Genomic DNA, 140,970 nt, shown 5'->3' with positions numbered 1-140,970 from the left:
TGGACTAATTCAATCATTCGTTTTAGTAGATCGTAGCCACATTGGACTAATTCAATCATTCGTTTTAGTAGATTGTAGCCACGTTGGACTAATTCGATCCCTCGTTTTAGTAGATCGTAGCCACATTGGACTAATTCAATCATTCCTTTTAGTAGATTGTTGCCACGTTGGACTAATTCGATCCCTCGTTTTAGTAGATCGTAGCCACGTTGGACTAATTCAATCATTCGTTTTAGTTGATCGTAGCCACATTGGATTAATTCATTCCCTCGTTTTAGTAGATCGAAGCCACGTTGGACTAATTCAATCATTCGTTTTAGTAGATTGTTGCCACGTTGGACTAATTCAATCATTCGTTTTAGTAGATTGTAGCCACGTTGGACTAATTCGATCCCTCGTTTTAGTAGATCGTAGCCACATTGGACTAATTCAATCATTCCTTTTAGTAGATTGTTGCCACGTTGAACTAATTCGATCCCTCGTTTTAGTAGATCGTAGCCACGTTGGACTAATTCAATCATTCGTTTTAGTAGATCGCAGCCACGTTGGACTAATTCGATCCTTCGTTTTAGTAGATTGTTGCCACGTTGGACTAATTCAATCATTCGTTTTAGTAGATCGTAGCCACGTTGGATTAATTCATTCCCTCGTTTTAGTAGATCGTAGCCACGTTGGACTAATTCAATCATTCGTTTTAGTAGATCGTAGCCACGTTGGACTAATTCGATCCTTCGTTTTAGTAGATTGTTGCCACGTTGGACTAATTCAATCATTCGTTTTAGTAGATCGTAGCCACATTGGACTAATTCAATCATTCCTTTTAGTAGATTGTTGCCACGTTGGACTAATTCGATCCCTCGTTTTAGTAGATCGTAGCCACGTTGGACTAATTCAATCATTCGTTTTAGTAGATCGTAGCCACATTGGATTAATTCATTCCCTCGTTTTAGTAGATCGTAGCCACGTTGGACTAATTCAATCATTCGTTTTAGTAGATTGTAGTCACGTTGGACTAATTCGATCATTCGTTTTAGTAGATCGTAGCCACGTTGGACTAATTCAATCATTCGTTTTAGTAGAAAGTAGCCACATTGGACTAATTCAATCATTCGTTTTAGTAGAATGTTGCCACGTTGGACTAATTCGATCCCTCGTTTTAGTAGATCGTAGCCACGTTGGACTAATTCAATCATTCGTTTTAGTAGATCGTAGCCACATTGGATTAATTCATTCCCTCGTTTTAGTAGATCGTAGCCATGTTGGACTAATTCGATCATTCGTTTTAGTAGATCGTAGCCACGTTGGACTAATTCAATCATTCGTTTTAGTAGATCGTAGCCACGTTGGACTAATTCGATCCTTCGTTTTAGTAGATTGTTGCCACGTTGGACTAATTCAATCATTCGTTTTAGTAGATCGTAGCCACATTGGACTAATTCAATCATTCCTTTTAGTAGATTGTTGCCACGTTGGACTAATTCGATCCCTCGTTTTAGTAGATCGTAGCCACGTTGGACTAATTCAATCATTCGTTTTAGTAGATCGTAGCCACATTGGATTAATTCATTCCCTCGTTTTAGTAGATCGTAGCCACGTTGGACTAATTCAATCATTCGTTTTAGTAGATTGTAGTCACGTTGGACTAATTCGATCATTCGTTTTAGTAGATCGTAGCCACGTTGGACTAATTCAATCATTCGTTTTAGTAGAAAGTAGCCACATTGGACTAATTCAATCATTCGTTTTAGTAGAATGTTGCCACGTTGGACTAATTCGATCCCTCGTTTTAGTAGATCGTAGCCACGTTGGACTAATTCAATCATTCGTTTTAGTAGATCGTAGCCACATTGGATTAATTCATTCCCTCGTTTTAGTAGATCGTAGCCATGTTGGACTAATTCGATCATTCGTTTTAGTAGATCGTAGCCACGTTGGACTAATTCAATCATTCGTTTTAGTAGATCGTAGCCACATTGGATTAATTCATTCCCTCGTTTTAGTAGATCGTAGCCACGTTGGACTAATTCGATCATTCGTTTTAGTAGATTGCAGCCACGTTGGACTAATTCAATCATTCGTTTTAGAAGATTGTAGCCACGTTGGACTAATTAATTCCCTCGTTTTAGTAGATCGTAGCCACGTTGGACTAATTCAGTCATTCGTTTTAGTAGATTGCAGCCACGTTGGACTAATTCAATCATTCGTTTTAGAAGATTGTAGCCACGTTGGACTAATTCGATCATTCGTTTTAGTAGATTGTAGCCACGTTGGACTAATTCAGTCATTCGTTTTAGTAGATTGCAGCCACGTTGGACTAATTCAATCATTCGTTTTAGAAGATTGTAGCCACGTTGGACTAATTCGATCATTCGTTTTAGTAGATTGTAGCCACGTTGGACTAATTCAATCATTCGTTTTAGTAGATTGTAGCCACATTGGATTAATTAATTCCCTCGTTTTAGTAGATCGTAGCCACGTTGGACTAATTCAGTCATTCGTTTTAGTAGATTGCAGCCACGTTGGACTAATTCAATCATTCGTTTTAGAAGATTGTAGCCACGTTGGACTAATTCGATCATTCGTTTTAGTAGATTGTAGCCACGTTGGACTAATTCAATCATTCGTTTTAGTAGATCGTAGCCACATTGGATTAATTCATTCCCTCGTTTTAGTAGATTGTAGCCACGTTGGACTAATTCGATCATTCATTTTAGTAGATTGTAGCCACATTGGACTAATTCAATCATTCGTTTTAGTAGATTGTAGCCACGTTGGACTAATTCGATCCCTCGTTTTAGTAGATCGTAGCCACGTTGGACTAATTCAATCATTCGTTTTAGTAGATTGTAGCCATGTTGGACTAATTTGATCCCTCGTTTTAGTAAATCGTAGCCACACTGGACTGATTCATTCCCTCGTTTTAGTAAATCGTAGCCATATATCGTTTTTTATAAAAATTACGAAAAAAAAAGGAAGGTCCATAGAGTCTGATATTGGCATGTTGCTAAGCACAAACATGCTTATCAAACATAAATATTGGGGGAAATAGTCCATTTTTATTTAGATGGAACTATTTTTACTTCTCAGTTTGAACTAATGGCGCTTTTCCACTGCTCGGTACGGTTCGACTCGGCGCGGAACGGTTCGGCTCGCTTCGCTTTTCCACTGCGTGGTACGACTCGGCTCGATACGGCACGGTTCGGTTCGCTTTAGCTCGGTTGCTTTTCCACTGCAGTTAGTACCGCTTCAAAGTGGGTGGGACTGATCGTTATAGTTGCCGTCTCTACTGCCATGACATCATCATATTAAATGCAAATTTTTCATTCCGTGTTTCCCCATCCGCTCCTCGGCAATCAACAAGAGGAACGTCTGCACCTCATCCACTGACCATGATTCAGCCATTTCTTTTTTTTTTTTAAGCAAATACTTTTAAAACAGGCGCTACAGCATTGGCTGTTGTCTACTGGCTATTTAAATCTAGCGGGTTTAGTGTCTCGTGTCGTAAATACAATGACGCTGGTAGTGATGATTCTGTCTGACCAATCAGTGATCTGCAGTGTTTTCACGTCACATTTTAGTATCGGTACGGTACGCTTGTAACCTCAACAGAGGTGGTACCATTTAAAGCGAGCCGAAGCGAGTACTGTACCATGACGTACCGTACCGTACCATGCAGTGGAAATGCGCCATAAGTGAGCCGTACCGAACCGAACCGAGCCGTACCATACCATGCAGTGGAAAAGCGCCAAAGTGTGCCGTACCGAACAGAGCCGTACCATACCATGCAGTGGAAAAGCGCCACAAAATGTATGTTTATAATAATTTATTTCCCTCGGTCTTCCAGCTCGCTATAGTGCATTCTGGGATTGCCTTATCCACAAAGGACACCTTAGATTCTGGCAAAATTAAGGTATTTTATCGAGCTGAACAGTTGTGTGTGCTCATGATGCATAATAATGTTGTCTAGGTAGGCAGCTCACTATGTTTCAAGTGTTTCTCAGGGGCTGTTTCTATCTGGTACTATGACCTCGTTTGACATTTTTCTTGGATCTTAAAAGGACTGTTTGTTATTCCATCACAGTATATGGTCCACGTCTCACTGAAGTCCATGGATCATTACACAAAGTAATGGCTATGTCAACATGAGGCTAAATCTTCATGTCTTGTGAGAGATAATATGGAAAGCAAAGGAAAGGAGCTCTACAGTATTATATAAACTCTCTCCTTCAGCAGAGAGCAGATTCATGTATATATCTACTATACATATATATACAGAACTCCATCATATCTGTGATTAAAATACCATTTGGTATAATGTATTTGGCAATGGCATGTTTGTGATAATATAGTGATTTCAAGAAAACTATCTGCATGCTTATCAGCGGAAGTGTTTCAGTTTCCCTATAACCTCGATCTTGTGGTTTAACACAAAGGTACTCATTTTTTATTCCACCTCAGCTGTCGACATTTCCCCGTGTGTTCAAACCTACTCAACTTTTATTTGAACCTTCATTTAGTTGTAGAAAGAGAATAGATCATACTTTTGTGCACAACATGCTACTTATTTTCTTCTGATATTTTACAAAAGCTTAATTCAAGAAAATATTTGACTGATATGATGTCTAAATCATAGTTTTTGCTTTAGTTTATACCTTTTAATTAATATTATTTATTTATTTTGGTTAATGTACACTGATGCATCACAAACAATAAGTCCAATAAACAATGGATGAAATTTGATTTCTCTGTCAAATTAAGTTCTTTTAGTATTTTTTAATCCTAATTAGGTGCCATTTTTAATAAGAAAAGCCATTATTGCTGCGGTACTAAAGCATTGTAAGTTGGAGGAACTGTTAACATTTTTCAGCACACTTGATTGATATGTGCCAGTGTTATTAAATGTATTGTTACCATTAAGAAAGAGAGTAAATATAGTCCTACCTGCTCATTTAAAGTGAGATGACACTTCACTTCCCACATCTGAATTAGTAAAACTGTCATCTGCACCACTGTCTACCAACGCAGGGTGTTTAAGCCCACGGTTGTGCAGTGGTACAAATCCAGAGGCCTTTTAACACACAAAAATAGAAATTCTAAACAGGAAGTGCCTGTTGACCTTGTTTGTGCATGCACTAAGTTCAGCGCTTATCAATGCGATAGCTGTTTTGCAAACAGACACAGCTTACAACATTTGGCACTATGGTTGCAAAAATAGAGCGTTTCCAGAGCAGATAAAAAGGGGAAATTTCCCTTCGAATTTGGTATCACAATTGTTCACACTTGTTAAGTAGGCCTCACGGTATAATACAAGCACATAAAGTGTAATTTCTGCACAACTATCACCACCTATTAGAATTGCAAAAATAATAATTGCTTTCAAATAGGTTTCCCAAACAACTCTATGCACGTTTCATTCGGCCAGACGAACAGATAGTCCTCAAACTCACGCCATTGGTCGAGAAGGTCAGGATTCTCAAACAAGCCGTTTTGAAAGAGTCTAAGTGTTATTTTTCAGGGGAAATCAACCTCTTAACAACTTACTCGTTGTTACATTAAGCTAGGATAGCAGAGCGTATTTAACATTGAAAAGTACAGCTTTAAATGAACATGCAGCATGTGCATGAAAACGCCATGTGCTTTGAAAGAAACTACTCTAACACATAACTTGATCTGTTAACGTTTCTGTTGATGCATGTGAGACAAATGTGATCTGATCTGCTACGAAATAAGACCTTGAACCACAATAGCAACAAATACCTGCTCTGGTTAATGTCAGGCAGCTCTAAGTTCCTGGGTTCGGCTGATATCCTCTTTTTCTCCATAACGTGATGCTGTTTATTGCTTCTGAATTGCAGATGATTACTGAAATATTTTTCCAGATAAAGGTACTGTGACTTTGTTTCTGGTTACCACACCGACACAGAGAGAAAGAGTGAAGAGAGAGAGGGAGGGAGCACAAAAATAGCAGGAAGTAGAGAGGGCAGGCCAGAGAAGAAAAAAATCATCAAGTAACGTGACAAGTTCATCTGAGGATAGTGAGGGAGGGGTGGAGGAAGTGTTTTCATTTTTTTTATCTATCTCTCCACCCACCACCTTATTGCTTTTTTTTTTCTTTTTTTTTTCTTACTTGGTTTTCTCTTTGTATAGTGTTCAGTGCAGCTTTCATTTACATCTTCTCTAAAAGAATTACAATTCTTTGTTGACGGTGTTAATGAACTAAAAGTAGTTGGACTAACAAAACATGAGCCGCTTTGGAATGGAAACGTAATGTATAATCAAACTGCATAAATAATCTTCAAATGTTCATTCGTAGATGAAACAAAGAAACTTGAAGTGTGTGTGTTTTAATATTATTTGTATTATTACTTTTTGTTGTTTATATAATTATGGTGATTAAAAATAAATTGTAAATTTACAGTGGTGTCAAATTGAAAATCTGGATTTTAAAAAACAGCTATATTAGATTATAACTTAAGAAGCATTTGCTCTATATATTTATTGTTTTATATTGATTATTAGTTGTATTTTTATTTATTTTTTATTTGTAATATTAATTTGTATTATATTTATATACTTAATTTTAAAGTCTCGTTCTTTTGCTCTCGATCTTATTTAGCATATTCTTCTCTGTGGTCTCAGTTTCAGTCCTATCTAAGGCTCAGTTCCTCTCAACATGGCAGACGAGGTACAGATTTGTATGTGGTGTACCACTTAACAGCCAGAAGTAAAGAATGATTATGATATAAAGCATTTTTGGATCAGTTCTAGTAATATTGTAAGATACATTTTTCTTCTCCCGATGTAGTTTGGCAAAGCACTGCTCTTTGTTTTGAAGGCCTCAGACGTGTAACTTAGCACAATAGAGAGTAGTTTAGCTTTATAATGGTCTTTATAATAACACAATATTACTGTAAATGGAAAAACGCATGTTTGTTTAGCCTCTGAAAACTGTTTATTGAAAGCTATTATGCGAACAAGTTGTATATAAAAAGAAACAGTGGTCACGCACGGACACAAGACAAACAAGGCATAAAAACATGCAAAATCACTAGCCGCCCGTTATATTTGTGGTTTATTTAACAATACTTTGTGTTTTTTTTAAATAAAAAATGTGTTTAATGTCTCATCCAACAGAAACGAAAGACACTTTTATAATGGCGGCAGCAGATAAAAGACATGTGCTGGAGGAAGACGAGGATGAGGAGAAGCGAAAGTCTGTTAAAGAAAATTATGTTATTGCAACACGAGAAAGTAAAAAATGCAAGATTGACATTCAAACAAAAATAAAATGCTGGAAGTACCTGTGTAAAGAGATTTTTTTTTGTCGCAGGACGGCGCGGGAGACTCCCGATGGGGTAAAGTACAACTCTACGACGATCGAAAAATACAATAAAAACCAGCAGGGAGGAAGAAAGAAGAGGAGAGACCGTTTCCATGTCACTCGCAAGACAAGGGGAAAAGCAGAGAGAGGTGTGCGAGCGAACAGTCCTTCTCACACAAGCCCTTGCCAACGCTGAGCAGATTCAGCTATGCCCTCCTATTCGCCTGCCCACTTCAGCCCCGCTGCCAAAAGAGCGAGAGAAAGAAGGAGAGAGAGGTCACAACAGCATGAGAAAGGAAAAGAAAACAAGGCGGCTACTTTTGCTGCCACCTTTCACCATTCATCTGTTGTTGTTGGGTTAGCAGTCAGTCCTCCATGTTTAAGACCTCTATAGGAGTTGGCATGAAATGCAAAACACCGTCACCTGGCTCGGGCCCGAAAGCGGGGAGTGGAACTTGGTCCAAAACCAAGCGAAATAAGCAAATCTCAACCAGGAGCGTGTCGTTGCACAAATGTCGATATGAGGTACATGTACTTACTCAGTCCCAGACAGCATCAAAGATCTGACACACGTCCTGAAATAGAGTTAAGTCTCCCCAAAGAAGTCTTTTGTCAGCATTTGGCATCCGTCCTAGGTATTACAAGCCTTTCGATTCCTCTTTTTCAGAAGTCATTGCAGCATCTTTAGCTGTCCTGCCATTGCCTGCATTTTTCTTGCGGTATACTTTAAGATTTAATCATAGGCGTTTGTGCACATCAACTTTTGTTAGAGCCTCTGCATTGTGCATGTTCAAACTGAATCAAAGGTTCAAGTAAGGAAAGTTCACGATCGTCAGCTTTTCCAGGTAAAACAAGCAAAAAAAAAAAATCTGAAGAGTTTGAGTCCTCAAAGAGTTCTTGCTGTGCTGAAGCGAGAGGACGGAGTGAGAAAGTTCAACCCGAGGCGTCGGGACAAAGAGAGCAAGACAGTGACTTGTCACAGCACTTGTGCTGAAAGTTTGTGGTAACGCTGCTCTGCTCAGCTGTAGAGAAAGCGCGTCCCAGCCAGAACGCTCTGAAATAATCCAGTGTCACCCTGCCAAAAAGTGTGCCACCCCTTTCCTGACGGGGCAGAAATGGTGACAGAGAGGGAGAGAAAGAGTTGCAATCGCCCTGTCTTTTTTCAGGCATTGTCATGGGCAGCACAGAGTGTGACGTCAGCGCCCTCCTTACGTCCTTTTGTTATTTGTCCATTTATTTCTCACCATACTGTCCTCATGTTGCATTTTCTCCCACTTTTGCTCTCTCGGGTAAAAGAAAGAACCATTTCTTGACGCCTGACTAGAGAGAGAGAGAGAGAGAGAGAGAGAGAGAGAAAGAGAGACACGGATATAAATAAAGCACAAGTGAATAGAGAAAGAGAAGCTGTCCTTACAAATCTCTCAGCCTGTCTTCCTGCCTTCCGACCCGAGCGCTTGTAAAACTTTCAGCTGTGGCGTCCAGGGCCGGCCTCCATTGGCAGCGGTTCAAGAAGAGGGCTGGCTGCATCTAAAGGAAGACGAGCTTGTGGCGAGAGAGAGAGCGAGAGAGAGAGAGAGAGAGCGAGAGAGAGCGAGAGAGAGCGAGAGAGAGCGAGAGAGAGAGAGAGAAAGGGGGTCGGGCTGGTACCCATGAGGAGGGTGCCGGTGCGGACAGTAGGTCAGGGTAAGGGGGGCGGCAGAGGTAATGCATGTGCCAGCAGGAACAGCTCTGGGAGTTCAGACAGGGAGCATGAACCAGAGTAGAAAGAGGACGATATACATCCCAGAGTTCTCAATAACCAGTGATGCTCTGAACTCCACACATAAAAATAAAGCTTCCAAAAGGGTGTTTTCCATTGAAGAAAAATGTTGGGTTCCAGAAAAATCCTTTCAGTGAAGAATTCTCAAAAGAACCCCTTTTTCTCTTATAGTGTTAAGTAACATTTGAATAATCTAAATACATTTTTTTTTTTTTTTTTTTTGGAATGAAAAAGGTTCCATGGATGTTAAAGGATCTTCATGGAACCATCAATGCCAATAATAATAATAAAAAAAGTTATTGGCACTTCTGTGCAGCTTCTGCAAAGCAACATTACACATATTCTAAAAAAGAACCACTTCTCTTGATGAAACAAGATCTGTGTGTTGCAGGGTTCTGCACTATTTAGATTTGATTTGGTAATCCAGTTCAATTTCTGTATTTGAAATAAGGATGAAAAAGGGTCACACAATTGCAATTTCAATCGGAATATTATAGAATCAAAATTAATTGAAATTTACAGAAATGTAGGCTATATAACAGCAACATTTACCAATTTGATGAAAAATACAGTAAAAACAGTAATATTTGTGAAATCTGAATTTTTTGCATCAGAGATCATTCTAATATGCTGATTTGCTGCTCAAAAAAACATTTCTGATTATCATCAATGTTGAAAACAGTTGTGCTGCTTCATATTTGTGTGGAAACGATGATACTTTTCCAGGATTCTTTGATGAACAGAAAGTTCAAAAGAACAGCATTGATTTTTTGTAACATTATAAATGTCTAACTGTCATATTTGATCAATTTAATGCCTCCTTGCTGAATAAAAGTTTTTTTTTTTTTTTTATCATACTGACCCCAAACTTTTGAACAGTAATGCAGACCAAAAAATCCCAAACTCAGTGCCCAGGAAGAAAAGATGCCAAAGCATGTATCAACTGTCAATTGCGATTGAACTCAGTGGGGCCGCTGACAGATGTTTCCCTCAGATATACTGTATTAGAACCCGTTGATCAGGAAAGCAGTCTTTAAAAACAGTGTTTAAACTTTTCAGAAACTCAACCTAATAGTGCCTTCGTGTTGCATATTAAACAGCAAGTATTTTAAAGGGGTGGTTGATTATGATTTCACTTTTCTAACTTTAGTTAGTATGTAATGTTGCTGTTTGAGCATAAACAACATCTGGAAAGTTACAACGCTTCAAAGTTTAAAGCAAAGAGGGATATTTGCTTTTAAAGAAATTGCTTTTTAAGGACTACAACAAACGGCTGGTATAGAGACTACACGACATTCCTCCAGGGTTAGTGACATCACCAACCCTAGAATTTACATAACCCCGCCCCCAGAACACGATTTATATATTATCAAGACAGAATATGCTAATCAATGACTAGAAGATAACTAAGCTACATAAATTCATCAACTAACCATTCAGAAATGTCCTGTTTCTTCTACATGTTGTCACTTCTTCTTGAGTCTCGTCTCCATTGTCTGAAACCGGTTTGAACATAAAAGGCTAAAGGTTTTAGACATTTTCAGTGCATGTCTGTGTGAGTGCAAGCTGTTGAAGCTCCGCCCCCTGTGCCAGCAGCAGCTCATTTGCATTTAAAGGAACAGACACAAAAACGGTGCGTTTTCGCTCACCCTCAAAAAGTGGGTGACAATTTTAACATGCTATATAAAAATATCTGTGGGGTATTTTGAGCTAAAACTTCACATACACACTCTGGGGCATCAAAGAGTTATTTTACATCTTGTGAAAAGGGCATTATACCACCCCTTTAATATAGGAAAATAACATATATCAGCCTTAAATGTTGTTGGTGTTTATTTTTATCTCAGTGCTCCATTCCACCTTCAACACCTCAGTGCTGCCTGCGACCCCATCTGACCACGCTGTAGATGGCAAATTGGCTCTGATAGACCGTTAGTCCTGCCTTTTTCTGGGAGATCTCGCCAAATGGCCCCAACTGCCTTAATGACAATTAATGGCTGTAGCTGTAGGACGGCTGCTGGGGAACTGTCCTAGGCGTGTTACTGGAGCGCTGGGGTAACGCTGCGGGGTCGAATCGCCTGCTCGGCGCCAACAGCTGAAGGACACGGACTCTCCCGCAGGAGCCATTACAGTCCCAGAGTCCCACCACACTGATGTCATCCTGTGCAACAGAATGCTGAAGAGATCCAAAGTTCTGTTCACTTCCCCCATCTCTGTGCAGTGACTTTAATGTGAAATAAGGACACAATGAAAGCTACTTGCTATATATCGTCAGAGGCTTTTCACCTGCTTTGCAAGAGTATGATTGGACAAGAGTGGTAACTTTGCACATTTTTCATTTACACTTAAAATAACTGAGAAAAAAACTTTGCAAGATGTTTCAGCAGGGATTTCTTTTGTAACATTGTTTGTGCAAGACCTGTCCTGATATGACATTGTAATGGATTTGAGTTTGACATTTTCTGCTTAGATTATACACTTTTGTTATGCAAAGTTGACAAAAGCCTTGATTAAAAGTTTTGAAAAAGTAAAAAAAAAATTAAAAAGGCAAATAGACAGACAGATAGATAGATAGATAGATAGATAGACAGATAGATAGATAGATAGATAGATAGATAGATAGATAGATAGATAGATAGATAGATAGATAGATAGATAGATAGATAGATAGATAGATAGATAGATAGATAGATTATTCTTTTGAGGGTTGCTGGATGGTTTCTGATCTTTCTTCAATATGTCTATTTTTTTTTTTAAAGTGCTGATTTTTTGTAAATTATCGCTGATAAATTCAATTTGGAAAAGTTATAACACAGCTCTCCAGAACAAGCTGATTTTAGGTACCATTCCAGTCTGTAGCACATGCAATTTTTAAGTACATCATGTTGCAGTGCAACTCTTGAAGCAGACTTAAGTTTAACTACATGTACTGTTTATGCATAATTCATAAGCATGAGCATAAGAAACGGTACCTGAAATGCTCTAATATCCACACTACCAATCTTGCATTACAGATCATGTTTCTATTTTTCTTTTGGTGCGATGTCAGAGGTTCCCGAGGGCATTATCACATGATGTTTGAGAGTCTTTCTGGGTAATCAGTCCCTGACAAAACCGCACAAGTTTGAGTTAACTGTTCATTGACCAGCTGGTGACAATTTGGCATAGTTATTGCATTACACAAAAGGGACCGTGCAAAAGTAAAGACAACGGTTGAAACATGCATTAGTTGCATTAGACACTATGTTAAAAGATGATTAAAGGGATAGTTCACACAAAAAAATGTATTTCTGTCATTAATTACTCACCCTCATGTTGTTCCAAACCCGTAAGACCTAATGGTTAGGGATTTGAATGAAATCCATCAAATCTAGCGATGAGTATTATGTGGGATGAGCCAGAAAACTGCACTTTAGAAACTCTGTATACATTTTTAAAAAACACTCTGAAAACCTTAGCAGCTGCTTTGCAACACCCTGGTAACCATACAATGCATCAGAGTAACATTAGCCCCATATTAAAAAAGCACTCCGAACTTAATAGCTGCATAGCAACACCCTGGTAACCATACAATGCAGAGTAACATTAGCCACATATTAAAAAAGCACTCAGAACTTAACAGCTGCATAGCAACACCCTGGTAACCATACAATGCATCAGAGTAAAATTAGCCACATATTTAAAAAGAACTCAGAACTTAACAGCTGCATAGCAACGCCCTGGTAACCACTCAGAACATTCTATTAACTCCATAGCAACACACTAAAAACACTGAGAACAACCACAAATTGCTCAAAACCTGACAATAGTTTAGAACATAACATAAGGCACCACATAGCAATGCCACATAGCACATAGCATAGCAATGCCCTGGTAACCACCTAGAACATCTTAGTAATGGCATAGCAACATGCTAAAAATGCTCAAAATACCCTAAGAACTGCATAGCAACACACTATACCTTAGCAACTGCATAGCAATGCCCTGGCAACCAACCAGCACATCCTAGTAACTGCAGACAAACATGCTAAAAACCACTCAGACCTTAGCAGCTGCATGGCAACGCCCTGGCAACCACCCAGAACACTTTATTCACCACATAGCAACATGGTAAAAGAGTAGGGCAGGATTTGCACGGGCAGTACCACTATAGTTTAAAATCTTTGCTTCCCATACTATTATCCTGTGTTCTGGCAGGGGCGACTGCATCAGGGGAAAACTCATAAAGGAGATCAGCAGGGCACTTTAATACTGTACTTTCCTCTGTGTGTTCATCTGGCGGTGTATCCTTGACCTATGCATTTGTTTTACAGTGAGACAGTTTCCTGTTGCCTTCTGTTTAGTTTGAGTCACGTTCAGCACACACACACACACATATCCCTCAGGAGCATGTGCACTCCTCTGACCCACATCTCCATGGGTTGTCCTCATTGTGTGTGATTGTGAAGACAGGATGGTGAGTGTGTGTGAGTAATAAACCCACTGGAGTGACGTCATGTCCTTAAGTCACACAGTTGCAGCTGTGTACTCCGTTTTTCTGCTTATGCATTATTTAATCTTATCAGTTTCAATAAAATATCATATATAACTTAAATAAGTAAATAAACAGTTGTACTATAAATCACTGTTAGTCTGTATCTCAGAGGTTAAAGAGGAGCATTTCAGCCGTCCAGTTTCATATATAAAATTGGTTATACACAATACAGTTTCATCATAAACTGCACTGTGTCTTTAAGATCTTGAGCTCCACCTCTTAACCTCTTTTTCTGAGTTCACTGGCCCTCCTTGAGCTCTGAGATCCGGAGCCATGAACAGGAAGATGAGGGGAACAGCGCCATCTTGCCACCGGAAGAAGCACTGCAAGGGTGAACAATCGTCAAAAAGTTTCATCTGGATCAGAATTATCTAGATTTGGAAATCCCATGATTTGCTATCCAGCAGCAGGTAATCCATCTCACTTTTGTGCTGGTTTTTCAAAGCAAAATGGGATTGGATCACCCTGATGCAATGGATCCAAATCGGGTACCATTTCACAATGTAGGTTGCTATAAAGAACCAAAGGTATAGAAGAGTCCATATGGGTCACTTTAGGCCAGGGTAGGATCAGAGAGGCTAGCAATAACGGGCTAGCTTTGAAAGAAGATCCTGAAAAGAGTCTGAAAAGCGTCACGGGGCGGCAGTAAAATTACCTCATGTCTCAAAGCACATAACATTACAATAATAATGAACGTAAACAAACTTGCAGAGCTCTAGTTGTACCACCTGACTGTTGCAGATTCATTCCAGCGTTGATAGTGTTGACATTGAAACGGAAAACCGAGTCTGAGGATGTGAACAGTTCTGGATTGCCATCTCGTAATTACGGTTATGACATGGCGTGAACACAGCATAAGCTCGTTGTTTTGGTTCAGAAGGAACTATTAAAGGTGTTTGTGGCGCTCGGTGACTGTGTGTCTACAACTCTGCATAGCCTCATGAAATGCGCTGATGGCGTGTAATGTATGTGCCATGTAAATACATCGGTTGACAGGCAGGTAGGACATCCTATCATTGCATTCAGACCAAATGCAATGATTGGACGAAAAATGTTTTGGTCCTGAGACTTCCACAAAAGTTATATGTACATTGTTTAATATTTAGACCATCTTCTATTATTAGTTGATATCAGGATGTGAAGAGAGTTTCAACCAGAATAACAAAAAGATTATGAAAAAATTGTTTAAGTGCTTTTGTTTGAAGAGAAAGAAAACAACATAAACAAACAAACATGCCTATTCAATTTTCAATTTCCTTTAAACAAACAGACTCTTACGGAGGCACTAAAGGGATATGGTGATTAAAAAAAAAAAATTGAAATGGGAGAAGAAATATTTTGCGTTCTCTCGCAAAAGTTTTGCGTTCCCTTCTAGAAACTTTGCGTTAATTTGTAAGGAACTCAAGTTTTTAGGGTGAATGCAAAGTTTATTGGGGGAACGCATAACATAGCAAGAGAACGCAAATGCATTTGCCTCCCATCCTTTAGGGTTTCCGTAGAATATACATTCAATAAGGGATGCAGCTGTTACAAACTACTTTCAACTGGTTCATCTCATTTGATCATGCCAATGTAGTTTATACAGTAATTAAAAAAACACTTAAATGTCACTTATTTTTTATGTTTGATATTGACAGCTGTTTGGGGGATAAGGCTTATTTTATTGCACTAAAGTCTCTTTTTGTTAATTTACTGAACTGAAAGGCTTAATAGGTATCCAAATGTCTACTTCTACTTTATTATTTTAACGGTTAAACTACCGGTGATCAAGAGCAAAATGAAAATATAAATGTGTGTATATTAGCCTACATGATACAAATATTGTATTTTCTTTTCTTTCTTTCTTTTTTTTTTACCAGTTTTAGGCCCGGTTTCACAGACAGGGCTTAGATTAACCAGGATTAGGCCTTAGTTTAATTAAGATATTTAAGTAGCTTTTATAAACGTGCCTTGGAAAAAAACATTACTGATGTGCATCTGGAGACAAAACAATAGCACTGACATATTTTAAGATATGTAGTGCAAGTTGCTTTCAGTTAAAACAGCTCAAACATGCATTTTAGTCTGGGACTTGTCTGTGAAACATGGGGGTTAAAGTTTTATTACATTTTTGTTTCTGAAATCCACCCTTCTGTTGGGATCAGGATAATCCTCTTTTTTATATATATCAAAGGTATCCCAATCTTACTAAAAACTGACGATTTGATCAAAACCAAGGTTGGATTTTGTGACCTTTTTCAGAACAACCCATTTTCAATATTTGATCCAATCCAATAATAATTAATTTAATTTGCTCCAACATTATTTCCTGAAAAGGATATTTGTCTAAATAAATATTATTAATATAAATATAATGTAAACAGATTCTAACCATGCACTTTCTACATTTACAATATTGTCACTGTTAAGATGCACTATCTTTAATTGCCTGTAGGTGGTGCAATATAATCATTCTAACAAGACCTTCATCTTGAGTGGTAATTAAGATAAACACTAACTAGCAATCATACTACTCTCAATTACAGAGAGGGGATATTAAATTACTTCTCATATAAACTATTTTGTATTGTTATTTGCCTGCTAAAATAATGCCAACTAAAATAAATGACACTTCAAAAATATATGCATTTAGTGTGAAATACAGAGATAATAAGTTGTTCAAATCTTAAAATGTTTAGTTTAAACAATGTGGATGCTGCAAAAATAGTGTGATGGTAAAAATGAAAGGTAGGCCTTACTTCCTACTTATGAATATTTGATATATTGAGATATTAATTCCACTATTCCTCTAGCGCACCAGCGGCCTTCATGACCTGCTTTTCCACAGGCCAAGTACAGCTAAACCAATAAGAGGAAAATTCTCTACAATTTCCCCCAGCGATAAGCTCCACATCCTGCGGACTGGTTCTGTTCCAGACGGCTTTCACACCTCGTGATTGACAGATACTCTGGCCTAAACCTGCTTCAGCTCACGGAAGTGTACTATCAAAGGTCACAACAACAGTAGTCTCATCTGTGAATGAGCAAGCACCTTGTCTTCACAAAAATGCACAAATGAAATTACAATATCTTTTTTGTTCACAAACAATAGGCCTGATGTAAATGTGTATTTTGAGACTTTATTAAATGTTTGATTGTATCAGTTGATGGTATCATATGGTAATTATGACAACATGTATCACATTATTTGCATTATATTTCAAAGAATGCTATGGAATCCATCCAAAAAAAACCTGTACCGGTAGTAAGATAGCTCTAATAAACAGGTCAACATTGGTGAACTGTACGTGTGTGTGTGTGTGTGTGTGTGTGTGTGTGTGTGTGTGTGTGTGTGTGTGTGTGTGTGTGTGTGTGTGTGTGTGTGTGTGTGTGTGTGTGTGTGTGTGTGTGTGTGTGTGTGTGTGTGTGTGTGTGTGTGTGTGTGTGTGTGTGTGTGTGTGTGTGTGTGTGTGTGTGTGTGTGTGTGTGTGTGTCAGCAGGGGAAGTGTCAAAAACACATGACTCCTTCAACTTTACCAGACACTTCATCAAGCCAGCAACAGGTGAGGTATATATTCACCAGTAATGTGGATCTAATTGTCTAGTCTGTCTAATTGAAAGAAATCCCAGTATTTACATCAATTAGACTAATGTGCATTTATATGATGACTGGCTCTGTACATTTATTGTTGTTAAATATGTTCATCCCGCCTGATGTTCAGCTGAAGGTCTACTGTACATCACATGCAGATGCTGATCTAGATCTTTTTAGGCCAGATGACAATATTTCATGATTTTACTCAAAATAATTAAACTTTAATTAAATTAAATTAAAAGAGAAATAGATAAATAAACAAATACAATGTCAATAAAAAAAATAAAATAAGAATGAACATAAACAATTACATACATAAATGAATAAAGAAAAAATGAAATGAATTATATTTTCTTTATATATATATATATATATATATATATATATATATATATATATATATATATATATATATATATATATATATATATATATATATATAGTTTGGCTGGATAGCTATAAAAAAATAAAAAAATAACAGAATATATCCATAATCATAAAATTATCTATTAATATTTTTTATTTTATTTTATTTTTTAATTTTTTTGCAATTTCAAGTGAAGTGTCTCATCATTATCTGTTAAGTGGGAAAAATAGAGGACTTTTTATTTCTCAGTATTAATCAATCTTGAGAGGTTTATGTGGATATATGTCCATGGCCATGCTCATGTATTCATTGAAAACAATAAGTAAAGGCAAAAAGGTGATTAAAATGGATGAAAATTTTAAATAAATAAAAAATGGTCATCAACCACAGCATATAATAATACATCAAAATAAACAAAAAATAATACAGTCTTGAAGTTAATGTCCATTTGTCACATCCATCTTCTCTTTATTATTTCTTCCATTGTGAGACATTTTCATTAATGATCAGAAACCACTTAAAGTTTTAAGTACAATCCACTTGAATGTTTAAGTCATTTCAACTTAAATTACATTAAACTCTCTTGTATAACTTGTAAAAAAAAAAAAAAAGTAATTATGTAATTAAAGTTAAAAAAATGTTTCACTCATTTTGATGAGTAAAAGAAATGTAAAAACATGCTGTCATAACTTATTGATCATATAATTATTTACAGCGCCTCACAAGATCTCCACGTGCGTCCCGTCCGTCACAGAATGTCATGTCGCTTGATGTGTGTGTGAGTGTGTGTGTGTGTGTGTGTGTGTGTGTGTGTGTGTGTGTGTGTGTGTGTGTGTGTGTGTGTGTGTGTGTGTGTGTGTGTGTGTGTGTGTGTGTGTGTGTGTGTGTGTGTGTGTGTGTGTGTGTGTGTGTGTGTGTGTGTGTGTGTGTGTGTGTGAGTGTGAGTGTGTGACAGATGGGGTCAGTGCGAAAATCCTCTTAGCAACTTTCTGCTGATGGAGGTTCATTGAGTAAAGCTCCACACTTTCGCAGTAGCGAGGCCTCGCTTTGAGTTCACCTGGACTGGACACAGATTCAGGATACGGACATGTCTACGGAAAAGGTACGTTTGTTTTTATCAGCCTATAGGCTTATTATTTTTTGAATCCCTGTTGATCTAAATGTTGATTCACTAAAGGACATTTGGAGATTATCTGAATTATTTTGTTCTAAACTACATACATCTGTTATCAGAACTGATCTGACCCCACTGTATATTTTTTAACATTAATCATTTAAAAATAAAAATTACTGTCATTATCTTGTTGGTTGATGTCATATGTCTAAATCAGTGAGTTCTGGTGAGGTCAGTTCTAGTTTTTCAGGAAAGATCAGTGATTAAGTGAATAATTGTGAAGCTTGTTATGTGCCCACACACTTCCAGTCATGAATTTCACAAATATTGAGAAAAAATGTCACAAAAATGACATTTGCATGAATATTCTTTCTTCGTATTTCTTACCAAAATAGCTAGTAAGAAATGTTAGACTTTATTTATATATGTATACGGTGATATAGTCCTTATAATCATGAATTTTTTGAAATTATAGAATTATAAATGGAAATATGGAATGTCTCATTCAGTGCATGTATATGACCTACAAACCCAATTTGAGTACATTTAGGCAGCACAGATATTCGATTTAGTATAATTTTTTGGGTTGTATTTAAAGTGACTAATCTTATTTGTGACTGATTTCGAAAATATATTTGGTCAAATGTATAGAGTTTGCTGTTAATTTGATGGAAACATGATTGAATTAGGGTTTGTGTTTTCCTCCACACCTCATGACAGGGATTGACTGAGGTGACGGTATTAATAGCCTTATTCTGGCTGCGTCTTAAGTGGATCTCACACACACACACACACACACACACACACACACACACACAGACTGTCAGTACAGGCCACATTGAATATCTCATGCTTTTGGTCATTTACGAGGGTGAAAAGATGTGTGGATACATTTAACTTACACGTATGAAGACAGTCTACAATGAAAAAATGATGCATAGATATGATGTGTTTCTATAATTGACACCTTCATTCAACAACAGGATGAGTTGCATAATGTTGTTATGCATCAGATCACTGCTATCAATAGATCTAGATTATGCATTTAAAACATATTACAAATATCAACGTGCATCATAAGTGATTGTTATCTGAATAAATAATGCATAAATAAAACTTCAAATGCATGTTGATAGAAAGTGTTTTGGATTCTGTTTGACATGAATTTTTGTGCATGTTTGTGCTTCAGATTTTTCTCCCACATTTTTTTATTTTTTTATGTTCCTTTACAATTTATTAGGATGGATGAAAATAATTGACTAAAACATCTTTTATCTGTATAACTTCCGCCGCATCAGACACATCCGACAGCACATTTCAAGCAAATATATGACAATTTAGCAATTGGGTCTTTCCATGTCAAATCAACCAAATTTTGGAAACTTCCACTTTGATTTTGCTCATAGACAAACATTAGTAGTGATGAAAGCCAAAATATTAAATGAATATTTGGGTAATCCACTATTTTGTGGAGGGGGTCAAAATGACCATTTTCACCTGAGATTTGGAGCCAAATTACAGGTTGGGCGAAAATGACAGCATTATTATTTTATTTTTACACAGAGATTGGTAGGTCTATTATTGAATTCTGTTGTCTTCAGCAATCCTTGTTGAATTTTATGCCAATGGTGACATTTCAAAAAAGGGGAAAAGCACTTTTCCTTTTTCCCCCCAAAGTTTGCATGCCTGTAACTCAAGAAGTATTAAATATATCTAAAAAAAGTTTTTTCTCTGAGAATAAACCATATAGTCTTAAAAATGAGGACACAAAAAAAAGTTTGTTAAGAACCAGAATCTAAAAGGATATTGAGATATCTTTACTACTTCTTGAGTTAGTCACACAGACATTGGAAAAATTATATTTTTGACACTCATACAGGTATGCTCTATACAATTATTTTGATAGAGGGAAACAAGATACATTTCTAGTTTCAACATTATTTGTTCTTCAGACATTGTTCTTTAAAAGAAAAAGAAAAGTATCCTGTATGCAGAATGACCCATATTTGGCTTTTGACCACTGAAAATATGTTTAACAATTTACTCTTAGAGCCACATTGAGATCCCCATATCTCTGGGACTGAACCATATAGAACCTTAAAAATGAACATACCCAAAGAAAAGTTAGTTAAAACCAGAATCCAAAAACATATTGAGATATCTTTGCTACTTTTTGAGTTACAGACATATACTTAGGAAAAAACACATTTTTTAACTGTCACCGTTGGCATTGAATGCAACAAGGATAGCTAAGCACAAGATCTACCAATCTCTACGTAAAAATAAAATAATGATGCTGCCATCTTTCTAAAGTCATTTTCGCCCACCTGTAATTTGGCTTGAAATTTTAGGTGAACATTGTAATTTGACCCCCCCTCCACAAAATAGTGGATAACTCAGTAAATATTCATCCTTGGCATTTAATGTGTAGGCTTTAATTACTATTTAAGTTAGTCTTTCTTCAGAGAAAAATATTATTTGATTTGAAAATTAAAGATTTGAGCCTCTGGTTGAGGAATGACCCATTTGACTCAGACAACACTAAATAACCTATAACCATAAGTTACATAAATCCATTTACCTTGAAGAAAATGAAGTGTGCAGTAGGATGAAGAATAAGAGAGTGATAATAATGAGAGTGATATTCAGAATGTTGTTCTCTTCTTATTTGTTGCTTTCACATGCATCATTACTGGTGAGTTCTCTAATTTTCTAACAAACAAAAAAAAATCGTTGTCTGTGCTCTCACTATTCCTTCATGCCTCCCTGTTTTAGCTTGAACTTTTCGGAACAATATCTGACACTTTGCATTACTAGCATTTCTCGTGTTTATTGACTCTTCAAGATAAATCTTGATGTATTCCTCAAGTGTCTGAAAATGAATAAATGTAAATGCCTAATTTGTATCTCTCCAACATGCCATTGACAATAATGTAATTTTATGACTGCACACATCAGAATATTACAGAAGCCCAAAAAGAAGAAGCCCGAGTCCACTCCAGTAGAGACCAACGGAAGCGAAGCCAAACCCAAAAAGCCCAAGAGCAAGAAGAGCGGAGATCTGTCGGCCGAGAGCAGCCCGGCCACTCAGAGTACGCCAGAGAGTTCATGTCCTGAATGTCACATCAATACACAGTTCTGTCATGAAACTCTAGATAGCAGGTCCTTAACTCAAACTTCTTGCAATCACATCATTCTCCATAGGGCACAGTTGATTGGTTCCTGCTGTATCAGTAGCCAATGAGCAGCTCAACCTTAAATACTTGTTCAGCATTTGCTTGCTGTAGCTTTCAGAAACCCTCCACCTTCCCCAGCTCCACCTGTATAGATCTGCTATGGGTAATTCACTATATTGTACAATAGTAGCATGTCTTATTTGCTCACAGCAGCGTGTCGTGTGTGTATTGGCAGTAGCAAGTCTCGTTCTTGATCTACAGCAACAGCAATAACAGAAACAACAGCGTAGCAGATCTATTACGCCAAGACCAAACATATAAACATCGTCATATCCATTAACATACCAAACACTCCAAGAGTTGTCATGACAGAACTGTGCTTCTGTCAGGCTGTTTACACGATTCTCACAAACCTCCCTCACAGATGGAGAGAAGGTGAAGAAGAAGAAACTAGAGAAGGAAAAAGAATCAACAGAGAAGGAGAAAGAATCCAAAAAGAAAGCGAAAAGTGCCCCAAAGAAGAAGAAGAGTAAGTGACCCATGTTTATTGATATACTATTATAGTTTTTAATATTTTTAATTGGCTTTTATTTTTGTATTTTCAGTTTTTATTTGAATTCTGTTTTATTTAAAATTTATTCTATTCTATTTAGCTTTATTTTTATTTCAGTTTTAGTAATTTTAGTACTTCAACTTGCCAAGCAACATCTCTAATTTTAAGGCATCATCTTTAATGTTGAGTTAAAATTAGTTTAGATGTAAACACTGATGTCTACGATAGTGAACAAACTAGAGTACATCGCCATCTGAAAGAAACTTGACTCTTCAAATAAAGATTGTATCATTCCATCGTTACACCAGTAGGTGGCGACAAGTGACTGTTAAAAAAATGTATTTGTCATTGAATCATTCATTCAAGAGATTAATAAAAAAAATGCTGATTCATCCAGTAATGGAACACTGGAAGTTTTAATCAGTGAGTCATTGAATCAGTCATTCAAACGACTGTAAAAAAAAAATTATAAAAAAATTAAGTATTTTTAAATGGACTTTTGTTTAGTTGTCTATTCAGAATCGAGGGAGAATCATGATCTTTTGATTGTCAATATATCCAGAATCGTGCAACTCTAGTTTCAGTTTTCATCTAATATTTTTATTTTTATTTATTTAAGCTTTATTTCAGTTAATGTTTTTTTCTAAAACTATAAGAAAATTACTGAGATAAATTAAGAATATATAGTTATGAATGTGTATAGCATCTCAGATTGGAAGAATTCGATCATATTGATACTTTTGATTTCAGACTTTAATATCTTGAGCTCAGTTTGAAACATCAGTTAAAACTGTGAGATAATTGGAGTTTGTTTCTCAGGAGAAAAATCAATTCAACACATTTTTCTCATGAATGTTTTGGAGAAACAACTGTAATACTAAACAATGTCTTCTCTCTCCTACAGGATGATGGTGTGACATTTGATAAGTGTACCAATTTTTTTTTTACTGAGCACTTAAATGTGTTTATTGCAAAACAGGTTCTACAGAAGATGATGACGATGATGAAGAGGACGATGGGGAGACCACTCCTCAGAAGAAGACAAAGAAAAAAACCTCAAAAGAAAGTTCTGATGGAAAAGAAAAAGAGAAGGAAAAAGACAAGAAGTCCAAATCAAAAGGTGTCCTCTGTTCAAATGAGTAACATAAAGCTCTTTAAATTTTCTATTATGAGCTCTAGTGTTACTTTCAACAATACTTGCTAACTAGATTTATTTATGCATTTGTTTATTGATTTCTTGCTTTATGTGAACATGAAGACGTCAAAGAGGACGCAGACAGCAAAGGAAAATCTAAAGCCAAGAAAAAGGAGCCGGCCTCCATGTTTCAGATAAATGGAGACAAGCCTGAAACCAAGAGTAAAAAGAAAGGTAATGTTCTGAGAGCTTTTCTACATGCGTGTCCGCTTTATGATTCAGAATAATACATATGTTTGCTTATCTTTTGGATGATAAAGCCGCCAAATCTGAGAGTGAAGATGAGAGCGAACCAGAAACCAAAACCAGCAAGACGAAGAAGAAGAGCAGCTCAAACCCATCCTCCATGTTTCAGACAGGAGGAGACAAAGACAAAGACAAAGACAAGGACAAGGACAAAAAGACAAAAAAGACCAAAAGTAAATTCCTTTCTTAAACCATTATGATATGCACAATTTGATATAAAAAGACATAAAAGCTTAAATTCTAAAAAAGAAAATCATTTTATTATGTTAAATGTTTCTATATTACTTTTGGTTTATTATTTCTTATAATATATATTTTGTTAATGATTACACAAAATTGTATCATTAAAAATACTTCACAAAGTATTTTATAAGTTGCTTTGATTCCAACAAGGAAATATGTTAAATTAAGGAAATATGTTAAATTAAATTAAGTTAAAGAACCAGATTGAGGGTTATACCATGTCATTGTGAAGAAGTAAGTATTATGATATGCACAGTTTGATATAAAAAGACATAAAAAGCTTAAATTCTTTAAAAAAAGAATCATGTTATTAGGTTAAATGTTACTATATTACTTTACTATATTACTATTACTTTTTATTTTTTGTTATATCAAATATTTTGTCACTACTACTATAAATACTTAAATAAATAAATAAATTCAATGAATAACAAATGGTATTTTTTAAGTTGCTTTGATTCCAGCAAGGCAATATGTTGTATTTTTTACTGCATAGCAATAAAATTAAGTTAAAGAACCATATCGAGGGTTATACCCAGGGTTTGAAATGAACTTTTTCACTCACCGGCCACTTTGCCTACTACATTTTTAAGTTACCGGGCCATCCAGAACTTCTACTAGCCAAAAGAAAAAAAGAAGAACCAGATTAACTATGACAGCTTATATACAGTGTATATATATACAGTATATCAAATTTGGATTTCATACATTCATTTCTTATTCAAACAAAATCCTTTTATCCAGCCATCTCCTTCCCTCTTTCATCCAGATCCTTTTCACCAAAAATGACAGATCAATACAGTACAAAGAACATCCAAAAATGTAGGATGCTGGAAAATAACAATGTCTTTTTGATAACCAAATGCTTTTTTTCAAGCACGCTGTTATGTGTTGCGTAGTGATGGTCATGTTCAAGTAAGCCAGATATGAGCAGATTCTGTGCAATTCGCTGTATTTAATATATCATGATGACTCACAAGTTGAGTATTTGCATTAAATCAGTGCAGATTTGTCTTTCTTGAACTTCCACGAAGTGAGTAAACATAATAAGTAACACGCCAAGTTGGCTAGTGGTTTGACAGCGTTACCCGCCCCAGTTGATTTTTACACGCAATTGGCGGGTGTTCATTTCAAACCCTGGTTATACCATGTCATTGTGAAGAAACTGAATATTAACTATTATATATATATATATAAATCGTAACTGATTTGTTTCCATAAAATGACAGCACAGCTGTTCTCGTGTCTGATTTGATTGTTTCTCATCCTCAGATCCTGCTAAAGCAGAAGAGACTGAAGACTCTGATTCAGAAGTGACACAGAAAAAGAAAAAGGGCAAAGGGAAAAAAGGCAAAAAGGTAAATTCAGTGTATTCCACATTATTCTTATTCTAGTATTAATTTTGTGTGGGGTATTTTGTAAGGTTACCTCTTTTATTCCTGTGAAGGAGGAGCGAGCACCTTCTCCTGTCATCGAGTTTGACAATCTGGAGGAGTTTGTACTTCAGCCCGCTCAACAAGGCGTCACGGTAAAGTGCAAAGTGACCCGGGACAAGAGAGGGATGGACAGAGGCCTTTACCCAACTTACTACCTGCACCTGGACAATGAGAAGAAAGTATGACATCTACTGTAATGTTTGTGTTTATCAGTATTATCTCATTCTGTTGGAACATTATGAGTTGTTGAGGACTTTGCAGTTTGCAAGCTCAGCCATGATGGATGAGTGGTAAACATAGACTACACTCTATATAGAACCCTAGGGTTCCGTCAGGCGCTTCATATATAGAACCTTATAGGGGTTCCCATCATGGGATTATTTAATGGGTTTAGTTTTAACCAATTTTGTTTCAATTTATTTTTAACTTTAAATAAATGTTATGAATTAAGCAACATGAAAGTATTCTGCAATTTGTAAGACTTCTCCTTATATATAACCTTTTTGGCAATAAGAAGTCAAGAACCTTAAAGTTCTAAATAGAACCTTAGAGTTCTAAATAGAACCTTAAAGTTCTAAATAGAACCTTAGAGTTCTAAATAGAACCCCATTTGACCTTTTTCTAAGAGTGTACACCTTTCAAAAGTTTGTGGTGATCAGTATGATTTGTTTGAAAGATTTCTCTTCTGCTCCCCAAGGCTGCATTTATATACAGTAAAAACACTAATATTGTGAAATATTATTACAATTGAATATATGTTCAAATCCTGATTATCCTTCAGAAATCATTCTAATATGCTGATTCTAACATTATAAATGTCTTTAAAGTCACTTTTGATTAATTTAATGTGTCCTTGATGAATAAAAGTATTAATTTCTTTCAAAAAACAAAGAAAATCTTACCTACCCCAATATATGGTCCAATATTCATCACTAATTTTAGCTTTGCAAAATGGGTGTAATATGAATTCCGATGTAACAAATCTTTTTTTGTCCATTTTACATCTAGGTGTTTTTGTTAGCGGGAAGGAAGAGGAAAAAAAGCACAACCTCAAACTACTTGATCTCCATAGACCCCACCGACCTCTCCAGAGGAGGAGAAAACTTCATTGGGAAGCTGAGGTACGTGGGTTTGATCATTACCAATATAGCTGCTCTTTATATGATACTTTTGTAGGTCTATGACACAGTCTCATAGACTTAAAGGTTATTTGCACTTGTATTTCAGGTCAAATCTGATGGGAACTAAGTTCACGGTGTTTGATAATGCACTGCATCCGGACCGAGCTCTGCCGGACATGTCTAACGCTCGCCAGGAATTGGCAGCCATTATCTATGTAAGGCAACATTACAATACTGCTGTAGTTTTGGTTGAAGCACTAATCAGTGAAACAATATCAGTTATATTTCATAATATTAATTTGATATTATATTGTGACTTTAGGAAACAAATGTTTTGGGCATGAAAGGACCGAGACGAATGATTATAGTTATTCCTGGCATGACCAAAGATGGTGAACGAGTCCCCATACGACCACGTAGTGTAAGTAAATCACAAATGTATACATGCATACACACACAACCTTTTTTTTTTAAAGTACAACTGAATATGCTGCTTTCCAACAGGACAATAATGGCCTCCTCATGAGACATCAAAACAGAAATATGGAAAACTTGATAGAGCTGCGCAATAAGACGCCAGTGTGGAATGAAGATACGGCGTCACATGTGTTAAACTTCAACGGCAGAGTCACACAGGCCTCCATCAAAAATTTCCAGATTGTGCATAACAAAGACCGTAAGTCTCTGTGTTGATACTGCTTCACAAATAGATCATGTTTGGAAAAGCGTTCTCAAACACTACTAATTTTGCAGTATGCAAATCATCACAGCTACGACAGTTGCCAAAACGTGAATTATATAACCTGCAGTGTTACTTTAGGATTCTTATATACTGTTATAGTATTTAATAATATTTTGAATTAGCATTTATTTTAATTTTTGTTTAGTTTTAGTACTTTTGTGTTTTTTTGTTTTTTTCATTTTTATTAGTTTGCTTTTTTAAATTTCTATTTAGTGATCATTTATTATTTTCATTTAATTAAATAATTTATTTGATTATATTTAACCAAAATTAGTGCCAAATTAATGCAATATACTATATCCCACAATGCAATGCACTTGACTTCACCATCCATTTCCAATGTGGAAAATGCAACAGAAATAATATCAACAGCAATTTTTTAATCTCTTTCTTGACTTACTGTTTGAAAAGTGCGAAAAGGTAAGACATTTAAATGTAAAAATGGATTAAAAATGCGAAATAATCGTATGTATTTTGAGATGCAACACACTAAACATACAAAATTCTAAAGTGTTGCATACAGTACTATTATTTGAAAAGTTTATTGTTCCATATTGCATGCATGCTTTTTCACTGTTTTATATAATAGTACATACAAAGTGTGCAGTATACACTGTGCCGAAGGATGTTGTCAAATACATTTATAATTAATGGCAGTATTAATATGTTAGCGAAGTAAGTAAAAGTTTGCATGACCATTTTTGTGCTATATTTCAGTGGACTACATTGTGATGCAGTTTGGGAGAGTTGCAGACGATGCTTTCACTCTGGACTACAGGTATCCTCTGTGTGCCGTACAAGCCTTTGCCATCGCCCTCTCCAGCTTTGATGGCAAAATCGCCTGCGAGTAACAGTGTCAAGATTTCCTGCTGGCCTCTTTCTGTGATTTTGTCACATGCAGCAAATGGGAAACGTTCTCACTCAGCATCAGCTCAATTCTCTACAAGAAGACCGAAACCCATTAATCTGTCAAATGAAGCACCATTGCTTGTGGGGTTGCATGATTTTACATGCCGATCTGTTGGTCATATCCTCTTATATGGGCTAAAATCAAATAATGGTTGTGCAATGGGTGGGTGTACTGGAGAACGGAGGGAGTGCCTCCTTTTATGATGTTTGATTTGAGGGTGTGAAAGATGCAAATGACCCCTGGTGGTGAGGAGGTCACATTAGACGTGGTATGTGCTTAAAAACGGCGGAAAAGAAACAGTGGACTGTGTTGTATTTTGTTTGGTTGTATACAATTTAATTAGTATTTTAATAATGTCTTCTTCACATTTTAGCAAACCGGGTTAAAAACAGTGTTGCATAACCTAATAATTTTTTTTTTTTTTTTTTATGTTTCATTGGCAGTCGTGCTACGTTTTGTGTGTGTGTTTAACTGTGTAAAAATGCTTGTCCAAGAAAGAGATGTCTGTGCAAGTGTGCCGAATGCTGAAGATTAAAGCAAGGTCCAGATTTATCAGAGCTGATGGCAAATTTCAGATTTTTGCACATGCAATATCATTGGCATGACTGATGCGTGGAGTATGTCAAACATCTCAATCACTCATGCAGTTTCTTGCTTACTCAAGCAAAGATTATCTGGAATACTATGTGTCATTGCTGAAATACTTCCATGATCACGTGATACAGATGCGAAAACTTGTTTGGTGTTTAATTTATTTTGTTTTGCCTTTTTACGTGTCATTATAGTTTATGATCACTTGACTCTGTAACATAGGATGTATTTGATAAAAACCCATAACTGTCTTAATGCATGCAGACAAAAGTAAATCAAATTAGACATCTTCTTCCATTTTTACTCAATGTGAATGTAAATGTAGGAAGGAAAATGCAATACTGTGAAATGAAATAAAAGTGTTTGTAAAAATGTGCTTCGTTTAAGAACTTCCTTTATAGGTGTGTTTGACCGATGTGCAAAAGTTAAAGTCAATATGAAATAAAACTACTTTAATCTAGCACATTCATGGTATTTTTTTGTGCATGGTATTTTTAAAACGCTTATCTTTAAAGCCACTTACATTTTCACATGGAAAATGATGTTAAGCAATAGCCAAATATCTATTTTGCCATTTGTTTTAGGCTTTTAATGCTGCCTAATGTTAATTTAATAAATGCCTTGGCAATAATAGCAAACTTACAGATTTAAAAATATTTTGTAAGTCCGGTGGATTGTGAATGCTGATTTATATTGACTTTAAATGCCTTTCTAAAGCGCTTGTAAAGTATATATTGAAGATTAAGTCATTGCATGGGGCTGAATGAATGAACTGTACAACAAATGAAAGTCTCTGTGGCGATATTATCACTTTAGCTCAGCTTTAGCTGTGATATTACACTGAGGATCTCTCTTTAAACCTTCAGCCTCAGGCCAGACCAGATGATCTGTCACAGCCTGCTGGGTTGGTTGTCCAAACTTGTAGATCTTAGAAAAGTTTACCGCGTAGAGTTGCTGTGATAGTTTCAACTACTTCCTCATCCGATCCCTGTTGCTTTTTGTAACCTTTGTAAAATGTTAACTTTTCTTAGCCGATCTTTACTTTGGACTGTTCACTCACTTGTTTCAGGTTTGACCTACAGACGGAGCTCTACGCCTGTGGAGATGCATGTTAAAGCAGCATATGCATTATAATCTTAGGCTTTCCTCCAGGATATTACATCACTGAGTTTGACTGTTCTGCTCCCCTGAGACGGTGGTTGTGGTGAAGAGGTTTCACTGTTCACACTCATCGCTCTGGAATGTTGCATGGATTCTATTAGAATTCCTGGACAATGATGATGATGATGATGATGAAGGCCTTCTAAAAAGGGTTCGGGAACCATGCTGTATTTGACCTGCAAAGATAACAAAGATAATCATTGGTTCATGTACTGATTTTGGGCAGATTTATGAATTCTTCAGAATTTTTGTTCAAACCTTCTTAAAAGTATACAACAACTTATTTTAATTAGCACGTTTATAAACCAATGTTGATGAACAAATCTATATCTAAAAATTTCAAAGGAGAAACATTACTCTTTTATATCTACAAAAGAAAAAGACTGAATTGCTAGCTAACGTGTAAAAGTCCAACTTGTTTATTAGTGTTTAATTAATGAATACAGTAACAAATTAGTTGTTTGAATATTTTAGAAAAATGTGCAATAATAAAATAAACTGTGTTGGTGATAAAGGTGCAATTTAAGGAATGTGTTTCTATCTCTTTTTTTCTTTTCTTTTTTCAAGATTATTCTTGCATTTCACATGAAATAAATAATTAGTATCAGGGTCCAGTTGCATAAACATAGCCGACAAGTTAAGACTGTGTCTTAAGAACTAGTCTGACTGATAACTAGCAGTTAGTTAGGACCAATACTCTTAATCTTCTGATTCAATCTACTTTTTCATGTAACTGACTTAAAAACTTATGATCAGACTTCAAGAAAAACATAGATTGTAAGACTATTCTAAGCATTTTATACAACCGGCCATATTACATTTCATATATGATCTACCCAACGCTTCCTGTCATTGAAAAAAAGTAATTACATTAATCTAAACTTGGTGTTTCATTGTACAGTACAGTAGCTCATGTACAGCTTTTCTTCATGTGGCCCAAAGTGGGCGTGGCGTCTGGAGAAAGCCCCGCCCCCAGCCGTGTTGATTGACGTTCAACAGTGGCCCCTCCTTAAACTTTTTTTCCCTCCTTCGTTTTCCACTGAAGTGCGTGAATTTCATACCAAACCCATACTTCGCATTCCACCTTTACTGTCAAACCGGGAGAAATATTACTGAAAACAATAGAGCACCAAGATAAATATAACTTTAAAGACATAAACCTCGTCCTGTTCTTTCGGTAGAGGTGTTTCCTAATAAAGGTGAGTTTTAGATTCACTCGTTCCCTTTGTCTGATCGCGTTTTTCACTAGCGAAGTTTTCAGATCTTTGTCATATTTTGCATTTTTCCTCGGAACTCCCTGCGTTGGGTGGGATGAGGGACACAATTCCGTGTGGATATGCTGTAATTGTGCGTGTGTGAGAGCGAGGAAGCCGTTTTAGTGTGATAGCCGGGAACTTTTGCCTTAGAATTAGACTTTTAAGTTAGAAACATTATTACAACTAACGCTTCCATTGTTGCACGTAGAAGTTGAGTCGAAAATGTCATGCTCGTTTGCACAGGCTCTTATTTACTCTGGTGGCAGGATTTTCCAAACACTTGTAATTGAAAATAAGCAACGAGGTTTTGTTGTTCCAGAAAATTGTCAGAGAGAAACGACAGAAGTGTTTGGAGAGATCGTTCGCCCTTTTTCCTGCGTTATCAGGTAAGTGTAACAGTTTGTTTCACTTGACAGGCTTAAGAAGTGTAGCCTACTAAGATTTAATATTTAGTGGTTTATGTGAGGTTAACACTGATATATTTTTAAGAGTAGAGAAATACATGCATAAAACGTTATGTTCTTTGTTTACAAGACTTTCTTGTAAATAACTTTTTATTTCATAACGTGAAATGAAAACAAATTACACTATTGGAAATAAAAAATATAATGTGGAGTCAGTAAACTATTTAAATATTTTCATAATATATTGTTTTTAAATTGAACCTATTTTATAAAATATTTATTATGAAACTGTTTGATATGATAATGTCAACTGATTTCTGTGGAAACGGTCGTATTTGCCTTAAGGCACTTTTCATATTTAAGCCAACTGGCTTATCAAACACCGATTTATATAATGTTCATATTTTTGTATGGGGCTTGATGTCTTAATGTCTGTAATCTATTGTTTATGCTGTACTTATAATTTTTTATAGTAAAAAAAAAAAAAAAAAAATTGCCAAAAAAAAAAACCCCGATCAGTTTACCTCAGGTAAAGCAGTGACGTTGAGTGATCTTCCCGCCCAAATAAAGTTTAAAGGTTTCGATATTAACCCTTTAATGGTTTTAAGATAATTTTGACTCTTTTTTGGTGTCTGAAGCCGACTTTGTGACGTTTTTAAGAATATCTAAACACAAAATAAAAGCAGTTTACAATTTTGTGTAAAATATTTGTCAAATTTGTCAAAGAACCAATCATGGTTCTGTAAATCTATTAAATACTTTTTTTTAACATCATATAATTTGCGGCCAGATTAAATACTTCGTCCATAAGGAGAGTCTTTAGACCCTTATGAATTTAACTATTTACAATGTGACGCAAATCACTGGTGGATGAAGTTTCTTGGGACAACAGGAGGGTTAATGAATTCTCATATAATTAATAACTTTTCCACCTCATCTGTGTATTAATTTGTATTTTACAGTTGTTTTTTTATTGGTGAGACCTAAGTATTTTTAGTCCTCCTCGTAAATATGTGAATTTGTTTTTAGTTCTCCCACACATATGCAACTATGTGTAATGATGCTCTCCACATTTTGATTGTTCCTCTGACTTACTATTAATGGACAGGTTTCGTTAAACAGAAATGCTGCACTTCAGGTTCGCCTTAGTTAGTTCAGCCCAAACTGCTTCTTCAAGTTCTGCTGCCTGGTTGGGTTGACTTCTGTTTTACCTCCTTTAAGAAAGGTTGGGCTTCTTCAAAAAAAGGCTGAAATCCATCTAGATATAGGTCAAGTGGTGTTAAGTTTTGCTTAGAAGTGATTGTTGTTGTGTGAAATTCTTTTCTGTGTTTGTATAAATTGTTTCTCTTTGAATAAGACTGTATGTACACCAGATGTTGTGGTGTTTGAAGTAACTAAATGTGCTCCAATTTGTTTTGTCTAATTTTTTGTTTACATTTTGATTGGTTCATTTCGAGCCAAATCATTTTTGTCGTTGTTGCATATTCGAATTCTGAAATGTACTGAAATGTTGCCCCAATATCTGATCAACAGCAAATGAAACCAATCAAGAGATTTACACTAAGTCTTTTTAAAGTTTAGTCTAGTTTAGCGTGTGACGTGCACTTTAGGCAACCTGTCCTGGTATTTGCCACTTAAGTGATATGTGCACTTTACTGTAAGTCACTGCTGTGGTACGGAAATGTCTGTTGAAAAATTCCTTTGGGTAAATATGTAAGCTAAAGCCCTCTAGTGTTAATGTCAGTGGTCCCTTATGCAATAGTCAATGGCTAATATGGATGCAGTTCAGCATGGATAATATCAACACAGGCAGTCGTGGCCTAATGGTTTGAGAGTCAGACTGGTAACCGGAAGGTTGTGGGTTCGATTCTCAATAGTGGCAGGAAATGCTGGTGTGTGTGTGTGTGTGTGTGTGTGTGTGTGTTCACTACTCACTGCTCCTAATGTTTGTGCACGCACTTGAATGGGTTACATGCAGAGGACAAATTCTGAGTTATGGGTTACTATACTTGGCCTTCACATCATGTCACTCACAATAATGGAATGCTAATTATTTTAGACCTTTAATTTTAGACTTGATACAGTTTAATGATCTCAAACAACATTTAGGAAATAAAATGATTTCCACAGTATTGTTGTTTTACAAAGTATTTACTCAAAAATTCACAAAAATGTGAAACATTTTCCATTGACCAGGTTTTGAGGAAATGTATTGGAACGGAGGTGATTTTGTATATTATGCACAATTGTATGTTTTTCTCGATTGTTTTAATGGCAAAACATTTGTGCACTGCATTTTAAGCAGACATACATTTTTTTTAGGGGGGTGAATTTAAACAGACGCACGTTGCCTTTTATGGCTTCCGCGATGGGCCACATTTGTTTCTCAGCTGCAAATTTTCTGTTTGCTGTTCTCATTTTTTCAGACATCACAAACTAACCCCCGAACTCCCTCCACTGTCAGGCTTTGCCGAGCGAGGGCATTTGCTCTTCCATGCTAAATAGAGCTTCACTGTTTAATAAGCTAACAAATCAGTTTTAATGATTTGTTTGTTCTTGCGCTAAGCTCTACAATCCAGTACCCAAACCAGTCCTGAAGTTTGCAATCGGCATTTCTAATAGTTCTCGATGCAGAAAGTTCCGAGCGGATCCTCCTAAAAGGATCCAGCGTGTGTGATTGGAGCAGATTGTTTGTGCCATATGTGTTTATGTTGCTGGCCAGTTGACAGTTCCTTTAGCTGGTTTGTGTTAAGGGCTCAGCTGAGAGCATAATGAGCCTCTTTCCATTTGTGCAGACTGAAGCGGCCTTTTAGCACCCGCCGCAGAAGTGGCTCTCCAAATGGTGACCACTTACCTGTCTGTCAACAGAGCTCTGAACAAATATCTAGCTGTGTGTGTGTGTGTGTGTGTGTGTGTGTGTGTGTGTGTGTGTGTGTGTGTTTTCAAGCATTTGAGAGAAAGAGAACATCTTGCATGATGCCCTGCCGTTTGGCCTCCTCACCTCCCTGTGTTTGCTGAAGGAAACATTTTATACGGTCTTCAGTTCCCCCAAAATTAAATTTTTCCCTTTCAAATTAAAGTCCTTTTCCGCGTCGCGGTCGAAGGAGCCTGTGGCGAGACGCGAGCCAAAGCATACAGAACGTGTCGCTATGCTTTATTAATTATGATGGTTAGGCGGCCTATGAAAGCATGTTTACATTGCGCTGAAAATTAATGCCTGCTCTCGGGACACTTGTTTACATACATTTCCTGCGCGAGACATTGGCAGATAAGATTTTCTGGCTTCTCCGTGGCTGTTTTTGGATTGAGGGAGGGGCGAGCTATGGGCTAGAACAGTATAGCCTTTGTTTCTGTCTGTCTGAAGTTGCTAAACTTTCCAGTTGTTCTTGAAACCAACTGTTTGTGGCAGTGCACCGGGGTTCACACGGCAGTCAGATACGCTCCACACACACACACACACACACACATGCACCTGAGTTGCATCTAATCTAAAAATGTGAATTGAAAAAAGGAAGGCAAGTTGATTATTTTCAGCTTTCTCTCTTGTAGTTACTTTTATTGGACATTGTTTGCTAAGAAGATCTTTCATGGGATCGTTATCAGAGTGTGATAATCATTTCAGTGAACATTGTTGGCATTTTTTTTGTCATATCATCATGACTTGATGTATATATTATTAATTAACTTCAGTTATGGCTCATACTTATGGCTCAGATTACTAGCCCTAAGTATTAAAAGAATAATTGACACAAAAATAAAAATTCTGTCATCGTTTACTCACCCTTTAGTCATTCAAAACCTGTACCTTGTACACAAAAGAAGATGTTTAAAAAAAAATGTCTTGTGTAAAACTAAATATGGTGCAAAACAACATTGGACCTATTCACTTTTATTGGTTTGCACTTGCAGTTTCGTTTTGGACCCCACTTAGTGTCCAAATATGATATTTTGCGTCATACAGGTTTGAAATGTCACAGGGCAAGTAAATGATGGCTTTTTTATTGTTTAGTGAACTGTCTCTTAAATAAGGCTTAGTGATTTACTTAAAGGAAACAGTCACCTGATAATTCCCCTAAAATTCCCCTAAATTTAGTGTTGTTTTTATATGTTATCACATGCATCTACTCCAGTTTTAGAGTTGTACTGACGGATTGTTTACTATTTGAGATCAAACCAATTAATTTAGCTATTTTGGTGGCTATCTTTTATACTTTTGCAATATTTGTTTTGGAAACCTCTAAGCTTTGTAATATACTGAAAAGTATTAGGTGTAGGATTTACTTTGAAACCTTTTTCACTTTTTTGTGTTTTTTTTTTTTTTGTGTGTGTGTAATTGCAAGTAAAACATTGAAATAAACATGATATTTTAAGTAGAAAGTCTAAAATAGTATTTTCTTGTAAATCATACTCCAATAATCTTTCTTTTATTTACCACTTTGAAAATTCAGTCTTACAGTGTACTCAAGAAATGAGATTGCAAATATAATTTGTATGAAATTGTATCTTTTTGGCGTAGAAGTGTGACTCAGAGATCAGCCTCTTTCTCTCTGCCATCCCAAGAGTCCTCTGAGCGTTTGTCTCCTTATGCGTGTCTTTTCGGTTTTCTTGGGGTTTGGCACGAGCCCCTGCCTCAGCCACTAAATGACCAAGTCAGGCAAGAGCACTCCTTCACAAATTCGCCTGACGCTTTTCCTCGGAAAGTGCTGAATCAGACGTTCGAGCGAGTCCTCTGGCACACGCGGCGCTCTTTGTGTCAGTCTTTCCTCTGCTGACTGAATCAGCACTAGAGTAAACCATATGGAGAGATCTGAGAGCAGACGGCCGTCCTGGAAAGTCACCCCCATGGATAATGTCGAAAGTCAGGAATCGGGAGCTGTTAATATACTGTAGATTCATGTCTAGCTGTCTCGTATGCGTCAAGGGTTATTTCCACCAGGGGCTTGTGTGCATGTAAAGAGTTATTTTAGTGCTCTTACTTGAGTAAGAGTGTTTTATCCCTACATTTTCTCCCTAAGTAATTTTACACTTTCCTCGTCTGTCGAGCAGATCGACAGCTAGCTCTCTCTCTCTCTCTCTCTCTCTCTCTCTCTCTCTCTCTCTCTCTCTCTCGCTCTCTCTCTCTCTCACAGACTCTTCAACTGTGATTGTTTCCTGAATGCCGAGCCAGAAAGGAAGTAAAAGGAAGTTGTTGGAGGAGAATTGTAGAATTTATTAGAGCTAAATGCAGAGAAGGAGAGAACGAAAGCGGGTGAATGAGTGTGACGGGGAGATGGAGAATTGAAGAAAGAGATTACAATAAAAGAGAGATGTGTTGAGACACAAACACAAAAGTGTTTACTCTCTCAGACAAGCTACTGGAAGGGAGTTGAAGCGATGTATCTCCACTAGTTCCCTGACTTTTAAACAAACTTAATATAATAGCTTACATTATGTGCTGGGAGTCAGAGCTCTGACCCGCAAGACTTGATTTAATCCTATCAAACTGGGTTAAGATCACATCTAAGGCTCTAAACATACTCTATGCAAGTATGTGTAGGCTGATATTACTAGCCACACAAGCTTGGTCATGCGTTGTAGCTTTCCTACATGTGTCCGAATGTAGATAATAATGCAACATCAAGGGTGATTTATGGCTTGCATTAGTTTAGTATGGTAATGTTTATCTGTTAGCATGTTTGAAGCTAGCTATCTGCATAAAAACACATCTGGTTTAAAGGATTAATTCACTCCAGAATAAAACTTTTCCTGATTATTTACTCACCCCCGTGTCATCCAAGATGTTTGTTTTTCTTTCTTCAGTCGAAAAGAAATTAAGGTTTTTGAGGAAAAACATTCCAGGATTTTCCCTCTATATAGTGACTTCAACGGGGACCAACGGTTTGAAGGTCCAAATTGCAGCTTCAAAGGGCTCTACACGAACGCAGCCGAGGAATAAGGGTCTTATCTAGCGAAACAATCTGTCATTTTCTAAAAAATACAAATAAAAATGTATATACTTTTTAACCACAAATGCTCGTCTTGCATTAGCTCTGCGATGCGCGTCCACGACTTAAAGCTGCAGTCGGCAAGATTTTTTTTAATCATATTCACTGAAACCGACACTATGCTCCGACAGAACAACATAAATCAGCCGGTTTTAGAAAAAAAACACGCTTCTACCTCCACCTAGAGCCTGTTATTTGTTTTGCAAAAATCCACCGCTCCCGGTTCTTCTGGTCCAATCAGCGCAGGGCTGTGTGAGATCTGACTGTCAATCACAGTTCGTACACACGCCACAGATCCCCCCCTCGCGCACGTTACAATATCACATGCACACGCCTGAAGTTCGCAGGTGTGTTGGATTGTACGAAGCGTGAGAAAATCTACTAACAAGCTTCCAATTCCTTGCAGGGTTCCCGCGGGGTCTTAAAAAGTCTTAAAAAGTCTAAAATTCTGAACTTTAAATTTAAGGCCTTAAAATGTCTTAAAAACGGCCAGATTTTCATCCGTGGTCTTAAATTTCAGTTAGTCAGGTCTAAAAAAGGTCTCGCCAACAGGCCGTTCACATATCGCATCTTTTGCGTGCTCAAGTTCGTTCAAATGAAGGCACGCGCTCATAATTGAAGCGACGCACTCGTTTTTTTCCAGGCGCAGCGAGATCAAAAAAAATCTCAACTCTTCAGAATGCCGCAAACGCACCGCAGGTCATGTGACAAGAACCAACCAATCAGCTTCGCCCCTTTCCGTGACAACATTGAAAGCTCCCTCAACTGGAAGGATGCGGGTGCACCCAAACACTAAGGGTGTTTTTCTCTTCTCCGTAAATAAATCTTGAAGCAGAGCTACAGCAAGCGTTTCTCGGCGGTGGAAATCCATTAGCCACTAAAACTTCTTTGTCATTGTGGAGAGCGCAGTGCATGGTTGCATAGCAACGACAGACGCCACGGGAAAATCCGACCAAATTTTACTATTAATAATAAAAGATAAGCTAAAGTGCATTGTAAATGTCAGTAATTTATCTTTTTATAAAAAATGATTTAAAGTCTGAAATATGTGAGGTTTATCTTTTTATAAAAAAACTTTTTTGTCTAAACTTTATTTGAACTTGTACATGTTAGTATATAACATGTTGCAAGACACTTTTAAAATCTGGCTATCATTTTTAATGGTATTATTTTAATGTTTATGTAAAAAAAAAGTGCATATTGATGCTAATTTTATTTGTTATTTGCTGGTTTTCGACATTGTGTAGTATTAGTACTTTTTGAACAGGATTCTGTGATAACCGTGGTAATTTTTGTCACTATAATCATTGAAATGAAATGTTCATGCCATTTCATCTCTAGTTATGATCAACTATGATCAACTAAAATCAACTAATTAGCCTATGTGTTTTTTACAGTATAATATGCATAGTACAATTTTCTATAAAAAAATTATATTTCTGATTCTGACACACGTTGTTGGGTGTGGAAGGTTACTAATGTGATTGTTTTATCTGTAAATTAAATTAATGTTTTTTCAATGACTTAATTCATTGAAATAAAATGAATTCTTTGATTTGAAATTTTTTTTTGGCAATGCGTCGTGTAGGTCTTAAATGTCAAACTTTATGGTCTTAAAATGTCTTAAAAAGGTCTTAAATTTGACTTGCTGAAACCTGCAAGAACCCTGTCCTTGGTTATTGCTATCTATGGGTAGATTAGCCAGGGTGGCCTTCCTCCGAGTCCATGGTGTTGATCGATGCTGAAGAGACGGGTGCGTTCACAGAAAATCTGGTACACACACACGAGCACGAACTCGATGGGTAGTGGGAACTCGATGGGTAGGGTAGTGGGGGAGGGGCATGGGAGTCTTAAACATTAAAAATGTTGTCTAAATCCCCTTAATCTGCCAGACTTGCCGACTGCCGCTTGAACGCATTACTTAATCACGTTGGAAAGGTCACAAAATGTAGGGTAACTCCATCTCATTTTCTCCTCCAACTTCAAAATCGCGTCGACATCGTTGTTTTACCTTTTTTTGTAAAGGGCGTTTGACTTGGTCTTTGCACGTTCGCTTTGTTAACACTGGGTCGGTACTTCCGCCTACGTCACGCGTGACCTTTCCAACGTGAATGCGTGAAGTCGTGGACGCATATCGCAGAGCTAGTGCAAGACGAGCATTTGTGGTTAAAAAGTATATGCATGTTTATTTTTATTTAGATAATGACCGATTAGTTTGCTTGAAAATTCACAAAACAGTGACTATATGTAGTTGTAGTCTTATAAGGTTGTTCCACTAGTCGGCCACCCATAGGTTTTATGATGTCCAGTTCCTGGTGTGTGGCCTTGGGTCTGAAGGCCATAAACAGTGTGTAGACCATCAAAGCCAACGAGCTAAAAAAGAGAAACCAACCTGAGCGAATGGCAGGTTTACATATGTTTGTCACTTTTGGGCCCACGTATATCCATACAGACATGTTCAGACTTGAACTGCTGCAACGATCATGTGAACAGACACTGAAGCGTGAAAAAATGCTCGAACCAATCACAGTCTCTGATTTTGATTGACCCACCCATCAAATAAATCAAGCTGGTGCTTTCCCCACTGCAAAAAGACGCTTTTCTTACTAAGTATTTTTGTCTTGTTTCCAGTCCAAATATCAAAAAATTCTTAAATCAAGATACTAGATGAGTAAAATGACATAAGATATTATGTCCTTTTTTTCGGGGGATTTAATAAAAATTAAGTGAGTTTATGCTTAAAATAAGCAGACTTATCTGCCAATGGGGTAAGGAAAATAATCTTAATTCAAACAGAAACAAGATTCTTTTCCTTACCCCATTGGCAAATAATTCTGCTTGTTTTAAGCAAAAACTCACTTAATTTTTATTTATTTCCCCAGAAAACAAGACTTAATATCTTATGTCATTTTACTCATCTAGTAAATCCATCTTGATTTAAGAAATGTTTGCTATTTGGACTGGAAACAAGACAAAAATACTAAGTAAGAAAAGCGCCTTTTTGCAGAAGGTAAGAGTGATGCTGGGAAGACACAACTTCCCTGGAATAGATTGAGTCATACTCTCTCTCTCAGCCTACTTTAAGAGGTTATCTTCTACTTTGGTGAATCATACTAGTAAGGGATGGTCTAAAATGAGTTTCCTCTCCAGTAGGAAGTAGAAGAGTCTCATGGTGTGAACCATGTGTGTAGTTGGAAATCTGTGCCAGACAATGAAGAGAAGAGAAGGAAACACTAAACGTCTTTATCTGTAATCTGAACCCAACCAGCAGCTGCTGCTACACTTGTCCGGCCCTGTTGTTCTCTCGCTGCTGACTGTGTGTGTGTGTGTGTGTGTGTGTGTGTGTGTGTGTGTGTGTTTGGGAAAAAGCAGAATACACTGAAGAGTATTCGTTGTGTACTCTCTGTGCGTGAGTGAGTGAAGGGCGGGTGTGTGTTGGAGGCTGTCCTGAGGGAAAAGCTCCCCGGAGGCGTCTATTGCCAACAAGTGTTCCAGCTGCAACAGTTTCCTAACAAATCTCACATTATGAGCTGCGTTAGACAGAAAAACAGTTTGTTGAATGAGCTTTGTGCTTTACTTCCAATACTAAAAAAGGGAATTCGCTGTCTTGTAAATACGACACCTTAGTGAAGTCTCCTCCAGATCTCCTACATCTCTCTGTTTAGTTTTCATATCCGCACGGAAGTGTCTGACTCCATTGAGCTGACCAAGAATTCACATTTGTGTAGACTTATGAAGTCCGTTTCTTTCCTTAAAGGATGCACGATTTATCGGTACCATATGTTATTGTTCATTTAGAGCTTTTTTTCTTTGATGTTCTAATGCATCATTGTCATTTAAAATGGTGATTTTTTTTTTTTTTTTTATTGATTTAGACAATATAATATTATATATAACATTAATATATAATACCAATTGTTGATTAATGTCCATAACATGAATTTTAATTTTGGTGCATTCCTATTTTCCTTGCGTTATATGATATTAACATGTCCAACAGACGGGAAAACAAAAGGTTGGTTTTGGTCGTTAGGTTTGGCTCCCTGCCGGGCATCCATTACCTCCCCCCGATCCCTTCTTTCTCTGGCGGGATGGTGTGAAGACCTCCCTCCTGGACAAGATCCTCCACTCGCTTGTTTCCCGCCAAAAAAAAGTCCGGCTGGGATGACTAACACGCAGATGGACTCCAGCGCTCGCTCTTTGCACTGGAAAGTCCCTTCGCTCCTCTGACGGTTAGCGGAGACCCTGAAATGTAATAAGACTTATTGAGAGTGGAAGAGACTTTATAATAAGCAAGACGTGGAGATCTTGCTTCTTTTAGGAACATAGCACATTATGAGATTATAACAGTGTGACTTATGGTAAAAATAGTTTTGAGGTGATGTAGAAAAATCCAGATTTGGATTTAATTCCGTGATGGATTTGTGAATCACTCTTTTCTGATTAACCTAAAACTTGATTTCTGCCGAGACTTCTCCACAGCATTTTCTTGATATTGGCCGAATACATGTGACTTTTTAATGTTATCTGCATTGGTCCCATATAATCTCATTTCTAGTTAACTTGCCTATTTTCTAAAAAAAAAGATTGGGCCATCAAAGATTTTTTTTAAATCATTTTGTTATTCTTAATTAATTTTTTAAAATGTATTATATTTATATAAACTATAATGAATATTATTTTATTTTTTATTATTATAATTTTTTTTTATCAATGTATGTTTTTATTCTAATTGTAGGCCTAATCATTTGTTAAATTATTGTGGGTTAAGAGATATTTTTCTGTATTTGTACTGGTTTTAAATTTAAAAGCAGTTGATATGATTTTTTTAAATTTGAGGCAGATAGATATTAGATTGATATTATAGATATAGTGGATCTAGATTAGTCTGCCTCATAGATCAAATTAATTGGTTATCTGCATCAAAATATAAATAATAATGTTTTGAAGCTAATAACCAATATTGGCTTCAAAATACAGTTATTATTTTGGCATATGGCTTTGGTCGATCGCGGGACAATTTCCTATTTTACGTGAGCCCAATTTAAGCTTTGTTGGGTTTTTTTATTCTGTTTTGCGATTTTCTGCGAATTTAACAATAGGCCTACTCCATTTTATTCCACTGGACATGGAATCTCTAGTTTCTTTTCCCAAATCTTCACTTCCTCTACAAATCCTCCCATTTTCGCAGGGAATTTTAAACATTTCTTCCGTACACTTTTAATTAGGTCTATTATATTCGCATTCTTTTCTGTGGTAAAGTCGAAAAAACGCTGTAGGACAGATAGCCTACCTTTTTACTTCAAATTCTATTCAACACAGTTTGTGCTTGTTATTAGACTTGGTAAGCCGCGTAAATTATTTTTTTTTTATAGCGCATTTCACACTCTGGTGATTTTAGTTTCGCTTTCTCTGGCAGCGCAAAATCAAACATAGCCTAAATGTCTTGCTCCTCTTCAGACCTTTTACAACAAGTGTCAGATGCTCTGGAACATCAGGAGAAATCATGAAGATATTAGACGAGATGGTCGTGTCCCATGTTCCTCTCAAAGCCGGAGAGCAGCATATGACGCATCTTTGTGGGGGAATATAACGAAAAAAATGTCTTATATTATTTAGGTTACTATTATTTACTGAGATTTATTTCAATGTTTTATAGGCTGTAGTGTGTTTCACTGATGGAAGTGCTAATAAACACTCATGCTTGTAAATGTAATTGAAATGGATGTTTGAGCCTTGTTTATTTTTTAAATTTAAGCTATTTAATTGATAAATATTAAAAAAAACCTCACAGCCCTATCGATAGCATTTTGCTTCCACCATTTAATTGACACGTCTGCAGCTCAAGCCTGTATTCTGTGAAACTTGTCTGGTAACGGCACCATCTAGATCTTTTCACCAGTAAACCATAACTACAGTGAGAACATCTATATCAGCTGTGTAATTTGATGTGATACGTCATGAAGACACCATTCAGTTCTAGTTCAGTCCTCTGTCTCTTATTGCCTTTCCATGTGCAATGTGACCACAGCGTCTGACTTTGAGTCATAAACAACCTCTCTGAGAGGAATATCCAAAGAGGCCACCAAGTAAACCTCAATCGTTGCCCCTTTCCTGGAACGGCCGTATGACTAAGTCTTTATGATTTGGGTAAGAAAAGTCTGGCAACTTCAGTTCCCCCCACCAAACTCCATTATTCCATGCCAGAGCCCGTTGGTTGGAAGTGTTAGCTCTGGGAAAACCTGGAAATAAATCAATGTTTTGTAATTGATATTAGATCATGCTGTTTTTTGAAGTAAGTTTCCCTGGACTTTCCCCTACAGAGATTGCGAGGAATCGGTGCTGGAGCCAATTCAATACTTCAGCCGACAACAATACGCACTGTGTTGGAGCTCTGTGAGACAGTGGGCAGGGAGGGCTTGTGTTCATTCAATGGGCGTCTCAATGAATGTGTGCGCTGCAATGCTTTTACTGCATTATTTACATTCCTGGACCACATGGAAATTCTTCTGCATTATATACTGACTAAGAGCTCTGTTTGGTTGGGAGGGAGAGAGAGAGGAGGCGGGAAAGTGAGCCTGTGTTGGACTAAATATGTGTACCATGCCATTCAAAGTTAAGTCCCTGCTGCCTTATGGGAAAATGAAGTTTTTGTGTGTTTGCATCGACTGCATCACGTTGAGCTGAATTGGCCTTCAGCGTTAGAGGATGAGCGTGTTTGTTTTGCAACAGATGTTTTGCAGTTGTGTCCATCTGACCTATTCTTGCTCACTTGCCATGTCTCTTTTTGAAAGAAACTGAAAGTTCATGTTGGAAAAGTTGATTCAAGATTAAAGGGTAAGATAGAGAGAATGCACTGCCAGATGTTAGTTGCCTATTAAAAATAAACTTTTATTCTTTGTTCTTTGTTGGCAGGGCATTGCATCAGTGTGTTTTGCAACTGCTGGTTTGTGTGTGTGTGTGTTTTTTTTGTTTTGTGTGTGTCTTCCTTCAGGACAGTTTTGTGAATTTGAATTTATAACATTTTTCCCAGTTTTTTTTTCACTACCAGCGTGATATTAGCATAAACGTTTTTTTTATTTTTTTTTACTTATACCATGGTACAAACATGGCTTTTTTGACATACATGTAATTCAACACCATGGCGTGTGTTTTTTTTAATATATATATATTAGGGGTGTAACGATACACTCATGTCACGGTTCGATACATATCACGATACTGAACTCACGATACGATATTATTGCGATTCTCCAAGACTTATGATAAAAGGATGACAAAAAATGTACTGTTGATTAAAATGCTACATTTTATTAAATTTTGTGGGTGTAAATGAATAGGCTTCGGCTTGTAACCCAATGCACAGGACAATAGTGACACCAGAATAATATATAAGATGTGGTTAATGTGGATCCACCAGCTGAAAAGAAATCGTACAGCTTTCGGAGAGAGTGGCTAAAAGATTTCGAGTGTCTCCGCTATGCTGATGGTTCAATGCATTGTGTTCACTGTAAAGCCTGTGGGACAGAGTTTGCAGGTAACACAGTGTTCGCTACTGAATCCATGCATTTTAAGTGCGAGAGCTCGGTTAAACATGGAGAGAGTGCCAAGCACAAAAAAATGCAGGGACAAGTGTGTGGCAAACAAATCAGGTTTGATTATAAAGGCTTTTAATCGCCACAATGCTGCCGGTCTCACCAGTGCTACCAAGTAAAAAAGTTAATTTCGAGCTCCGCACCCGCTATATTGCTGAATCTACATGATTTTTTTCATATCACCAGACAAATATAACGGGATAACCTGTAGGGTTGGGTTCTGAAACCCGGTTCCAATAGGGAACCGGTTCCGACGTAAACGGTAGTAACGAGAAACTTTCGGAAACTTTCGGTGCCTGATTTCGGTGCCTGACTTTTTTCACCGCCCTCTATAAAACATCTCGCGGCACGGATGATCCAATAACAAAACATCTCCAGTTAACCAGCAGAGCATTTAGTTCGTTTGTTAAATAAGAGACGATCTAGCGCTGAACTGTGTTTTTTAAATCAAGTGATCAAAGTGCTCGTTGCCGCTGCGATCAGTGGCGCGGATACAGTGTTTTCTCTTGTGGCTCGCGCACACCGCACTTTCTTCACTCGGACGCGCGCTTCAATACGTTGCAGAGATCGATCTATTTATGAGGCGTCGTCTATATGAGTATGTGCGCGGAGAGTTTGTGTGTGTGTGTGCTCGCGTCTCAGATGAGTATGTGTGCGAGAGTTTGTGTGTGTGTGCTCGCGTCTCAGATGAGTATGTGCGCGAGTTTGTGTGTGTGTGTGTGCTCGCGTCTCAGATGAGTATGTGCGCGAGAGTTTGTGTGTGTGTGCTCGCGTCTCAGATGAGTATGTGCGCGAGAGTTTGTGTGTGTGTGCTCGCGTCTCAGATGAGTGTGTGTGTGAGAGTTTGTGTGTGTGTGCTCGCGTCTCAGATGAGTATGTGCGCGAGTTTGTGTGTGTGTGTGTGTGCTCGCGTCTCAGATGAGTATGTGCGCGAGAGTTTGTGTGTGTGTGCTCGCGTCTCAGATGAGTATGTGCGCGAGTTTGTGTGTGTGTGTGTGTGTGTGTGCTCGCGTCTCAGATGAGTATGTGCGCGGAGAGTTTGTGTGTGTGTGTGTGCTCGCGTCTCAGATGAGTATGTGCGCGGAGAGTTTGTGTGTGTGTGTGTGTGCTCGCGTCTCAGATGAGTATGTGCGCGGAGAGTTTGTGTGTGTGTGTGTGTGCTCGCGTCTCAGATGAGTATGTGCGCGGAGAGTTTGTGTGTGTGTGTGTGTGCTCGCGTCTCAGATGAGTATGTGCGCGGAGAGTTCCGCGCGTCTCGTGTGTGTAGAGTTTGTGTGTGTGTGCGTGAGCGACTTTAGATTTGACGTTGTGCATTTCATATAGTTGGAGCATTCAGCAGTATACATGTATGTGTGTGTGACTACTTAGTATGTGTATGCAAGCGTTTTATGTGTGCGTGAATGAAGTTCGATTTAAGCCCTAGACGGCGTCTCATATCTATTCGTTCTGGTGAAATCACAAAATATAATGCACACAAAGTGTCCCTGCTTGCAGACAGCTTGATATACAACCACTGATGAGCATAATCGGTTTAATTTTTTTTTTTTTTTTACAAAACAAAAACTACGAATGCGGATTAGAACCCAAAACCTCTGACACTCTTGACTAAATTTCAAGTTCAGCTGCAGTGTTCCTCTTCGGGTAAGTCTAGTATTTTAATGCCAACTGCAAATCTTGCATATCAAGTATGAAGTATATCAAGTATATTTATATGAGGCTATACTATGTGTGTTAAATATTTCTGCTCAGTGTCAGATATTTCTCTGTTTTGTAAAAGTCTATAATATATAATATGTAATATAATATATATATAATATATATAAATAATATGAGGAGACAAAATTTTGATCTTAACTTAAGTGTTTTCGGCTACATCAGTAGCCTTTTAAACGGCACAATTTTTAATTTAATCAGAAATCAGAAAATCTTTTTCAGAAAACACACACAGGTATTATTTTTTTGATAAAGTGTGTGTGGTTTCGTTTTCTTAAGTACCGGTTTAAGAACCGTTTTAGCACCGGAACCGTTTGAAAAATACCGAGTAGGTACTGGTATCGGATAAAACCCAACCAATACCCAACCCTAATAACCTGGCATCTCTCGAGACTCCCCTGCTAGTTCGATGTTAATGATATGCTAAAGTCCATCGACACGTTGACGTGATTGGTTACAAGGTAGTGTGTGACGTCAGAAACTCCAGCGATTTCAAACCGCGTTTTTAAAGAGAAAATACTCAGCAATGGTGTCGACTTATTGACTTATGACTTATGAATTTGCACATGGTTTGTCTTAAAGCTAGGGGTGGGTGATATAGCCTCAAAATTATATCATGATATTTCAAGAATATTTGCGATAATGATATTTATGACGATATAAAAAAAAAAAAATTGACAATTTTTTTTAATTACATTTATCTCACCTAAATGTTTGCTCACTCATTGTGTTTTTACAATTGGGTAATTTTGTTTTTAGGAGTTTACACAACACAAGGAAGCTTGATTTCAATCTTTGAATTAAACTGAAAAAAGTAGCAAAAAATATATACAAAATAATAAAGATACAAATAAAGAGAAAAGTTTTGGGGTAGGTCTAACACTATTCAGAAATACTACAGAAACTGAATAAGGTAATCAAATGTAAAACAACAATAGTCCTGAGTCCTGACTAAATTAAATACATAGGCTATTAATTCTGATTCCTTACAATGAAATCTATCTTTTGTTGTTTTGATGACAACATTAATGACAGACACATATGGCTGCTGTCACTTTTAGTGCCCGGATCCATTACTGTTATACTGTCACACCGTCACACGCGTTTTATGCTTATTTCAGACATAACCGACTGTTTACGAATATTCTAACCATGACCGGAATTTTTACACAATTTTGCGTGTTTTTCCCCCGTTAAAGCGATATAATCCGCGAAAAAGAACTTTTGTTACTCGCGAGCTGTTTGTGAGACGGCTTTACTGTATGTATGCACGCAGAGTAAACATCTCTCAGAGAGCGCGCAAAAGTACTGATAGTTTAAAATCGCAAATGTTTAAACTGATAAGACTTAAAAAGAAGTGAAAATGATAAACTTTAGTTACGATGCAAGTGACAAAAGACAATTCCGTCATGTCCTGACTGCTAAACACAAGAGTGTGGTATTGACGCCTGACTTGTGCAACCCATTTTGAGAGCGAGAGAGAGAAGACGCGGCACCGCTGAACACTCACGCGGTTGGTAAAATCAATGTTTGCGGGGGAATTTCCCGCATTATAAGTGGTAGATCTGCGGGAATTATTAAAATACTATTGAAGTAGCTCCTTTTTAGGTACTAAATCGGCATTGGAGGCTGACTTGGTGCTCTCACGCTCAGACAGGTGTTGTTATTGTGCGTGCTAGGGAACGTAATGCGCCATACATCATTGCGTCGCTATATCAGTGATATCGCGATATGACACTTTTTTTATCATGTAAAAATGTATACCGGTATTATCATGGACGGTATGATATGGACCCCTACTTAAAGCGTATTAAAAACACCACATAGACATATAAACCACATTAAAAACTTGATTTTCACCACAGGGGGACTTTAAGTGAACTTATACAGTCGAGAAAGACAATGCATATGCAACAGTATCAGTATTTTGGATCCATGCATTAGCTACTGTATGTCTTAAAGTGACAGCAGCCTAATATTCCTGCTGTCTGTTTGTATACAATACATTGTTTCACAGCAGCTTTACAGAAAATCATGATCTTAATTATTATAAAATCTTAATACCATAGTGTTCTTTCAAGTACCTTAAAGTACAGCCCATGGTGTCTGAATATGTTATTTGCTTTATTTTCTGTATGAATAAGCCATGTCAGTTTCCCACTGTTAGCAGTAGTACTAACTCTTCTTTATCAGGAGTGCCGAGAACGCTCCGGTCCCCAGGCGTGCTGATGTTGCGTTTTGTCCAAAACAATCCCACTGTTTTTCAGACTCCAAAGTGGATGTCTAAATTGGTCAGTCCTCCCCTCCCATCCCTCCTGCTTTGTCCCCCCCGACACCCCTTGACTCCCACACTCCTCCCTCCACTACCTCCCCCTCACCTCATCCTTTGCTCGCCTCTCCTTATTTGGGCAGAGTGCTTGGGAGCGAAGGGTGGGGAAGAGAGTAGAGTGAGAGGGGGCTCGGTTGACATAAGGGAGAGAGAGAGAGAGAGAGAGAGAACTCACGCCGCACTTCCTTAATAAGGACATGTCTGGAATTTAAGCCCAACTCTCCAACAGAACGGCTTCTCCGTGCTCCCCATGCACACACTCGTCTCTCACCCTCTCCCCTAGCCCTAGTACACACACACACACACACGTAGTGTTGTTGTTTTTTCAGGGCATGCATGCCTTTTTTTTTATTGAAAAGTTAGCTTGCTTGTTTGTCCTGTAGCTCAAACAGTAGAGCGTTGGCACTTGCAACGACAAGGTCATGGGTTCGATTCCCAGGGAAAGCAAGAACTGATAAGAATGTAAAATGTGTACCTTGAAATGCAGTGGAAGTCCCTTTGTCTGCCAAATGCATAAATGTATATGTTTGTGTTGCCTTGCATTATGTGACTTTATTTGGTGACATGGCAGAAATCACTGCATATAGATGTGTAGAATCCAGACCCTATGGCCAGCTTCAGCTCCATATCGGCGCGATGAATCATGATGACACCATGTTCGTTTCGTCATTCATTCTTCATTCTGTCACCTGATGGAGTTTGGGTTCCTTGCCACTGGAGTTGGGAATGGGGGACACTTACCCCCGGTTTCACAGATAGGCTATTCCCAGACTAAAATGGTTGTTTGAGCTGTTTTAACTGAAAGCGACTTGCACTGACATATCTTGAAATATATCACATCAGTAATGTTTTATCTGAGGCACGTTTATAAAAGCTACTTGGATGTCCTAGTAATTAAACTAAGGGCTAATCCTGGCTTAATCTAAGCCCTGTCTGTGAAACCAGGCCTTTATATTCAACAGTTTTATTGACATGAATGTACGCCGGTAGGCTATATATTTGAGTTCCCCTTTATATCTTATCATGCTTGAATGAATTAAAAGCACTTGAATGAATGTTAGCTGATTATATAACGCTAGCCAAAGGATGCCAGGCAAAAAATAAATAAAAAATATATTTAATTTTTATTTATTTTTTTCTTCAGTTGAGACGCTTTGCTTGCTATGATACGTAATTTCCGCAGAAGTGTTACTAGTATCTCATTTTCACTGATAGTTTGTTTCTGTATTGTTTCTATATTAAAATGTTGATAAAATGTTAATTATTTGCTTTGTCTCTTGTTTTAAATAATTTTGTTTCATTATTATGCCTCTTGTTGTCGTCTGTTGACATTGTATGAGCAGAATGTGGCATTTGGTCAGTGATGTACTTGTCCCGCCCCTCCTCTACTGTGATTGGATGACTGGGTAAAAAGTGACAGTAATGAGCGCTTTGTTTTACCCAAAGTTGAACATTCTTCAACTCTATGAACTCTATGAAATAGACGCTCGTCACGCCGCTGCCGTTTTAAAAAACATGGTGCTCCCATTGAAAACTATTGGAAAAATATGCAAGCCTCAGAAAAAAATTAAAAAACGTTTTGGCGGACACACGGCCTAAATGTGTTAAATCATTTTAGCACAATAATTTTTCGCAAAATTAACACGTTGATTTTGACAGCCTTAAAACTGAAAAAAATAAATAATAATTTTTAAAGCTAAATAGAAATATAAAAAAACTAAAACTAATAAAAAAATTTAAAAGCACATAACCAAATTATTGAAACTTAAGCTAAAATTAAAATGAATACTGAAAATATTAATAAATTAATTGTATTTTTAAATAATATTAATACATTAATAATACATTTATTAAATTAATTTAAATAAATTAATACATATTCAAAATATGAATAAATACCAGAATATTATGTAAATAATACTAAAATAACAATGCTGATATCGATTCAGATGTTCCAATTCGATTCGATTTCGATTCTAAATTCGATTTCGATTCCCGATTCGACTCAATGAATATAGATTTAATACAAATCCTATATTTATTTAAAAAAAACAGCAGTGAACATAAGTTTGTAAGTGGTTAGTTAATAAAAAGAAATTAAGAGCCACAAACCTGTATATTAAACTCTTTTTATTTTAGGTACACTTGAGTACATTAAAACAGAACCCAACTCTATATTTCAAATGGATACAATGAATAGTCTGGATTTTGATGCAAGATGAAAAATTGATGCTGAAAATTGGACAAGTCAGAACAGCATGCCTTGATCAAACAGGATCAGGTTATTTTATGTTTAAGATAAAACAAACATAAAAGCTCACAGCATTAGCTGTAACATGGAGACTGCAAGCCAATGAACAGTGGAGGAAAACTAATACTGGCTTTTGGGTGATAGATAAATAAATATGGAAAGAAATATATTCGTGGCTTTTGAGAATCGAATTTGAATCGACCACATTAAAAAAAAATAAAAAAAAAGATGAATTGAAAAATATAAAAAAAATATGCCCAGCCCTACTATTTAATTGATCAATATCTGAGTATTCAATTACTTCACTGAGTTGCATTTGCAATATCTTTTCTCTTAATTTTCTACCCAAAGAGAGTGCTTTAAAAACTTCTAATACTCTTCTATATTTCTATATTAATATACTTCTATATTAACTTCCTATATTGAGGGATTCTTTTGAATTATCTTCGACTGTTTTTTTACATTTCGGTAAATAATGGAAATGTTTCTGTTAATGCATCATTTCATGTGACATGCAAGTAGTGATTTGCATTTTTAATCTCTTTTTGATCACACTGGAGATGCTTTGGAATGAAGGAATTAATTCAGTCCTGCTAAAAAAAAAAAAAATGCAAATACTATCCAGGTACAAAATGAGAAAAAGCATTAAGGCATAGATACTTGGGAGTGGGCACTTTTGACCTAGCAATGCACAAAAAGTCTCTCAGATCATCTGTATAGCAACCGCATAGCAACACCCTGGAAACCGCCCACAAAAACATAGTATTTTGGCGGCAAGTTTAACAAGTGCTTTCAAAGCTTATTTTGCTTGAATCCCAGATCATAGTCTTTTATAATTCAGTTTTGACTTTTTTGGAAACTGATGCCTAATTGCACCAAATGTTGGCTCTTCTGCAGGATTAGACATTCTGTAACTTCTGTGGAACATCCAGTGACTACAACCCTCCAGACTGCACTTCATGAACATTTTGTTTCTTGTCGTCTAAGAGGCAAATGAGATTTAGAAATGTATCGCTAATTGTCCTGCAGCATTAGATTGCGCTTTGTAGGTCTGCAATCTCGAAAAGTAATTAGACCACTCACTTATTCCAACGCTCTCCGCTCCGTTGTTTTGCTCATTCTGTGTCTTTGGGCTGCCAAGTCAAGCTTATACTTTCAGCGTGCGTGTAACCAGAGCGTTTGAATATCCCCTAAGGAAGGTCTCAATCGGAGTCGGCCGTATTTACCCAAGCCGCGTTTTTTCGTCAACATCAGCAGAAAGTGAAATAAAAGAATGAAATATGTGGGCACACAAGTGACTCTCGGGACCCGATCCTCATGAACAATACCATGCGAAAAAGAGGCAGCCTGAAAAACGCTTAAGATCCTTTAACCATTTTCAGACATTTAGACAGCCACACTGGACCGCGCGCTCCCGACCACAAGCATTTTTGCAGGCTAGTCCTAATTATCTAATCCTTTTAAATGGGGCTTTATATAATGTTTAAAAATTCATTTGTCATTTTGGGAGCCTTTGAGGAGAGGAAATGGTAATAAGAGTCACAGCTGCTGTTGTCTTCATCAGTTGAATTAAACACAAGCTTTAAAGGTGTTGAAAATTGCACGACTAAAGAGAGCGGTTTTGAAAGGATTTTCTCTGCATAATTGCTTAATCTTTATGCCCACAATGAAGTAACAATCCCTTTCTCGCTTTCTTTGTTTCTTTCTCGCCAGTACTTGTGTAGCGTGGGGGCTCGTGGAAGGGCCCGGTAGGAGCCGGCACCATTGCGTCCAACAAGTGGAGTGCCAACGGCAGCCCGGAGCAGGGGCTGGAGGATGGGGGTGATGAGCTGGACAAGGCCATGGACGGAGACGCCGAGGGCGTGTGGAGCCCTGACATCGAGCAGAGTTTTCAGGAGGCACTGGCTATATATCCGCCCTGCGGACGGCGCAAGATTATCCTGTCGGATGAGGGAAAGATGTACGGTAAGTGAGCTTGCAATGCATTAGGGATGCAGCGAAATGAAAATTCTTGGCCGAAGCTGAATAATATTGAAACGCTTGGCCGAAGCTGAATAATATTGAAACGCTTGGCCGAAGGCCAAATACCGAACGCATGTTTCGCATTTTTTTCATTTATTTTGACAATTTTTTCACCATTGCATTAATTAAATAGTAAAAATGTGCTTTTTACTATTTTGTTTTGCTTTTCAGAGAGAAAAATCAAATTACAAAAAATACAGATTAAAAATATTTAACACTGAACATTTTTTAACATTCCAGCAGCAGATATTTTACAAACAAAGCACAATATAGCTTAAAATAAATATATTTTTTATTATTTAATTTATTTGGCAATCTTTGTAGCCCCCCTTCTTGAATAGCCTATGTTATGCCTATAACTGACTGCTGAAAGAATGTAACTCTGTATGCCTACAACGACAAAAAAAGCATTGAAAAGTGCAAAAAATTAACCCACAACAAATGAAAAACAAAATTCGAGAGGGTTATTGCTCCTGGGGGTGGGGACTTCTGAGAGATAACCATCTAACTGTTGAGCGGTTGAGCTTGTGTTATTCTTGCAAATGTGTTCTTCTCTCGGAGGATCTCATCGAACATGTCAGACAGCGAGACGGTGCACGGCTCATCTGTAGTACGAGCCCGTTTTCATCTACTGCGCTGTGCATCACCTGACCGTCTCCATCACCTAGCGGCTTTCCCAAATCCAACTCGGCCTGGATCATTTCTCCACACCGCCGACATGTTTGCTGCATTTATAAAGCGCGTGCCTCTCACTTTATGCTGGTTACTATTTGATCGCGTCATCAAAAAACGTCATTGTTCGGCAAAATTTATTCTGTCTTTTTACTTATTACTTATACTTTTTGCTATTTTCGGCCGAATAATTTCGGTTGCCGAACATTCGGTGCATCCCTACAATGCATTAATGTGCTGAAGGGAAGTTGCAATGTAGCGACATGCACAAAATTCTTCACTTTATAGGAGGGGTGTAACGATACACAGCTGATGGTTCGGTACGGTACAGCCAGGGGGGAGAAAACTAAACATGAAATTGCTTTTATTTAACAGTGGTTTACTGAACAAATTATATCTCTGTTTTTAAAGGAATTTAATTATAATTTAAAGTTTCTTAAAGATAAAAAAAAAAAAAAAGATCTACTTATGCTGTAAACTATGTAGGGAGTCCTTACTTGCACATTACTATAATATTAAAGGTTAACATAGCCAAAACTATTAGCCTAAATTCAGTTGGTATTAGTTTTTAAATATAATGACTCAAATAACAAATTGTATGCAAACATGTGGACTTTTAAATGTAATTATGTTTGAATTGAATTCATTGGAATTGTTGTAAGTCGATAATCCTGATATACTAGTAGTTGTTCCTACTCGACCGCTGTATCCAGCGTGCTCCTATTGGTATTCGGCACATCGTGCCACGTTGAATTTGAACTTTAGTTCTTTGTGGTCTCTTTTAGGGCTGCAACTAACATTTATTTTGATAACTGGTTAGCTGTTCTGATTGGATAAAACAAAATTTTATTAAGTCTTTTATCGACAATAACATAATATTCCACATCCGGCCCAACATTGTCATTTAAATTCAATGTAAATTCAATAAATGTAAGAACATAAGCCATGATATACACATTATTAGCGATTTTTATTTTATTTTATTTTTTTGTTGATTTATTGTTAAAGCCCTGGTCTCTTTTGCTCATGTCGCCTCAAATCATAAATGCTCATTTAAAATGAAACACTGCCAGTGTTAACTTTGTTAGTTTTTGCTCTTACCTGTTGTACTGGGTAATGCCTGTTGTAAAGTCCTTGTTTGTTTTGATGTGATCCGAGTTATGTAATTATTAGCTTTGTAATTTGTGCCGCCCAAGTAGTATTTTGAAGGAACTTTAGGTTGTATTTATGAACTGAAGAGAGTCACTCATGGAGAGGACTGAGATGAGTGTTCAACGGCCGAGATTGTATCACTGCAGTACAGGTTTTCTGATGGAGATGTTTTTGTACATTTAATGGCTGCAAGACAAGTGTTTCTAGGCATCAAAGGAGGGATGGGAACTAGAGAAAAGATAAGAGGGCGGGAGATAATGGGCAGATAGAGCTGGGTTGTGATATCCGACACACTTCCATCTGCATGTACGATCCACTTGAGGATCCCGTTGCACATGCCACCAGCGAAATCCATGCATGCATAAACCATTTCCACTGTTTCAGAAAGCATCGTAAAGTGTCTCTCGTTCGTACGCCATCTGCTCGCTTACATAATCTTGTATTCAGTCATGCTCAATGTCTAGTAGTCATTCACTACCAGCCGTCAATGGCTTCATACTATGATGTGGGTGTTCAGTTTTGTTCGATAAACTGAGGTTCTCGTTCACTAATACACCCACGCACCGCACAAACACTCATACGTGCATGTCTTAGCCAGCAGTTGTGTTTTTTCAGAGCAGATAAAACAGGCCTGCACTTGTCCTGGAGTAGTGCTGTGGACTACAGGCCCGGCAACAGACAGGTTTCTCAAGAACATATCACTCTTTCTGTTGGTTCTTTGTCACTGCTTGCTTGAATGCCCCCTCCCCTCGTTTTTGTCTTTTTCAATTGCCCCGTTCACCCTCAAACTGGTTTTATTTGTCATATCCGATCATTAGCAACTCTTTTTTTTTCAGCCCTGAAAGAGAGTTGTCGTTTATTTTCCTTCTGCCTCCCTCTCACCCAGTTGAAAAAGTGGCAAAACCAGCTCTGTTTGTCTTGCTCAATCAAGGTTTTTTCCCCCCACAAGATCTCACTCACCATACCTCCTCCATTTTCTTGTACTCCTCTTTTTTTTTTCTACTAGTTCTTCCTCCTAAACAAGGTAGGTCTTCCCCCGAGGCAGAGCACTTTAATAACTCCAGGTGCAAAGTAGTATTTCCAGTGTTAAAGCGTTACTCTCATTAGACTGAGGACAAGAATTTGTTCAAGTATGTGAAAGCAAACATTTCTAGAGGTGTAATCTTGATTGTTGCGTTCCAAAATGTCTAATATCACAGGTATGTGATGCAGTCTCAACATCGGTCATTTGATTAAATTGTCTATTTCGACTGTCAATTTTCTCTTATGGTGGAGCAACAGTTCAAAGATAATCTTCCTTTAAACTATAGATGGCTACCTGTTTCTAGTCTAAAACTGCTAATTAGTCAAGGCAAGTTTAAAGCAGTCTGCTTTATTAGCGTAAATCTATTGTTTCACGGATTATAAAACAGCTATATCCAAAAGTTAACAGGACATAACCAGCAAATCTGTTGCTTCAAGTTGTTAAATTGCTAAAGTTACCAAATCCAGTTGGTAAACTCTTGTCTTGAGTCTCTTTTTCAGTTGTGTATTCGTAATGGCAGATGGACGCTCAAGTTTGGCTGGAATTGGGAGGGTCCAGGTGTTTGGTGTTGGTCCCCTCCTCCTCAAACTGTTTGCTCTCCTTTCTTCTCCTCAGAGAAACAGACAAGACAAAACCCAAGCGCTGGTTTGAATTAGCAAGCCAAGCCTCGATACAAACCAGACCGCGAGAAGCCATGGCAAACTGACAGAGCGTCCTGAACACAAACCAGTGTTGGCGAAGTAATTTTGATGTTCTTTTAGGGCTGTGGTTGTCTTTCCTTGGAGAACCCTATGTAAAACGCAACTCTTGTGATCAGATTCATTCCTATTTCTAGTGCCTTACTCTAAAACAAAGTTGTTTTTAATTCAAAACATTTATTTTTGGCTAGACTTATTCAGAAGACATGCACTTCATATCACGTTCCTTGCAGGTAGTTTCCTCGGATCAGCGTTTATACAGGCTACTAAGGAGATTCATTCACAGAAACCAATCGGGAAACACTGATCTGATCACAGTTTCCACCTTCCCGGGGTTTAAGTCACTGCTAAGGGACTCTACTGATCGTAAATCAGTCATATTCCTTGGCTGCTGCTTCATAGAGCTCAAGTGTGGCCACTCAGTTATAAAAAACAAAAAAAAACGCTGCACTCTTCCAAACCCCAGTGAGCTTCCTACCTAGACAGCGTTGTATCATAGGTATGCTCCCAGTGCAAAAATATCTAACAGTAGTTAGCATCTTAGATCCAAGATTCTTTGGTTTGGCCATGTTCAAAGTTAGACACAGAATGCATTGCGGCAAACTTTTTATGGACTTACTGATCCAATACTGTAGGGCAGGAATGTCCAATCCTGCTTCTGGAGGGCCACTATCCTGTAGAGTTTAGCTCCGATTCTAATTGAACACACCAGCACCAACTAATGAAGGTCTTCAGGAATACTGGAAACGTCTGGGCGAGTGTGTTGGGTTGAAGCTAGTGGTGTGCACGAATTGTCGAATATTCGATCTTTAGTTATTATTATTTAAAAAATAAAAATACTATTAGAATTTTGCTACATATGTTGCTTTGCTGGTGTATATGTACGTTCGGCACGACAGCGGACGCGGTCTGCTTTAGTGTTCTTTTTTGTTTGTTTTTTTCTTTCGCTTATGCTTTTGTTCTGGATCATTTTTTGTTTACACACATTGTTTAATGTTTTCAAATAAATGGTGACAAAAACAAAGATTAAAAGAAATGTATTTCTCGTTAAACTTCATTTAAATAAACAAATATTCAAATATTTGTTTGTTTTATGAGCCCAAATATTCTAATACAGTATTTAAAAAAAAAAAAACATTCCTAGTAAAAGTTAAACTCTGCACCACATTGGCCCTCCCGGAGTAGGATTGGACACCCCTGCTGTAGGGTTTTCCATTGGTCATTTTATAATTCTAAAGGGTCACTTTGTGGCCTTTTGCTAAATTGGTGCCAGTGTAGATGTGTCTCAAGCTTGGCATTTGGGACAGGGCCTGGGTTGAGGGAAATGTCAATTAAGTTTTTATATATTATTCGCCTATGAAGTGTGTATAGTTCCATCTAAATTGAAGTTAATGAATTAAGTGAACATTTTTTGTTTTTGCTTATTAGAGGTTTTCTTTAGCCTTGCTGCATGTTAACACCAGTCTATTAGAATTTACTGTGAGCGTTTCATGCAAGAACCTTCATTTATGAAGCATGTGTGAGTGAATGTCAACAAAGCTCCTGCCTTTTGTAGAGCAAATTAGTCTTTCATCTTGCCTTAGAAGGTGGAGAGCTGCTTGTGTTGACTGTAGACTAATAGACGGTGCGCTAAATCTTGCAACCAAGCCTCCAGAGTCTCTTCTTTAGTCAGGGATTACATCATCCAGGCTTTATCCTCCTCTTGCCGGTAAATCTAAACATATACTGACTCACTATGAAGTCAGAAGGACATTGCGCTGCACTGTGTGATGCTGCCGATGCCGAGGCTCGTTGATAAGAAAATTCTGGAATATTGACATTGATGATAGGACATTGTTAGCATTTTCTGAAAACTTATGCATAATATCTGTTTTATTTCTATCTCTTTTTGGTGAGGGGATTCCCTTGAAACCATGTGGCCTTATGTTGGTAACCTTGGCTCTGCTTTCTGTTGTCAGTCACGGTATGTTTGACTCATACGCCCACAGGTTTGGTTGTTTATTTCAAATGGGGAAAACTAGAGTGCGAGTTGATTTGACATTGAGGTCTTACTGATTAAGCAATTCATTTCCACTAGCCGCAAGTCATTGTGCCAATTATGACTTTCCGCAAGTCATTGTGGCAATAATGCGATGTTCCACAAATTGGATTTATTAATAAATCAAGTTCTAATTGTATCCCAGCATGTCATTGACACTCTTTGCTCACGCCATGTCCAGGAAGGCGTGTGCCGGCCTCATGGAGAGCCTGCTCTTGCCAGCGACTGTAAACACCTTATCCATTTACATGCAGTCATCTGCCTGAGCTCTGCCACTGAAGAAGCCCACTCACGAGGAGAATGACGTCAGCGCTCATAATACCACTGCTGACGTGAGGCCTCGGGAACGCCGTCTGCTTCGGCCCTGTTAACGCCGCCAGTATCGGGCCTGAAAAGCCTGGAGTGTAATGTGAAGTGCAGAGCCGCCACTACTTCTTTTTTCTTTTCTTTTTTTATTCCACCAACATTAATGGGTGGAAATGAGTGTGTTGCACTGAGACAACTTTTATGAGTTATGCTTTGAATGAAATTTTATTTTGTCATCTCTCCAGTAGGAAATGCCTCCAAGAGCATTCACTTTTTTTTGTAGGTGTATTTCAAATCATCGCTCAATAGCAACTTTATTTCTGGTAAAAGTAACTCTTTCTTGTAATGATGACTATATCGCAGAATTGCACCTTTATATTTTCTATGCCAAGAAAGATGTGAGGTCACAGAGATTTACAGTTGTTTTTGATGATCTCGTCTATCTGAGAACAAACACGTGACATTGGTACATTTTGTGCACCAAATGTCAAGCCAGAACTTAAATTTATGAGTTTTATTATTAAGTTTTGTACATCTTGGCTTTGCCCGGTTGATTTAGGGCCCAATTGAATGGCAGAAATGCCGTCTGTCTGGTTTCATAGCGGTTATGGTGGCAAGATATTTTCCACCTTTTGAGATATTTTTCCACCTGTGCTTCAATGGGAATTGAGGCTTGCAAAAAATGCCCTGCTCCCTGAGGATTGAGCAAAGCACCATACACTCCTTGACTCCAATCCACCTTAGGTGTCATCTCTGCTCAACAGCTTCTTCTTCATGCTCTGTGTCAGCAGACAGATTTGAAGGGAGGGCAAGTCAGTAAGATACATATTGTTTGGTATTGATTGTAGTTTGATTAGTGGATCACAGCCCATTCCATCCAGGGATTGATCCAGCAACCTTCCAGTGACCAGCTATGAGGTTTGACCAATACACAACACCACCCAAAGAAGTTATCAGGTGTTATTCCGGAACCGAAACACTCTTGCTTGAACTTCCTTTACAGACACACTCAAAGAGCAAAGGTTGAGAGGAAACCTGATGAGGGAATCAGAGCTTGGAGAGCAGAATATGGGACACAGGGGGTCTGTGTTATTCTGTGCCTCCTGCAGGGGTGGTTCGTGGCAGGTGTGGGTGTCCGTTTGGTTGGACGATCTTCAGCTGCCAGTTGTTGGCAGAGACAGCAAAGCTCTTTGTTTCTCTCTGTCTCTCTCTCTCTCCCTCGCTTTTTTTCAGGCCGTTCTCTTGCTCTCTGAACGCATGCTCCAGGCTGTTGCCCTCATCAAATCAAGTTGTGTGGGGCAGATGTCACAGGCGCAGTGGAATGTGAGGAATGCGGAGGCTCAGAGAGAGCGAGGGAGAGAGAGGGTGTGTCTGGGGAAGGGTGTACAGACACCAAACTCAAATCAGTGCTGCGCTTTCTCTGCTGTGGAAGCCTGTTTCCGCCTCGGAGTAAAAAAAAACAATTGGTGCATTCTCTTAATAACTACTTAAAGGGTTAGTTCACCCAAATATGAGAATTCTGTCAGTAATTACTCACCCTCATGTTGTTCCAAACCCGTGAGACTTTCGTTCATCTTCGGAACACAAATTAAGATATTTTTGATTAAATCTGAGAGCTGGCTCACTCTTCCATAGGCTTCTATGTAATTTCATCTGCCAGCCCAGAAAAGTTAGTAAAGACATTGTTAAAATAGTCCAAGTGACTACAGTGGCTCAACCTTAAGTTTATCAAGCGACGAGAATACTTTTTGTGCGCAAAAACAAACAAAAATAACGACTTTATTCAACTATTCATTTTCTTCTGTGTGGGCCTCGAGTGAGTTCACGTAGTGTAACAGCGTTACAGAACGTAAGCTCACTATTGGCCAGCATCACACGCATCACACACATCACACACATGACCAGCGTCGGCCGATAGTGAGCCTACGTTCTGACGTACAACCCAGAAGCGCTGCGCTGTTACACTGCGTGAACTCACTCAGAGGCCCATACAGAAGAAAATTAATAGTTGAAAAAAGTCATTATTTTTGTTGTTTTTTTGCGCACAAATAGTATTCTCGTCGCTTAACGTGTGTTAAATACACACACTTGTATGTGTCAAAATGCCATCTTTGCAAGTATCCCTGTAAATACAGTCATTTATGTCTTAAGTGAACAGAAACACAGTTGGGAAAGGAAACGCATCTGTAACAGTATATTGAATCTGTGGAGCTCTTAAAGTGATAGAAGCCTAATATTCCTGCTGTCTGTCATTCATGTTAATCAAGCAACAAAAGAGAAATCTCTCACTGCTCTTGAATAAATCACTTTTTGTAAATTTAATAAGAACAAATGTATATTTAATTTACACAGTGAAGACCATGCATTGTTTTTTTTTATTATATACATTTGAATACTTTATAAAATGTATGTAGCATTACTTATTTAGTGCTTGAAGTTTTTCAGGTAGGTCTATTTTAGTTGTCTTTGTTCTATTGTAGTTTATTTTATAATTTTTTTTGGTCCTGTTGCCTGTAGTTTTTTTATTTGTTCTTATTTTATCACTGACTGTTTACATGTCATCAGTAAGCTTGAGTTTTTTTTTTGTTTTTTTTTTGTTAGGCTAGTTTTTTGTGATATTGAAATTGGTGGTTTCTGTTTAAATTACCATATTATATTACACAAAAATGGTGAATATAGAGCATGGTATATTCACACTGCAATTTTTTTTTTTTTTATATATATATTTATCTTTTACAGTAAACAATCTAAGCAAACTCAAACCAAATCTTAAGTCGTTTTTAGAAAAATCTTATGGGGTTTAGTTAAGTTTTTTTAACCTGAATAATGATGCTGTGAAACTTTAATAGCCAATGAATTAATACATATAATGTTCGCTTGATTACTTGATGCATGTTATATATAGAGCATTACAGAATGGTCACTTTTTTATTTTTATCCTTGTTAAAGGTTTTACAGATAATGCGTTTATTACCACATGACTGAGTGCAGTGCTAATAAAATGGTCCAATTTGAAGCTTGTTTTTTTCCCTATCGTTTGAAGGCAAATCTAATATAAAAAGGCAAAAACTTTACTTCATGAGACTGAAAACCACAAATAGAAAAGTAATGAAGTCTGCAAGTGTTGAGAGATATATGCACCACTTTCATTGCTTTTGCCGCCACCTTTTGGTCACTGAAACTTTAACTTTTTTCCCCCCCCTCAGGTCGCAATGAGCTTATTGCCAGATACATCAAGCTGAGAACAGGCAAAACCCGCACACGAAAACAGGTATTTAATGTTCATGCAACATGCACTTTATATATATATATATATACTACTGATCACATTCAATATTTGTTTGCCTAACAACAATGGGATTTAATGACAGTTTTCAGTTGTAGGTGAAATAGTGTTGTGATGTGGCTGTGCATGTGTTTTTTGTTAAACTGTCTCAAAATTCTTCAGGTATCTAGTCACATACAGGTGTTAGCACGGAAGAAAGTTCGAGAGTATCAAGCAGGTATAAAGGTAGGTTTGAAACGCAGCGGCGCATCGTTTCCCTCTTTGGTTACGGCGTCTCTCTCTTTCTCCTCTTCTACCTCCTCTTTTTCTTTTCTTCCTCTTTGGCTTTTCTGTTCTGCAGGTTTCTAGCCATTTGCAGGTTCTTGCCCGGAGAAAATCTCGCGAGATACAGTCAAAGCTGAAGGTATGCGCTTTCCTGCGGGTGGGGCGGGGCTTAATGGCATTTGCCTTTGCACAAACCAATGAGAGATCGCTATAAGTTCCAGGAATCTGTTGGCTGAATAAAATCCAGAGACACGAGTGTTTGCATCAGTATTTGGTGAAAATACTAAGATAGAAGTGCTACGGAGGCTCAAGCCTGTGTCGAGTAGCGTATTGCTTTGCGTTTGGCGCTGCTGAATGTCATAGAGGCTGAAAGTGCATGATTGGCTGAGATCTTTGCCTGTTGGCTTTCCTGAGGCTCACTGTTTTCTCAACCTTCCTTTCCTTGCATCCAGACTCCATTTGTCTGTCACCAATACACAGTTTTCACCTGTAAAATCTAGGCCTGTCATGATGAAACTACTTTTTGTGGATATTAGGGATGCACGGTATATCAGCCACCGTATCGGTATCGGCCGATATATGCTAATATTTAATGTTATCGTTATCGGCTTGATAAGAAAATGTGTCCGATATATTAAAGCCGATAAATAATGTATTATTTCCTTCAGCTGAGACTCTTCAGATTCACACTGTTCACAATAATGGCTTTAAATTGCTTGAAATATGATTGAATCACTTCAAATAAGGAAAATACAGTTATGTGCTGTGATATCGGCTTCGTAAAATTATAATGAGAACGTTATAATAGTGTTTTGGGACATGGCTTTTTAATAGTGAAACTTTTTTTTTTGTAATCAGGCTCTCAAATAGTAATTACAAATTTGTATTTAGATTTATCGGCCAATATATCGGTTATCGGCTTTCAAATGTAACGAATTATCGGTTATCGGTATCGTCCAAAATTTTCATATCGGTGCATCCCTAGTGGATATATATTCATAATATAACAGCATAATAATGCAAGTAGGCCTACACAGTTTCAAATGACAAACGAACTTTTAATTCTTCTATGACAAACGAACAAACAAATGACAAACGAACTTTTAAACTTCTAATAGGGGTGGTGGCGCAATGGATAAGACACATGCCTTTGGCGTGAGAGACCCGGGTTCGAATCCACTGTGAGACACCAATGTGTCCCTGAGCAAGACACTTAACCCCTAGTTGCTCCAGAGGCGTGCGACCTCTGACATATATAGCAATTGTAAGTCGCTTTGTATAAAAGCGTCAGCTAAATGAATAAATGTAAATGTAAATGTAATTCTTAAGAATATTTAGATTTTAGAATGGACTACTTGCACAACTACTTCCGTGTGCTTCTTATAACATCTCAGGAGTTTCTGGTAACAACGTTCAGCGCACCTACATAAATGAGAACGCAGATTATTACAACATTTTATGGCTGTCAATTCATTAAAACAATGTATTATGTTCTCTGCTTTAACGTTATCTTGAACCTGCTGAAATGTTCCTATAAATATTTTCTTTCCAACTGTGCATTCTGAATAAAAAAACAAGTATATTTCCCCACTAACCTGCAGCAGTCCAGTGCTCATCTTCTCATTAACAGTGTTTTCCTCTTACTGATCATATTTCATACCTGTTGAGTTTACATTTTTAAATGTCCATATATCGTGCGACAAGTCGATATGTTGATTATCGTGACAGGCCTAGTAAAATCTGTCTGAGATTAGACAAAGTACTGTGGAGTAGCCCTCGACCGAAATTATTTTTGTGCAGATTATGTTGTGATCAGGCTGACCGAGACTTAAACTAGTTGAAATTATATTAAATCTTATTAAAATGAACTGGCCTGGCATATTAATGAATAGGTCTGTTAATGCTAAAAAAAAAGCTTTTTTTTTTTTTTTACAGAACTTACTATTTTTAAATTGTGTATAAATTTGGAAAAACAAAGTTTGAATAAAATCCCGACAAAATGACTGTTTTTGTTAATTTTGTTGTTGTTGATGTTGTTGTTGATGTTGTTGTTGTTGTTGTTGTTTTTAGAGGTTTTTTTGTGTGAAATTGAATTTGTGTGAAATTCCAAAAACGTAATTTTCACAAACATAATCAATTCTAAACATTAATATATAGAATTTGCATTAATAGCCATGCAGCATTTTTGACAACTTCTTTATCATATTTTATTCTGGTTGCATTTTAGATGGTAGTGTTTAGCGCCACCTGCCAGTGTATACATGAACTACAAGACAGCAGTAAATTATTTTCAGAAATGCACAGTATTTTTATTATGAGTGCTTATTAGATTTGTTTTTGTTCAGGTAGATTTTGAAAACATTGAACAAATGGACTTGCAGTATATGGTACGTTTTTGTGCAAGCTGTTCATAGGCGCATATTCTCTTTTTTTTTTTTAAATCACACTTACAAACCATTTTAAGTGCTAGAAAATAGTCCCAGAATATCTAGAATAGAATTGACTGTGACTAGTTTATGTAGTTAGCGTACATCCAAAGATTTTATTTTCTGTCAGAAACAATAGGTTTAGTGAAATTGCTCTCAAAATATTGTACTAATGGTCTTTCTTTCTTTTGATTCAGGCCATGAACTTGGTAAGTGTGGATTTGACTTGTGCGAATTATTGTTGACTTGATTTTTGCTTCGCTTTGCTTGGCTGTCCTGCACAGGTTCAGCTTACATTCAGCACTGCCATTATAAAGTCCTCTTCTCCGGCCCTGCGGTGTGCATAGATTGCTCATAATTCTTGTGTAAATAATGTGCCTGGCCGTTTTGCTCTCTGAAGTTTCCATGTCGTCCCTCCGTTTTATGATGTACTGCAGGCTCTATAAATTCAAGAAACTTAATTGTGAGCCACCACTTATTGTGGTCATGCTTCCGAGTCTTTTTATTATCCTCATTAATTTATTGTGATGCAAAGTGACATGCTTCACGCTCAGCCTTTGGAAAACAGGAATTTCATGCCAAACGTATAGTTAAATTCTGCTTTCATTTGTGAGGCTTGTTTTTGATGGGGGCATAATTTAATATCCTTGATGAAGGAGCTTGACCAGGATGTTTTAGGTGAATGACTGTGAGCTTAAAAGTGGTTTGTTTGACATATCCCTGGCTGTTGCTGTTGCTTTGTTGGCTGTGCTGTAATTGATATCTGTCAGATATCTGTATTGCTTTTGCTTTTTTCCTTCTCATTAAAATTGAAAACCAGAGATGCTAGTTACACAATTTTGAGAGGCTTATAGAAAAACTGCATGTTCAATATCCAATTACAATAACTGATTATCGAAGTAGCCACATGATTATAGTGTTTGCAGGGCAGCACTGAATTGATGTTCTTTAAACATTATGCTTAGGGTTTTGTTCTAAACCACTACCTGAACTATTAAACTTTTGGGCTTAATTCAACCTGAACAGCTTAATGATAGTTTCAGCCTTAGATATGCTGTATAATTTTAATTTCTATAGACTTTATAGACTTACTTTTTGTAGGACTTGCATTGTTAGAATGTTCAGCGCATCATCATATTTGCATACTGACTTGTGATTGGTCTTCTTTCTGACGTCTGTTTGCATACTGTATTGATTTTTTTCTTGCATCCATTTAACCATCTAAATCCGCCTTTATTCTGCAGAGATGCAAGGATACGTGTTGATTTTCGTGTACAGCTGAAAGAAAACAAGTCATGTGATAGGGCTGTCAAAATGGCTTAAAAACTAAATTCGAATTTTATACCTAAATATTACTAATATGTGACCCTGGACCACAAAACCAGTCACATGGGTCACAGTTTTGAAATTGAGATTTATACATCATATGAGAGCTGAATAAATAAGCTTTTTATTTATGTATGGTTTGTTAGCATAGGACAATATGTGGCCGAGATACAACTATTGAAAATCTGGAATCTGAGGGTGCCAAAAATCGAAACATTGAGAAAATCACCTTTAAAGTTGTGCATTTATGTTGGCGATTGTGCTGCATTCACTCACAACAATAAATGTTTTATATATTTACGGTAGGAAATGTACAAAAATATCTTCATGGAACATGATCTTTACTTAATAGCCTAATGATTTTTGGCATAAAAGAAAAATCGATAATTTTGACCCATACAATGTATTGTTGGCTATTGCCACAAATATACCCGTGCGACTTATGACTGGTTTTGTGATCCAGGGACACATATTCTAATTATATTTGAACTTATAAGGCATAATTTCAGTTAGTGGGAAATCTTTTGGCTTGTCTCCTGAAGCCACAAGAGGGCGCAATGAGCAAAATATTAATGCATTGCCTTAAATTGTTTATTAAAAGCAATGAAATGAAAGCATGACAGTCTGTACAAAAAAGTGCATAACGTTTAAAATAACGTTTGCAAAACAATTATGTATTTATTCATAGCTTAATACAAAGATACGAAGCGCCGGTCACACAGAGTAATTTTTTTGAGATGCAGTGGAATGGGAAAAACCTACAATGTTTTTTAAAAGTTGAACTTCTTTTAACTTTACGTGGCATCTCTGAGTGCAACGGTCAAGGATGTCCGTCTAGCGCCTGTTTCCATAGAAAACAGTGTAAAAGCAGCACAGAAAATGCTCTCTGTATGAACGGGTTTGGTTATGGTTTTGACATAACCAAGATCCGCATTGAACTTCTCTATTTATGCAATGTTTTGAATGCAGCGGCATCGTTCAAATGTGGATTTTTATTTTAAATTCAACAAATATTTTAAATTTGCATTTTAATTTGACAGCCCTAACACACGTGAAGCCTTAAAACATCCACTCACCCGAAACTTTAACACATTTCCTTTGCTGTCTTGCAAACACTGGAAATGCAAATCATTTGGTTCTCTCTGATTTCCTATTATTTCCCCTTTTTCTAATGCTTTTATCTTGCTTTGTCATAAATCAGCAGGCTGCTTTGCATTAAAATTAACAGTCATTTTTGCCATGAATTTGTCAGTATTTTCTCCTGGTTTATTCTGCTCACGTGGGTCTCCCGTCTCCTCAGGATCAAGCGTCCAAAGACAAGGCTCTCCAGAACATGGCGGCGCTCTCCTCCGCTCAGATCGTGTCTCCGAGTCTGATCAAGACCTCTCTTCCTCCTCTTCCACAGTCCCCTTACCCTCCATCTGCACGAGTACGCTTCGGATGCTTACTTCCACTTAAAACTATTCCAACAAATAATGAAGTGATTTGATTGTTTTCGTTGTTTTTTTGTTTTCCAGTTCTGGCCGACCCCCATCCCGGGTCAACCTGGACCCTCTCAGGAGTGAGTAACTCATGAACTCATACATTGTGTTTCTCGGTGTGTTTGTGTATCTGGCATATTTAATGGATCACGTTTTTATGTATCAGGCTGGTTCTTAAGCACAACCCAGGAAGAAGTCCTGGGCTTGGCCGCACCAGCTACGCGTAAGTTCCCTCCACAGAGCTTGAACTGATGTTTAGCTAGCACTGCCTCACTGCTAGAGATGGGAATCGGGAAGGATTTAACGAGTATAATTCAGATTCCGGTTACACTTAACCAACTTAAGTCAAAATAGTGACTCAATAATCATGAGTTTGAGACGCTGTTGTTTTAGTATTATTTGGATACTATAATAGTATTTAGCATTTATTTAGAATTAGCTTTTTTTTTTTGTAAATTTTTTGTTTAAGTAAATGTATATGCTTTTGTCATTTTTATTAATTTGTCGTTTTTTTGTAAATATTTTTATTTAGCCTTAATTTTAAGCTTTTTATTTGAATGTTAGTACTTCAACTTATTTATTTCAGTCCACTGCTAAGGCCACATCTCTAATTTTCATTTAAGTTTTGTAAGATTTTTGTCTAATATTTTTTTATTTCAGTGTTCAATTTCTATTACTGAAAACCAAGAAATATTGGGGAACTTCCTGTGCTTGGAAAAACTATACAAATGATTAAAATCATAATGTTATGGAAGCATAATATAAATGATTCGGTAACACTTTACAATAAGGTTGCATTAGTTAATGTATTTAACTAACCATTGTCAATACATTTACTACTGTATTTGTTTATCTTTGTTAACGTCAGTTAATAAAAATACAGCCGTTCATTGTTTGTTCATGTTTACAGTGCATTAACTAATGGTAACAAATACAACCTTTGAGTTTAATAATGTATTAGTAAATGTTCAAATTAACATTAACAAAGATGAATAAAGGCTGTAGAAGTGCAGTTCATTAATAGTTCATGTTAACTAATGTAGTCAACTAATTAAACCTTATAGTAAAGTGTTACCAGAGATTCTAGTTATGCTTATAATCTAAGAATCAAATATTTAATTGCCTAGAGATTTCTATTTGTAAGTACAATGTTATTGAACGATCAACTGAGAAAGTAATGGAAATTCATTGGTTAGATGTGTGGGAAAAAGATTTTCCTAGTCGACTGTTAGTTGTTCAATCAAGCCATTAGTCGGGAGAAATACATTTATATATGTTAACGTTAATGCGGTTGGCCATGTAAAGCGGTTACTACTTAAGTTTTAAATGATAGATCATGTTTAAGTTCGCATATCACCTTTTTGTGGTCATTCTTTACCATCTCGATATGTTCCCACACTTTGAATTTTCCTGCCCGACATACTGTATTACCACATTAGTCGTGTTAGTGATCTGTCACTAGATGACTTCGGCAATTTCTGTGGATTTTTTTTATTTTTCGTTGACCAAGCCTCTTCTTGCCGATTAACATATAGTTGACTATTAAGCCCCTTTCACACCGAGATTCCGGAAAATATACGGATAATGGTTTGATTTTGGTTCATTCACACTGCCAGTGATTTTCCAGAATCCCGTAAAGACACGTGACGTCAGGATGTGTTTTGGAAAGGCTAGTCTAATCTTCCGCTACCACTCTTTCCATTGTAGGCTTGCACTTGATGGATATTTTTACGCAACGTCTTAAATTTACTAATAATCTCGAGAAAACCACGTCTGAGCATTTTTTTCCCGGATTCGGTCGTACACTAACCCACCCTAACCCGTTCCACAAAGCTGGCGAACGATCTCAGCTTCTGCGCGGATAGTAAGGAGCTCCTGGTCTCGGCTTCATTCCAGTTTGCACACATTTTTCCGTTCTTTCTTTGTTGATGACGAACACAAACTTTCTTCTAAGAGCAACAAAACACCCTTTTACAGCATTTGTTCCTGGCTTTTGTTCACACAGGGCACGTTCCAGGATCAATCCCGGCAATGTTACTAGGTCCCCATCCCGGCATTAATCCCGGAACGTGTTTGCGTTCACACAGAAGGCACTCTAGCAATTTCCCGGGATCAGCACGCTGTGTGAAAGGGGCAGCCCTAACTATTTTATGATGGCCACTCTTTCTCATCACATTCGGATCAAATTTCAAGCTCACAACTGATAAAACTTGGTTAGATTTTACTGTAGATTCAGAAGTGGTGCATTAAAATTCCCATTGCTTTGCTTCCCAAATTTTGATTCCCAGCCTTATTCATTGGCAACATACTAAACGAATTCCTCTCTACATCATGGGCTCTGTGGTCTCAAGCCTCTGTTGAGATCTCTTGAGCATGTGTGTTATCAGACGTGAGCTAGCGCACATGACTTCTGTCATGTTGCACTCGCTCACTGAAGTAGGTGAACTTACGCTTAGCTGATACGGCCGAAACGAACAGTTGTGGGATAAGTGAATTTTCAAGGTGTGAAATATACCACCTTGTATACCAACCAAAAACATTTCAGTGCATAAGAAAGGGTTCCCACAGTCATGGACAACAAGAAGATATCAGGGAATTTGTGTTTTGTAGGACTTGAAAGGTTATGGAAATTAATTAGTTAGTGATAATATACAGTATGCCTGGCTTTTTGTTCACTATCCTATGTATTAAACGGCTATATACCGAATTAATAAATGTATGGACAAGAAATATTTGATTTAGTTTCAGAGATATTTTTTAATAATATAAGTCATGACCATTTCTGTAATTTAATACACTTTTTTAGATAATTTAATCAGCTAGATATTGCTCTTGTCTATTATAAAACTTGTTTATAAGCCATAGTGATATTCGATTTGTGAGTGAATCATTCTTTTGAGTCAGTTCTTTCCAATTGATTCATTTGAACTGATCAAGTCTAAATGATTGATTAACAAAATCAGTCTGAATCAAAAGTAGTCAAAAAATTATTGGAAATGGTCAAAAAGTGTGGGAACCCTAATAAGAGAATGTTTAACCCAAGTAAATAACTTTAAATAATAACTTGAATTTGATTCTAACAAATCCTGAATACTTTTTCAGCATCAAGCCATTTGCACAAACTTCTTACCCAAACCTATCAGGACCTGTTCAACCCTTATCATGTAAGTGTACTAGTACACTAGTAGTCCATTTCGAGCACAGCTCACGCCTGCCACCATTTCTTCTCGGTTTATGTCTGTGGTTGAGTCTAACTGGCGCCCCCTTGTGTTTGTCCAGCATACGAGCCTCTGGCCCCTCCCCCCCCGCCGGTTGCCACCGCAGTGCCCGTGTGGCAGGATCGCACCATCGCCTCCTCAAAACTGCGTCTTCTGGAGTACTCCGCGTTCATGGAGGTCCCGCAGGACCAGGACTCTGTGAGTAGAGACGAGCTCTCGACCAACATGTGCTTATCCACAGAGGAGAGGCTGAAAAGTAGTGAAAATGCTCTTGGTTTGCATTCCTCTTTAATTTAATTTCAAAAGTATATTATCAGATGACATCACATGAATTGAATAATATTTCGATTGCCTTTAGCTTTGGAGGTGACATTATGTATGATGTTGTTGAATTAATTCATTTGTTTTTATACAGTAACATTTTAATTTTGAATTCTCATAAAGTCTTATTACTTTTAGACAAGAATAAAAATCGTAATTTTTAAAAAGTTTTTTATTTCAGGTTTATTAAAATTTGCATAAAGGTACAGCTATTGCTACCGCGTGAGGCACAAATACTTCACAATTTTAATGTGCTTAAATTGTCATCAGAATGCATAATGTCACTATGCATAAATAGATGTATTTAATTTTTATTTATTTTTTGCATAAAGAAGTGCTGGTAACACTTTACAATAAGGTCTCATTTGTTAATATTAGTTAATGCATTAACTAACATTAACTATATTTTAACAGCATTTATTATCCTTTGTTTGTTAATAAAAAAAATTACATTTATGTAAGTTCACAGTGTATTAACTAATGATAATAGATACAACTTTTGATCCGAAAATGTATCAGTCAATTCTGAGAATAACATTTGCGAAGATTAATAAATGATGCAGAAGCATTGTTCATTGTTAGTTCATGTTAAGTAATGTAGTTAACTAATGAAACCTTATTGTAAATCGTTACCAAAATATTTTTATAATAATTTTTCTTTTGATTTTGGGGTGAAATATGACCTGGACGTATTCCTAATGATTTGAAGATATTTTAATTAATTCAGTTGTTTGTGTAACATATTACATTTTTATTTTGTATCCCTCATTAAAAATTAAAAGGCAGATAAAGCAGATGGGGTGTATAGTTTAGCTCTTTTATTAAAACCAATAGTAAAGTTGCATACAGAAATACAGACTACTCTTAAATGAAATGAACTTTAACAACAATATATCTTGCATTTCTGTTTACAGTACAGCAAACACCTGTTTGTTCACATTGGCCAGACCAACCCTTCCTACAGCGACCCTCTGCTGGAGGCGGTGGACATCCGACAGATCTACGACAAGTTCCCTGAGAAGAAGGGAGGACTCAAAGAGCTGTACGAGAAGGGCCCTCAAAACGCGTTCTTTCTCGTCAAATTTTGGGTGCGTCACATCATACATCTAATTTAAAGCGTGAATTATTTTTTTTAAATCTAGATCAATTTTGAATAGAATAAACTAAATAAAATTATTTATTAGAGGTTCTGACAAAATATTAATCACTGCAGACTATTTAAAAAATATTTAATTTGAATAAAAATGTTTAAATAAATAAATAAATTATATATATATATATATATATATATATATATATGTTTAGTGAATGATTCAATAACTCAGTCAAAAAAACTTAACTTGTTCCATTACCGGGTCGATCAGCGTTTTTTAAAGAAAATCTTGAATGAATGATTCAATAAGAAATAAAAAAAAATTCAGTCACTTATCGCCACCTACTGGTGTAACGATATACTTGATACAATCTTTATTTAAAGCATCAAGTTACTTTCAAAAGGTGATTTACTCTATTTTGTTCGCTACCGTAGACATCAGTGTTTAAATCCAAACTATAAACTTCTATCCCAGCACTTCTGTAATAATTTGAATTATTGTAACACAGTTAATAATGATACTGTGAAAAGACTGATTTTGAAGCCGTTTCATTCCTATATACCTTATGTAGCCCCGCCCCTTTTCAGCGCTGTGCTCGTTGTCTTTTGACTTCCGGTCTGTATTTTCACAGCGATCTTGCGTGTTTATGAATGAACGGCTCGTTTTAAAATCTTCCCCGGTCGACTGACATTTGTTAAGTCATCTGCTTTAAACATTGCAATCCTCATGATAACTTTCGTTAACTTTACAATAAGTAAATCCACTTCAAAGGCTAATTACTCCTGGACAGCAATGCCATAGAGATATACAGAGCGACCGCAAAAACGGAAGTTCAAAGACAATATTATAAAGATGGCGGCGCCCTCGTTTCTCTGGCACATAAGGTCTATACATGCCAACGCAGATTTGAATGTTCGTTTTGATCGTACTTGTCAAAGGTTTAATAGACATAGCCGAATCACTGTCATTTAGAGAACTCAATCGTTTAAGGATAAATCGTGCAGCTCTAATCTCATTCATGTGCATTCAAATGCACGAAACTAGTGATGCACCGATGTGAAAATTGTGGCCGATACCGATAACCGATATTAATATTGCTGTTATGGCCGATACCAATATTTACTGATGTCGATATCTCTGTATAGAAAACACATTTTTATGATAATCAAAATATGTCATCAGATTTTCAGAAGAAAAAATAAATATATTTTTTTTTTTATAAAGGATACAAGTGTGTCCTGAATGCACAATATGAATAAGGATGAAAAGGCAATGAATAGGCAATGTCAATGTCTGAGAGTTTTGTATAACATGCTCATTGGGTTAAATGGTGAGATCGACTAGGGCTGTCACTTTTAAGAAAAATCTAATTCGAACGGATATCAAATATCAAGCAATATATAGTCGCACTGGACTATAAGTTTATTTAGAAATGTATTTCACAAAAAAAACAAAAAACTGTGTTACGGACGGGACAGTTCTCCGTTACGGACGTGAGCGCTCTGAAAGCGGCACTAAAAGACTGCTTTAAAACTTTCACAGATACCTCAAAATAGAAAGCACAAAGCCTGTCTTAAAATTGTATCTAGTTTTGTATTAATTGTATCTTAATTTTAATCAATGTTTCATCAACCAATTGCCTGGATTTAATAAAGTTAATATAGCAGACATATAATCACGACACGGAGGCGCCGGCGCGTGAACCTGGAGCTCGTCTCATAAATGAACCGAAACTCAGCGTATAAGGTAGCCTACTTGCCTCACAGACCTGAGACATATATAGAAAGCTTGAAATGTGTACTCTTAAACAGAACAATTCAAAATGAAAGAAAACAGACTCTCTGCTTATGTAATCCGTATGAAATGTTTGTTTCTCTCTGGCGCGTTCACTACTGCGAAGATCGCGAGTCAGCATCGTCAGCTTCATCTTCAACTTCACACGTCAAATACAAAGGAATGATTATCGGCCTGTTCACATCGGCCCTATTTTGACATCGGAACGATACCGATGTGTAAAAAAATTACCATATCGGCCGATATTATATTGGCGGCCAATATATCGTGCACCACTACACGTAACCCTCACAGAAAATGACTCTGGTGGTAGCATGATATATTGACACATACCTACCTTGTTTTGTTTTTGTGTTATTGCTGTGGATATGAATGATTCCTCAAAGCTTGAATCTAGTTGGTCGTAGCATTGCAGCGCTACAGTACTAAGTGTATTTGTTTTCAGGCTGATCTGAATAACAGTGGCGTCCAGGATGGACCGGGCTCCTTCTACGGAGTCAGCAGTCAGTACAGCAGCTCAGAGAACATGACCATCACCGTCTCAACCAAAGTGTGCTCCTTCGGGAAGCAAGTGGTGGAAAAAGTGGAGGTGAGTGTGATCGCCAACACCGTTAAAATGACTGAAAAGTGTTAGTGCTTCTCTTTAAAAAAAAAGCCTGTTTTGGTTTACAGACGGAGTTCGCTCGTGTTGAGGGAGGGAAGTGTTTGTATCGCATCCATCGCTCTCCAATGTGCGAATATATGATCAACTTCATCCACAAGCTCAAGCACCTGCCTGAGAAATACATGATGAACAGCGTATTAGAAAACTTCACCATCTTACAGGTAAAATGCCCAAGAATATTCATAGTTGATTTTGAAAGATTGTTAAGAGTCAATCTTTCATGTTTATATTTATCTGTATTGTTTTCATTTCCACCTAAAGAAATGAAAAGTACTTTTCATAACATTTTAAATGAGGCATTAACTGAGAATTATTATATAGTTTGTCAGATTTTTTTTTTTTCTGTAATTTATGGGAAATATTAAATAAAATTATAAATATTTATAGAGTAAAATTTGCAAAACTAACATTTATTTAATTATTTTATTAGACCTGCTGTCTGTCGTTTGTATATTTAATAATAATCAATGTATATTTAATGCATACAGTGAAGACTATTCAGTGTTTTATTTTTATTAGGGCTGTCAAGCGATTTATTATTTTTTTAAATCTAATTAATTACACGATGTGCCGATTAATTAATCGCAAATTAATCACACATTAAATTTGGCTCAGAAATGACTCCCAAAAGATACTTTAAAGTCATTATTGTGTTAAATGAGAAAAGCGTCAAATAGACACTACAAAAGTATAAAAAATATATATTTGATTTGATTCAACATTTTATTACGCTTAAACTTTCAGGCTTCAACGGCCAAGATAGTGAGTAAATTGTTTTTTTTAATAAAATGTTTTATATGGAAATATTAAATATTTTATTTATTTTTTATGAAATGATACTTTAAGAAACTAAAACTACTAGTAGGTGGCGGTAAATGTCTAAATAAATAAGTCATTAAGTCATTCATTCATTCGATTTGTTCAAATGGTGGATTCATTCAGGAATGAAGTAAATGGCTCTCTTTCTGCATGAATGGGCCTTTGAATCATGAGTTCACCCGATTGATTCGCTCAAAACACAGATTCATTCAGAGACGAAACCCCGCTGTGTTTTGATCGGAGACACACAATCGTTCTGCTCTGGCTTTATAGGTAATATTTTCATTGGCAAAACTGAGCAATAGCAACCATTATTGTGTCTAAATATAACACAATATTGAATTGTATTAATTGAACTGTTGTATAAAATAATTAGCACATTTCCACACGTGCTATTCGGGACGAAAACAGCAATTGTGTGATATTTCTTAACTATATCGTGATATAAATATAAGACAAAAACAAAAGGTCTATAAAGGTCATTTTAACTGCATTCTATCGGCTCCATCAGGCAGAAAGTTGTTGTTATTCACCAATCAACTGTATGAAATGTAAGATGAACTACGTAGTTCTGGGGCGGGTGCGTTAAATGCGTTGTTAATCTAAACACGTTATATTTTCGTTACTAATTAATTAACTAATTAATTAAAATAATTCATTAAAGGGGTGGTAAAATGCCCTTTTCACAAGATGTAAAACAAGTGTCTGATCTCCCCAGAGAGTGTATGTGAAATGTTAGCTCAAAATACCCCACATATATTTTTATATAGCATGTTAAAATTGTCACTTTTTGAGGGTGAGCAAAAACGTTTTGTGTCTGTTCCTTTAAATGCAAATGAGCTGCTGCTCTCTGCACAGGGGGCGGAGCTACAACAGCTCATGTCCTTTTACCTCACACCGACATGCACTGAAAATTTCAAACACTTTTAGCCTTTTATGTTCAAACCGGAGTCAGAAAGATGGGGAGACTCAAGAAGAAGTGACAACATTTCTGAATGATTAGTTGATGAATTTATGTAACTTATGTTAGCATATTCTGTCTTGATAATCTATAAATCGTGTTCAGGGGGTGGGGTTTATGTAAATTTTAGGGTTGGTGATGTCACTAACCCGGGAGGAATGTCGTGTAACTTGTAGTCCTTAAAAAGCGATTTCTTTTAAAGCAAATATCTCCCTTTGCTTTGAACTTTGAAGCGTTGTAACTTTGCAGATGTTGTTTATGCTCAAACAGCAACATTACACACTAACTAAAGTTAGAAAAGTGAAATCATAATCAACCACCCCTTTAATTAAATCAGTTATATTATACAATATAATTTATTTATTTGTTATTTTTTAAATATTGTGAAATAAGATTTTGGTCATATCGCTCACCCCTAAATGTGTGAAATAAACATTACATGTTTCTTTTTTAGAAAATGTATGTAATTGAAATTCTCTGCATTTTTTTGTCTTCTCTGTTTGACTTTCTGCAGGTGGTGACCCACAGGGAAACCCAGGAGACACTACTGTGTATAGCGTTTGTATTTGAAGTGTCGACAAGTGAACACGGGGCACAATACCACGTCTATAGGCTCATCAAGGACTAGCACGACCGCGAGCTGTTCTGTCAACAGACTTCTGTTGCTTTGCACAGTCCCTCCGTCACACATATGGAGGAATATGCCAAAATTGTCCAAACATCGGAGGAATACGCCAAAATGTTACACAAAACCAAAAGTTTTGCTTCTGTTCTGATCCGGGTGCAGAATTTGAGTCTTTGAGGACATTAAAAAATATAGTATTACTCTGTTTTAAAAAAAAAAAACTTTTTTGTATTTGTTTTTAAATGCCTTAAATACAAAATGGGTCACATTGGTTTTGTTGCATATACAGATCATAGATGTCTTTTTAAGCTTTGTTTTGTCTCCATGGAGGGAATGTGAATGTGTGGATGGGAAAGAATGTCATGGAAGACAATGTGTGCCGTTTATAAGTGGTGCATGCAGCATTTTTTACAGTGATATAAGAAGGGTGAATCTCATGAAGAAGTCTCATTTTACTCTTAAATCAAAAGGTAAAAAATATACAATATGCCTATTTTGAATAAAGGCTGTTTTTAGGACATTTTTATTGTTGCATTTTGACATTATTTTAATAAAGCATGTTGCCTCCCTAAATTCTTATCATAATGCAACAGAAAATGCTATTCTCACTACTCTAAGACACTAACAGAAATCATCCTGTTTGAATGCAATGATTTTTGTTTAAATAGCATAAAGGCAGTACTATTATTACTAACATTACATTACTCAGAATTGGGAGGAAATGTGTTCAATTGTCGTCAATATAAAGTCATAATGCAATAAAAAAAAAAAAAGTGCTATATATATATATATATATCTCATATATGTAGGCTATCAGAAGAAATTTAGTTTTTTTATTTTGAAAAATTACTTTTGATTTTGGGGTGAAATATGACCTGGACATGTTCTCGACAGGTTTCATGAGATTCACCTGATATGTAAATGAGGACCAGGTCGGCCAGCAGAGGGTTTACGTTCATTTTTTTTTTTATTAAGACAGGCTTACTGAAAACACACTGCAGTTTAAAAAACCTTTTTCCTGGCCTTAAACCAAATAACATGAGATTTCAGTTCTGCAGATGCTAAAAATGTTTTAACACCTGTCGTTTGAGCAACAGAAAGAGGCGTCGGTAACCGTTCTGCAGGTACTAAAGTATTTTGAGTAGTTGACCCAAATGTTGAGTGCCTTTCTTCAAAGAACACAAGTGGATTGATACTCTGAAGTGCCTTTTGACTACCTCTCGACGTAAAATAGTAGGAATAGATAAAGCGATCAATTTCTTTACAAAAGTATTTGACTCTGCTGTTCATTGAAGCTTTCTCAAGATGCGTGATCTGAGGAAAGGTCCGATTTGTTGAAATGTCAAGCCTGACGGCTGCCCATCGAGATTTTAAATGTTTAATCCTGGAACAATACCTCGATAGAGTTGCTTGTTTTGTCGTCTTTTTAACTCTGAGAATGTTGCATTGCTGTCGTACTTTCTGGTGCTTTAAACCCTCAAAAGAGAATGTTTGCATTTTCAAGCTGTTTCTTCTTTCTTTTATCTTCACCTTCACGTCGTCCCTGCACTGTTTACCTTCTCTTGCAACTACATTTACCTGTCGGATCCTTTCGTTTTGAGTTAAACGTCAGTTTTTTTGTATTCCTGGTGTTAAAGTGTAAAAGGGAAAGTCATTAATTTCACCATGTACGTCAACACAACTGTGTGTTATAGTTCTTATCTCTCTTTTTCTTTCTTTTTTTTACTCCCTTTAGATGTAAAGTCGGTTTCTCTACAATTACTTTTGGATTACGTGAATGCACCAGGTGTTTGACATGGTTATGCATGTGTTTTTACAGAACTAGGCCATTTTAACAGTGCTGAACTGAGATCATGGGTATCTTTTGCTACTACTGAAAATCAAACCATGTTTATTTTCCCCATAGAGAACTAAAAACTTGAATTTTTAGGTCTGATTTGATGTTTCAAATGCCCGTACTTGATAAAGCCATGTAGCATTTTTGTTCCACTTGCCCTTTAAATTCAAAGACAGCACAGTTTGCATGGAAAATGTTCTTGGGATGGTTTTTAGTCATGAGTTGGCACTCGCTGATAGAAGTTTTATGTCTAGATGAGTTTTGAAGGTACTGCTAATTCTTGGGTACACCTTAAAAGCAGAAATGTAATGTATATTGGTACAATCTTAACCTGCATTTTCATGTTTGAACTTCAATGACGAGAGTTTCCTCAATTGTATTTTTTCTTACAGGCTTTTTGTTTCCATTTTTATAATTATTGTTATTATAATTATTAATTTTATGTTTGCTCTTTGACTTTCGATTGATCCTATATGCATACATTGAAAATTTTGTGTGTTACTTCTGTTATTTTATGCCATAATCTAAGTGGTGTTGGCAAAAGCTTTCCCCTGTTTTTAACAGTTCGTTGTGGCCTTGGTTACCAATTGTGCATTGCAGTTATGTATCGAATATCTTCAATGTTAGGGGTTTGTACAATATAATCAAATCAATGTATAGCAATACCAATAAAATGGCATGGGTCTCCTTGGACCATATTTCTTAAAACACACTTACAACTTTGTAAAAGTGTCTTATTCTCTTTCACAGCAAAAATCTGAATGAACAACAGAACATCTCAGAACAACTTGTGAGAAGCAGAATTAAAATGTTGATTGTGTTTTGGAATGAATTATCACCACTGCAGGTTTACTGACTGTTGAGAAAGAGATAGTATTCCTCTTACAAGAAAGTACTATGATATTTTTATATATATTTGTTCACAAAAAATAAAAATAAATAAGTTGCTGCCTTAAATTCAGTAAAATCAACTTGGATGTTTAAGTTTTTTCAACTTAAATTACATTAAACTGACTTTTTTTTTTTATTGTTTAACTTATTTTGATGAGTTAAATCTTTTTCTAGAAAGTACTTTTGTGTAAATATTTTAATTCCGAGGATTATTTTTGGCGCACCCAAATACATTTAAAAAGATAGAAAAGGGATAGTTCAGCCAAAAATTTTAATTCGGTCATTTACTCACCCTCGAGATCCGAACCTATATGAACTCTTCTGCTGAAAACTAAAGATATTTTGTAACCAAATAGTGGATGGGCCCATTGACTTCCATAGTATTATATATATATATATATATATATATATAAAATCTGTTTGGCTACAAACATTCTTGATAATATTTTATTTTGTATTCAGCAGAACAAAGACATTTATTTAGGTCCGGAACAAATTGAGGGAGAGTAAATGACATAATCATTTTTGGGTGAACTATCCCTTTAAAAACATCTCATCCATTATTCACCAACGCATGTGATTGGTCCAACCTGGAAAGCGCTGAGAAAAGTAACTGTCGTGAAAATAATTTTCACCCGAATAATGATTTAATAGCTTAAATTGAGTATAATTTAAATTAGGCAGTGAATAGATAAAATAGGACAACTATTATTTTGATCTGTTGTACCTGACCAAGCAGATTCAATGAAAAGTAAACGTTTCTAAAAGAGAACTCATTTTCCCAACAATCCAGTCATCGAGGCGCTTGTTGATGACGAAGCCGTTACGTTGAACGTCGGCGGACTCACGCGTAACGTTACACCAACTTCAATGCATTTGCTGCAAAGTAGCACTTGTGAGAAAACAAACGAACAATTAAAATAATAATAATAATAATCTTTTGAACATTGTATTGCAAACCTCTGATTATGCGCCGTACAAACGCGTGTGTCAGTCACAGAGAGACGCTTGATAACGCTTTATTTTGATTCACGTGAACACGTTTACTCATTTTACAAGTTCATTTCAAGTTAAATGTATAATGTCCAACAAACGCGTTTGATAAAGCCGAATGTCTTTTCTTCAGAGGACATCTAGATCAGTGGCTGATGAGGAAGTCGCGGTCTGGCTGGAACAGATGGACAGGATATGAGACTCAAAAGTTCATGAAAACATTGTCTATAGCAGAGATTATTGCGCCGAAAACTATTTTGGATTGTTTGAGTGGAACATTTTCAAGTATAAAGGTAAGATCGGATCTCCAGCATATAAGATTGCATGCATTAAAAGATCCTGCATCATTTGATCGCAGATGATACTTGCTCTGATGTTTGTTTGCATTGACATTCATTTTAAAGTGTGAGTTAAGCGTCTATATTACATTACATGTTTGCACTACCTTCAACAATGTACCTATATATATATATGTGTGTGTGTGTGTGTGTGTGTGTGTGTGTGTGTGTGTGTGTGTGTGTGTGTGTGTATGTATGTATGTATGAACCATAGACTGTAGGTATGAACATACGTGTGTGTGTGTTTGCAAGAAGTATTTTATGTTCAGCAATGCTGCATTTATTTGATCACTGTAAAAACAGTAAAATATTACATTTAAAATAACGGTTTTCTTTTTTATTATATTTATTCATATGGTGTAAATTCTCAGCAGCTATTACAATGTTGTTTAATGTTGTCTTACAAAGGAAATTAGCATGTGTGTGCATTTTATACATTTGATATGATTACATACAACAGCATTTAAAACGTTTTAAAAGATCCTTCATACATATATATATATATTATATTACTATGTTGTTAATATGGGCATGCATACATTCTCTCTCTCTCTCTCTCTCTCTCTCTCTCTCTCTCTCTCTCTCTCTCTCTCTCTCTCTCTCTCTCTCTCTATATATATATATATAGCCCATATTAAACAACATAGTAAAAGCTGCAGAGAAGTGACACCATATTTGTTTGTTTATTCACAGAACACAACAAGTTCATATTTACAGATTTAAAGAAGATACCATTCTGTATTATTATTCATCAACATATGAATAATTACATTTAAAAAAACGAAAAAAAAAACGTTATTTTAAAATGTAACATGTTTACTGTTTTTACTGTGATCAAATGAATGTGTATATATATACATATATATATATATATATGCTTGTAAGATTGGCACAAGCTCAGTGGCTGGTCTCCCCCATATCTCGGTCAGTAAACACAGATCCTCCTGGCGCCTGTCAGTGTTTGTGTGGAGCAGCTGTGTCTGTGTTTACTGTCCCTGAATGATCGTAACGCTGCTGGAGCAAATGTTGATGCTTACTGGTGTAAAATTAATACTGATTTACTGTCATCACAAGCACATGCTGCCATCACGATTCAGATCAGTATGTAAACTTGCTGTGAGTTTATGTTAGAAGGATCTTAGGGGATTTGCAAGAATCTTGTATCATAATTTCATACATTAATGTCAGTCGTGAATGATATGCCACAGTATTACCGTAGTGTGATCACATTATAGTACCATCACTGAGAAAGAAGTGTTGAGAACACTTAAAGCCTTTATGTATAATGCATTATTAATGTGTTTATAATGTATGTTATAATGCATTAAATCTTGTCATAAATAATTGTAACCAAAGTTTAAATGCATTATAGTATTTGCAGATTTGTCATTTGATTGAATGCATTGCACTGTCTAAAGGTGTAACAATGAATAGATCAGTACTATAATGAATTATAACTGTGGTTACAATTATTCATGAGACCATACAATGTGTTATAACGTGCATTACAAGGCATTGTTTATGCATTAAAAATACTTTATATATATATATATATATATATATATATATATATATATATATATATATATATATAGAGAGAGAGAGAGAGAGAGAGAGAGAGAGAGAGAGAGAGAGACTAATATTTTATATAAATATATATAAAGACCTTAAGTAAAGTTGTATTTGTCTTTTTTGTTGTAGTGATGGCAATATCATGTTATTTTGATATACCATGGTATTATAATTTAATATTAATTAGTAGTATTTTTACATTTAGTAAAATTTTACATATATTATTCATAATATTCATAAAGAAAAAAAAAGATTTTTTTTTTTTTTGTATGTATATATACACACACACACACACACATATATATATATATATATATATATATATATATACATATACACAAACATAAATGTGTATATGTGACCCTGGACCACAAAACCAGTCACATCAAAAAATCGAAACATTGAGAAAATCTCCTTTAAAGTTGTCCATTTTTATATATTTACGGTAGGAAATTTACTAAATATGTTCATGGAACATGATCTTTACTTAATATCCTAATGATTTTTGGCATAAAAGAAAAATCTATAATTTTGACCCATACAATGTATTGTTGCCTATTGCCACAAATATACCCGTGCGACTTATGACTGGTTTTGTGATCCAGGGTCACATATAAGTTTATCATCATGATCACAGCCATTCTGCAGGGTGTGTTGTGTACAGTGTCACCATGACAACACAGTAAGTGGACCTTTGACCCTCGGGATTGAGGTGGAGCCATAATAATATCCACCAGCAGCCGGGCTTTATGATTTATGAGCGCTGTATATCTGACATGTGTTTCTGAGCTGATCTCTAGCTGTGGATTTACTCTCAGTCAAAGGTATTTAAATGACTTGCTTGGCTTGTTTTCCGGTTCTTGTGAACTAGTTTCTGACTAAAGCACACCGCTCTCGGTTTAATGCAGATTTTAGCCAGGTCAGGTAATTATGAAATATATTTTATTTTAGATTGGTGAAGTGGTTTTGAGTTGTTTTGTGTTTATCAATGTATTTGATTTTGAATGTATTTTTTAATAGTGCTTTTTCACAGTATATTTCAAAACATTGATAAATACAAACCAGTAACCACTAACTTAAGCTTTTATTGGTCCAAAAAAAAAAAGGTTTTCTGTGCACTATTTTGTGTAAACAGTTTCAAACGTAGAGTAACGCTCATTCTGAGAAATGCTCAACTGAATCAACCCAGTTTTGTTTTGTGTGTTGAATTCTCTCATCTATCCTTACAGACCATCCCATAAGACGACGTATCGCCATGACAACCTCAGCGCCAATCAGATTACGCGTCTTCTCTCTCAACTGCTGGTCAGTCCACTCTTTACATCGATACGCGTTTGCTTTTGCTGAAGAATGTGCGCAGGATTCTGATATTCCTAATTAATCTATCTAACGGATTCCACTGGGAATATTTTATAAAAATAAAATAAAAAAATGGCAAAACAAATTATTAAAATATTATCTGAAAAATATTTACTTTGTATTAGCTTAACCTATCTTTCTACAAGATATTTATTTTCATACCAAGTGATGAAACACACATTTTTTTATTCAATGAGATATTTATAATAAATATTTTTCATTTCATAAAAATGACAAAACAGAAAATATGTACATAAACATTTTTACTGTGTTGCAGAAATTTGCATATGCATATTTTCATTATTTACTGTTAAAATAGATTTCAAAAAATAAATTTTTTATTTTCTCTCAAAATGTCTGGAATTTATATCATGAACTAATAAATGCATAAAGGATGAAGCGCATGAGTTTGCTGTGATTGTTTCAGGGGGATCCGATACCTCAGTAAGAACTGCAGAGAGAGATTTGTTCTGATCGGAGATCTGCTGAATCAGGAACAGCTTGATCTAGCGTTACTGCAGGAGGTGAACACACTTCTCTCAGTTTAAAAATGATGAACTGTTTAAACAATGTGATTCCGATACGTCTGTTGTCTTTTAGCTGATTGTCCTGTAGAATGACATGATTTTCTGGGGCTGGTTTGTTACAGGTCTGGTGTGAGAAAGACTTTCTGTTTTTAAAGCAGAAGCTTGGCAGTGTCTATCCGTTTTCCCATTATTTTAAAAGGTAAATCATCTTTAAATGCATGAATTTATTAATGAAGTTCTGTGTCCCTGAAAGGTTCTTTGGGCTTAAATGCACACAGTTATGAATGCATTTTCTCTTAAAGTAACACTTTCTCGTCTTCAGTGGATTTATAGGAAGCGGACTGGCCGTGTTTTCCAGACATCGAATCCATGACGCCTTTCTGTACAGATACTCATTAAATGGATATCCGTACATGGTGCGTCTGATCAATTATGAGTACAGACATCCTGCTTTTCTTCTTTAATATAAATGAATTTCTACATATTTAAGAAATTATCATATGTGACCCTGGACCACAAAACCAGTCACATGGGTCAATTTCTTGAAATTGAGATTTATACATCATCTGAAAGCTGAATAAATAAGCTTTCCATTTATGAATGGTTTGTTAGGATAGGACAATATGTGGCTGAGCTACAACTATTGAAAATCTGGAATCTGAGAGTGCCAAAAAATCGAAACATTGAGAAAATCTCCTTTAAAGTCGTCCATTTATGTTGGCGACTGTGCTGCATTCACTCACTAAAATAAATGTTTTATATATTTACGGTAGGAAATTTACAAAATATCTTCATGGAACATGATCTTTACTTAATATCCTAATGATTTTTGGCATAAAAGAAAAATCGATAATTTTGACCCATACAATGTATTGTTGGCTATTGCCACAAATATACCCGTGCGACTTATGACTGGTTTTGTGATCCAGGGTCACATATTCACAATATAGCGCATCCTTGAGTACCTTATTGCATTTATAAAATACTTAATAATGTACATAATAATCAAATATTATGGTTTTAAACATTATTTTACATCCTAACCAGTCGAACCTGTAAACCATACATCCATTATTGACACATACTTACTAGCTGTTGTAAATAAACTAACTCGTACTGTATGTTCCATTAATGTCAGAGCTGATTGGTCGGTCTATAAAAGGCTTGTTAATGATCTGATCTTGTGTCAGGCTCAACATGGAGACTGGTTTGGTGGCAAGGCTGTGGGGAAGGTCCTGCTTAACATCAGTGGGCTGAATGTTCATGTCTTCGTAACTCATGTAAGTTCATGCAAAATGCATCTTATTTGACTATTATTTATATACTATTATTATAGTATTTATTTATTAATATTTTGAATTTACTGTTTATTTTTAATTTTAGTTATTTTATTATGTGCTTTTGCCATTAGCACTAATTATGTGCACTTTATATTTAGCTTTAATTTATTTAAATTTTGTATTAAAATTTTAATACCTAAACTTAAACTTGTTTCATTTAAGTTAATTGCTAAGGCAACATTTCTAATGTTCATTTAAGTTTTTTAATTTTAAGTTTTTAGGTTCCATTTGTTAACATTAGATGATAACATTAGTTTAGTTAACATGAACTAACAATTAATAACTCTCTAAAGCATTTATTAATCCTAGTTACTGTTCATTTCAACATTTATTAAAATCAAATATCCGTTAATATTATTTAATGGACCTGAGCTAACATGAACAAGTTGTATTTTACTAATGTTAACAAATATGAATAAATACTGTAAATTTCTCATTGCTAGATAATGTTAGTTAATGCATTAGCCAGTGTGAACTAATAGGGCCTTATTGTAAAGTTTTTCATCTAATATTTCATTTAATTTTAGTGTTATTTTCAACTACCAATTTTTGTTTAACAATAACCACCCTGGCATGAATGTGTGTTCACTCCAGCTGCATGCAGAATATTGCAGAGAGAAAGATTCGTATCTCCCGCACCGAGTGGTTCAAGCCTGGGAGCTGCAACAGTTCATAAGGTCATAAGTCTCTTTTTGCAGTTTTACCCTTTGCTGTGGGTTTATTTTCAAGCCTAATATAGTTTTTAATAGCTCAATCTTTCAATGAAATGTGCCTGAGATCACACTGATCTGATCAGAGCTTTTGTTGAAAATAAACGCAAGCCACGCAGATTTCTGCTCTGATCCCTCAATGCTCACGACTCGGTGTGTTTCTCAAAGGCACACCAGTGCTGGAGCGGACGTGGTGATTCTGGGTGGAGATCTGAACATGCACCCAGACGATCTCGGGACCAGACTGCTGAGAAACTACACGGGACTCCTGGACAGCTTCAGTGAGGCTGCCAACTTTGAGGTTAGTAATGCAGTGTGATCCTGTCTGACCTCTTGTGATGACTGTGTGTGTAATGATATCAGGGTTCCCACGGGTCCTTGAAATCCTTGAAAGTTTGTGGATCTGACAAAAAAAAAAATTCAAGGCCCTAGAAAGTTTTTGTAAATAAACACACATTTTATCCTTGGTTCTTGAAAGTGCTTGAATTTATTTTATGCAAGAAGTTTTCTGGAAAAAAATCCTTATTATTCCCTCCGGTCCGCTAATGTGTTATTTCACCAACACTTCGTGGCCTATGCGCACTAGCTTGCTTGATTTACGTTACGTTAGTTACGCGCATTTACACGTTACGTTAAGTGTTTCCCGCGTGAGGTACTTTGTGTTGTACGTTGCCATGACGTTCACGCGCACAAAACTGTAACAATGTAACACGATGTAACCTTGCACACTTGAAGTGTGTCCCCACATTAAGTCTTAACCCACACTTGAATTTGAGGGTATTGGACCTGGAAATTCCTTGAAAGGTCCTTGAATTTGAAGTTAACCGAGATGTGGGAACCCTGTGATATGTCGCATAGCTGTCTGAGGCCCTGTTTACTCCTGGTGTTAAGATGCGTTCTGGTCGATCGGATCACAAGTAGACGAGGGAGACTCATTCCCGGTTACACCTGGTGTTTTAATCCGTCTCTTTTGTCCACTTGCAAACACTTCTGTCCTGATTTCTTCGAGGGGAGGGTTTATGGTTGGGGAAATGTATGTTTTTTTTCAGATCTGATGGACAAACCGAGACGACGGAGAAACATAAAGAGAGCATCAGCTTTAGTTTCTGCTCTGACAGACACAAGACCAGCCGAACGCTGTGAGTGTGTGTTAGAAATCAGGAATGGAGAGAGAACATTGTGATGGTACGTTTTTCGTCTGCAAACTAAACTTTGACAAAGTTTAAATCAGGACAGAAGTGTTTGAAAGTGGACAAAAGAGACGGGTTAAAACACCAGGTGTAAACGGGAATGAGTCTCCCTCGTCTACTTGTGATCCGATCGACCAGAACGCATCTTAACACCAGGAGTAAACTAAGTTATGATTTATAATGACATCCTGTCGTTAATACCAGGGATGTGAGGAAGGATTCACACATATATCTGAAAACCCTTTCACACACACGGATGGTCTCGCTCCATTTGGGGGAGGAGTCCGGATAGACTACATCCTGTTCAAGGTAAAAGTTCGATATTACTACGATTTTCTACTATTTCTATTAATAAGTGATGTTTTCTGAGACTCAAACTGTTGCTTATAGTCTGGTTTAATGATCGGAACAAACCTCAACCCAAAGTATTAAACTTTGACACAACTCATCCCACAGACATACATAAATGATACCTCAGAAATGTCTAGTTTTCTAACTATTCTTAGAACTATAGATTCTTCTAACTATTAGTTTTATCTTTCTTTGCTCGTATGCACATAAATGCTGACAGCGCTGTTTCTTGCAGGGATCAGGGGAAGTAGATGCGAGCTGTGAGTCTTTGTGCACCACTAACGGTCCAGTTCCTGGACTGCCCTTTCCTTATTCAGACCATGAAGCTCTCACTGCCGAGTTCCTGTTTACGCCAACTAAAAAGGGAAATGGATGCAAAGAGAGAGAATTTGGCTGTATTCCAGGTATTTGCGCTTCAGTTTTTGGGGTCTTGAAATTATTATTACATGCATTTTTGCATGCAGCAACAACACAATAAACCCATGCTGTGTTATTTTCTGCCCCATAATAAAGTTTGGAAATTGACTGTGTTTTTTTTGGATGTCAAGGTGTTTTAAAGGAACAGTTCACCCAAAAAATATTAATTTACTCGCCCTCATATTGTTCCAAACTCACATAATATATTTTTTTTTTGTGAAATGCATTAAGGAGAAATCTTCACATAGTTTGTCTGAGAAGCTAGTACAAAAAAATAATCCTTATTGATCCATCAGATAATTTTCCCTTGTGTTCCATGATAAAAAAACAACACTTTTGGGCTTGAAACATCATGAGTGCGAGTGATTATTTTCTTTTTTGGGTGAACTACTTCTTTAAAGATTGTTTTGACATTATCAACTATTTCAGGCTGGTAATATGTTTTTAAAAAGAGGTTTTTGGAAGAAGTATCTTTTATTTGATCAAAAATACAGTAACATAGTAATATTGTGAAATATTATTGCAATTTCAAATTAATGTTTAATATTTCAATATATTTTAAGTTATGCATTTATTTTATTTATTCCTGTGATAATTTCTCCGGTTTTCAGTGCCACCTGATCCTTCAGAAATCATTCTAATATGATAATATATTTCTGATTATTATCAATGTTGAAAACAGTTGTGCTGCTTCAGATTTTTTGTGGAATCCTTGATGCATTTTTCTTTTCAGGATTCTTTAATTTATTTGAAATGGAAATCGTTATAGACATTATAAATGTCTTCTGATCAATTTAATGCATCTGACCGCAAACTTTTTAATGGTAGTGTATGTATGTTTCTCTCTCAGATAAGCTTCCTGAGCTGGTCAACACAGTCAATGAAGCTCGTACTGAAGTAAAGGTGGGTCTACACTGCTCTGAGCGCATGCGCCACACCGCGGCTCGTACAGGCATCATGGGTCTTGTCCTGCTAGTACTTGAGTTAGCCATCGCCGCTGTCCCGTTGTTTGCTCTGGGAGCTGAACAGCCCTTTCCTAAAGCCTCTTTCTACCTGCTGGGGGCGCTGTGCTTTGCCGTCCTCCTCTCTACACTGATGCTGTACGTCTTCTACAGCATGGAGGTGAAGGCACTGCAAGGCACTGAGGACCAGATGAGACTGGCACTAAGTAGCCTTCAGGAACGGATTAAGGAGTACCCCAAGGCTTTATCATCGGACCATTTGCGAAATTCACTTGACAGCAAGGATTCTGTGCATTTGTAGCAAGAAAGCTGAATTCAATTTGGATGGAATACTGAACTGAAACTTAATGAGAAGGACATTGGGTCATTTTTTGGTGTCTTAACTGAACTGAACACAACCGGTTGTAACTATGCAGTGGTTTCAGTGTGTGTGTTGTTTTTTAGTTTTTTTTTTACTAGACATTGAGGATAAATCTTCTGGAAATTAGACAAGTTAGCAAAATCATTAATTCCATGACATATCTATTTCACTTCAACCTCATTTAGTTGTTCAGTCCAGAAGGCCTCAGCAAACTTCCTAGGAGGCCGCAAGGATGACTTAAAATTATATATATATATGTATGTATGTATGTATATATATGTGTGTGTATATATATATATATATATATATATATATATATATATATAAAATTCATATTATAATTACTTAATATAGTTATTATAATGCGCAAGTAATATAATTAATATCGTTGTTTTTAGTTTAAAAATGTATAATCATTTTAATGTAAATTAATATGATTAAATTGAACTATATAACAATTAAAATGCAAAAAAAAAAAACATTAAATCATAAACTAAATTGCATTTATTTTTTTCCCTCAATAACTAATCAATTATTTTTATCGAAAAACATATAGTTCTTGAAACTTCTGAAATCATATGTACATGTATGTATGGATGCATATAGATTTAGAACCACTGCTTTTGAATAATTTACCACTATGAATCACATATGACAGCTCATAATCACTTGCTAATTTAATATTCCTTTGTTAACTTTTTTAAATGCAGACCTGCTGAGCAGGTGTTTCTGTCCTTTATATGTAAAATGTTTTCAATCATCCTCTTTTGAAGTCTGCTTTCATTGTGAATGTGAACAGTTATGTTTGTCGAAGGCCATTACCAGAAACAACCTCATATCTCCAGCTATTTTACAGTTTTGTATTGGAAAAGATCGATGTGGAGATAAATCATATAGTGCACTGTAATAAAACTGTCATTTAAATTTTGTCAAACCACTCCATAACTGTGTCCATAAAGTGATTTTCCTGTTGTTTAACATGGCAACGACCTCATTTATCTCTAATATACCTGTTTTGTTACACAAGTCTTAACTTTTTATAGAATAAAAAATGCAAATTTTTCAGCAAGTTGGTGATGTTTTATGTTTATTGTAATGTGATCTACTTGCCACAAGGGTGCAGTGTTGGTCAGAAGATTTATAAGAATCTTTGTTGAGTAAAGAAAAAGTTTCATGGTAGCTATTATTATTATTACCCATATATACAGTATACTTGCATTTACTGCATTTAGTAGATATTTGAACTAGTTCGTTTTGTTTGAAAATGAAGTTTGGCGTTTCTCAGAGTTTGCATCTATGAGTGGTGGTGGTGGCACAATGGATAAGACACATGCCTTTGGTGTGAGAGACCCGGGTTCGAATCCACTGTGAGACACCAATGTGTCCCTGAGCAAGACACTTAACCCCTAGTTGCTCCAGAGGCGTGTGACCTCTGACATATATAGCAATTGTAAGTCGCTTTGAATAAAAGCGTCAGCTAAATGAATAAATGTAAATGTAAAATGTATGAAAATGCTAAAATAGACACATTACGCAACTTAAGTAATCACAGCAAAAAAAATGTTTTAATTGGTGTTTAATATGGTTATTTATTCTCACTTAAGCACAAGAGAAAGTGAGCTCTCCTCGTCTTTGTTGTTTAGGACAAACATTCATTGTCTGAAAGTATACGCTGTCATTTGCAGTTGACGCCTTGTTGATGAGACATTAGTGGAGCGAGACCTGCCCATATACAGAGGACATCTTGTCATGGGTGTGTCAGACCTGCTGTCTGCACATGTGCTGTTACTAATGCACTCTGCTGGCCTGACGAGTCTGCACACTTAGTCATGGAGGTTCTCATGGCTGCAGTCTTCTCTTCATATAGGAAAATAGTATCTCAAATAAATAGTTCGGAACGAAAACACATTTGTGCTATACTAGTGCAGCGTAAACCTGAAATTATATTTGAGACATTATTTGGAGTTGCTCAGATCTGCAATCCCTAAATCTTTCTGTTCTTTACATGTTAAACTTGATTGGCAACTTTTTCCCTCAGTATAAATGTTGATATATTCAGCTATATAAAGACCCATTTATACCGTATGTGGATCTATATTTGGATATATATTCAATAGTATATATTTAAGGTTTGTGATTGCACAGTAAAACATTCAAGGCCCCTTCATTATGACCAAAAGCTGGTCTTTTAGACTATATGAACTGTCTGTGACAGATGGGTCAGGCTTCAGTACAGAGAAAAATGTGAGAAATTATATCAATTAACTTCTGGAATAGTACGGTAAGCTAATTGTAGACGCAACGTCCTTTTTTATGGTCATATTTACTTCACAATAAATGCATATAAATCAATGTATTTCCCTTGATTTAGCCTGTGCAGCAAAATGTAACAATATATGTATTGTTTACTACTTTATTAATCTTAGTCAATGTTATTTTCAACATTTAGCCTACTGATACATTATTAAAATCAAATGTTGTATTTGTTAACATTAGTGTACTGTGAACTAACATGAACTAATAAACAGCTGGATTTTTATTAACTAACATTAACAAAGTTTAATAAATACTGTTACAAATGTATTGTTCATTGTTAGTTCATGTTAGTTAATACATTAACTCATGTTAACAAATTAATATATTTTTTTCCATCTGATTTTATAATTTTTTATAGGAATAGTTTGGTCCTGGATGCTACATACAATATTGTTGGTTCCTGTATATTATTTAAAGCACCCAGTCGTTCTATTATTGTTTACAAAGGGACTAGATTTTCTAGCGGAAGTGCACTTATTCATTTGCGTGTTAAAAAAAAAAGCTTTAAATTGGAAATCGTCTCGTCCGATATTTTTATATAGTATTTAAATATAATTATGTAGTGTATTAAAGCATAAAACAAGTTGAAAAGCAATAAAAAAACCTCTGTTTTGTGAATAAATACACCCTGCGCGCCGTGCCTTACAACGCCCTTTAGACAATGTTACATTAAAAATCAAACGCTTTTAAAGCACATCTATTATCCTTACTAAAAGTGGCAGTTTATTCTATCATTAAAGGGCTTTTTTTTTTTAGAATCCTAATCAGTGAGAGGAGCAGAAAAGGTGTTGAATGGGGTTTTGGGCGTCATATGGGCGTGAATAAGGGCAGGTCCAGTTCAATCTCTCTGTGAGTCAAACCCTGAATCAAACACACACTCACACAGCAGCCAGACGGAGCAGATAGTTGGACCTTTACGAATTGGACCTCACCTGTCTCTGGAGGAGAGGCAAAAGCCATTATGATGCCCGAACCTTTAAAATCGGCTCTTTCGATTGGAGATGTGGAGGACACGTCGCTCGCGCTCCCGTCCGACCGCGAGCTGAGATCCGCGCAACAGAGAGTCCTGGACCAGGTGCACACTATCAAGAGGAGCAAGTCCAAATACAGCAGCAAGAGTGTGTCCGGGCTCGGCTCACCCACCAGTGAGTACACTTCTGCACTACATCTCATGCCAGACGGATTTTATTAGAAGTCAAACTTTTTTAAAATGTAAATATTTAGTGTAAATTGATAGTTTGGTTATTTAGTTAAAGAGTCCATGCACTAAAAAAAAAACATGGTATTAACATAGATCAGAACAAAGACACATTTTGGTTGCACTTTATTTTACAGTCTTGATCCCCAATGCACATATTTTGTATTACAATAATAACTGGATAATAACTAGGTATAGGCTACTAACCCTGAACCTAACCTTAAAGGGATAGTTCACCCAAAAATGAAAATGTTGTCATAATTTACTCACCTGTTCGAGTTTCTTTCTTCTGTTGAACTCAAAAGAAGATATTTTGAAGAATGCTTGTAAATCAAACAGTTGACGATAGCCATCGACTTCCATAGTAGGAAAAATACTATGGATGTCAATGGGGACCACTGACTGTTTCCAACATTCTTATAAAAAAATAAATAAAAAAAAAGACCTATCAATTCAACCCATGTAGTTTGAATTGTTTATACTATATTAACCAGTACTTTCTTACGTAAGTGCATTGTAAGTACACGTAAGTGCACGACACGTACTGTAAAATAATGTGCCTCTACCTCCAGGCCTATAGTTCAGCGTAAAAGTGAATTGATTCTTGAGACATTATTTGGAGTTGCTCAGATCCGCAATCCTAAACCTTTCTTTCCTCAGTAAATGTTTATACTGTATATTCAGCTATAAAGACCCATTTTTACCGTATGTGGATTTATATTTTTTATATTTTATAGTGTATATCTGAGGTCTTTGCTCAATAAGACATTCAAGGCACCTTCCTTGGGGCAAAAAGTTTTTCATTACCATAGTTTTTTCTGTCACATTTTTGTCTGATAATTTTATGGCACTTTTTACCGGAACAGTCACAAAAAAGTGACATGGTAGCGGCATCATATATTCTTAGAGGAAAGGAATTTTTTGTTTTAGATGGTCTACCATAGTAATGTTTCCATTACCAAAACCAAAAGTAATATTTTCAGGGGGGTTTCAAGATAGGCAATGTAAAATATCCCCTATTTTAGTGTTTTCTAAAGCTGTTTTCCCACCATAAATAGCCTCTAGGTAAACAGCTTCTCAGAATTTGTTTACGGGTAGTAAATTTGCATACTGGACTTTAAAATCAGGTCTCTTGATTTTCGTCCCTGGCCTGGAGAACCTTACGCAAACTAAATCAAATTGTCTGTTAAATTTCTATTATTAACTCTATATATCTATTTATATGTTCGATAGACAATCCAATACTGTACAACTGAAAATGTGCAAAAAAAAAAAAAAAATCACTTTAATTGTATAATTCAATTTGTTTCATTTAGGCATATTAAATAAGTTCTTGAAAAGAAAAAAAATGATTTAGAAACAGTGAAGACTGTGATCTCTCATGTTGAAACGCTCTGTAAAATATGTACCTTACAATACATAAAGGTTAATACTGAAAATATTCAAAACGTCCCTCAATGCATGTTTTATTTATGATAAGAATTATGGCACCTTGTTAACCTAAAAACAGTTTCCTCAATTGCAGGTCCTGAAAGTGACAGTGTGTTTTACGACTTCAAGTTTTCTCCTGGCTCTCCTATCGGCGGAGCCTCGTTCATCAGAGGAGGAACCATGACCAATGGGGTAAAGTCATCTCGTGTATAGATCAATCATTTCATTGTTCTGGACGCATTCTTCATACACGTGTTCGCTTACATATCTTTGTATTTTATTAATGCACTTCTAATTTTCCCACAGTTGGGTGTGTTAAACACATTTCATTACACTTCTCTTTGAGTCATCTATTCAAGATAACAATACATACTTGTGGAATGCCAAACAGTCTTTAGCTTGTAACTAATGACTTGGTTACGCATATATTTCCTTCTATTTTTTTTATTTTTTTTTACAAAATAACAAGACTTGAGAACGAAAAAAACAATCCATCAATGTGTCTGTTGAGTCCTATACATTCATTGTCTACTTGCTTTAAAAGCTTTAGATCTGCTACTGACACTAACCTAGTTTAACTTTTTTCTAGTTAGAGTTATGCCAGAAAAAAAAACAAAGAATGGGAAAAAGCTAAATGAAACCACTCCTCTCCTTCCCCTTTCTGACTCATCCCAGTGTTGTGCTACCAAACAGCCTGGTTTCTGTTCTAGTATTCTGCCAACTTTTCTTTACATTTTGGGTGTATCCACAGGAATCTTAATTCTGTCAGTGTTTTAAATGTCGTGTTTGACTTTAATGGAGTGTGTAATCCAGCCGTATTTTCTCGCCTCATTTTTTATGTTGTTTTTACTTGCATAAAACTCTGTTTTGACATCCCGCAAAAGTCATCTGTCGTCACCTTTGTTTACTGTAATACGCAGGAAAGTAATGATCACTGTTCAGTTCTGCTGTAAAGAAGCTCTAAAAACACATCAGTGTCATTGTTCAGCTGAAGTCACTTCAGTGTTGACTTAGTTTGGTTCATTAGCCGTTTAAATTTCATCATCAATTATGAGTTCAGTCTAGCTCTGGAGAAATCAGCGATGTCATCATCAGTTCTCATCTGATACTGTCAGTGCAGTCAAATCAATAATATTGCTGAATATTATGTGAACTATAAGCAAGCCAAAGATGACAGTGGGAAAAGATGTAAAACAGTGTTGTGGTTTGAATTATACACGAACATACACTCCTACACAAATGAATCCGTTGTTTTCTCGTAGACGGCACACTGTTGCCTCATAGACGTAGAACTACTTTGGTTGCATTTAAATCCATGGACGTGCCCATAGTAACAGTTCCAGCCAACACTCTTGTTCAGACACAACTGTGCATAGATTCATTTAAAGGGATAGTTCACTCAAAAATCATTTACTCACTCTGAACCAAACCTGGATGAATTTCTGTCTCCTGCTGAACACAAAAGAAGATACTTTGAATAATGCGGTAACCAAACAGTTGATGGGCCCTGTTCATTTCCATTGTATTATTTTCATACTATGGAGGTTCTTCAAAATATCGTATTTTATGTTCAGCAGAAGAGAGAAACTCATACAGGTTCAGAACAACTTGAGGGTGAGAAAATGATGATAGAATTTTCATTTTAGGGTGAACTATTCCTTTAAAATGTTGATTTCAGAGTCGTTTTTAGTGTATACTTATAAAATTAGTACTAAAGTATACTATTTAGCATGCAGTCTGATCACACTAGTTAAATGCTCTATTTTGCATTTAATCATAAATTAAAATGTGCATTTTTGCGTGTAATGCGTTTAAATTTTTAATTATAGATGATATCAGTATTGACTTTAAAACGTATTGTAAAGTATACTTGTACAGTTTGATAGCACTAGTTAAAATGCTCTATTTTGCATTTAATTAAATATTAAAATTAATTTATTTATTTTTTGCATGTTTTTTTTTAGCATGATTTTTTTTGTGCATTATTTATTTTTGCATTTAATTTGTTTTTGCATTTTTTTTTTGTTCTTGCATTTAAATGCTTAATGAGAAATTATGATATCGCCTTGACAATGTGAGTGAAGAACTGACTTTAAAACCATTGTTTCCATATCCAGAATATGCAAAAGGCGAACTTTGTGCGCAAATCCACCAACTCCCGCAGTTTCAGCGGTCAACGGGTGACCAGTAACGCCAGCAGGATAGATCGGCCCTTGTTCTCCCCTACTGGCACCCTCCCAGTCCAGTCGCTGGCCAATAACCAGCTGTCCAGCCGTAAAGCCACTCGCAGCGCCCCGGACCTGGGCTTCCTACCTGTGACGAACGGTGGAGGAGGAGGAGGAGGAGGAGGAGGAGCTACTCAGCGCAGTCAAACCGCCAGAAAGACCTTCTGGATGGATAAGAGTGCCGGCACTGTCGGCAGAGTGACCAACAGCAATCAGATCGGCTCCTTTCAGGGCGTCACCAGACGCCCGTCCTCCATGCAGTCCAACGGAGAGTCCAGGACCTCTGTGATCAGGAGTGGACAAGCCAAGGATATCTCTGGGTGAGTTTTATAGTGTTTTGGTTATGATGTGGTGATTTATGACTGGTCTCACACTCACTCGTGTGTCGGCAGGATGAATAATGCAGAGAAGCTTCTGGCCGACTTGACGATGCGAGAGGCGGTTGACTATCTGTTCAGCCCGGATGAGAACTACCAGCAGTGCGGAGCCGCTTACATCCAGCACAGCACCTTCACCGACGACAAGGCCAAGCAAGAGGTCTCCACCACAAACCAACATGCTTTTACCATGCTTTTTTAATGTATACAATAGAAATATTATGTTTTTAGGACAATTATCATGGTATTACCTTTAAATATGTTAGAGTACCTTGAATTAAATACCAAACTGAATGACATCATGCTTTCATAGTATATTTTGCATGATAATACCTAATACAGTACTATGACAAAAAATTGCCATGCTATTATTAAAAACACCAAAAGGTACCAAAGAATTACCATGTTTTTTAGACATGCACCATATAAATGTGTTTTTTGAACATTTACCATGGTATTAACATGGTATTACTTTACATATATTAGAGTACCATCTACCATGTTAGTACTATAGTATTTTAATTAGATACCATAGTACTGAATGGATAAATTACCAAAGTACCTTCTGATAGCATAATGGTAGTACCATGTTAATACCGTAGTATTTAATATTACACATATTTGTACTGACTGAATGTACCATCGTATCACTGTCTGATGGTATTACCATATTTGTATGATAATACCATGGTAAACTTCTTTGCAAGTGTAGTACCATAGTAATATCATGTTATGTGGACAGGTACCATGGTATTCTTTGAAATACTATAGAGCATAATTTTTTTTTTACATCAAGTTATAATATCACCATAGTTCATACTATAATTAGTGTTATTTTAGTATTATTTATATACTATTTTAGTGTTTATTAATATTTTGAATTAGCTTTTATTTTCATTATTTATTTTGTTTTAGTTTCAATTATTTTATTTTATTTTATTTCAGCTTTATTTGAAGGACCGAAAATAATTTTTAGTTTTAGGCTCAGCTTGAGTTACTTGTGTGACAACACTGCATCTGATAGACCATCACTGTACTGTGGTATCAGCGTAGTTTGGTTTGGTTTGACGGTCTGGTTTATGGTGTCACAGGTGCTGGCCCTGAAGGGCATTCCTCCACTGGTCAACCTGTTGGGCAGCTCCAGTCCTCAGATCCAGGAGACGGTGGCCGCTGCCCTGCGAAACGTGGTCTTCAAGAACCAGCCCAATAAAGATGAAGTTCAGCGCTGTGGAGGAATCACACAGGCCGTGCAGATGCTCAGCGATACCAACTCTGAGACACAGAAACACCTGACAGGTGACTCAGCGTGCCTGTTAGCGTCATGTTCACGTCACACACACACACACACACACGTTTGTTTCACTATATTAGTGAGGACCAGTAAAAAGGTGATCATAATATTTCACTAGGTAAGTGAGGACGTTTTTTGGCCCTCAAATGTACAGCCAAAGCTGTACACACACACACACACACACACACACACACACACACACACACACACACACACTCACACACGCACTCAAGCACACACACACTCACGCAAACACACGCACTCTCACACACACGTTGAATATGTCAACATAGCCATTTAAAGCACTTGACAGAATAGCAGACAAGATTATGTTTGCTCTCTACTTAAAATATTCAAATTATTATAGTTTTAATTTTTATTTCATTTTGTATGAGTTTTTTTTTAGAGGGTTTTAATTGTCCATAAGTAGTTTATATTCAGCTTTTGTTTGCACAACTAATTTAATGTTATCCCGCTGAAAATTCCGCTTTGACGTCACAGGAATAAATTACATATTACTTCGAAAACATTAAACAATCTTGCCTAATTCATTAATATAGGATTGTTTGTTGTCAATTCATGTTTGTTCAGAAGACTAATGTTAACTTCTACGATTTGAAAAGCTAAAAATGCATTAGTAAATCCAGAAATTAAATAGATCACCTACACTAAAGCCTAGATTACTAGTAAAGTGTTACTATTAATGAATTCATCTTTTTTTATTATTATTTGCTTTTATTGTTATTTTTTGTTTCTTTTGTTATAATATAAAGCACTTTGAGTTGCCATTGTATGAAATGTGCTGTATAAATAAGACTGGATTGTGTTCTTCTCTGTGTTTGTTGTCTAGGTCTCCTGTGGAACCTCTCCTCCGCTGATAACCTGAAGCCGGATATGCTCCGCACGGCTGTGCCCGCGCTCACTGAGAAGGTCATCGAGCCGTTTACAGCCAGCACGGACGACAATGCCAACACAAGCCTGGCACCGGAGGTCTTCTACAATGCCACGGGATGCCTACGGTAACATCACACGCACTGGGTTGTGTTCTGTAAAGCACTGGCTCCACCCATAATACTACTATTGTTAGAGCCAGTACCTGACGCTCCTTATTACTCAGGTTATATTCTCACCAGTAAGCTGTTCAAATATTTTATCTGGGTTTACATTAGCCTTGGCACACCCACAGACGATCTACTGTTTGAACAAAACTGTAAATCAATTTCTGGATTTGGCAAGCTCTGAACTGACCACCTGGCTTTATTGAGCTTTTGGCGGCACGTCTTTTTTTTTGTCAGTCCATCATGAGCGGAAACTTTAAAACTACGAGCGCTTTTGAGGATGATCATTTGTCCTGTTGCTGGTATTAAGGCGAGACACTACAGGAGAAAGCTTTGTTTTTTCATGCATTTTCATTTTGCTTCCATAACATGTCTACTTTCAGAATAGTGGAAAGAAAACATCATATTTTAATTCACTTTATCTACACTTAACCGTCTGTAGATTTCAATTACACTACATCTATTTAAAGGCTGTTTCTTCAGTATCACTTGCATACTCCAAACTTTACAGTTTTAAAGCATATTCTATAGAGAGGTTTGTTCATATATCATCTGCCTGATTTATATGACATTTTATTCCTAAAAACTAGGTAAAAATTTATTTTTTTCCGGCTGTTGACATCATTGTTTGATTTATGGAGTGATAAAAAGAGATCCAAAAACCTTTAACTCTGATACAATATGTCAACAAAATAAAACCTAACTTCATCCATTGTTCAGCTTTCTCTTCTGAAAATGTATGCAAATGAGCGCATATTTAATTAGATAATGACTCCTTTGAATATTTAAGCATATGTAATACAAAAAATGTGTCTTAATGTTCTGATGAAGTATGCTGAGATCTATTAGTTCAAGTATTTACTATATTCACCTGTGGTAATTCTCATTTTTGAGCTGTTTTGTTTAAGGCACTAATTAAACTAGATATTCACAAGCAAATACTCTTCGTTTTCACGGTAAAACATTTGTCTTTTGGTGACTTTAGGCCATCAGAAATTCTGTATAACCACTGTTTAACCTTAAACAGCACATAAACCAAAAACAGACTGCTATTGGTCACTTCACATGTCAATCATAAGTCCCCTTCTGTGTGAGTGGGCGGTTCTGTGGATCAGCTGCGCAATATTGACACACCGAGTATTTGCATTGCATGATGAGTGGGCCATAAAAGTGGCAGGGAAGTTATTGGAAGTGTAGGTACAATTTTTATTGGCTCAGATGATCAAAATAGCGTATAAACATTTTAATTCAGTTCCGTCCTAAGATTGTTTGTTGCTTTTGTGAAGTCCAGTGCTAAAAAACACAATGTGACTGTTTCTCTGTGTGTCGACAGCAACCTAAGCTCCTCCAAACTGGCAAACCGACAATCCATGCGCAACTGCAAAGGTCTTATCGACTCGCTCATGCGCTACACGGAGAACTACGTTAATGCAGGGATGCTAGATAACCAGGTAAATCTTTGTTGATTTCTATGAGCTACTGAACGGAAACAGGTCATGGAAAACCTGGAAATATCAGGGAATTGTGTTTTACAGGCACATGGAAATCACAAGCCTGATTTGTGAGCAAATTGATCAATTAATTGCTCAAACTTCAGCTTTCTAGTGTGAATTATTCATTTAGAGTCAGTCTGAATCAAAATACCTTTTCAACATGTGATTAAAATGGGAAAAGTCATTGGGAACTGTTTTCTCTGTAATGGTGCAGTAAAGAGTTTTAAGATGCCATGAGATGTCAAGTTGGTTTCATAGTCTGGGTGGAGAATGTTGGTGTGGCATTGCTGATTTTTTTAAAAATGTATTTATTTTATTTTACTTTATTTTGTTGTGGTGCCAAAACGTTAAAACTCCCTGAGGGAAAGCATGTACAAACACAAGGCATTTCCAACAGCCAAACTCTATTGTTGGGGCTTAAACTCTTCATTACTCACACTTAATTGACGAGCAGATTTGATCAGAACCTCGAAAGCATGTTTCAACATCTGCTTTCTGTTTGTTGTCAGTTGTCAAAAGCACACATTGTCAAGTTCACTTCATTCTCTTCCAGCTGAACAAGTCTGCATATACTTACAAATCTGGCTGCACATTTAACGTTTATGCAAAGGCATGTCAGCTACGTAGAATTTAAATCTAAATTATATATTTATGTAAATATCTGTTTATTTATATAAATAGTTATTTATTTATGAATACATTTGGCATAATGTAAATTATATTATTAGCATTACAATGAGTTAAACGTTAAATTGAATTAAATTTGAGAATATCACAGTATTTGGCAGGTTCCTGTTAGCTTTAATGTGTTTATTTGAGCTGCTCACCTAAGCCTGCTAAATAGTTACATGCACAAAAATCGCATGCATAACAATTATACAATAAAATGGTTAAGAAAAAACAAGAAAAATAGTTGATGGATTATAAGTGTCACATGGATTGAGTGTATAGTCTACAAATTAAAGCATGTCACACTGCAGGACACAGCTGTCATAGTGAACCATCCCTTTATTTGTTTTTAATTATGAAAATGATGCTATAATAATATTCTTTGTGTTCTTGTGTCGCACCCAGTCTTTGGAGAACTGCGTGTGTATTCTGCACAACCTGACCTACCAGCTGGAGACCGAGATGCCGTCTCTCTTCACTAAAATAAACGCGCTGGCCAGCTACGCTCGCAGTCGCTCCAGTCCTTCAGACGCGGGTCCGATCGGCTGCTTCAGCTCCCAGAGCCAGAAACTGCAGCAGGAGGTTTGTACCTTCACACCACGCTTACTTATGACCATGGTACTGTCATATATAATGCAACAGTACAGTTTGATTGCCATCTTAATAGACCATAGTGTGTCAGTGAAACTCGAGGGTACTTCAAAGAATACCATGAGACTGCTATGGTAAATGTGCAAAAAGAATGGCATTAAGGATGTTCGTTTTTATAAAGTGGCTTTGTGTTAATGTGTTGCAGACCGTCTTTGACTATCCTGTGATGGAGGACAACAATCCTAAAGGCACCGGCTGGCTCTTCCACTCTAAAGCCCTGCAGATGTACCTCAATCTGCTGAGCTCCAGTGAAAGAGACGCCACACTCGAGGCCAGCTGTGGAGCGCTGCAGAACCTCACGGCCAATGAGAGCATAGTAAGACTATGACCAGTCTGTCTGGTTTAGTGTGCACATGTTCATCGGTTGGATTCAGAGAAAATTGTATTGTATTTTATGTATTTAAATAGTAATGTTTTATATATTACGCCTTTATTATTATTATTATTATTATTTTATTTGATGCACCTGTTCATGGGTTGGACTCAAATAAAATCAAGTATTTCGTTTTTTTTGTATTGTGATATATGTGACCCTGGACCACAAAACCAGTCTTATGGGTAATTTCTTTAAAATTGAGATTTATACATTACCTGAAAGCTGAATACATAATCTTTCCATTGATGTATGGTTTGTTAGGATAGGACAATATTTGGCCGAGATACAACTATCTGAAAATCTGGAATCTGAGGGTACAGAAAAATCTAAATATTGAGAAAATCGCCTTTAAAGTTGTCCATTTCTATTGGCGATAGTGCTGCATCCATTCACAAAAATAAATGTTTTATATATTTAAGGTGGGAAATTTACAAAATATCTTCATGGAACATGATATTTACTTAATATCCTAATGATTTTTGGCATAAAAGAAAAATCTATAATTTTGACCCATACAATGTTTTGTTGGCTATTGCCACAAATATACCCGTGCAACATAAGACTGGTTTTGTGATCCAGGGTCACATATTAAAAACAATTTTTTATTTAATTAAATTTAATTTAATTTAATTTAGTAAAAAAAATCAGGGGTTATGACAATTATTATGATTAAATAATGTTTTTATATTAAACATAATTAAATTACATTTAATTTATTTTTTGCATGTTGATGTTCATGGATTAGACTCTATAAATAATTGTATTGTGTTATATTTAAAATAAAACAATTATTTTTATTATTGATTTATTTAATAATTTTATTTAATTAAAAAGATTTTGCATGCTGCTTTCCATGGGTTGGACTCAAATAAAATCAAAGATTTTATTTTATTGTATTATGATAATTATTATAATTAAATAATATTTAAAATATTAAGCATAATTATATATTTTTAATGTAGAATAAATCAGTTTTCCCCATGTCTTATTTTGCAGGTATCAAATGTGTTGAGTCACACAATCGTTCAGAAGCTTAACGGTCTGAAGTTCATCAGTCCATTGTTGCAGTCGTCCAATCCCGCGCTACAGAAAAGCGCAATCGCTCTCCTCGGGAATCTGTCCAGATCTACACGTACAAACAAAACCATGGGTGAGTTAACGTGCCGTCATTCATCATTCATATGAGACGGCTTAACATTGTGATGCTATTATTGTCTGTGAGGATCTATGTTTTTGGTTAGTTGTTTTTGCATCACTTCTGATTGCATTGGATTAATGTTGCAATTTTTTATGTTTTTGTCAAATTAACTGTTTTTGTGGCATGCCCTGTATGCTTCTAGTAATTAGTAAAGTAACAAATACTGAGGTTAGATATTATTATAACTTAAAGTACTGTTTGTTTTTTGGTGACGTCAATAATCTTGCATAAGGGTTTCCATGAGATTCATGAGATTGTGATAGAAATGCAAATAGCAAATTAAATAAAAATATATAATTTATATATTTAAATAAACCAAAACTTAGAACACTTACTTTATCTTTTTTAAATTATTAGATTAGTCCTTAGAACAATTTGTGATACCAAAATATTAAGATATAGCATGTATATTTCTAAAAGTCTAATGCTGACTCATTTTGATCACAAGTGCTGTATGTTTTTGTCTCCGTTTATATTGTGAAAGTCATTGTTCTGTGCGGTAAATGTTTGATGTTCTGTAGTCCGGGATTGTTTTTGACCGGTTGTTCTGATGAGTGTTTTTTGTTGGTCAAGCCCGTCAGACTCTACCGCAGCTGGTCGGGTTCCTGAACTCAGGGCTCACTCAGAGCGATTCCTCTCCCGAATACGACAGCACCATGGCCACCGCTCTTCACAGCACACACTCCCTGATGAAGGCCGATCCTGACATCGGCAAGAGTCTCCTGAACAACAGCTTGATCAACTCACTCAACAACATGAGTCTCAATCTGTGAGTGCACACTCCGGTCTGTTCACTTATGTTAGGAAACAAAGTCTTGATGAAGGAATTAGAAGAACAAAAACATATGGGCCAAAAGTGTGTGTGTGTGTGTGTGTGTGTGTGTGTGTGTGTGTGTGTGTGTGTGTGTGTGTGTGTGTGTGTGTGTGTGTGTGTATATAAAAGCCTCTTAGTGCCATCGGAAATTTTCTTCTAGAATGATCATTTTTATCAAGCTTGTATGTTTATGTTATTTCACTTTAATGGCAATGAAAATGACCTATTAATTGTCATTAAAGTGAAATTACTGAACTTAAATATATGAGCTTGATAAAAATGCTAATTTTAAAAGAAAATTTCAGATGGCACTTAGAGGCTTTTGCATCTGAAGTCTTCATATTTATATATATGTATATATATATATATATATATATACAGATATACATTAAGAAAGCAACAAAAAAAATAACATATGGGCCAAAAAAAAATTAAAATAAAAAAATAGATTTAATATACACTTTTTTTCAATGTATTTTTGTAGCACCTTTTTTTTTTATTCATATTGTTCCAAAATAGCTGCAGAAAATAGAAAAAATAAAGGAAAAAAAATAAGGAAAAAAGAAATAAGAATTTATAATGACATTATTAATATTTTGATAACATTTTCTATGTATTTTTAAAAATATTTATCATTTATTGTAATACATCAGGGGTCTGCCGAAGTCCAGCACTGCGGCAGGAGTTCTTCTTCACAGCCTGTGGTCGGAAAAGAACTTTCAGAGTGTTCTTAAAAAGGTAAGACTGCAAACATAAGCCATATTTGCTAAAACAAATAAAAGAACTTAGAATCAAAAATGGTTCTTTACAGCTGAGAGCCTTTATCGAGGTTTCTCGAGCTGCCATATTGTTCTTTGGAGATGTAAACAGTTCTTGAAGCTTCATAATCGGTCCTTCAGATCAGTGTTTTAGTTTGATTCATTAAGTCATCTGATCATATATGTTTTTAGAGAATTATAGATCTTAAAAAGGTTCTCCAGTGGCATCAGGCTGTAATACCTTTATTTGTAGGCGTGCTTATATAAGAAAAGTAATGTTACATTTTGTCCAATGTGAGTCAATGTAATTATCATAGCGCATGGAATCAGATGTCTCATTCCCGAGGCTGTTGTGGGATATTATGCGTCAGTGTGTAGTTCAGTGTTTGTGTCGGGGCGGGTGAGGATTACTGGATGGGTGTGGTACGGAGAACTAGACATGAGGTGTGTGAGAATGCTTACGGGTGAAAACCAACCACACCTCACTACACCGACCGTGCAGTCGGATAAGATCGGCTTTGTTTGTGTGGGGGTGTGTGGGTGTGGGTGTGTGTGTGTGGGTGTGGGTGTGAGTGTTAGTGTGAGTGTGAGTGTGAGTGTGAGTGTGTTTGTGTTTGTGTTGTGAGTGTGTTTGTGTTTGTGTTTGTGTTGTGAGTGTGTTTGTGTTTGTGTTGTGAGTGTGTTTGTGTACTACTGAGCTTTCCTGTAGCTCAGTGGTAAGAGCATTGCGTTAACAACGCAAGGTTGTGGGTTCGATCCCAGGGGATTGCACATACCTATGTATAAATGTATAGGATAATGCAATGTAAGTCGCTTTGGATAAAAGCGTCTGCCAAATGCATAAATGTAAAATGTTTGTGTGTGTGTGTGTGTGTGTGTGTGTGTGTGTGTGTGTACAGATGACCAGAAAAATATTACCTCACTGGTTTCATAATACTCAGATAATGTCATGCTAGCTGTAAAGTCAGTCTTTATGTAAGTGTATAAAGGTAAATACTGGTGTTAGGTCATGTTTACTTGTGTTTAAAGGGGCTATATGTAAGAATTTGCATGTATTAATCAATTTTATTTATTTATATATATATTTTTATTGCCAATGTGTGAACAAATGCACACAATGTGTAACAAAACTTAAAAAACAAGACCTTCCCCGACTTCTTAGGTTTTCTATGAAAACCTGTAGACTAGTTTTTAAATGAAGGACTCGGGATGTTTTTGCCGGGAAAATCAAAAGCATGTGATAATAGTATAGATATAGATAATAGAGAATAGTTAATGATAATGCAGAAAGAGCCATTCTGTACTGTAATGTCAATGTGTCATGCAAAGAAAAGGGATTATACTATAGTGTAACACAGCCATATCTATATAGTCTAGTCTAGAGTGTAAAATATACTTTATTATCAATCAATCAATCAACATTTATTTGTTGATTTTAAAACACATTTGACTGATAAAGCACATTTAAAAACAACACGAGTTGACCAAAGTGCTTTACATGTCTATCAAACTATCACAGCAGTGTTGACATGATGGTGTTGAATTGGAGAGTTTCTGCAAACACATCCACATCGCTATGATCAGATGCTTTCTGAACTGCTGTTTTCTCATTTGTGTTGTGTGTTTATCTGTTATTGAGAGGAAAGCGCACACACACACACGCGAACACGAGCGGATGCTGGCTGCAGTTCACCTAACGGCCACCGGTGTCTCTAATAACATGATCTGAATTCTACATATAGCCCCTTTAATATTGCTTTGTGTTAATGTTTAGCAATATTCACAGTAAAATAGCTAACCTTGGCTTGTGTGTTTATCTTGCAGCAAGGCATGAATAAGAAGTCCTTTGTGAATGACATAACGTCGGCAGCTTTCAAATCTCTTCAGGTGGTTGACTGAGAGGCACTTTACAAACAAACTGCATTTTAATTGCATTGCATTTTAATGTCGTTTAAGAACCCGAAATGTCTTATGTAGTTTTTTTTGATAATTGATAATTGAATGAATTATGTTGTTTATTCTGTTTTCGCCATGAAAATTAGCCTTGTTTGCTGTCATGCCGTAAATAAATACATATTTTCATTTAAGTATTGCAGAAGAAATGGTAAGAATTAGCTTTAATTTCTTTTGGGGCAGTAGATGCTTTTTGTTAAGAACAATGCATGACAAATGCAATGACTAAAACTGTTGTTTTGTCTTCATTTTGACACATTGTTTTCATGTCTGTAGTATTTTCGTTCAGTTAGGTAGTTGTTATATTGTTAAATATTCCATTGTATGTCTTTAATATGTTCTAAAATGCAAGTGATTGATTTTGAAAGACATTTTATCAGAGTGTTACAGGTTGTGCAAGATATCATATCATGTCATATAATTATATTATATTTTATACATCAAGTTATATACAGTATATATACAGTATATATATATAAATCTGCCAATATAAATGTATATCAGGGCGTCTCTTTGGCTCATTTTGACGTCCGTTCATCATTACAGATACTGTGGTTGTTGTGTTATAAGGGTGTGGATAAATTTGTCATGTTTTTCAGTTCACATTGACTTCAAAGTTTCAATAAAGTTTTCAACAGGACTGTGTCTCTTTGTCACACTTTACTGTTAAATATGTATTACTTTTACAGAATCACAATTTCATCCATGCAAAAAGAAAGGCAAATAGAATAGAATAGATTTAACACTGGGACATCCTAAAGCATACGCTGTTAGTCTAACATCTACTTCCTGGTAATATCTGGTTAATCATTTACGATCGTGCTTTCAATGCTCTGAAAATGCATGCCACCTTTTCAGTTTTTTTTATTTTTTATAATTTTTTATTATATCACATTATGTATATGAGTCATTAACATTACATCAACAAAAAGATCATACATTATAGCTGATAGCTCATCATGGCACTTTGCATATAATTAACATTGAAAAGAGTCATTAATAGCATATTAATATGACAAATGTGGACTGTTATGTATTAGTCACTTAAAATCCAACTTCACTTGGTTCATTCTTTTATTAGACTGCTGATTTTATTCTTTGTAGCTCTTTAATTAAATCTGAATTTTATTTTATTATATTTAAACGTATAATCAATGCAAATCATGTTGACGAGGTTGCTGGCGTCTCTGCATGCGAAGCTGCGTTATTTTCTTAGTCCCCTCTTAGTCCTGGATCCTTTTGTACTAAGGGAAAAAACAACAAGTGCATTATTTATTTTTTTAATGCATTTGTAATAACCGATATGTAAATTATCAATGCAGAATTATATGGTTGCATTTGATTATTTTCATCTAGCATAGTTTTTCAGATCAGAACAGACATGTGACCTATTTTTGGGTCGTGATCTACAAGGTCACGAAGAATAAAACAGTTCTTTGTTGAACTTGAAAAGATTCTTCAGATGCTTTAGCCTCAGTCTTTTAGATCCATGTCTTTATTTGCAGGAATGTAGCATGACCTAATACATATGCCAGTAGTACATTAGGTGTTAATTAGGTGTTGAATCCATGTATTTCTACCAGCATCAGATTAGTCTTATTTTGCAGCAGCTGTATATCTCTGGGTCAGACTTCCCATTCTTCTAGCGCTTCGAACAGGATCTCCCAGGAGCCCCGGGTCTGTCTGACCCCCTTTAACCCTTGAACAGCTGCCAGATCTGTCTCCATTCTCATTCTCATGCTCTTCCTCGTGCCAGTCTGGCAATGACAGAGCTAATAAATGTGCTGACATGACATGTGGATAAGTGGAACAGAATCTGCAGTATCATAACTGGAGACTATAGAGATATAAACTTGCTGTTATCCGCAACAATCCTTTGTTAGACACCTGGTATTCCCACAGTTGAGGCTGGTAAAACCTCCCAGAGGTATTAAAGCTGAGCTCAGTTCAGTACCGGTCAGATTAGCCATAACTCGGCATGTCTGTACAGATTTGGCATGAGTCAGACAGGAGTCATGTGTTTTTGGCGTGAGATATATCACCTATACGAGACACACGAGAACACTGGGTTTGACTAAGGCTTATAAGTCCTCTGAATGATGGGATCGACTGCTGGATTCAGACACACTGTGTGTTTGGGACGGCGGCTCTGTTGTTTGTTATTTTATGTTAATAGTCGTCTATAATTAAACTACCGGACTTGCACACGGTTTAGTGTTGAGCCGCTGTCCACATACATGCAAAACTACCACATATATTTTTGTATCATGCTTTAAACAGTTATTTTTGTTGCATGTCATCAGATTGATTTAATAATATTTAATTATACCCTATATTGCTTGAATTAAACACGTTATCTGACAATACAAAGTATATTTTTGTTATATTTTGCATAATAATATATCATTTAAAACATGGTAATACCATGTTTTGGTCACTAGCCTGATGGTAATGCCACAGAATCCTTTAAAAGTATCTTACAGTGTAATTTAAATACCATATAAATATGATAATTCAATGTACTGGTTTGTACCTGATTATTTGCCAGATAATTCCAATATTTTTGTTGCATTAAATTAATGTCATCAGATTGATTCAGTAATGTTAAATAATATTTTTTTTTTACTTGAATTAAACAAGTTGTTTTAAATGATTTATATTTTTGAAGTAACCTGACAAAAATGTTTTTTTTTTACAAAATATATTTTCATATTTTGCATACAAATGTATTATATAAAATATGATAATACTATGTTTTGGACATTAGCATGATGTAATACCATGTTATTCTTTAAAGTATCTTACAGTGCAATTTAAATACCATATGATATATAAATATGATCATTCAGTGTAATTGTTTGTATCTGATTATTTTCATGATTATTAAATAATTTTTTGCATGCATTTAATTTCATTGGATTGATTCAATTTGTTTTGAATTAAGCCAGTTATTTTAGATGAATATACTTTTAAGTTGACGAAAAAATGGTGTATATTTTGCATTAAAAATATATTATATAAGCTTGTTTCCTCCATGGAATAAAGAATTAAAAAGGAATTGCTACTTTTATCTTACAATTCTGATTTCTTTTCTCGTAAGTGCAGGTTTATGTGTCATAATTCTGACTATTGACAAACAATTCTCACAATTCTGACTCAAAATTGAGAAAAAAGCCAGAATTGTCAGTAATAAACCTGCAAATGAGAGAAAAAAGCCAGAATTGTCAGTAATAAACCTGCAAATGAGGGAAAAAAGTCAGAATTGTCAGTAATAAACCTGCAAATGAGAGAAAAAAGCCAGAATTGTCAGTAATAAACCTGCAAATGAGAGAAAAAAGTCAGAATTGTCAGTAATAAACCTGCAAATGAGGGAAAAAAGTCAGAATTGTCAGTAATAAACCTGCAAATGAGAGAAAAAAGCCAGAATTGTCAGTAATAAACCTGCAAATGAGAGAAAAAAGTCAGAATTGTCAGTAATAAACCTGCAAATGAGAGAAAAAAGCCAGAATTGTGAGATTAAAAAGTCGTGATTCACTTTTTAAGCTCCCATATAATACCATGTTTTGGACAATAGCATGATGGTAATAACATGTTATCCTTACAATGCCATATAAATATGATCATTCAGTAAAAAGGCGTATCAGAATACCAGCATATTACCATCTGATCCTCTCATTGAACCGTGATACTTGTGTGTACATCGCATGCACACAATGCGTCATCTGTCTGTTTTTTGGTCATGCTACAACAAAGCAGCAACTGTTATTTCACACAGAAAGTTCTGGAAACATGATGCTATGCTAGATTAGTTTAGTGGCATTACGCATCTTAGCTAGGTCTTTACCAAGGCCTGACACTGAGGTCAATGTGTTATTTTAGGACTATTATTCATCACTATTCATATCTGAGCTGAAGGTAACATGTTTTCTTGTTCAACAGTTGCTTGATATTTAACACCTGTGGGGGGGCTAGACAGGTTGAATGTGGCTATATTGATGAAAGAACAATATCAGAACAATCTAACTGAACAGTAGGGGTGGGCGGATCGATCCTGAAGTATCGATCCTTTCGATACTGACGTGGTACTGATACTGATCGATCCTCACAAAAAAATATCAATCCAAATGTGTGTGTGTTTTTTTTACCAGTCATTTTTCTTAGTTCAGCACGCAATTCAGTGCGTAAAATAAGCTTCTACGTGGAAAAATAAGCGAATATTAGCGAATAATTGTGTATGGTAGAACTATTTCTCCTAGTCATCTGGGTACAAGACGAAACCAATCAATCACAGAGAGCGTTTGATGAGCTCACAGGCCCACAGTGCGTTCGGGAAACGAAACCTTGCTTAGATGACAGAGAAACAATCGTGAGTTCTTTCGTAATAAACAAACTAAAAGTGTACATAACGGTTCAAAATGTTGACATCAGTAAGATTTTTTTAATGAAAGGTGCTCTAAGTGATGTCACGCATTTTTTAGGCCAAAAAATGTTTTGTCACATCCTGCAAACATCTCCTCACTATCCGCTAGCTGTCTGTCCCCTGAACACACTGTAAACAAACTTGGTCTCTGTAGACAGCCCAGGCTCCACAAACGGCAAGAAAAACAAACTGGCCCAGCCTGGACCACGAAACATAACAAACAGTGTTCCAGCCAATAACCGACAAGAATGATTTGGGGGTGGGGGTGGGGGGGTTAGTGGGCGTGCACATGAAGGGGGGAGTGGGGGGTGGAGGAGAGAGAAGCATGAAGAGGGAAGTTAGCTAGAGGAGAGATGTCCTAACAACGACTAACGTTAAAATTGTATATTCTTGAGAGTTTTGATATGGCCGACACACGACCAAAGAGACGACATTCCTATAAACAAATAACAAAGAATAGGGAAAAGGAGAAGGAACGCGAAGTCCCGAATTTACATCGGAAAAGCGTTCCAAAGGTGGCGAGAACTCCGCCGGCAGAAGGGCTTCCAATCCGACATTCAGGTGACTCTGTTTCTGCTGGACAGGAGAGTAAATCCAGTTTGGTTTTTCTAAATGGTTCATGACTGTTTCAGGAAGCACGGGAGGGAGGGGGAGGGGTCGGGATGAGGAGGAGGGAGGGTCGAGCTAGCCTCCGTTTTGTTTGACAATACTTCGAACGTCAACAAGAAGTGGCGTCACCCAACATCACTTAGAGCATCTTTAAATTAATATTTTTATTCAACAAGGATCGATGCATTAAATTGATCAAAAGTGACAGTCAAGGGTTTTACACTGTTAAAAAAAAAAAATTATTTCATATAAATGCTGTTCTTTCAACTTTGTTCATCAAATAATTCTGCAAAAATGTATCATGGTTTCCACAAAAATATGAAACTGTTTTCAATAATAAGAAATGTTTCTTTGGCAGTAAATCAGCATATTAAAATGAATTCTCATCATGAAGGATCATGAAGACTGGAGTAATGATGCTGAAAATTCAGCTTTGATCACAGGAATAAATTACACTTTACTATGACATAGAAAACAGATTTAAATTGTAATATTACAGTTTTTACTGTATTTTTGATCAAATAAATGCAGAAGAGAATTTTGAACAGTAGGCTAGGTTACAGTAGAGCATTTACTATAATTAGGGTAGTTTGGTAAAAGTCACTGACTAATTACAGGCGAGTTGAGAGCGCAAATCACAAAATATTTAGTGGGCATGAAAACGTATTCAGATTTAGCATATTAATGATGCATTCACCTCATAAATCGTGACACACTGCTCTAGCACAGGAAAGTGCATGTTAGTTCAAGTGCATGCTTTTAAAATTAAAAAGTATTGGTATCAATATTGGCGATACTGGCCCTGTATTTACTTGGTACCCACCCCTACTGAACAGTCATCATAAGGTGATGCTTGATTTACTCCTGTGGTGAATCATATAATTTATGGATTGCACTAGAGGTATTGCACATACAGTATGTTTAAAAATACGAATGCACACTATTATCAATGAGTTTGGGGTCAGTAAGAATTTTGTACAAGAAATGAATAGTGTCATTCATCAAGGATGCATAAAAGTGACAGTAAAGACATTTATAATGTTACAAAAGATTTCTATTTCAAATAAAAGCTGTACATTTGAACTTTCTATTTATCAAAGAATCTTGAAAAAATGCATGACCGGTTTCAACAAAAAATGTTAAGCATCACAACTGTTTTCAACACTGATAATAATCAGAAATGTGTCTTTTCAGCAAATCATCACATTAGAATGATTTCTGAAGGAACATGTGACACTGAAGACTGGAGTAATGATGCTGAAAATTCAGCTTTGATCACAGGAATAAATTACTTTTAAATAAATGAAAACAGAAAACACTAGTATCAATATTTTTACTGTATTTTTGATCAAATAAATGCATATTTTGGTGAGCTAAACAGACGCTTTTAAACTACTAGTGCAAAGGTCTTCTAACTTTAATCCTCATATTTTTGTAATTAGGCCTAGTGTCTGATACGGGCCGCTTTGAATAGGTCATGTGATCAACCTCACCAAAATAAAGTGGAAAATCTAAACTGGGCATTTTCATTTGTGGTGTGAATGTAGCGTTTGATAATGCATCAGCTCCATATCACAGCCACTTACATTTTCTGATGATCGCTGACACGATTTCTGAGAACGGTGATCTATAAAGATAAAAAAAAAAAATCACAAGTATGAATCAATCTCGGTGAATCATTGCCATACAACTTTTCCTTCTCATGTCAATCAAACTGTGAACCTGCCCGCATGATTGTTCAGTCGAGTCTGTGCTGGGTGTGACTAGATGGATGTGTAATTGACGGTTGTATGACAAGTCATAAACGTCCTTTCATTATTTTATGACTTTCGTCTCTAACATTCTGATCTGGTTACACAATAAATTGGCACTCTGTGTAAGAAACCTCACCTCGTACTTCTGGCACATGTATTTGTATTGCAGCTCAAACTTCTCGGCCTCGAGCTGGCGCATCCACGTCCAGAGTTCGTTCGCAGTGTCTCTGCATGAAAACCCACATGAGAACATGATAAACCAGTCTCTGAACATGACACGTGCATGTCACGGTGCATGTTAAAGCTACCTCACTATATGTCATGGTTGGCGGAGATGTATTTGACGTTGTGTTTTTTTACCTCAGCTTGTCCGCGCCGATGTTTTCCACGTTCAGTTCCTTACGGCGTTCGCTCAGGATCGTTTTTTTCTTCTCTCTCTCAGTTTGCTTCTTAGGCCCGCCCCTTTTATCTGTCTGTCAATCAAAGCCAAACAGGGCATGAGCATTTGTGACCTGATCACTGTGACCTTTGACCTCTGAGCTGCCTTACCCTCTGCATGTATCCTGTGTACTGAAAGCTTGCGAGAACCTTTTTCTTCTTAGCGTCATCGTCAGCCTTCCTCTTGGCCTCTTCCTCCTCTTTTCGTGCTTTTTCTTCCTGAAAGAAATAGAAATAAATGGCTTATCACACAAGCGACTGTTTCTTCCCGGATGGGCCGCCATGATGTCCTCTTGAAGAGACTTACGGCTAGTTTGTTTTGCCGCTCTTTGTCCCGCTCTGTGCGGATCCGTTGCTGCTCCGCTCGCTCGGACCTGCGGTTCTCCTGATGATCACAACACACACACATGATCCCACTAATGATGCAAAGCTGTTTCCAGCATCATTACTCCAGTCTTCAGTTTAACACAATCCTTCAGAAATCATTATAATTTGATTATTTGCTGCTCAAGAATTCATATTGCTGCAGAAACAGTGATATAAAGTTCAAAAGAACAGCATTTATTTAAAATAGAAATCTTTTGAAACATTATAAATGTCTTTACTGTCACTTTTGATCAATTTAATGCATCATTGCAGAATAAAACGTTTTTTTTTATTTATGCACAATTGGTCAAATTGAATGGAAGTGTATCACGTTTTTTTACGTGGATCCTATTTAGTGAAAATCCATTTCATCATGTCTTATCAAATACCCTCACATGAATGAAATAATCCTTCTTTCTAGCAAAATAATGTTATATATGCATTAATTTCCAGGAGACTTTTCAGAATTTTCAGACACTCATTCATAATTTAATTAGAATTAAATCGAAATTGTAGTATATTTTGCTTTGTTGTTGTTTTTTTTTTTAATTTGATAAAATATTAAGTACTTTTGGATGTACACGAATTCTGATCACTAAACATTTTCAATTTTTGATTGTTTTCTGTACGGAAGTTTATGGAGTCTTTCCTTTATTTGAATGTATTTATCTATTTATGTAGTTTTCTAGGTTGTAGTGGACAGTCTGGTTCTGTGAGGCTATAATCCCAGTCCTGCTGGAAAGAGCAGAGTAAGGCTAGTTTGAGTTTCCATGCCGGTTAGAGCTGGTTTGTTGCTAGTCCAGTCGGTGGACCAGTATAACCATCCTGTTTACCAACAAAACCCAAAACCTCACTGGTCAACTAGCATGTCTTTCCAGCAGGGTCATATCACTTGTCTTATCATGGTCACAGTGGTTGGGTATTTAATTATGTATTTATAAAATGTCTTACAATCCGTTGGGTGAGGTTGATTAGCTCTTCTTCTTCTTTCTTTCTGCTCTCGAAGTGCACTTCAATGAGAGTCTGTAGCTCCGTCAGGTCTTTCTCCATACGCTTGCGGTGAATATCCTGAGGATATGTTTTTAAAGGTAATGGTAATGTACAATGCAGTAAAAAACTACTTATATGTTTTATGGCCGAGCTACTAAAATCTACAGGCCATATTACATTGTTTAGTTTAGTAACTGAAAGTTCAGAGTGATTTATTGGTATGACAGTAAACGTATGTTCGTATTGCGTAAGTATCTGCTGCTATAGCTGCTAGACAACAGTGCAAACGAAAGAATGCAATGCAAATCAAGTAGACATGTATATACTTAAATTAATGGTGTAATATGGTGTAATATAATACACCACTAAAGAATAATAATAAAAGGAAATATAAAAAAAATATATATAAATTAAAATGAAATAATACAATTAATAACATAAAAAAATATATAAAAATTAAATTAAATTAAAATTAAAATAAAAAAATTAAAAAATTTACTCACATCAAAATCAACTTTCTCTCCATCAGGAATTTTGGGAGGCACTAAAGCTGGCACAAAGGGTCTTAAAATAAAAAACAATGCATTAGTTTTTTTTTTTTAGTAAAGTAATTTTTTGGTTATATATTATAGTTAGGCTATGTATCATGCTGAGTGGTAAGTAACATGCACAAACAAGAAAATACTAGAATAAGTCTTTAATTAATCACAAGGGACAAATTACACTAAACAAATGCAACTACACACAGGTGCAAATCATTGGTAACCGTGTAAACAAACAGGGACACAATCAGTAACCTAGGAGACAGATAAGCGGGAACATAGGGAACAATGGAAACAGGAACAAAACACAGGGAAACAATGTAATACAAACTAAAAGTCCATGAAAACGGAACATAAACCTGAAATAATGTGTCCTTTTATTTTATATTAATTTATTTATATCTGAAAATTCCACTCACTTATGCTTTGGCTTTGTTTCTTCTGTACCGTTCAGTTTGCAGAAAGGGAAAAGGAGAAATGTGGATTTATGAAAACACTTGCATACTAGCAATGTTGGTGGTTTAGTTTAGTTCAAAGCTCATCGGGGCCTCATCAGTTTCAATTGCAAAACCAGTTTTGAATGAGTCTGATGTTATCGGGTTTACCTTCCTCTCCGTGTTCCCCCGCAGCATCTAAATAAGAAAAGACACCATGTCATTTATGACAGCAATGTCGTCTTCCACAGAGAGACCGAAAAGCCCTGAAGACACGTCTCTTATCAGACTCGGGAATCTTGACTAAAAGCTGTTTAGTATAAGCCAGTTCAAGAAAATCCGGGTGTTCACCTGTGCATATTTCCGACTTCTCATAATAAATACAATTAGCATATATTTCAGAGACGACAAAGTTGCTTTGGGGTCAGTTTGACCCAGGAGGGTTTTAGATATGATGGATTGGTCCATTAAGCTGACAATAGCCGACATTGTTCGAAACTTCATCCCAAATGTGTCACACTTTGTTTAATCAGAGACTTTGTGAAATGATAATTATTGGGTGTTGTTTAGAAGCACTTGCTGAATAATCCTGTTTTATTTGTTTTGTTTTACCTGCATGATGTGGATTGGGTGTTTGCTTCCCAGCGGCCTCTACAAGCCCTACAAATAAACACATTAAACAGTGATTTATCCAAAAACACTTTATTTGAAGTCTTTCCCTGTGTGTCTTTCCTTTGAATCATTATACGTGATCCGTGTGCATTATATATAATTATTAACTTTAAGTAATTATAATTATAGTACTTATATACAGAAAAAAATGGTGTAGGATTTACTTCGAAACGATTTTCACTCTGAGATTTCTCATGAATTTCACAAATAATTACAAAGAAATGGCAAGTAACGCATTAAATGAAACATTAAAAAACTGAAATGGTATTTTCTTTTAAAACATACACCAATAATCTTTGTTTTATTTATGACTTTGAATTCTTTTTTTTTTTTTACAGTGAGTCTATAAGTAGCTGTTGTTTATAATGATAAATATTTATATAATGTGCATAATCCATTTTTTAAAGCACATGCACAAATAAAGCTATATTTTGATCAAGAAAAAAATTCCTTATGGTGTAAAAATGAGGCATTAGTTTTCATTCTTTTGAATTTCATAAAATATCCATAATATCCATAATATTTGTTTATGCAAAACACCATTTATTTCATTTTAGGATGACACAATTCATGAGATTCACCCGGCAACATGATCTGTTTATTAATTCTGAGTCCATTATGGCAAAACCTCATTAATTATTAGGTGTAGCTTTAGCAACATTAGCAGAAGCGGCACTACCTTCCTCCTCCTGCTCCTCTTCCTCATCCTGCAACTCCTCTGTGCAATGCAGACAGACAGCATGATGAGAAAATGAGCATGCATATGGTTGCAACTGAGCAATGCATGCATGCATGCAAAATACACACACTCAGCCAGGACATACCATAGACTTTTTTTTTCTTTTTTTTTAATAATGCTATTTTTAAAAGAAAAGCTATCATGCTTTCTTTAGTGTGTAATGTTGCTGTTTAAGCATGAAAAAGGTGTGCACAGTTCGAAAAGGTTATTCTCATATCAATTTCTGAACTCCCTGAAACGCCTCTATTGTAGTCTCAATATTTCTATTTAAATAATTAATGTGCAGAATAAAGGGGCGGGGCCTGGTTGAGTTAGTTAGTTAGTGTGTTGTTGTTATAGACACAGTTTTTCCACCCTGGTTTTAACACGGTTATGGTGAGAAGCGTGACATTTCCAAAACATACTCGAATGACCAATCACAACACACTGATCCAGCTGACCAATCAGAGCTCATTGTGCTTTTCAGAAGGAGGAGCTTCACAGAGACAGGAACTAAACAGAGCGTTACTGACAGACTGGGAAGAGAGGAGCTGCAACAATGGAGAATACAAGCTCTCTACTGGGGACAGTTCTGTCACCTAAGTATAATAAAACCCAAACACACTCACATACTTCAGTGTCATTTAACTATTTAAATGCATATGAGTTGTTTCAGGGCAGAGGAAGGAAATCGTGCCCCATTTAAACAATAAAGGATTAGACTCGTGAATGTCACTCAGTGTCATTGCATAATGTAGTGCTGATCCTCCACCCTTCATCTAATCCAGCCACACATGAACACACACTTCACCAGCAGCTTCTGCTGCCAAACCTCATGTAGAGCAGGTTCAGACAACACAACTAAATACAGCTGGCACTTTTCATGAAGACGGTTCAAATGGTTCAAACTCTTAAAAATTATGTTGTTTTTTCATTTCCAACAAATGATCAGTGAAAGGAGGTGCTTAACAATCCAATTTATTTTTAAATTTATAGGTTGTGTTAACTCTTTCCCCGCCAAATTTAAAGGGGTGCTATAAGGCATCTTCTGGACGAGTACAGAATCTCCTGATCAAAACACAGGCAAAGAAGAAGCTGAAACAAGTGATCTCATATGTAAGATGCTTATGTAAAATAACGCGATAATCGACATTAAACAGCATATAAATCTAAACTGCCTAATGTTACTGAATGAAATGTCGACCCAGGACGAGCTTTAGGACTGAAGCTTTGGGGGTGTTGATGGACTCGATCTACTCCATCTGTGTTTTGATCATCATTCTGAATCCGATCTGGATGTAGTCTTTGACAAAAACATGATTTTCTCAGCTTTTTGCTCAAGATGTTGCTTTTTTTTATGAAACTTACCCACACACAAGTGTTGATAAAAAAGAAATGCATGAAGCTAAAAGAATCTAGAAGCCAGAATCTGCTTTTATTCTTTCTTTTGGTGCATATTCAGATATTCATACAACTAAATATTCTGGGGGCCATTAAACTTTTGTAAAAATGATCAAAACTGCTGGCGATGGCTGGTAACTTTAAAAAATGCTGGCAGGGAAAGAGTTAAATATGTTATCCGTTTTATTTATTTATTTTACTCATTTAATATGAAGTTTGACATTTGTACTTGTCAGGATGGATTCAGATTTTTTTTTTTTTTTTTACTAATTTTGCAATTTTAGTAACACTTTACTTTAATGTTTCATTAGTTAACATTAGTTAATGCATTAACTAACATGAATTAACAATGAACAAAATATTTGTTACAGTATTTATTGATCTTTGTTAATTGTTTGTTCATGTTAGTCCACAGTGCATTAACTAATGTTAACAAATGCAACTTTTGATTTTAATAATGTATTAGTAGACCTAAATGTTCAAATTAACATTAATTTAGATTAATAAATGTTGTAGACGTATTGCTCATTTTAATTCATGTTAAATAAAGTAGTTAACTAATGTTAACTAATGAAACCTTACTGTAAAGTGTTAATGCAATTTTTATGTCAGAATGTATAATGTGTTTCCAAGTAACAGTGTTGGATTTTTGCCCTGAATATAATGGTCAATCAGTAGCTAGTTTGGGACAAAATATTACTTTAATTAGTGATAGACTTATGCATGTTTCCCATCAATTTAAATATTTACAAATATGTAAACTATTTTCCTTAATATGAATAAATATTCCATTAGGCTATATATAGCAATTAACATTTTAATGAATAAAATTATTCCTATTGAAAACATTACATATGTATTTTTAATTATTTTGGTTATCGAGATTATTTATTTGTCTATTCAGAATCACCGTTTTAAGGTGAAGGATTTTGGCAATAAAAATGCTAATGCTAATGCTATACCTAACAGTGTCCTCCTGTTTGTGGAAATGTCCAGATAAATTCTTCTCCCTGATCCCTTAATTGTTTCCTCATGTCTATTTTCAGTGGGCTAAACACAAACTCCTGTCAAAAGAAGGAAAGGTTTGTTTTCGGAATGCATCTCTTTGTTCAATACAACCTTGTTCACTGTGAATCTCACCTAGCAAGTAAGCCTCTTCGCCGCTGGTCAATAAAGGTAACATTTAACTCGAGTATCAGGGTAAAAGCCCAGGAGCCGATGTGCAAACCGGATCATCTACCCGGAGGAAACCTGATTCCCACTTGGGCCGCCAAGAGAGGGACAGACTGAGATTGCCATTGTGCTCCAAACAACAGTCCCTCTCAACAGCCTCAAACACACCAACCTCTCTCCGCTTCAGCAACTCCGACTTCGGGTTTCAGGGAAAATAGCCTTCATTCTCTTCACACTTTAGTCATTATGAATATTCTGAACTGTCATTTGTTAAGTGCCTCTAAATAACGTTGTTTTTACGCTGGGTCATGCAAGGACGGCTCATGTTTCATTAAATCAATTATCAAATGAAAGTTCGCCACAATGCATTTACCCATTTTATCCCACAATAGCACAGATTCATAGTTTCAAGCCATAATCATCAGTGTTCAGGAAAGTTATCAGTAAATCTGCTCTATCTGTGTGAAAAGAATCCTATTTCTGACATATACTGTATGAAAAAAAAGATGCTTTGGTAAATAATAATGACATAATTCAGAATTTTGACAGTTAAAAATATGAGAAAAGTCGGAATTATGACGTAAAATGACAAAATATCATTATTTTTTTGTAAAACATTATATAAGATATGACAACATATGTTTGTACATTGCTTTAACTCATTAAAATAAGTTCAACTTTTTTATGTTATATAGGCCTAAGATTCAACTCATTTTGTTTAAAGTCAGTTTAATGAAATTACTTAAACATCCAAGTTGATTGTACTTTAAAATTTAAGGCAGCATCTTTTTTATACAGTGTCAAAATTATGATTTACCAGAGCATGCTTTTCCCCCCCCCCTTATATCTGGTGGAAATGTGTTTGCATAAAAGGTGAAATGTTCTACATGAAAAACTATTTATTTGAACATCTTTTTATTTTATTTCATAATAATGACATAATGGTCACATCTTTACCCCCATGATAGCTATTTCAGTATGTTAGGTTGTTGAATGTCTACATTATTAAAGGTATTTTGTCAGGTAATCTAAATTATACTTTATATGCAAACATATAAATTTACATTAAGTCAATAATATTACTTTTTACTTTTTACAGTGTGTTTTGTATGTATGAATGTTATGTGTTAGGCTTTATGGACACTAGTGAGTTTAAGGCTTTGCTCAATGTAGATTTATTATTCACAGAAGAGGAAAACTCAACAAATACAAACTTACCCTCTTGCTCCCTATAGACAGAAACATGAGAATGTTCATTTAACTTTTGCAATCACTATAAATGTGTCAGTGATTGAACGTGAGCTTTATTCTCAATGCATTTAATGAAACACAAAGACACTTACTCATTCTCTACGTCCTCTCTGTATGACATGCTTAGATTAAGACCTGTTTCATATACAGATTACATAAGAATGTGTCAGTTTTTACAGTCATTATAGTAGTCGGACAACATGAAAACGTTCAATAATTCATGCATTTGATGGAGACATGCAGATATTCATCTTACCTGTCTTTAGGTCGGTCGAGATGAGTTTGTTACCGAAGGCTGTTTGCTCTTGAAGCTGAACCCCAATGATATATAAATTATCCAAAGATCACATGACTACATATGTGATGTTTTATCTTCATAGAGGGTGGGCTGGATTCACATGCCACTGCACATATACACCTATGAAAACATAATACATGCACAAAACATTGGACACATTCTCTGTGGATGTGCATTGTGTCTATTAATAGATCGTCTGACAACTGTGTTCTCATACGATGAGATCTGAATGTTTTAGAGTGATACATTTATACATAATAAAAAAACATTGACAAAGTACATTTAGGTGGTATGATATTTGCATATTAATTGTTTATTCTAACAAATGCATTCTTGCTTATACTTGTTTATTCAAACAAATGCAGAACAAATGCATTCCAACAAGATGCACTGAAATTCAAGCACCACAGTTTTTCACACCTCTTCTCACATCATTTGTCTAAGTCATCGTAAAAATGTCTGGTAAATGTATTGTTCTAGACATTTTAGCTGTATTCTGCTATAGGCAGAGCTTGCACACGTTCAGTCTGAAGTTCAGCTGACCTGCGGCTCACTTTCTGTGCCGTTCGAAGGGTCACGGGATGTTAACCTCTCAGGTGAGAAAATGACCGCACCGTAACACACACAGTCTTCACCTGCTGCCGGCTTTATCATGCCAGACCTTTATTAGCTTCAGAACCGCCAGAAGCTGTTGAGTCCCATTAAACAACTTGACATGCAGTCTGACAACTGCAAATGTATATTTTTTATTTGGAAAGAAAAAAAAAGAACTTTATTCTAATAGGATTTGATATTTTGATATTTACCACCACTGCATACAAAATAAGATTAAATTTTTTTTATTCTAATAGGATTTGGTATTTTGATATTTACCACCACTGTCATCAATACAAAATAAGATAATTTTTTTTATATTTTTTTTATTCTAATAGCATTTGGTATTTTGATATTTACCACCACTGTCATCAATACAAAATAAGAAAAAAAATATTTTTTTCAAACAAACAAAAAACATATAGCCTATGCTACTATAGGCTTACAGGCTAGGGAGATTTTTTTATTTATTACTTTCAACATCTTGATCTTTATTAAATGATCATATCCAATATAATAGGCCTATATAAATGATTAAATATCGAAATATTAACAATATTGTCTCCTGATTCAAAGCGTAGGTTTGTTGAAAGGTTCGACAGGTATAGACCTTATTCACAGCAGCGCCATCCTTGATTTTAAATGGGAATGACAGCGAGGCTGTGAGGGACAGACATGCATCTCTTCAATGGGCTGTACTGTTATTTAATGTGTTTTTGGATTGTTCTGCTCATGAAACACTGGGAAAAATATCTTTCCAAGAAATTTCAGTATAGAAAAACTCCCGACAATATAAGATGTGGAAAATTGTAAGTAATCTATAGGAGCTTTATGCAGCTTTTTACAGCGGATGCCATTGGAAACACAGCAAGTCTGTCCCTCACAGCCTCACTTTCAGACCTTTCATGGCACTGCTCTGAATAAGGTCTATATAGGCTAGATCAAACAGGACAACAAACACGGATTAATAGTTTTTGGCAGGTGAGACGAGCACACGAGGACACCAGACTTGACAGAGTATACAGAGTAAACACAGCAGATCAATGAAGTAACAGACGAGTAAAATCAACACAAGAGTCTGAACAGTCTTAACCAACGAGGACAGACAGGAATGTGTTGCTGCATTCCAACTGACAGGGTCCCTACGAAGTGTCCACTGCAGTGCTCCCTATTCCCTGAACACGGGATATCCGGTGAAGTTCACTGCGCTTGACACATTTTTTTTAAAAAAAATTTTTATTGAGAAATAAACAAATTTACATTCAAAATAGTCATTGAACAAACAATATTAACAATTCACAATTCAGCTTGACAAATAATGCGTTTATTTTTCGGAACATTCTGCAACGTCATCAAGCGCAGACGAAACAACAGTAGGGGAGAGCGGGACACAAAGTAACACTTTTTGACTTTCTCAGTTTGTGTAAATCTACTTATGGTTCAGAGTATTTATTTTTTCCCACATTAATTTCCCACATGTCTAGTACAATTATGTGGTTTTGTTTTATTAATACAGTATATACTTTTTTCTTGATATACCCCGAAAGAATGGAAGTGAAATGTGACAACATGCCCCAAAGGCAAAAGTGGGGCACATTGTAACATGTAAGGGACACATTGTAACATGACCATAAAACAGCTTAAAATGTCATCTGATCTAATAATAAAAAATATTCAAGACAAACTAAAATATTTTCTAAATAAAATACTATTATTAACTTTTTCATATAAAATAATGGCATTTTTTTATAATTAAATATAAACTAATTTTTGAGTTTTGACTACGAACACATGAAAACACAGCTATACAACATAGTTCAAAACAAATAAATAATTAGTAATTTCTGAACATTGACTCTCAGTCTTTATTCACCTTTTCCTCATTTATTCTCAATAGAATTAATAAAAGTATAGAATACAATAGCATATTTCTAGGGGCACATTGTAACGCAGTGTGACAACATGCCCCACCTGCACAACTGAAACCCCGGCTAGTGTCTTCTGCTAGTTAGCGAAGCAAATAACTATCTCAACTGTTAAATAACATATTGGAGATTAAAATAATTTCAGATTTAGTCTAATTTTAAATAAACACAAAAAATAGAGATGAAAAATTAACTTAAGTAAGAAATTAACTTTTGGTTTATAAATGTCTATGGATATCTTCCTTTTTTGTCTTTTTTTTTTTGCGCAATTTTTTCTCTATATAGTGTTGATATGGCAACTAGTAAAAACACCAAGTTTCGTCATGCTAGCATGTGTGGAAGTATTTAAAACAAGTGTGTTACAACTAGCCCCGCGTTACGTTGTGCCCCGCGCTCCCCTAACGCGACGTTTTAGGGTAGCCTATGATGCCATAATAGTATATAGGCTACTTACATTTGGGCTACATTACATGTTATGTTATATGTTTATAAAACAGCCAAGTGCAATTAGTCTATATAAATATAAAATTATTAGCTATTTATTTAATTCAGCTAATGTATAGGCTAGTGCTAAACTAAGTGATGTCTGTTGCGATGTTTAATTTGAAAATAAACATAATTTTGTCTATATTATATGTCTATTTTATCTTATTTAACCATAATCATGAGATTTGCACTGTAACTGTAACGTCTCGAGCATATTAGCTACCCGGTGTGTGTGTGTGTGTGTGTTTGCGTGCCTCTGGTAATACCTAGCCTACATTATGAGGACAAAATGTCACCACAAAGATGGCAATATCCAAAATCCTTGTGGACATGTTTTAGTCCCCATGAGGAACAGCTTAACAGCTTATAAGTCACATAGGCTTTAAGTGAAACGTTTTCTGTGATGGGTGGTTTAGGGTTAGGGTAAGGGGACAAAACATGGAGTTTGTACAGTTTAAAAATATTTGTGTCTATGCATAGTCCCCATAAAACATGAACAGACAACATGTGTGTAGGCCTTTGTGTTTGTGTGTGTGTGTGTGTGTGTGTGTGTGTGTGGGTATAGAGTATTAACAATATAACAGAAATCATATACAATATAAAAATTGCATAACATTGCTACTCTTAAGAATTATTAGTGTAACATCTACACTGATAAAGAAACCATATTCCTGTCCTCACTTGCTCTTTCAAAAAAGAAAGATGAAAGAGACTCGTACAAACTCAAAGCGCAATGAACGCTGAACTTTACTGGGATGGAAACGCTATTCAGACAGTCAATCCTGAGGAAACTTAACTAAATCATAAAGCACTGAAGCAAAACCTCATTATGTTACAGTCAATACAGGGGTAATGTGAGGGACATAAAGGCAGATCTTTCATAGTTTGGAGGTGAGTCATGTGACCAGGGAGGGGCGAATGTCACAAAAATGCATCGCAACTTTCTCTTGTGAAATGGAGTCGGTCATTTAGGAGTGAAATATTTCAACTTTTACCCTTTGCATTCACTGGTTTTGTTTGGACATGCTTTGTGTGAATGGTGTTGGCCTTGCTTATCATGCATTTCTTAAATCCTTTAAAATGTAAAGTAGGCTATAATGACATTATTAACAACCCGCCTAAACAGATTTTTATTTTTCAATACACTCTTAAAAACAAAGTTCTTTATGTTTCAACAGTGTTTTATTAATCTTGGAAAATGCAGATGGTAAACAGCGCCCTCTAGCGGCTGGCGAAGGTACGACCATCAGTTTCCTAGTGGACTGTTGGCTTTAATGGAGCAGCAGACTTTATATTTCCTCAAACCATAAAAAACATACAAGATTAAATGAGATTCTAAAATATGTCGCCGCCATCTTGCTTCGACGAAAGTGACTGAAACGCACCAGACGTCGTGAACACGACTTCCCAATTCGTAAATACGAAGTTCCCAGGAGGCCTTGAACGCACCAGATGATCAGCAACTCTTGACTGGTAAACTGAGAAATGTGCAGGTCGCTTTGGCCTTATCATTCACATACTTCTTTTCCATCACAGACACATCATACATACATAGTCATGAATGATAACTCCCTTTATAGAGGTAGAGATGTTATTTTTTCATCAGGGCACTGAATTTCCAGATTATTTACTCATCATTTCATTTTATTAGTCAATTTCCCCAAAACACTGTCAGCTTTAGTCCTTACCAAACATTTAACTGTACAAACATTCACATAAAATGACAAATGTTGATAAATATCTGGAGATTACACAATTTATTTACAATAGGGCCTACAACGTTTTTGACTTTTCACATCACTGGGCTTTTAATTTGACATTTATTGAACACACTGACAAATCATTTTGTATTTGACAAGTAGGCCTATGTATGCATTCCTATAATAATCAGCGTTGTCACCTCCTCTGTTCTTCATCCCACCCTGATATCCTGTGAAAAGACAAAAAAATAGTTATTCAACAACAGCCAAGAATGTATTAGATATGGTCCATTTTGACTTCATGTTGACATGAATTCTCTCGTACTATACTTGCATGTTTCCAGATGTTGATTGTGATCACTTCACTTGTTTACTGTGCTGCATCAAACATCTTCTTCCTTCCTTCCATTCCAGACATGGCCTCCACATTTTTCCTCCAGTCACTGACCTCCACTGTCTTTTCCTACAAAGAGACACACAAAAGCATCACAGAATTGGGTTAAAATAACGGTCTGAGTAACGATGAACTCTTTCATTTCAGCCCAGATGGACGCCATGGACCCACAGCTCACCTTCTCTGTGTCTTCCTTCTTGACGGACTTGAGGTTTGCTCTCAGATCCATGGACACCTTGTGTTTGGAGCCCAGCAGAGAGCGCAGGATGGCGTCAGCTGAGACCCGGACTCTTCTCAGGGGGGGGCGCTTAAATTTGCCCCTCAGGTCCAGGACTTTGATGTTCAGATCTTTGATCTGCAACAGGTTTGTTTACATGATTCATAATACGCAAGGTTTTATTGAGCAGGTTCCTGTGTGAGTCTGATGCTCCGTTCTTACGTAACGCTACATTATTAAGACGGGAACACACAACACGGGTGTCAGCCCGCATATGAATGTAATTGGTCCTGATGACTGATCTGGTCTGTTCAAGTTGGGTGTTTACAGTTGGTGTTAAAGTCGTTTATATCAGTTCGTTATTGCCAGCATTTATTTCATCACCAATAAGGGTATTTGCAATGCATAATTCATTAGCACTTTCTGTTTTACACATCATTGTCTTTTCTTTTTTATTTATAATTTTTTTTATTTAAATTTGTGTATGGTTGGGATTCATCTTGGAACTGTTTGGTTAGGGTTCTTAGCTTGGATAAAATAAAATTAATAAATAAGCAACAAATTCTATAGAGAAAATTAATATGGTAAAAAATTCAAGAACCAACGTTTAGGGCCCTATGATTTCCATGATGCTGAAAACTCAAAGGTTTGCACGGCAACCCGTCAAAATAAAAGTTGGTTTTAACGTGAAGAAATTGTGACAGAAATATATTACTATTGTACTGTAGGATGTAGCTACATCTCAATGTAACAATAATACCAACACTAATAATAATAATAATAAATTATTATTAAAACTTTCTTTTTAAGGAATAATTATATGCATTTTTGTTTGACCAAAAATTGTTTAATTTCATATGATTCAAAGAAAAATGTAATTATTGTTTTATGCCTTCATTTGATTGCCAGAAAAAATTTAAATACACAACAAAACACAAAAAAACAAACATATTACAGGGCCCTATTATTGTAGAGCCCCCAAAAAGTTGTTTTTATGAATTCAATTAATTAGATATGCTTTTTTATTATTAAAATTTTATTAAACCATTAAAATGGAATCCAGTAAACAGAATTTGGTAAAAATAAAACGGAATTTCAGAAAAAAACCAAAACGTATTTCATGGGGCCTTTACATTTATCTTGTTTTTTTTACCTAACCCTAAAGTTCATAATTTCAATTAATTAGACATGCTTTTTGATTGCTAAAATTTAATGTGACCATTAAAATGGAGTAAAAAAAAAAACGGAAACCAGAAGAATTTTAACTGAAAAAATGGAATTTGAAAATAAAAATAAAAGGGAATTTGGGATTTTTTTTTTTACTGATTTTCAGAAAAAACTAAAACGTATTTCATAGGGCCATAAAAATAAAATTTTTGTTAAACTTTTAAAAAAATGTTGTTAAATTGTATGTTTCAATTAATTAATTGAAGTTTCAGTTCATAATTTCAATTAATTAGACATGCTTTTTTATTACTAAAATGTAATGTAACCATTAAAATGGAGCCATTAATGTGGACCATAAGAGAGAAAAAAACATAATCCAGAAGAATTTAAACTGAAAAAATGCAATAAAATAAAATAAGAATAAAATAAAAATGGAATAAAATAAAAATAAATAAAAGGGAATTTGGGAAATAATGAAACTGTTTTCACAGGGCCCTAAATGTTGCTGAAATAGTGTGCGCTCACTGTTGTGCTCTTAAATCATCAAATTCTAATTTAGTGAATATGCCAGCAATTTTGCTTTTGACACGGGATGTCAAATTATAATTAATGCTGGAAACTGTCATGGGGGACTTTTCATTTTCCTAGCACTGTTGACCGAGTTACTGAAGCCTATATACAGTAAAAGGCTAAACGGTTTCTTTACTTCTCTTGTGTTGTGAAGCACTTTAGCCTCAATGTCATAGCGCTCCTCGTCCACCACATCAACTTTAGCGTGTAGTTCCCGACACAGCTCCTAATAATAGAGAGAACAAATAGTCTTTACAGGACTACCGCTGATTTTGAAAGTGAATCTTCTAGAAGTGTGACAGGCTGTTTCAATGGTAGTTTTATATACAGTATACTGTATACAGCATGCTATTGTTTAATTGTGATATTTATATATCTCATGGGGCTTAAATAGCACTTTTTGGAATTCTATGGCATTCAAGAACATATTTTGTTGTGGTAATTTTTCTATAATAATCCCAGTAGAGTTTTGTGAGTTGTGGACATACCTGGAGCTCAGCGAAAGACATCTCTCTAGTGTGTAGCGGAGGAGCTTTCTCAGCCAGATATCTCTCCTTCTCTGCCTCTTTATCTACCAGCTCTTGCTCTAAGTCATCCTTTGCTTTAGCTACCATAAGACTCTGACAAACACATAGACATGCTCTTTAAAATGTTATATATAGGAAAAAAACAATTATAATAATGCACTTTCTTAATTTATTTTAAATTTTTTTTAAACACCCAAAAATGTGACATTTTGCACAGACAAACTATAGTAAAAATATTGCATACAGTTGGAACCACAATTTGTGAAGCTTTATTGCATAAAATTATTCTGCAGTGCAAATGTACCTTTAGCATCAGCTTGCGAGATGCAGAGATCTTGGACTTTTTCTGTCAAATTTGAAACGAGCATTGGTTATATACAGCACTCATTATATATGCTTCACTCCATAATTGAATACTATCATTCATAATATCATGTGTTATTGCTCCAGTAAATTAGTTAGATAACGTATTGAAAAAGTGGCATTCAGCGATGGCTTTTCACTCTTACCTCTTGCCTGCAAAGGAATAAAAACACACAATTAGATCATAAATATCTTAATCCTCATTCATAACAACATATACAGTGATGTCCAAAAGTCTAAAACCCCAATGAAAATGCTTCGGTAACACTTTACAATAAGGTTTCCTTTGTTAACAACATGAACAAACAATATACTTTTAAAGCATTTATCAATCTTAGTTAATGTTAATCTCAACATTTACTAATACGTTTTCAAAATCAAAAGTTGCATCTGTTAACATAGCTAATGCACTGTGAACTAACATGAATATGACTATTTTTTACGGAAGCGTATTGCATTCACTTGAGAAAAAAAAATCTACTCTGTTTTTCTGAATTAACGAGTTAATTATCTCAGAATTACGAGATCATTATTCATGAATAAAACGTTTTTGCTCTGTTTTTCTGAATTAATGACTTAATTATCTCAGAATTATGAGATAATTTTTCATAATTTTTTTTTTATTCTGTTTTTCTGAATTAACGAGTTAATTATCTCAGAATTACGAGATAATTTTTCATGAATAAAAGTTTTTACTCTGTTTTTCTGAATTATTGAGTTAATTATCTCAGAATTCTGAGATAATTAAGTCATTAATTCAGAAAAACAGCAATTTTTTTTAAATGAAAAATTATCTCATAATTTTGAGATAATTAAGTCATTAATTCAGAAAAACAGAGCAAAAACTTTTTATTCATGAAAAATTATCTCGTAATTCTGAGATAATTAACTCATTAATTCAGAAAAACAGAGTAGATTTTTTTTCCTCAAGTGAATGCAATACGCTTCCGTAATTTTTATTAAATAAGTAACATTAGCAAAGGTTAATGTTGTAAAAATATATTTCTCGTAGTTAGTTCATGTTAACTTGTGCATTAACTAATGTTAACTAATGAGACCTTGTCGTAATTGTTACCAATGCTTCTATTTACATTCCTTTCGAAGTTAATACGTTTTCATTACCAATTATATCATCACCATAATTTGAGTGAAAAGCATGACATCTTATGCTTTATTAACAGCATATCTTGAGCTGACATGAACAAAACCTGGTTATTCTGTGTGAAATGACAAGACAAATTGTATCAGTGTTACTAGTTTTGCTTATTTAATTAGTGACCTAGAATCCTAGAATCAGATTTTCAGTCTGGACTCAGACTTTTGACCTGTATGGTATTCACACACTCCTTTGTTAATACTGAGGCCTTAAGTTAAAGCAACACAGCCTCTAGATCTAAGAATAGAGCTCTTTTGTCTTTTGTAAGTCGTCTAAGATGACGAACAACAGAAAGCAGACACACAGTATACTCACTCCGGCATCTTTACAGTGGCGATTCAACCTAGGAGATAAAAATAAAGGCATTTGTTTTCGAAAGGGCAGGACCATCGGGAGGCTCTTCAAGTATCAGATTCAGACGTGCTAATCGGACCATGTTATCTCCAGCGACTGGAATCTCACGTATTTGACTCTTGAAATCATCGCCTTTATATATCATTTGTCGAGCGTCTAAGTGCTGCTTTTTTAAAATGGATGAACTAATGACACTAATTGATTGATGTGAAATTGTGCAATGGCGTCTGTTCGGCGTCTGTTAACCACTTCAAAGTCCTGACAGTGGACAGATGAAGTGGACCCCTTGGAAAAGAGGTGTTGGCAGACGCCTATCATGGTGTGGTTATATGGGCATGCCACACAGATAACAATCCCAGCTTTCTCCAGCTCCATATCCACTTGCAATGCACCATAAATAGACTCGCATCAGAGCTTCAGAGGCTTTAACCCGGCCCAAGTTTCCGCTCAGTGATGTTCTCATGGTTGTCAAATTGGCCTAGTGCAGTCGGGGGGGAAAAGACGTTTAATGATGCAATAAAACGAGCATATCATCATTTATCCGGAATTGGTTTCCTTTTGCCAAACACCAAAGGCGGTTTTGGTTTTAATACCATTATGCAATTTAATTTGAGGTTTTATGCATCTCAATATTGAAAAGCAGATTGATAAAGAGATACATTTTAATTAAATCATCTGAGAGATAAAATCAGAAGTGATCGGGTGAGACATGGAGAGATTATAAATCACTATCCATCATAAAAAACACGTGTAAGTAAATTATTAAACGTGACGTTTCTTAGTCAAGATTAATATTCAGGCCCGTTGACATTGACGTCTCCCTAAAAATGTTGATCAATGTGGGTTTTTCAATGACCTTTACATTTAGGTGATGGTGATCTATGACTATGCCTGGAAATATTAAGAGCCTGAAACATTGAGGACGAAACAAAAAGTTGATTTTTCCAAGGTAAAATCTTTTGGTTTATTCTTGACGTATATTAAAGTTAACGTTCCTTAACATGGAAGCAAAGGGAATACACTTACCTTGCAGCTCAGATGGGCAGAGAAATGTTCTTCAAAGTGATGCTCTAGAACAATGCCTCTCTTTTTTAAGACACCCTCTTATTGTTCATCCTCGGCCTGTTACTGGGTGATATTATTAGCACACACACGCATCCAGCACTTGTGGAGCTCTGTTGTTGATAGGCCGGACGCGGCTCTTATCAGACAGCTGTGGTTCCTCACGATGCTTCGGGCCTGTCTTACAACCTCATTTAGCTTTACTATAAAGAGTAAAAGCAATCTCAGTCAATGAAAATGTCCATCTTTTTTAATAAGATCTCAACTGTTTCTCCTTGACTGTATTGTGAGACCAGATTAAATGCTTTTGCTTTAAGGAATAGTTCACTTGAGAATGAAAATTCTGTCATCATTTACTAAATTAAGTTTTTCAAATCTGTATGAATTTCTTTTTTCTGCTGAACACTGCTGATATTTTAAAGAATGTCGATAACCAGACATTTGATGGACACCATTGACTTTTTTTCTACTATGGAAGTCAATGGGGTCCAACAGCAGCTGTTTGGTTTCTGACATTCTTCAAAATATCTTCTTTTGTGTTCAGCAGAAAAAATAAATTCATACAGGTTTGAAACAACTTGAGGCCGGGCGAGTAAATGTTCATTTTTAAGTGAACTATTCCTTAAGTCTGCTGCTTCTCAGATGTTTTGCATTTATATGCATTGAAAAAAAGACATGCATTGTAGTGTCTACTCTACACATTCTCAAATACATTTACATTTAGGGTACTTGAGAAGCAAAATTACTGAAGACATTAATTCTTGTTTTCTGGACATTTGATCAGAATTAAATGTACTTTAAAAAAAAATCTGCCAATGTAGTAAGAAAAAGCAACTTATTTTAAGGGAAAACAAGTAGATAATATAATATATTTATAACATTTTAAGTCACTTAATTGTGACATTTGGTTCTTAATATCTTCAGTAATTTTGCTTCTCAAGAGAATGTATGTTCATTTAAGATTGTTTATATATTTATTCTAGGAAATAAGACAATAACACTGAGGAAAATTTTTTTCTTTGCTATGTAACATTAATTCTGCTGCTTCTCAGATGTTTCTCCTAAAAAAAGCCTTTCGTAAAGTAATTGCAATCTAATCTAAAAAATATCTCAAACTGGCCAAGAAACCAAAGTCTGCAGTCAAAACAGACATTTCTCATCAAACTCTTCTAATATCAAATGATCTGCTATTAATATTACCTTTATAGCTCCACACTTCTTACCTTGTGATGACTATTGACTCATTTATTTGTGTTAATCTGTAGGAGTTGTATAGAAGAAACATCTGAAAGTAAGTCGATACTTCAATGAAACGACTGATAATTGAATGAAGCTTTAATAGAGCGACTGCTAGCATTGAAGTTGCAGAAGATTATCTCTCATAAGTCTGTTTATCAATAACAAATTATATAAGGATAAACTTTACTTCATGGGTATCAGTTTTTGCCTTTTGCATAATCTTTTTTTGCATTCAAATAGGAAAGGGATGATTCTGACAGATTGATTTGCTGTATGTTTCCTCCGTGGAACAATGCTCTGTGTTTGACCCAAAGTCTGATTAAAATATTAACTGTAGACAATATTAATCTCTGTAAGAACATGACAGGAATGTGAAGTTGCCCATACGTTGGCTTAGCTAAACATAGCGCGGCTGGACAGCTGATACTGCCACTCTGACCTTCGTACTAAAAGCTATTTTGATGTCAAGAGATAAAAAATGCATCCAGATATTGGACAACAATGCTTTTATCCGAGCTTAGGTTTTGCTATAGCTTTCACCAGGTGTGTGCACGTAGTTTATCGGCTCTCATATATAAGGTCTTGTTGAAGTATTACAGCTGTACTTTCAAAATAAGTGTCTTTCCACATATACTAGTGAAAATCAGTCCATTATAATCACTGAATTTGTGTTCTCGCTCGTTTTTGTCTCTGTTACCAAACTCTCTCTGTTGGCAGAAAGCATGCTGACCTGTGTTTGTGTGGATGAAGCATTGCTTTTTCTCATGTGCATGTCGATCGTCATTTCCAGAACCCGCTTTGCAAGATAAAAAAACAATAGTGTAACGTGACGCAGATGGTGTTGTTGTCTCTAAACAGATCTGCATTATTACTCAGTGAAGGGAGCTCTAGAAGGGTCAGTCAGCGGTTAACACCTGTCCTGTTTACCGGCACCATGATCTCTGCTGGATTTGTGTCTTGGCTGATGTGGAAGCCCCGGATTATAGATGCTGCATGGCAGCCGCGTTTACTGAATGCTGGCGAGGAGTTTGCAGCAATAAATATGTGCTTGTCTCCTTTTTATCTTCGCTGGTTCTTTTTTTTCCTCTTTTTTGCGCTATAGTAAGGCTAGTTATGCTTTTTTCAGAGAGGGTTTCTTCAGTTTTTGTATAGGCAAAAATATCGAAGCATTGGCTTTATTGATCATATTTCACTTTGAATACCTTTTTTGAAATTTGAAATACTATTTAATGTAAAAAATATATATATATATATATATATATGGGTAAGTTGCTCTAAAAAAGTAGATCTTCAACAGTGTAATTTGATTACTTTACTAATTAATAGAAATTAATCTAAAAAGTATTGCATTACTTGTTTCAAATGACCATATAAATCCCATATCAACCCCGACCAGTTGAAGAATACAAGGATACAGCTGCTCTTTTAATACTTTCAAATAAAAATATAAAATTGCATAAATTATTCTTGAAGTGGCCAATGTGTGTACAGCCATAAGGTTACATTAAAAACATAAATTTTTAACATTAGATGTTACATTTTTATTTTAAAATATTCACTTTTGTTTTATATAGAGTTGTTCTATATGGAAGTAAAATAATGACAAATGTTTTTGAAACAAAAAAGCTTGTTGAATTGCACTACTTGAAAAAAATATGCATTGCATTAACTCTGCTTGCATTTTAATGCATTGTATTTTCAGGGCTTGCATTTTTTTATGGGCTGAAATTCAACATGTATAGTTTATAGTTTTCTTCGTCAACAGCCGCTTGCACCCCCTGCCGGTGAGAACGATCAATCGGCAATCTACTGATATTCCTGCCGTTCCCGGATGTCAAATGTCGAATTTTCTGTCGAATTTGAACCACTGAATTTGTGGAAGCAAAATAAAATGGACCGAAAATTGCCGGTCGAATATTATAGGTTGTATTTTTAAACAGAATGAACATTTTGGAAGTGAAATCTGAAAGGTGAATGTGGATTATTGAATTTTTAATAATGAAAACGAGTGTGAAATGTTTTGAATTGAAATATTCACAGCTTAAATATACAACCATGTTGAATTTCAGCCCATAAAAAAATGCAAGCCCTGAAAATACAATGCTTTAAAATGCAAGCAGGGTTAATGCAATGCATATTTTTATCAAGTAGTGCAATTCAACAAGCTTTTTTGTTTCAAAAACATTTGTCATTATTTTACTTCCGTAGTTCTAGTCTATGCAGTATTTAATGTAATTACACCAGAAGTAACTGTAATTAAATTACTGAAATATTAAGAGTAATCCCTGACTTTACTTTTTCAAGGGAAAAGTAATTAAATTACATGCAGTAATTAATTCTACATTTTGATAATCCAAATAATGTTTTATAAAAACATCAAAATATAATACAAAAATGTTTATAATATATATAAAATGTACAATAGTTTGCTCAAAATCATATACAATACCAGCTACACAAATAAATTAGTTTTATATACAAAATATATACATTTTTAATTAAGTGTTTGGAAGCAACATGCTAATGTGGGACAAAATAAACCTTTGTCTCAAAATGTAATTTGTACTGCCATATAGACCTTCCCTATGTGACAACTTGCCCCGGTCCCCGCTACTCTTGCGAAATCTTCCATGTGGGTCTGTTAAAAATATTCAGACCTCAGCCAATTATCACCTGCTTTTTATAAACTGGTAAGCAAAACATAAGCCAGACTCACACTGGACTTACTGTGTGTAGAGAGTGAAGGAGCTTTTAGTTCTGCCCGGCTGTACAGTTTCAAACAAAAATATACATTCAATTCATCATGCCACAAATATTGAAAATTGTTTTCTGTGTTGCAAGCATAATGCGATGTGGCGCCCTCTGGTGATAGTTGAATTCTTCCTCGGTGAGCAATAGTGTTTGTGTCTAATAAAAGTCCTTCACTCCAGTATGGGAATTTCACAGGCAATGCATGCACACAGTCAAAGCAATATCAACTGTTTTGACATATTAACATATCTTTCTTATGCACTTTTAACTGAACTGCTAAAAGTTGGCATTTTTACACAAAATAATATGTGAATGCTCAAAAAAAACAAAAACATATTGAGTTTGAGTGACAAGAATGTAGCATATACTACGATTTGAAATGTTTATTAATATATATTGCTTCACATACTATTTCTAAAATATAATAGTAGGCACTCTAGTACATACTGGGCAGGACACTTACCATTCGTAGCATGCTTGTGTTTTTGCCACTGGTGGGAATGTTTGTTTCCCCCGGCAGCTGCTCTGAGACCAGTTTTGTTTATTCATTTCCATTGTTTAATTGTGAATTAGATGAAAGCATTACAATCTCTCTGATGGTCTTATCCAGTCAGTCTGTGGTCTCATCGCCTCATTAGATCGGGCCCGTGACAGGCTCAGAGACATAAACACGCTTTGTTCCTCATCACACTTGTGTTTTTCATGTGTGTATGATGTCATGGAGAAAACAAGCGAATCATCCGAGTATTCAATGCTGTCTGTGTCCCGCTTTCTGTTTACAAACTTCAAATTATAATTACATTCATGCATTCTTAGTTATTATATTTGCCAAAAGCATAAAGCATGGCATTGCCCAGTCAGAGAATTGCTTTAACTATTTATTTTTGAATTTATAAAAAAAAAAAAAAAAAAATACATAAATCCAAGTACATGGATAAACAACCCAGTTTTATTATAGCAAAAATGCCAGTTGATACAGTCTTGGATTTCACATGAAACCCCGTTTATTGGATTTAGTACATACTGAGCACCGAAATGGGCACTTATGTGTGTATAACATTAATGAGACGTGTTTGTTGGTGGTTAAGCGACTAGTTTGACCTCCTGGGTTCACCGATGTCAGCCCTATTTCTATTGAGCGTGAGCCAGAGCACCAGCTCCCTGTCCAAACCCAAAGCCCTTCGGTCCAAAGTTCTTAGCATAGCACCCTAATATTCAAATAAATAATGTTATAAATATTAAATATAAATGTCATAATAAATAATGAATAGATAATGTTATCAACTGTATGCATGATGTTTGATACTGACCTTTACAGTAAATCTCTCCGTCTTTATCTGCGACAGTGGTGGACTCCAGACTCTTCCCACACTTTGCGCATCTGAAGCAGCTCTTATGCCAAGGCTAAAGGAGGACACACATAAATACGCTTTTTGGTTACGCCAGGGTTTCTCAAACTCGGTCCTGGAGGGCCAGTGTCCTGCACAGTTTAACTCCAACCCTGATCAAACACACCTGAGCAAGTCTTCAGGATCACTAGAAACAGAGCCCGTCTACGGAGAGCCTGTCCACTCCCTATTAAGCCCTATTGTACCGAATTTTGGTTGTAGTACCACCAGAGTTCCACTGGGGGCGCTCGCCATGAGTGCAAAATGAATGGGAGTCAATGGGGCTAGACGGCTAAATTTGTCTCTTTCACCCGATTGCCGTTGAGAAATCTCAGATGTGATTGTAGATTTTGCAAGTTCAACATGGGTTTTAGGTCGAAAGTTGAATGAACGAGTACTTATGTCGTTTTGATTTCTTACAGGTTGAGTTGTTGTTGCCCATAACACGCTAGCATTCTGCTAATGACGTCAGCATTCTGACGTCATTGACATTTTGAAAGACTTTTTTAAATCAAATAAGTGACTCTAAAAAATCTAACACCCAGCAATGTGTAATTTCTTTGCATCTCCTTTCGAATACAACATTCAAATTACTAGACAAAAAATTATATCCTGAGAAAAGTGGATTTTGAGGGGTATACCGCCATTGACCTCCATTCATTCTGCACTCGTCCTGTGAGCGCCCTCATATGGAATCAGAGTGGAACTGCAACCAGTTCAGAAGCCGGAAGTGTAGTGAGAGTGAAACTTCTCGCCATATTAGACATTCTCTGCTAGAAACTCACAGCTAGGTGTGTTTGATCAGGGTTGGAGCTAAACTGTGCAGGACACTGGCCCTCCAGGACCGAGTTTGAGGAACCCTGGGTTACGCATTTGGTGTATTTCTTTGTGTTGTCGTGCTGGGTGGCTTCATATAAAACATCAAACGTGTTCGGATTGACTGTGATCTTGTCAGTTTGCACTGCAGCATTATTTGAGGGCAGGTCAGGACATGATTGAATTGGATTTTAATTGTAGTTGATAATAAGACTGTTTTAGCAACCGAGCCAAAACAATCAAGACTTTTTGGCCAAATTATTACATCACATCAAGGAAATCTCCCAGATGAGGTTTCGGTTGACTAGATTGGTAAGGCATTTGTCCCAGGGCAAAATGATGTATCTCGGCAAGTCAGGTCAAGAAAAACCAACTCACGTTTCCTCCTCCAACCACCTTCTCCGCCGCGTACACGGCGTTTCCACAGCGGGGACACACATCCGAACCGCCAAGCTTCTGCGCGAACTTTGACGGGTTGGGGTTGTTGGTCGGATGATGGGATGCTTGACTGTGAGACAAATACACACCAGCTACTTTAATGCACATTGGTAAAGACACAAATAGGGTGCTTTCATTGAAACAGTCTTCCTAACCCAGCCGGTTTGATTCCCAGAGCTTCGCCCGTGTCCATGCTGAGAGTTCCCGCTCCTCCACCGAAGCCGTACCCTTTTGGGCCGTATTTCTTGCCGTAGCAGGACTTGCAGTAGATCTCTTCCTGATGCACAGCTACTGTTGTACTGTCCAGATTCTTTTTGCACACCACTGCATTAAAC

General features: G+C 36.1%; 7 protein-coding genes and 2 long non-coding RNA genes across 21 annotated transcripts in view; 4 read left to right on the top strand and 5 right to left on the bottom strand.

The window, feature by feature from the left end:
- Positions 1 to 3,796: 3,796 nt before the first annotated feature.
- Positions 3,797 to 12,168, bottom strand: LOC309474194. 3 transcript variants are annotated; one of them, XR_014197222.1, is made up of 3 exons: positions 12,053 to 12,067; positions 7,302 to 11,585; positions 3,797 to 5,862 (listed from the first exon to the last, which is right to left on the bottom strand). It is a non-coding gene; the product is annotated as an uncharacterized lncRNA (long non-coding RNA). The 3 variants fall into 3 exon arrangements; XR_014197221.1 differs by having other exon boundaries at positions 3,798 to 5,862; positions 7,302 to 11,304; positions 12,053 to 12,168; XR_014197223.1 differs by lacking the exon at positions 12,053 to 12,067 and having other exon boundaries at positions 3,802 to 5,862; positions 7,302 to 8,641; positions 8,736 to 8,880.
- Positions 12,169 to 21,610: 9,442 nt separating this feature from the next.
- LOC309513969 (tubby-related protein 1) lies at positions 21,611 to 29,157 on the top strand (the record flags this gene model as incomplete). Its single annotated transcript, XM_082190091.1, has 12 exons — positions 21,611 to 21,761; positions 22,270 to 22,374; positions 23,378 to 23,518; positions 23,657 to 23,767; positions 23,854 to 24,012; positions 25,355 to 25,440; positions 25,530 to 25,697; positions 26,527 to 26,639; positions 26,746 to 26,854; positions 26,962 to 27,060; positions 27,144 to 27,315; positions 28,099 to 29,157. The coding sequence occupies 12 exons, from the start codon at positions 21,611 to 21,613 to the stop codon at positions 28,230 to 28,232; spliced, it is 1,548 nt and encodes a 515-aa protein (XP_082046217.1). The 3' UTR covers positions 28,233 to 29,157.
- A 1,927-nt stretch (positions 29,158 to 31,084) lies between these two features.
- Positions 31,085 to 80,315, top strand: tead3b (TEA domain family member 3 b). 6 transcript variants are annotated; one of them, XM_082136475.1, is made up of 15 exons: positions 31,085 to 31,242; positions 31,619 to 31,685; positions 53,289 to 53,540; positions 62,694 to 62,758; positions 62,936 to 62,998; positions 65,661 to 65,672; positions 68,090 to 68,218; positions 68,307 to 68,350; positions 68,437 to 68,493; positions 71,373 to 71,434; positions 71,550 to 71,686; positions 72,724 to 72,897; positions 75,143 to 75,286; positions 75,370 to 75,522; positions 77,656 to 80,315. In XM_082136475.1, the coding sequence occupies exons 3-15, from the start codon at positions 53,417 to 53,419 to the stop codon at positions 77,767 to 77,769; spliced, it is 1,278 nt and encodes a 425-aa protein (XP_081992601.1). In that variant the 5' UTR covers positions 31,085 to 31,242; positions 31,619 to 31,685; positions 53,289 to 53,416; the 3' UTR covers positions 77,770 to 80,315. The 6 variants fall into 6 exon arrangements, with proteins under 6 accessions (XP_081992601.1, XP_081992602.1, XP_081992603.1 ...); XM_082136476.1 differs by lacking the exon at positions 65,661 to 65,672; XM_082136477.1 differs by lacking the exon at positions 68,437 to 68,493.
- Positions 80,316 to 81,314: 999 nt separating this feature from the next.
- Positions 81,315 to 91,683, top strand: smpd2b (sphingomyelin phosphodiesterase 2b). Of its 2 annotated transcripts, XM_082136462.1 has the most exons (12): positions 81,315 to 81,780; positions 84,046 to 84,221; positions 84,627 to 84,702; positions 85,184 to 85,280; positions 85,406 to 85,482; positions 85,606 to 85,699; positions 86,474 to 86,563; positions 87,218 to 87,300; positions 87,502 to 87,634; positions 88,728 to 88,832; positions 89,110 to 89,278; positions 90,142 to 91,683. In XM_082136462.1, the coding sequence occupies exons 3-12, from the start codon at positions 84,653 to 84,655 to the stop codon at positions 90,552 to 90,554; spliced, it is 1,311 nt and encodes a 436-aa protein (XP_081992588.1). In that variant the 5' UTR covers positions 81,315 to 81,780; positions 84,046 to 84,221; positions 84,627 to 84,652; the 3' UTR covers positions 90,555 to 91,683. The 2 variants fall into 2 exon arrangements, with proteins under 2 accessions (XP_081992588.1, XP_081992587.1); XM_082136461.1 differs by lacking the exon at positions 84,046 to 84,221 and having other exon boundaries at positions 81,316 to 81,780.
- A 2,110-nt stretch (positions 91,684 to 93,793) lies between these two features.
- pkp1b (plakophilin 1b) lies at positions 93,794 to 109,062 on the top strand. Of its 2 annotated transcripts, none has more exons than XM_082136396.1 (13): positions 93,794 to 94,075; positions 95,654 to 95,751; positions 97,677 to 98,104; positions 98,177 to 98,321; positions 99,253 to 99,457; positions 100,303 to 100,471; positions 101,844 to 101,961; positions 103,078 to 103,254; positions 103,469 to 103,639; positions 104,696 to 104,849; positions 105,471 to 105,666; positions 106,365 to 106,449; positions 108,294 to 109,062. In XM_082136396.1, exons 1-13 carry the CDS (start codon positions 93,892 to 93,894, stop codon positions 108,366 to 108,368), a joined length of 2,205 nt encoding a protein of 734 aa, XP_081992522.1. In that variant the 5' UTR covers positions 93,794 to 93,891; the 3' UTR covers positions 108,369 to 109,062. The 2 variants fall into 2 exon arrangements, with proteins under 2 accessions (XP_081992522.1, XP_081992521.1); XM_082136395.1 differs by having other exon boundaries at positions 95,639 to 95,751.
- LOC309474223 lies at positions 95,392 to 95,630 on the bottom strand. Its single transcript, XR_014197259.1, has 2 exons — positions 95,499 to 95,630; positions 95,392 to 95,460 (listed from the first exon to the last, which is right to left on the bottom strand). It is a non-coding gene; the product is annotated as an uncharacterized lncRNA (long non-coding RNA).
- Positions 108,460 to 122,312, bottom strand: tnnt2b (troponin T type 2b (cardiac)). 2 transcript variants are annotated; one of them, XM_082136543.1, is made up of 13 exons: positions 121,907 to 122,312; positions 119,327 to 119,365; positions 118,588 to 118,635; positions 118,147 to 118,173; positions 117,961 to 117,982; positions 117,503 to 117,563; positions 116,961 to 117,077; positions 115,951 to 116,028; positions 115,755 to 115,862; positions 115,566 to 115,678; positions 115,342 to 115,432; positions 115,038 to 115,078; positions 108,460 to 109,666 (listed from the first exon to the last, which is right to left on the bottom strand). In XM_082136543.1, the coding sequence occupies exons 1-13, from the start codon at positions 121,947 to 121,949 to the stop codon at positions 109,627 to 109,629; spliced, it is 828 nt and encodes a 275-aa protein (XP_081992669.1). In that variant the 5' UTR covers positions 121,950 to 122,312; the 3' UTR covers positions 108,460 to 109,626. The 2 variants fall into 2 exon arrangements, with proteins under 2 accessions (XP_081992669.1, XP_081992670.1); XM_082136544.1 differs by lacking the exon at positions 119,327 to 119,365 and having other exon boundaries at positions 121,907 to 122,311.
- A 5,739-nt stretch (positions 122,313 to 128,051) lies between these two features.
- tnni1b (troponin I type 1b (skeletal, slow)) lies at positions 128,052 to 134,051 on the bottom strand. Of its 3 annotated transcripts, none has more exons than XM_082136585.1 (8): positions 133,968 to 134,051; positions 132,890 to 132,930; positions 131,373 to 131,408; positions 131,030 to 131,161; positions 130,678 to 130,767; positions 128,766 to 128,942; positions 128,519 to 128,656; positions 128,052 to 128,423 (listed from the first exon to the last, which is right to left on the bottom strand). In XM_082136585.1, the coding sequence occupies exons 3-7, from the start codon at positions 131,379 to 131,381 to the stop codon at positions 128,564 to 128,566; spliced, it is 501 nt and encodes a 166-aa protein (XP_081992711.1). In that variant the 5' UTR covers positions 131,382 to 131,408; positions 132,890 to 132,930; positions 133,968 to 134,051; the 3' UTR covers positions 128,052 to 128,423; positions 128,519 to 128,563. The 3 variants fall into 3 exon arrangements, with proteins under 3 accessions (XP_081992711.1, XP_081992712.1, XP_081992710.1); XM_082136586.1 differs by having other exon boundaries at positions 128,524 to 128,656; XM_082136584.1 differs by having other exon boundaries at positions 128,528 to 128,656.
- Positions 134,052 to 138,920: 4,869 nt separating this feature from the next.
- csrp1b (cysteine and glycine-rich protein 1b) overlaps positions 138,921 to 140,970 on the bottom strand; it is a 6,859-nt gene continuing 4,809 nt past the window's right edge. The window contains exons 3-6 of the mRNA XM_082136578.1: positions 140,791 to 140,959; positions 140,576 to 140,705; positions 139,304 to 139,397; positions 138,921 to 139,201 (exon numbers count right to left, since the gene is read on the bottom strand). Coding sequence (XP_081992704.1) covers positions 139,125 to 139,201; positions 139,304 to 139,397; positions 140,576 to 140,705; positions 140,791 to 140,959 — 470 coding nt within the window. The 3' untranslated portion in view covers positions 138,921 to 139,124. The remainder of the gene's footprint in view (positions 139,202 to 139,303; positions 139,398 to 140,575; positions 140,706 to 140,790; positions 140,960 to 140,970) is intronic.

Source organism: Leuciscus leuciscus (genome assembly GCF_965113295.1).
Source record: "Leuciscus leuciscus genome assembly, chromosome: 14".
Lineage (NCBI taxonomy): Eukaryota > Metazoa > Chordata > Actinopteri > Cypriniformes > Leuciscidae > Leuciscus > Leuciscus leuciscus.
The sequence above is the reverse complement of the archived record's forward strand: the minus strand, read 5'-3'. Positions and strand labels throughout refer to the sequence as shown.

Coding starts and splice junctions, on each gene's coding strand:
- smpd2b (XM_082136462.1), top strand. CDS start 84,653: ATGACAACCTCAGCGCCAATCAGATTACGCGTCTTCTCTCTCAACTGC. Junction 87,301..87,501: donor GAGCTGCAACAGTTCATAAG/GTCATAAGTCTC, acceptor TGTTTCTCAAAG/GCACACCAGTGCTGGAGCGG. Junction 89,279..90,141: donor AGAATTTGGCTGTATTCCAG/GTATTTGCGCTT, acceptor TTTCTCTCTCAG/ATAAGCTTCCTGAGCTGGTC.
- tead3b (XM_082136475.1), top strand. CDS start 53,417: ATGGACGGAGACGCCGAGGGCGTGTGGAGCCCTGACATCGAGCAGAGT. Junction 71,435..71,549: donor ACCTGTTCAACCCTTATCAT/GTAAGTGTACTA, acceptor GTGTTTGTCCAG/CATACGAGCCTCTGGCCCCT. Junction 75,287..75,369: donor AAGTGGTGGAAAAAGTGGAG/GTGAGTGTGATC, acceptor TTTGGTTTACAG/ACGGAGTTCGCTCGTGTTGA.
- tnnt2b (XM_082136543.1), bottom strand. CDS start 121,949: ATGTTACCTTTATTGACCAGCGGCGAAGAGGCTTACTTGCTAG. Junction 119,366..121,906: donor CGAAGAGGCTTACTTGCTAG/GTGAGATTCACA, acceptor TGCATTGCACAG/AGGAGTTGCAGGATGAGGAA. Junction 117,983..118,146: donor GGGGGAACACGGAGAGGAAG/GTAAACCCGATA, acceptor TGAACGGTACAG/AAGAAACAAAGCCAAAGCAT.
- pkp1b (XM_082136395.1), top strand. CDS start 93,892: ATGATGCCCGAACCTTTAAAATCGGCTCTTTCGATTGGAGATGTGGAG. Junction 99,458..100,302: donor GACACAGAAACACCTGACAG/GTGACTCAGCGT, acceptor TTTGTTGTCTAG/GTCTCCTGTGGAACCTCTCC. Junction 105,667..106,364: donor AACAACATGAGTCTCAATCT/GTGAGTGCACAC, acceptor GTAATACATCAG/GGGTCTGCCGAAGTCCAGCA.
- tnni1b (XM_082136585.1), bottom strand. Junction 130,768..131,029: donor TGTCTTTCGCTGAGCTCCAG/GTATGTCCACAA, acceptor CTCTATTATTAG/GAGCTGTGTCGGGAACTACA. Junction 128,943..130,677: donor TGCTTCACAACACAAGAGAA/GTAAAGAAACCG, acceptor AACCTGTTGCAG/ATCAAAGATCTGAACATCAA.